Source organism: Vigna angularis, chromosome 2, assembly GCF_016808095.1.
Source record: "Vigna angularis cultivar LongXiaoDou No.4 chromosome 2, ASM1680809v1, whole genome shotgun sequence".
Classification (NCBI taxonomy): Eukaryota; Viridiplantae; Streptophyta; class Magnoliopsida; order Fabales; family Fabaceae; genus Vigna; species Vigna angularis.
The window spans coordinates 9,960,329-10,104,507 of record NC_068971.1 but is presented as its reverse complement, the minus strand read 5'-3'; the positions used below and the strand labels follow the sequence as shown (position 1 = coordinate 10,104,507).

Sequence of the window (144,179 nt, the reverse complement as noted above, 5' to 3'; positions counted from 1 at the left end):
AATGAAATTGTACTACTTGAAACGAAATCCAAATTGTTAACTTATTTCTTATGTTTTCTATAACGCTTCCCTGCATCACCCTAACTTTTGTGATGACCTAGGAAAAGTTATAAGGAAACATAAAATATATGATATCAGAATGATAAGTTACGACTAAATTTTATAAGTGGAGGACTAGATCAAGGATCCGCAAGTGTATTTATAGAAATGGACTTGATCTTTGACGTCGGCTTTTACAATATGCGACGTAACATTCATTTTTTCCTATTTTTAACTTTTAAAACGTTGACGTTTTTAAGAATTTAACGTAATAAAACTTCAAGGATTTAAAAAAAACCCATAATAACATTAAACAAAGGAAAAATATGAAAATATAACCACGAAAAGTACATATTAAAATTTCAAACAGAGTTCAAACATACAAAAATATACTAAAATATATTAAAATATTACATTAATTTCAGAAAAATAAACTAAAATGGACTCTTGTTCCTAATCTAAGTCAGATGTCTCCATAGACTCATCTTCTGTTGTGTCATCTTCATCATCAGATTCACTTGCTGAGGGAGTTATGAGAGCATTGTCTTCATCTGATTTCTTGTGAATCATGATCAGAGATTTTCAACTTTTGAAATTCTTGTTGAAAGCCTTCGAAATTGATCCACAAAAAATCTTTCAAACTCAGTCTGTGGAGTGAAGGTAGAAGGAGTTTCGTCAACATCCTTGAACACCCAGCCATCTTTTGTTTTCTTTAGACCATTATGTCTCAATGTCGCTTTTCCTATTTCATTTGATTCGGTGCACCAATTTTTTTTTTCACCAGTAAGATCAACTTGATGATGCTTCAATACACGGCTGATAAAAACACCTTATGGCAAAATATGTCCTTGACTACTTGCAATTTCAATCATGTGCTCACTCATGACAACAACCCAGTTGGTTGGTATCCAGGTTTTTATGCCATGAACCAAAAATAAATCTGCAGTAGCTAGACGATCACGTAAACATCTTCCAGATAGTATTACCCAAGTAACTACAAATGCACACATTTTTTCTTCCATTTTCAAACCATCAAGTAGATACGGCTTGTATACCTTTAGCCTTGTTGGACTTCTCAGATATTCCTTATAAATTTTCTTCTTGTTGGTCCATTGGTTGAGTTCAGAATTTCTTTCATGAGACATGAAGCCTTCTGCTTTGAGACCAGTAAAAGATAGTCATATTTCGTCATAAATTTTAATATCAACACCTTTCACACGATAGCATATAACACCATCGACAACCTTCAGATTGTGGTAGAAGACTTGTACCAGGTCAGGACAGCAATCCCCGGTCATTTCTACAAATTTTAGAAGACCAACATCTACAAGCCATTCTTGAAAGATAAACCCCTCCCTTCTGAATAATTCCACATCCAAAAACTTGTGAGGGACCACCTTGAAGAGTTTTCTATAACATCCAAATTTGTATCGTTCTTCTTCATCACTGATCCACCCATTTGGACTAGCATTTCTTACAAGGTGTGTGATGAGCGGGTCGCACCTCTCACAAAAGTTGAGCATAAAAGAATGCAATATATTTACTAGGAAGTGACTCCTAGGTCGTCTCACAAGGACCAAATGTGGTTCAATCTCGGGTCAACACGAAAGTGGGGGGGGGTTTTAATTGTTGTTTTTGCGAATGAACTAAATTAAAACTGAAAATTAACTTTAAAACAGTAAACGTGAAAACGGTGAAGTAAAATTCAAAACATTAAAAACCGAACGGTAAAAGATATCAAAATAAAATTAACGCGGGAACACTAAACATTAATAAAACGTAAAACGTTGACACAAAAATAAAAGCATCAGTAAAAACAAATCGTAAACATAAAACTAAAAACGGTAAAAATGAAATTAAAACAGTAAAACGAAATTAAACAGTAAAAACGAATTTGCTACAGTAAAAATGAAAATACAGCAACGTAATACAGTAAAAAATAAATCTGGAATAGAAAACAAATACAGAAAACGAAAATACAGAAACAGTACAAATAGAAAATAAATTACAGCAGTAAATTTTTACAACAAAAACAGTAAGTCTGAAACAGAAAAACTGCAGTACAGAAAACTGCAGTACAGAAAATAAAAATACGAAAAACAAAAATACAATAAATAGTAAATACAAAAAAAACAGTACAAATAGAAAACAGTAAATTTTAGAAAATAAAATTACAGCAGTAATTAATAATAGAAAAACAATAAGTACATAAATTCAGAATCCAAATACCAGTAATACAGAAACAGCAAAAACATAATACAGAAAAATATTAAATACGGAAAACAGTAAATTACAAAATATAAAAATAAAATCAGAATTACTGCACCAAGATATAGAAAACCAAATTACAGTAAATAATTCAAAGTGAAATAATTAACAGCAGAGGCAAAAGAAATTAATTTGTAGAAAATATAATTCAGAAATTTAATTACAACAGAAATTAAATTACAGCAGCATTTAAAATATAGCAGCAGAAATTAAATTACAGAATCAAAATAAAACAATAACAGACTTGAAGTTCAGAAAATTAAATCAAACTGAAATTGATTACAGCAAACAAAAAAAATCACTAGTGCAGCGAGGGGCTTTTACCGCGGTTATTTTTCACTATACGTCGCGGTTTACGAACCGCGGCATATTCAGCCGCGGTAGTAAGTCAGAGACTTTAGGCCGCGGTTATGACCGCGGTATATAGGTTGCGGAATATGCCGCGGTTGTCCAAAGAACCGCTGCCTAAATCCTTTTTTTAAAAAAAAAAATTTTGTCCACTATATGTCGCGGTTGGGGTTACAACCGCGGCATATTCCCCTGTAGTTTTTTAAAATTGCAGGTCTGTTTTTGTGATATCCACTACCACAAAAACAGACCTGCATATAGTAGTGTCTTGAATCTCTGCAAAAGACAATTCATATTAATTTGTGTATATGAATTCAACATTTGGGAAAAAATCAAAATTTGTTAAAGTTATCAAAATTTGTTAAAGTTACCACTAATGAAGAAATCATGTTAAGAATGCAAAAGGGCATAAATACCTGGAACAGGGGCGGCGAAAAAGCTTGGTGCAACAAAGGGGAATGGTAGCGGAGAGGAATGACCGAACAATTTTGAGTTTAAACGGTGAAGAAACGAGGGAACTGAGATGGGTGGTCGGCAGGAGAAGAAAACTCGAAGTTCAGCGAGCGTCTGCGCGAACAAGACGATACTGTTCCAAAGTTTTATTTTTTAACTCTGACTGGGGAATCTACCGCGGTTCACTACTTAACCGCGGTATAAGATGCCATTTTTGAAATTATTTTTAAACTATATGTCGCGGTTCGGCGGCAACCGCGGTAGAAGATGACATTTTTGAAATTATTTTTAAACTATATGTCGCGGTTCGAAGGGCAACCGCAGTATATTCCTCTAAATATTTCAAATTCATTTTAAATTTATTTCAGGTAGGAGAATAGGTTGCGGTTACTCTGAGAACCGCGGCATATACCCTTGTAACTTCTGAAATTCTCTGACTCAGTCAGCCCCTGCAATAAATTGGCAGGGGTATATGCCGCGGTTTTCCAGAGAACCGCGGCATATAGGCTGTTATTTAATTTTTTTTCAGACGTGGCGTCAAAGGGGATGGTTGACTGGCGTATATGCCGCGGTTCCCCTCTGAACCGCGGCATATTCTTTCGATTTATTTACAAAATTGCCACCGCGCACCATTATGCTGCGGTTTCTAGTGAACCGTGGCATAATGTGCGCTATAAAAACCCAATTTTTTACTAGTGAATAAAAATAAAATTGGAACCTATGGTGTACACTGCTCAACATCTTGACCGTAACACTCCATGTTGTAGTGTGATTCCAGCCGTCCAGCCCTCTGCTCTCCACTGTCCAGCCCCTCTCTGCTGGACTTATGTCCAGCTTATTCCCTTCTGGAACCTCACGGCCTCTGCACACCAAACTTGCCCTTTTATTTTGGCAGTCAAAACCTTTTGTCCATGTATGTGCACACCATTTAAAAATGAAAGTGCAAAAATGGGGTCCTCCATAATTTGTGTCCAACGTTTTTCTCCTCCCCTCTGGACCGTGTATTTGCAGCAGCCTCTCCATGTCACCTTACACCCAACTAAAAGAAATAAAACATGGTGCCCACCTTTTGTCCTTTTCCTCATTTGTTTTTGATTTTCTTCAACCACATGCTCTTCATTTACGTGTGAATTGCACCACTTTCAGAAGAAGACAAAAACATTTGCTCTCCATTTGGTCCTAAGTGAAAATAACTCATCTAAGTGAAGCCTTCCCAATCCGTAGCTGTAGTACGTGACTTCACCTACTCCAACTTAATCTACTTCTTCATTTACCAAACAAAAGAAATCTCAACAAGCTTAGCTCCAGTGAATCACCATGCTTCACTTCTTTTCCCTGTGTGTGTGGCAGCTGAAATGCAAATCAAGAAAGACCCTATTGGGTGGCTGTTTGCAACACGTTCCTGCTCTCCTTCCTCTCTCTCTTTGCTTGCTCCAAGCTAGACGTGAACTGCTGACTTCTCCGATGGTGCTGCTGTTTGGACGGTGCAGTTGGGCGTAGAATGACCGAGAATTACCACCTTGGTGGCGGCTGCGCCAGCTCCTTGCTCAAGCTCCTCTCCAACGTGCTGTCCGTGAAGACTTGCTTCCGTGTGTGCTCCAGCAATCACCGTGAAGATCATTCCAAGCTCCATAAAACATTCAAGGAAAATTGCCAAGTGAAGAGTGGTGGCTGCTGTGATGTTTCTCACTCTCGGTGGCTGCTGTTTTCTTGTGGGCCATATGATATGTTTGTTGTAAGCAAATAATGGTTCAGGAATTTGAATGAATGACATATTACCCACTTCCACGTAGTAAGCAAATAATTATGGTAGCAGTAATATTCCATATGTTTGAAGATGCTTACACGTACACACCTTACATTCAGCCGTGAGTAGTGATACAAAAAATGTGAGAGCTTTCTTTCTCATAAAATAAAAATTACAGATCCATTCCTCCCATCCATGTGTGACCGAGGGTAAGAATAAAAGCATGAAAATTTGTGTGTGAGGAACTTATTAAGGCCGTGACAACTCTCCAAATGTCCCAACATAGTATCCAATAATTTTCCTTCAATTAATAATGCAAATAATTAGTCTCAGATAATTCAAATTAATTAAAATAAGAATTTCCGATTAAATTACGCACAATTAGCAAAAACGGAAAAATACTGGACAATTAAGCACAATTCCTCGATTAAATCCGGTACAATAAGCTAAGTAAAATCAATAAAATATTGACTCATCAGTGTGCAGCCTTCTTTCCACGCCGTGAAGATGAAGAAGCCATTTGAGAATAGGATTTAGACATTACAGGAGGGTTTAAGAATTTTGTTTCTGACAATGATACATGATAGATTTAATCAAACTATATGACGACTTTTACATGAACAAGAAACTACATAAAAAAAACACAGAAATTAAATAAAACAAAGCCAGAAAAACAATGGACAATGTTTTTGAAATTCATAAGTGTTAACATTTTCCTCAGGATTTCCACCATGCCTTCACCGTTAACAACGAAATGTCTTCACTTAGTAGAGGAACTAATGGAAACCCTAAGGAAAAATTTAACATGAATTTGTTTACGGAACATGTCCACCGTACCTTTAGAAATCCGTCGTCCATCAAGTCAATCCTTATATTATCAGAGTTCAACTTCAACCGCATAATAAAACGTCGAACGCTATAGAAATTCGTCATTGCTGAAATTATTTTATTGGGATATATAAGATTGAAAATTTTAGTTAGGCCTGAAACTGATAAGATTTGATGCACAACTTTATAAATACTAGCTTTGAAAATGCACTCAATGTTTTCTAAAACGAAGAGTTACAAACCCTAGAAATGTGAAAGACGTTCCAGAATCTGATCAGAAATGACTTCTTCATCATCATCAAGAAGAAAATGAAAGGTTGCCCGGATTGCAAGGAATGTTAATCCTACAGGTTGGATTAGTCATGAAGACATTCGACAGAAGCTTTTTAGTCTAAGGAAGATTAAAATTGTGGTTTCTCACAAATATCTGAAACTGGTGAGGGTGTTCTACTCCAACTTAAAGATGAGTGATGAAACATTTTGTTCCACAATCAAGCGGGCTGATATAAAGGTTTGGATTGGTCATCAGCAAGTCTATCCCATTTCTGAATCATGGAGTGCAAACAAAACAGATTTGACAAAAACTGAAGAAGATGAGTGGGCTAAATGGTATGCGGTGAAAATAGATTGTATGTCAAAATCGCTAAAAAGATTCTTGGGGCTCAAGTAAATTGAAAGCTGACTGCAACAAAAGAATATGGATTTTCGTTCTTTGATTTTAATTTTGTAATCAATGTCTTCTTAAGCCATCTTTTGTTTTGCTGGTTGTAATCATCTTTTGTATGTTAGAATCGCAAAAAAGATTCTTGGGGCTCAAGTAATTTAAAAGCTGACTACAGCAGAAGAATATGGATTTTCGTTGTTTGATTTTAATTTTGTAATCAGTGGCTTCTTAAGCCATCTTTGTTTTGTTGGTTGTAATCATCTTTTGTATGTCAGAATCGCTAAAAAGATTGTTGGGGCTCAAGTAAATTGAAAGTTGACACAGTCATTGACAAAAGACTCTAAGGATTGAAAAATCATCGACAAAAAGGAAAGAAAGGTGATCTGAACAACCAGAAAGGGATCAACAATAATTCTACAACACAAGAATATGGATTTTCATTGTTAGATTTTAATTTTGTAATTAGTAGCTTCTTAAGCCATATTTTGTTTTGCTGGTTGTAATCATCTTTTGAATATTAATAAAATTCACTTTTGGCAATAACATTACTGCATGGTGATTGAATTGTTTAAATTGATTAAATCACTTGTATGATTGTAATTGAAATTTTTAATGTTACATCATTACATTGAATATACCATTGCACTCTTTTTGTTTTTTTTTTTTCTTTTAGAACACCAATAGTACGTCGATTAGTAAAGCTACTCGACGTAATATTATAAGAAAAGTTATGAAACGAAGAGGTTAACGTCATTCTTCAGACGTCGGGGCCCCTCCTCACAAACGTCTATGTGGTTGATAGGGTAGGTGAGAAGTTATTTTTTCTGCCATATAGACGTCTGTTAAGAGGGGCCCCGACGTCTATAATATTATAGACGTCGGGGCCCCTCCGAACAGACGTCCATAGGGCTGACATGGTAGGTGAAACGTTCCCCTAGACGTCGGGGCCCCTCTAAATCGACGCCTATAAACCCCGCGAATATGAATTTTTAAATCAAAAAGACGTCATATTAGTTAGGGCCCTGACGTCTATACTATTACAGACGTCGAAGCCCCCCAGCACCCGACATCTACAGCTAGTTATACTGCAAAACGCGAACCCGCAAGGAGTTACGCTCACTGTTCATCGTCTTCCTCGCATTTTCTCTTTGAGATATTGCATTTCCAGGTGTGTTTCATCTCTTTTGGACCGTTTAAATTTACTTTTACTCCGATTAAATTACTCTTTGATGAAATATCTTCCATTTGAACCGATTAAAATTTGTTTTCGTTACGTTTTAGTGCAGTTTTTGGCGTGTGCTTGGGCGGTGTTTTTTACTCTTTTTGGCCTACGTTTTTGGCCTTGCATTACTCCATCTCCCTCCATTGCTTTTTTAATCTGCTAAAAAGGTTATCTTCTTTCTTGATAACTTTTTTGAATGCATTTTATTGGCTTTTGCGTATATGCATGTGTTATTGGCTTTTAGGGATGCATGTGTTATTGGCTTTTGAATATGCCTGTGATAGTTGTGTTATTATAATTGGCATGTTAAATTATTAGTATGAAATCATTGAGTGATACTTAGTTCCCGTTTGAAATTTAACACAAACGATTAATCTTTTAATCGTTTGTATTAAATTTTGAATTGTCCGATTAGACAGTTTGGGAAAATTATTTTTCATAATTTTCTATAACATGTACATTGGAGTTTATGGATAAGATTGATAAAATTTCGGTTCAGTATTTGTGTTGTTCTCCGGATGCATATTTGATTATGGTCATCCTTGACTACTCTCATTTCGTGTATTTTGGAGACTAATACGAAATGCTGCCGAAATCTTATCAAATTTATGATGTAGACTTCTTTGCATGTGTCTTAGCTATTTATGAAAAATAATTTTTCTGAATGGGTAGGGCCTAACCTTGTGAGAGTTAAAAAAATGAAACTGATGAAGTATGTTACGAATATAGTTTGGATCAAAGCTGGATGAATGAACGTTGCATCGGTGAAGAATATGAGAAGGGTGTTTCAGAGTTCTTGCAATATGTTGAACAAAATGCTAAGTTTGTGAACGGAACATATTTTTGTCCTTGTGTTCGTTGTTTTAATCAAATACGGCAAGACTTAGGCAATGTGCGTGACCATCTATTCATGTGGCATAATGAGAACTTATACCGTTTGGACTTGGCATGGAGAATTACTGGACCAGCCTACCACGTCACGAGGAACGAATTATGTGGAAGAATGGATGAGTGATCATTTAGAGGACATTATACGTGATGTCGGTGAAGATAACTTTGGAAGAGCTAATTTGTATGATTCTCTTATAAATGATTCAGAGCAACCGTTGTTCCGAGAATGCTCGAACTTTGCACGTTTGTCTGCAACTTTGAAGTTGTTTAGTTTAAAAGCAAGGAATGGATGGACCGATAAAAGTTTCATAGAGTTGTTGGAGTTGTTGAAGGAGATGCTTCCAGAAAATAATACTCTATCTATTCGTAATTACGAGGCAAAAAAAAATTTATGTCCAATGGGTCTTGAATATCAAAAGATACATGTTTGTCCTAATGATTGTGTTTTGTACATAAAGGAGTTTGCTTCGCTAAAGTATTGTCCAACATGTGGTTTATCCCGTCTTCTGATCTATACCTCAAAGATCAAAATTATTCGAACAATTTTTTTACATATTTACACCCTCCTAAATTCAACACTTTTAAATTTGCAAATGTTAGAATCTATTTTATTTATGTCAGAATGATTGTTTTTTATTAGTTATATTTTTTTCTTATTTAACAAATTATTATTATTGTGCATAACAAGGATATCTCAGAATCATAGGGATCTGGTTGTCTAGGAGTTGTTATTATGCTACCTAAATGTTGTAATTACAGAAGATATCTTTAGAATCTTCCTAATTAGAGGAAATAGATATATAATCTTCTATTTTATTTTGTTTTCCTAGTTTCCTTATTTCCCTTTTTAGGAGAATTAGATTATTACAAATAGAGGATATGTGAATGTAATTTTCATGATTGAAAATAATAAAATAAGCCATATTTTCAACTTGGTGTCAGAGCTCCCAGTCTTAGGGCTCCATTCCGCTGCACAGCGCCGCCGTCGCTGTTTGACCACCATCGCTGCCGTCGTTGCCTGTTAGGGTCGTTGATAGGGCAGAAAGGTGCATCCAACACCGGCGACCACAACGCCAGAAGTCGCTATGTAAGAAAACCCGTCACGCGTCGCCACACGCCTCCACTGTCGCCAGCACGCATAGCCCACACGCCCACCTCCGGCGAGACCCACTCGCCACTGCCGCCACAGACAGATTTGTCGGAGCCTCCTGAGTCTGTTCTTGGGGTCGGTGACGACCCATTTGGCCTATATTTTAGTATATCTGAGTTTGAAGTTTTACTCCTTTTCTCGATGTGACCCATGATAGGTGTAAACTTTACTTGTTTTTGTTACTTAAAATGTTGTGTTTTTGAGCAAGTTTAAGTGTTTATTCTCATGAAAAGTATATAAATATTGATCTAAGTATAGTTTTGAGTGTTTAAATGTGTTTTGATGCTTTTGTATGTTTATATCGAAGTAGAATAAGGACTGGATAATATCAAAGATTTGGAGTGCGTCACTTGCCCAGTCAGAAGGATCAAATAGCCCAGCCTGCGAGGACGCTCGTCGCCCAGTGAGAGGATGCTCGTTGCCCAGCCAGAGGACGCTCGTCGCCTAGCGAGAGGACGCTCGTCGCCCAGCGAGAGGACGCTCGTCGCCCAGCGAGAGGACACTCGTCGCCCAGCGAGCAGTGGTCACTCGCTCAGCGAGACCACTCGCCCAGCGAGAGGAGGCTGCTCGCCCAGCGAAAAATCACTTACAGCCCTTCTCTTTAAAAACGCGAACCAGAGGCAGAGAAGGCAGTTTTTGAGGGGAGAAGGCCAGGGGGAACTCTGCAGCTCACGTCCAACTCGTGTTTGGGTGATTCCATGGTGGAAAACCACCACTTTCCCTCGTCCAATCCATCATTTATCGCTTCTGTGATGTATATGTATAGCTAGAACTCCATTTCACTGGGGTTGAGAGTAAAGTTCTGAAACTCTTTGTAATTTCTTATTAATGCATGATCTTGTATGAATTTTGTGTTCTATCTTTATTATTCATGCCTACGATGGGAATCTGAGCTAATTGAACGGTTAAATCATTGGGAAATGTATGAGACCGCGGACCTAGGATAGAACAACTAAAGGATTTCAAGTCCTAGACATAGGATGGAATTTTTAGTCATCTGTGACATTGTGTTTAAGGCAAATCTAATAACTGAATTAGCTAATGGATTAGTAATTTAGTTTGAATGATTCTGAAATGTCATCTGAGTGATCAGAGGCTGCATGCGCCTAGGATGTCGATGCTTAATTTTGAGAAAGTGTGTTAGTAGAAAATTACCTGAGTGATGAACTTGAATTTCAACCCTAGTGAACTTTAATTCGACTGTTTTTACCACTTTATTTACATCTGTATGCTAATCTTAATTGTGTTATAAAAATACGTTTAATAATCGCTAAATTAGTAAACTTTAACAATCAGTGAATCGAAACAAATCTCCTGGGAAAACGATACTTGGATTTACCATTTTATATTACTTGAACGATCCGGTACACTTGCCGAGGTTTCAACAACCCACACGCCGTCCTTGTCTTAGAAAAGGTCACCAGAGACTCCTGGTTGATTTCTACGGGATGTCTGAAGTAAACATTATTCCTCTGGGGGTACCTAATGACCTACCAAATATAGGAGGTAACTGTCGGTTGGATGGTCATAATTTCTTACAATGGAGCCAATTTATTTGAAGGGTTCTCAAGGGTCGTTCAAAACTTGATCACATAGATGGAGGAGGACCAGGACCAGACGACACTCATTTTTCAATTTGGGATAATGAAGTTTCATTAATTATGACTTGGATGTGGCAATCCACGATTCCTGAGATAAGTAGAAATTATATGTTTCATTCTTCTATGGGATGATTTACAGAGTACTTGTTGTAATGAGAGAAGATATCTTTAGAATCTTCCTAATTAGAGAAAATAGATACATAATTTTCTATTTTATTTTGTGTACCTAGTTTCCCTATTTCCCCTTTTAGAAGAATTAGATTGTTACAAATAGAGGATATGACAATGTATTTTTTATGATTTTAAATAATAAAACCAATCCTATTTTCAACTGTACTTTTTCATTAAAAAAGGATCTTGCTGCTTAGGATATTTAATACAAACCAGGGCTCTCTTTCCATATCAGAATATCACGGAATCCTTAATGGTCTTTCGCTGGAATTCGATCAGAACCAAACAATAAAGATTATTAAAATAGATGTTGTCGCACTTGCTGAATTCATTGAAAAGGGAAGAATTTTTAAATTTCTCTATGGCCTGAATCAGGAGTACGACCAAATCCGTGTAGAGATTTTTGGAAGAGAAAAATTACAACCCTTTCAGAAGTTTTTTTATAATATGAGAACAAGAAACTCAGAGAACTGTCATGCTGAATGGGGGGATCTCTAACATAGACTCTGTCATGACAACTTTAAAGGGAGTCCATAAGGGAGCAAATGCTGGGAAAGTCGTTTGAATAAGGTACTCATGAGGACTATTGTTCATACTGTAAAAGATCTGGACATACCAAGAAAACATTCTTCAAACTCCATGAAAGAAAGAATGTTCTCGAGCACATGGGAAACAACAAAGGGTCTACTCAAAGATGGGTAAATCATACTACCTCAAAGATGGGTAAATCATGCTAAGGTGATGTGGTATTTGCCTATAATGCCTAGGTTCAAACGTATGTTCTCTGTTAAAGAAGATGCAAAGAGCCTTAAATGGCACATTGTCGGAAGAAAGTACGATAATCTTCTTCGATACCCAACTGATTCACCACAATGGAAGAAGATCGATGAAACATCCAAGAAACTTAAGACTTGCACTTGCAACTGATGGTATGAATCCTTATGGGAACTTAAGTAGCAAACATAGTTCATGGCCAGTTATGTTGATGATATACAATCTTTCTCCTTCGTTGTGCATGAAGAGAAAATATGTGATGTTGTCCATGATGATATTGGGTCCTAGACAACCTAGAAATGACATTGATGTTTACTTAAAACCTTTAATTGATTATTTGAAATTGTTGTGGGAAGAAGGGGTGGAAGTGTTTAATTCACATGTTGAAGAACAGTTCCATTTGCGTGCAATGTTGTTTTGCACTATAAATGATTTCCCAACGTATGGAAACTTGAGCGGTTATAGTGTTAAAGGTCATTTTGCATGTCCCATTTGTGAAGAAAACATTAGTTACCTTCAATTGAAGCATGGTCAGAAGATAATATATACAAGACATCATAAATTCCTTCCTCGTAATCACCCTTATCGTAGATTGAAAAACAAATTTAATGGAAGTGCTGAGGATGAGGTTGTGTCCAGACCCCGGAATGGTGAAGAGGTGTACAAGAAAGTCAAAAACATTGACATTGTGTTTGGAAAACATCATAAAAGTACCTTTGCAAAAAACATTTGGAAGAAATGATCAATATTTTTTAATCTTCCACACTGGTGTAAACTTGATGTTAGACATTGTATTGATGTGATGCACGTTGAAAAAAATGTTTGTGACAGTATCATCGAAACTTTATTAAACGTGAAAGGGAAGAGCAAAGACGGAAAAAAAGCACGACAAGATTTGGCTGACATGGGAATCAGATCTGAGTTACATCCACAGATAATAGGAAGACGCACATATTTGCCCCCAGCCTGTCACACTCTTTCTAAAAACGAAAAACAAAGTTTTTGTAACTGTTTAAGAAGTGTGAGGGTTCCACAAGGTTATTCTTCAAATATTAGTAACCTTGTTTCTATGCAAGACTTCAAGTTAGTAGGCTTAAAGTCTCACGATTGTCATGTATTGATGCAACAATTGTTACCAGTTGTTATCTGAGGCATATTACCTCCTTCTGTTAGGGGTATTCTGACACGTCTGAATTTTTTCTTTAATGTCATTTGCAAGAAAGTTTTGACCCCGAGGTTTAGATCAATTGGAAAATGAAGGAATAAGACTACTATGTGAATTGGAGATGTATTTTCCACCTTTTTTTTTATATCATGGTTCATTTGATTGTTCATCTAGTCAGAGAAATTTGAACATGTGGGTCGGTCTTCTTAAGGTGGATGTACCCAATTGAAAGATACATGAAGATCTTAAAGGGATATGTCAAGAATCAGTATCGACCAGAAGCTTCAATCATAGAGCGATACGTTGCAGAAGAAGCCATTGAATTTTGTTCAAGTTATATGCCAAGTTGTGAACTAGTGGGTCTTCCCAAGAGCAGACATGAAGGAAAATATGAAGGTAAATGTGTTCGAGGTGTGAGAATTCAAAGTGTTAGTAGAAAAGAAGTTGACCAAGCTCATTTGTACATCTTAAACAACATTGTTGATGTGATTCCTTACATTTCTGAACACGTTAATGAAATAAAGGCATCACACCCAAGAATGAGTGAAAAATGGCATCTTAATGAACATGTCAAAACCTTCTTACAATGGTTTAAGAAAAAGATTTATGCAACTCCACATGTTTCTAAAAGTTTATTAAGGTTATCTCGTGGGCCGAACACAGATGTCAATACATATGGTGGGTACTATATAAACAATATTTCTTTTCAGACAAAAGTAGAAGATGAAAAAAGTAGAGTTCAAAATAGTGGCGTTACACTACAAGCTGAGGCTGTGCACTTTGCTAGTTCTAAAGACAAAAATCCAATCACAGCATCCATGAGTTATTTTGGAATAATACAAGAAATATGGGAAGTTGATTATGTCAGTTTCAGAGTCCCAATTTTCAAGTGTAAATGGGTTGATATAAATTTTGGTGTCATGACAGATGACTTTGGTTTCACATTGGTAGACTTGAACAAGATGAATTACACTGATGAACCATTTATCATGGCTGGTCAAGTAAGACAAATATTCTACGTAAATGATCCAGCGAATAAAAAATGGTCAGTGGTTTTAGAAGGAAAAAACATGCAAGGATATGATGATGAAGATTCTCCTAATATACTTGAGACAACATTTGTTGCATCAAGACCCATTGAAGACTCAGTTGATGACGTTGCCGATGACATCCAAGCAATTCGTAGTGATCACAATGAAGGGATCTGGGAGAAAACAATATCTTAATAGGTTGTGATATTTTTTGTAATGACTTTATATGTAGTTTCATCATATTTAAGTTATTAGTAACCTTGTATATATTTTTCAGGTATGTCGGCATCAGACTCAGGATCAGGACATACCAGACGTGTCGAGGCGTCACACGATTGCCCGATGTGACATCCAAACGCGTTGATGTCACAAAGAATTGTAAGTTCAAATTCTAAACATTGATTGATTGTGTATTTATCATAGCATGTCTTCTAAGTAACTTAGTTTTTTTTATGTGCAGGATGAGTTGGTTGAGCAGCAGACTCAGGGAACATTTGTTGTCCAAGGTAGGGACGACATTCTAACAACGGCCATTGGAAGGCCCAAGCACCCAGGACGTGTACGTGGAGTTCCTGGGGCGATTGGTCTTCGTGACTACTTTGGCCCTACACAAAAAACCACTCAATCAATGAGTCAGGAGACACTGAGGCAGATGGATCTTCAGTGGGAGGAAAGACTCAACCAAAGCATGAGATCAATGGAGCAACGATTCATGGAGCAGCTACAAGAACAAAAAGAAATACAAAGAGCGCTTGAAGAGAAGCTGCATTCCATGGCGTAGGACACCATGGGGCCCGCTGAAGCTCCTACAACACCTCGTGTCAGCACTAGAGGATCATGTTCTGCTGTAGAACCTACTTAGTATAGCGGTCAATATGAGTTGTTGGTTGATGGGGATCCCTGATGAGTCAATATTTTCTTCACTTTACTTAGTTTATTGTGCTAGAATTAATCGGGAAATTATGCTTAATTGTCCAGTATTTTACCATTTTTACTAATTGTGCTTAAATTGATGAGATTCTTGTTTTAATTAATTTGAATTATCTGAGCTAATTATTTACATAATTAATTGCAGGGAAAATTATTTGATAATATATTGGGACTTAAAAGAGAAATTTCTCACCAATTTTATTGAGAAACAAAACGAAATTCATTTTCTTGCTGTACACACGTCTAGATTTCATTTATTGGAAAAGAAGAGCGGGGCCATGGACAAATTAAAAACGGTGCAGCAGTTTTGAGTGGGTTGTAGCACTTGGAAACCGGGGCATCATCTTTAAATAAGAAACACCACACGGCCCACAAGAAAACAACAACACCCTGGCTGCAAGGAAGCTTCATTTATTAAATAGCAAAAGCAGCTCCACATTCACTGTCACGGCCCACAACGTAAAAATATGCTTCAATTGGAAGAGTGCTTGGTCCAGCAAAAGAAGAGAGGTGTCAACAGAAGGTAACGTCCAGCAAAGAGTGCACACGGTGATGTGGAAATGGAGAGTTCTATTCTTCATGAAGTGAAGCAAGCGTATGCATGGAAAGTGGGTGGAAGAAACTCTCGGTTGTTCCAGAAACAAGCTGGATGTGTCACGGCTGGAAGCATTTGGAGCCACCACCAAAGAGGAGAAGCTGGGAGAAGAGGACAAATGAAGAGAAGACAGCAAGCAGCTCACGGTATTCCAGCAGCTTGGACGAAGCTGGACACAGTCCAGCAGAAGAAACTTAACGTTCCAGCAGAGTGGAAAGCAACCTCCACGGTCCAGCAGGGAATAGGCCTTCATCTGGAGTCCAGCAAGTGAGGAAGAAGCAAATCCAGTAAAGAACCACGGTCCAGCAAGGCAAAGGGAAGCACACTGTCACGGCTGGAATGGTGGGAAACGTAGGCCACACTCATTTTGGCTTTGGCTCTTGAACGCTGTTTTAATGGGATGAAGGGAGCAACACGTCCAACATAAATGGAAGGCTGATTTCGTTTTAAAACTTCTCTTTGCTTTGAATAAGAAGTGACGGTGTCCAGCAAAGGTGGGAGACTCACGGTACAGCACCAACAATTCACACAGCAGCTTGGAAGAAAGACAACACATCCAGCAAGGAGATGTTAGGAGAAATAAAATGAAGAAGCTTGGATGGGCTGCACCTTTGTCTTATCTCCAGGAAGCTCACGGCCTTATCCAGAAAAGAAGAGAGGAGAAAATGCAGCAGCCACCATGAGAGAATGGACGGTCCAAAAGAAATTGGCAAGCCACATTCACTTGAATTTTTGCACCAGCCGCCCCATACATGATTATTTTTATGGAAAGCAATGTTTTTGTCTCTTTTGAAAGTGCACTCATTATGCTGAAGTGAAGAGAAAGTGGAGGGTCCCTTTGCTTGCTTTTATTCACGTCCAAGGAGCACAAGGTGGTGATCAAATTGTAGAAGAAATTCATTTAAAACACTACTACAAAATCGACTATAGATAGCGCTTAAAAGATAGCGCTTTTTTAAATAAGAGCTATCTATAAATATTCTGAACAATAGATAGCGCTTATTTAAAAAAGCGTTATCTAAACATATGACAATGCGCTTATTTAAAAAAGCGCTATCTAAACATATGACAATAGATAGCGCTTTTGTGGAAAAGTGTTATCTATATATAATTAATATTACTTTTTTTTATTTATAATTTAAAATAGATTCATAGATAGCGCTTTTTTTAAAAAGTGCTATCTATTGTCATAAGTTTAGATAACGTTTTTGTAAATAAGCGCTATCTATTCCACATTTTAAAAAATTTAATACATATATTTCTCCTTCTAGCTTCTTTTTACCCTTAACAAAAAAATTTCTCCCCTTTTCCAATTCATAACGTTTTTCAAAATAATACTATCTATATTTATTTATATTATTATTTTTAATTAAAAATTTAAAATAAATTAACAGAGAGCTATTATTTAAGCAAAAGCGATATCTATTTATTATAAAAACTAAAAAAAAAATTCGGCATATTTCCTTTATTCAGTTAACTTTGAAAACATATTTCTTTTGTTCGTGCACCTTTGCATCTGGCATTACTGTTCGTATGAGCTTAAATCACTGGTTTTGGTTTTAGAAGGTTAATTTAAAGGTTAGTTCAATTCTTCTTTTCTTCTCCCTTCTCTTTTTCTTTTTGCCCAAAACCGAAAAAAAAAAACTAGGGTTAGCCAAATGGAAGAAATAGCAACGTGAGGACGAGAGAGAGGAAGAGAAGCCTTCAATGCCAAATCCATAGGCCATGAGAAGTAGACAGGGTTAAAAAATTCTGAAGCTCATTCTTCTTTCTTTTTTCTCGTTTTCTCTCTTCTCCCTTATCTTTTTTCTTCTTTTCGAAAACCCTAAGAGAAAGAGGGATTCTTGGTGCGGCTAGGGGAAGAAGAGAATCTGAGGCTCAGACGAAGTAACGGAAGAAGGAATTTAAGAGGGGAGGCGAGATTTCAAGGTGAGTAATGGAGAAAGGGCAAAACCCTAAAACCTAGACAAATTGGAGGTTTTGTGGTGCGAGAGCAAGAGAGCGCAGCAGCGACACGTTTTGGGAAAGAAGGAGAAGAGGACACGAGACGGAGGAAATCCATGAGCAGTGGGCGCGGAATGTGAGAAGCTATGAGCAGTGGGCGCGGAATGTGAGAAGCTATGAACAGTGGGCGCGGTTTTAAAACTATGAGCAATCTTATTTGGCTATCTATAGTGGACATGATGATAAGCTGGAAATTTGTATATGTTATGTTGGGTTATAATATATTTAAATTGGAATTGATTTGTGGGTCTGGAAGGTGTGAGTTTACTGATAATAATTGGATGTTTTTATTCTTATAAGAATAAGTGGGATAGGATGTTATTCCTAGATGGCCTGGAAAATTATGGTGTGTTGTTATATTTTTCTGGTTGGACTAGATATACACATTATTGTAACAAATAACATTGGTGTAGTGTTTCAAGACATGATTGCATGAGTTTCTATGATTCTAAGGTATATTAGATGTAATTATTGAACTCTTTTAGTGTTATAAATTTGTGAGCACCCATAGGGATTAGTATATACTATTATTGTCTGGAGTTGTAATGTTAACAAGTCTGGATCATGGAAAATTAGTACAAGAATCTATTTGGTGAAAAGGTTGTATTGAATTTATATGTGGAAAAAAAAAAGTGGGAGTTCCAGTGCTTAAATTGGTGCTCATTAAAGTGGTTTAGGGTATTATACTATATGTTGCATTCTTCTATGCTTAAGTTCTTATATGTGATGTGAAATATAATGCATGAAATTATTTAGTGTCGGAACAATCGGTACCGTTATAGAGTTGCGCAGCGGAATAAAATACTCAGAAAGCGTGTTACGGTCACAAATCGAGTTATGATGGTCCGTTTTACAAAATCAATTTTCTTAGAGAAAATTTAACAAACACTTGATGTGCATAAAACAGTAACGAGTGTAAGGAATAGAAAAGTTGACACACTGGATTTTTATCCTGGTTCGATTCAAAAGAATCTACGTCCAGTTGTTAATCACTATAAAGAGTGATTAACGATTTCACTAAAATCAGTTTCAGCAAAATACAATTAAGAGTGAATAAACAAACCGAAATATAAAACCTTCCTTCGACCAACGAAATGGAAGCCAACAATCTACACTTTCCTTCAACTCTGGAACAGTGCAGAACAGTTCTTCCTTAGACCAACGAACCGGAAGAACAATAGCGTTGCCAACTCGAAGAGAATCGCTCCGACCTTTGACCCACAAAGCGAGAGCTTCTCCTTTTCACGAGACTAGGCAGTGCAATGAACTAGCTTTTGGAACTTCCTCAGATCACACTGTATTCTCAAAAGCTCAGTAGTCTTTCTAAGAGTTCTAGAACTCATCTATATAGCCCACTGTTCTAAAGTTTGCAAAGATGAATTACAACTGCCGTAGATAATGGATTATTGTTAGTGATAATCGATTATTCGAGTCCGTTACAGGGTTTTCAAAAAGTGATAATCGATTATCCTGAGGAATAATCAATTATTCCAGAGACTTTTGGCAGTTCTCATCAGAACTGTGATAATCGATTATTTGGAGTAATAATCGATTATTCCAGAGCAACGAGGTTTTTCAGAAGGGCTCAGGATAATCGATTATAGCTTCTAATAATCGATTAAATGCGTAGCAGTTCTAAAAAATACGAATTTTTCTAAGTATTACATGTTTAAGGCTTTTCCTAATACATTTATAATCTACAAATTGCTTTTAAAACAACTATAACAATGTATCATCTTTCAGCATCATCAAAATTATTTATCTTCAAATTTACCAATGCTCATTGGTAACATTTAGTTTAGAAACAAATGTCACAATGTTATTTTAATTAAGATGAGAGTTATGATGTATTTCACTGGTTTTGATAGTGCACAATTAGGTAAGTAAAACATGATTTCGTGTGGTATGTATTACACCTTTTAGAGGTGTTAATTATAAGTTAAAAACTGGTATGATAATTTGAATATATATGTTGAACTTATTTTATGGATTTCGTGAAATATCTCATTTTCAATCTTTATCTTATTTATTTTTATATGCATTGCCAAACAAGTTTAGCATAATTATATCCGTTTCAGCAAACATAACAGTAGAAACATACATTTATATAACTATAACAAACATTGTCAATAATGATAGTGAAATAATTGCATCTAACTTATTTTCATGGTCTGATTTGATATAGTATAATTCACAATTTAAAATCTATGTTTATGTAATTCAAGTTCAATTGAAATAAATCTTTCATGACAATTCAGTAATGTCCGAACTACCCTAGCATATTTTTTCAATCTGATTTTTCTTAACTTTATCCAAATACATAGTTAAAGGTTTCACCTGAAAATTCTATCAAATTCCTATGTTCTTTAACACATGCTCTAATCAACAAGTAAAGTTTAAGTGTGTGAGATTGGATAAATTGATACTATTTTCTATCTTATGAATTACCTATATCTATCTCAATTATATGGTGTTATAACATAACACTATTATTTTAACCATTTAGGTCACAGGTTCCTCTTTCGTTTTTTTTCCCTTTTGTTTCTATGTTATGATATAGCCAATGTACTAGTGTCACTTTGCACATGGTCTAATTAATATGTAAATAATTAATATGTAAAGTTTAAGTGTGTGAGATTGGATAAATTGATACTATTTTCCATCTTATGAATTATCTATATCTATCCCAATTAGATGGCGTTATAACATAACACTATTATTTTAACCATTTAGGTCACAGGTTCCTCTCTCGTTATTTTTCCCCTTTTGTGTCTATGTTATGATATAGCCAATGTACTAGTGTCACTTTGCACTTAAGTGTGTGAATTTTGTGATATTATTTTCTGGAAGTTCTGTATTTAATAATCAATACAACTATTCGATTAGGAGTTTCTTTTCAACATATATTTGTAATTTGTGATGTTCTAATTTATCATTGTATTATCTTAGATTGAAGATCAAGACAAGTGGAGAATGTCTTTCGTCATGCCATCAAAGTATGGTGCTAACTTGCCACTGCCTAAAGATTCATGTGAGACAATTAAAGAGGTACCTAGAAAAATAGTTGTTGTAGTTGCCTTTTCAGGTGAGTGCTTGCCTTGGACATATTTCAGTAATTTGATTTCATTTCCCCCTATTGTCTGTTCTTTGGGTTTTAATTGCAGAAACCCATTACTAGTGTAAATATTTAACTACCGGACAATGTACATATACAATTGAATCTCACGGTCTTGGATTTGATGTTGATATTTTTCAAAGTTGCTACCTTTGTTCTTTGTTGACAGCTTTTGTAATGTGATGCTTTCTTATGGGATGCCTTTACACATTGTTGCATTTTATTTCAAGATCAAAATCATCTGTGGATGTGGTGACCGATAGATTGCTCCTACTTTGACATCATTGTGAACGGTTGTAAATGAGTAATAAGTGTATATTATAACATTGAACTTAAAGTTCTTAAAAAGAATATTTACAAAGTTCAAGTGAATAAAACATAATTATTATTACTGGTTGGAGGAATATATGGTTATAATGAAAGCATGGTATATAGTTGTTTGTTACCATAGACTGAATATGTTTGGAGTTTATTAGAGTTTTGATTTGCAGTTATGTTCAAATTATAATGTTTTCTACTTTTGGTTTTCTAGTGTTCAAGACAACCCAATGACAATGATTGTGGATATTATATGTGTCGATATATGAAAGAAATTATCACATGTGAAGGAGGAACAATTTCAACTAAGGTAAGTTATCTTCATTGTCATAATTAATTTGCACGAAAAATTTAATTGACTAATTTTATATTATTATTTTTTGTTGCAGTATTTTTCTAATTGCAAATATCAACAATATTGTGACAATCAAATTATTGAAGTTAGGAAAGATTGACGTTTACATATAATTAGTACATGTTTATAGGTTGTTAGGGTGATGTACATATGTATTAATAGGATATGTGTTATGGTTGTATATACATTTTATAAAACAATGTCATGTCATAACATGTACTTGACGAATTAATGATTACATTTTGAAATATTATTGTACCAAAAAATGTTATTTATACATTGAAGTAACAAACATTCTTTTTGAGACTTGTTTTTATCATATTTGTCTTAATATTTTATATTTATTTTTTGTATATAACTGAATCAATATATAAGTTTATATATAATAGAACTAATATTTTATATTTTTTTTGAAAAAATATTTTATATTTTTTAAAATATTTTAATAAAAATTATTTTTTTAAAAAAAATTTAAAACAATAGATAGCGCTTATTTAAATGAGCGCTGTCTATTGTCATACACCAATAGATAGCGCTTATTTAAAAAAGCATTATCTATACACTTTTTTGTAGTAGTGAAAAAAAAGGTTGGTAACGGAAGGCAATTGAAGAACATGAAGAGAATGGAGGGGTCCCTTTCTATTTTGGTACGTAGGAGTGTGGTGATAAGGAAGCCAAAAGAGGACAAAACTTAATGGAATGAAGTTTGAAAGGAGAGGCCGTGAAGTTTGAAGGGAGAGGGATGATTAATTGGTTGAAGAAAGTTAGGAGGAAAAGGACAAAGAGGTGGGTACCATGTTTTATTTCTTTTTAGTTGGTGTATGGTGACATGGAGCACTAGGAGGCTAAATATGTAGTGCAAATGAAATGAAAAGGGGATGGTCCAGAGAAGAGAAGAGAAGCACACGGCACTAGTGCAGAATTGATCTTTAACGTCACCCCATAGACGTCCGTCCACGAAAACTCCAACGTAAATAATTGACCGGTGGCATAAATGTAAATAATTGAGTGTGGAGACGTCCGTCCTAGAGGGGGACGGACGTCTATAATATAGTAGACGACTGACCCCTCTAACGGACGTTCAAAAGACTGACTGGTTGAACTACCCGGTCAGCCTCTTGAACGTCCGTCCTGGAGGGGGACGGACGTCTATATGTAGTAGACGTCCGTCCCCCTCCAGGACGGACGTTCAAGAGGCTGAGGGGTTGTACTACCCTGTCAGTCTCTTGAACGTCCGTCCTGGAGGGGGACGGACGTCCATATATAGTAGACGTCTGTCCCCCTCCAGGACGGACGTTCAAGAGACTGACAGGGTAGTACAACCACTCAGTCTCTTGAACGTTCGTCCTGGAGGGGGACGGACGTCCATATATAGTAGACGTCCGTCCTGGAGGGGGACGGACGTCTACTACATATAGACGTCCGTCCCCCTCCAGGACGGACGTTCAAGAGACTGATGGTTCAACTACCCTGTCAGCCTCTTGAACGTCCGTCCTGGAGGGGGACGGACGTCCATATATAGTAGACGTCCGTCCCCCTCCAGGACGGACGTTCAAGAGACTGAGGGGTTGTACTACCCTGTCAGTCTCTTGAACGTCCGTCCTGGAGGGGGACGGACGTCTATTATATATGGACGTCCGTCCCCCTCCAAGACGGACGTTCAAGAGACTGAGGGGTTGTACTACCCGGTCAGTCTCTTGAACGTCCGCGGACATTACACAAATGGAGGGGCCCCTCACTCAATTTTGGCATGCTTCCAAACTGAAAAATCAATTGGATTTTGGCCTTTAAAAGGGAATCCAGCCGTGAGAAGAAGGGGGGGAATAAGCTGGACATTTTCCAGCAGAGGAGAGAATACAGTAGGGGCTGGAACGTGACAGTAGGGGTGGAACAGTAGAGGAGAACGCATAGTACAGAGATGGAAGGCTACGGTTGAGCAGTGTGCACATTAGGTTCCAATTTTAATTTCTTTGTTGTAATAATTTCATGCACAATTTAAATTCAATGCAAAGTTTGGTTTCAATTTCTGTTTTTAAATTTCTAGATTTATTTTACTGTTTTTATTTTACTGCTGTAATTTAATTTCTGATGTACTTTAATTTCTGTATCCAGTTTTCTACAATTTAATTTTTAATGTTGTTTATCTTTTGCATGTTGATTATTTCACTGTAATTTTGCTCTCTGTATTTTACTGCAGTAATTTTGATTCTGTTTTTACTGTTTTCTAAATTTACTATTTTCTGTATTTACTGTTTTATGTATTTTCGTTTTCTGTATTTTTCTTTTACTGTTTTACTGATTTTGAAATTTTGCACTTACTGTTTTTGCTGTTATTATTTACTGCTGTAATTTTATTTTCTGTCTTTACTGTTTTCTATATTTACTATTTACTGTATTTTTGTTCTCTGTATTTTCGTTTTCTGTATTTTAGTTTACTGTTCCAGATTTATTTTTACTATTTTATGTTACTGTATTTTCGTTTTTACTGTTTTCTAAAATTTACTATTTTCTGTTTTTACTGTTTTCTGTATTTACTATTTACTGTATTTTTGTTTTCTGTATTTTCGTTTTTTGTATTTTAGTTTTCTGTTCCAGATTTATTTTTACTGTTTTATGTTGTTTTAAATTTCGTTTTACTGTTTTAATTTCGTTTATACCGTTTTAGTTATATTTTTACGGTTTGTTTTTACTGATGCTTTCATTTTTGCGTTTAATGTTTTACGTTTTCTGTATGTTTACTGTTCACGTGTTTTATTTTTCAAGTCTTGATGAATTTTGCATTCTTTTATTTTTACGGTCTTTTACCCGTTCAGTTTTTACCGTTTTGAAATTTATTTCAATGTTTTTAATTCAGTCGTGTTTAATTTTCATCTGCAACCAAAAACAATCACAACCCCCCTCCCACTTCGTGTTGATCTGAGACTCGAACCACAATTTGGTTCCTGAGAGACGACCTAGGAGTCACTTCCTAGCACTATAGCATTATTTTATGCAATCAAATCTGACGGGCCGCGACAGCCGCATCAATCCCCCACGCATTGTGGCTGTCGGACGAGTGCTTGAGGGAGGGCAGACTATTCACGGTGTTCCCATATTACCCCACCACATGCGTTTGACAATTGACGAGGTTCGGGATCCCCAGGCTCAGGTGTCTGTACCCAATCCAGAAATTCATTTTGTGGGGGAGGCCATAGGATCATTTATAGTCTGGCCTAGAGCACTGATCATGTCACACATCGCTACTCCACATGTATAATGTCTTTGTTATTAGTATTTCTATGTTAAATTTAAAAATATTTATTGATAACTTTGAAATTCTTATGATGAATTTGTTTATGGAAGTTATGTAGTTTAGTGAAGGAGGAGTAACGTTTTGAAAGGATGCGAAATCCAAATCTATCAACCTTTTCCTTTGGTTTTCTATACTCCTTCAAGCTTTTTTTTGTCCTTGAAGGAGATAACAGAAAACAAAGAAAAAAAATTAACAGATGGAATTCATAGCAGAAATTTTATAAATGGATGTCTACAAGTTATCTAAGGCTCTAAAACTGTATTTATAGAAAAAAAGAATAATTTCCTTTGGCTTGATGTGGGCTGACCTTTGGTTTCAATAATAAAATGCAGTCCCAAGGCAAAAGTCGCTCCTTTTTATTATTTTTATCTTTTATTATTTTTCCTTTTTAACCTCCAATAACACGTCGATTTTGGAAATATTCGACGTCTTGTGTAGGGTCTGTTTTTGAAATTCCTTGATAGAGTTTATGAATTTTATGAATGGAAGTTGTAGCATTTTGAAAGGCCTTGGAGTTGTTACAAGTTAACACAAAGAAACCTTGGAGTTGTTACAAGAAAGGCCTCATATGGGCCTGATATGGGCTTCAATAATAAAAGACCGTCTACTTAAATGATATATGGGAAAATGCAGTTTGCTGCTAGAAACGAAGAGGTTGACGTCAATTTCTTCAGACTTCCAAAGTGTCTTTTTGGTTTAATTCTTTTTTATTTTAATCCAACAATAAACGTCGGATTCCTTGGGCATCTGACGTATTCATTGGTTTAAAAGAAAAAAAAATATTTGTGGCAAAAAAACGTCGAATTGGTGAAAGAGTTTGACATTCTTTTGTTGGTTTAAAAGAAAAAAGAAAAAAAGAGGGACTGAAGTTATTGTTAACGTTGTTTGTCCTGTTATGGGATGTTGAACTTTGACGTTATACACGAGTAAACGTCAAAGCCAAATCCCCACATAATTTGACTTGATAAGTGGCTTCCTCCGCTTAATAAAACGTCGAAGCCACGAGTACAAGGAAGTTTTTTCGTTTGGTTTAGAAGAAAAAATTAAAAACATAATTTCTAGAAAATACAACGTCCAACGCGAAGAAGAATTCAACGTTATGTGATTGGTTTAAAAGAAAAAGAAAAAAATAATAAAAAAGGAACTAAATAACAAAACGTCTAAGACAGTATAAAACTGATATTTTATGGGTTGATTTAAACGAAAAATAAACAAATAACTGCTAGCTGTAATATACAACGTCCTTCTTTTGTTACGATTGATGTCATATTACTTAAATCAATATTTAGTATTTATTTATTTTGTATTGGACATCGGTTGCTTCCTTAAGGATGTTATGTGATTACGACGCACGTCCAACCCCAACTTGCACGACATTCTGTATCGTTGTACACGTCGACCCCCTAAAGTGTGGGACATTCTGTTTGGTTTATAAGAGAAAAGAAATAAAGAATAAAAAAGGGATTTACTCTTTGGCTTCATGCTGGCAGATAAAACGTCAAATATTGGTCATGGTTGACTTCAAATGTGGGGGTATGAGTAATACTGCTGGAAGCAAACCACTATTTCGTTATTTTTTTAATTTAAACTGAACGTCAGATGTTTCTTAAGTTGACGTTATGTGATTCTAAGGTCATTGTTTTACGTCGATCTGGGCCTTATTTGACTTTAATACATTTTAGATTACGTCGATATGCTTCTTGTTTGACGTTAATACATTTTAGACGGCGCACTATTTTAGTAATTGACGTGGAGTGATTCAATTTATTTAAGAAAATGACACCTATCATTTTTAACGTTGGATATTGAGTGCTACAACGTTGAACGCGTGACGTTATACGCTATTTTTTCACTAGTGTTACCCACTCGTATCTTAAATGGCATTAGTCCTATAGAGTCTTTATTGTCTTTTCTTCCTTCTTGTTCCCTACTAACGAGTCTACCTAGTCGAGTCTTTGGATGTGTTGTTTTTGTTCACTCTCATCATCCTAATCGTGGTAAACTCTCGTAAATGTATCTTTATTGGGTATCCTTCTAATAAAAAAGGGTACAAATGTTATCATCCTCAGAGTCGTCGCGTCTTTATCACCATGGATGTCACCTTTCATGAAACACAATCCTTTTATGTCAGTCCACCACTTTAGGGGGAGAAATCACTTGAAGTGGATGAACTCTCCTTCTTGTCATTACCATGTTTGTCTTTGCAGGATGCCCAAGACTTGAGCAATGAAGCTATCATAGTCCACAGTGAGGAAGAAGAGGAAGAAGATAAATTTTTTGGCAAAAAATATGAAAGAAGAGAACAACCCACTTCGACTCTCGAGCAAGAAAAATTGTCTAATCCGAAGGTGAGGATCCCTGAAGATATCAATGAGGAGGAGGTAAGTATTACTGATGATTTACCCATTGCATTGAGAAAGGGAAGAAGATCATGTGCTAAATATCCTATTTCTGAGTATGTTTGCACTAACAATCTCTTTGATAAGCATAGAAGTTTTATTGCTGCCATTGATGCCACAAAAATTCCTACCTCAATCCAGGAGGCCATGAAACTTGAACATTGGAATCAAGCCATGAAAGAAGATATGAATGCATTAGAAAGAAATTCAACTTGGGAGATTATTGATAAGCCAAGAGACAAGAAGGCGGTAGGGTGTAGATGGATATTCACAGTGAAACACAAGGCAGATGGGACAATAGAAAGATATAAAGCTAGATTGGTGGCAAAAGGATATACCCAAACATATGGGATTGATTATGAGGAGACATTTGTCCCGATGGCAAATATGAATGCAGTTCGAGTTATTCTCGCTTTGGCTGCCCATTTTGGATTGGACTTACACCAGCTGGATGTGAAGAATGCCTTTCTTCATGGAAATCTAGATGAGGAAGTGTACATGGAGATTCCCCCAGGTTTTGAAGTGAAAAATGAAAGAAACAAGGTATGCCTCTTGAAGAAAGCATTGTATGGTATTAAGCAATCCCCTAGAGCATGGTTTGGAAGATTTACAAAAGCAATGGTTTCCTTGGGATACAGACAAAGCCAAGGAGATCATACTCTATTCATAAAGCACTCTTCTACAGGTAAACTCACTCTATTGCTTGTCTATGTGGATGATATGATTATTGCAGGAGATGATGAAACAGAAAAATTGGCATTAAAAGAAAAATTGGCAACTCTATTTGAAATGAAAGACCTAGGAAAACTCAAAAAATTTCTTGGAATAGAGGTTGCCTACTCCAAGAACGGAATTTTCATCTCGCAAAGGAAATATGTACTTGATCTCCTCAAAGAAAAAGGAAAGCTAGGATGTAGAACCTCAACAATTCCTATAGAACAGAATCATATAATTGGAAATGAAGAAAGTGCTCTTGTAGAGAAGGCCCAATATGAGAGATTGGTGGGGAAATTGATTTATCTATCACACACAAGACCAAACATTGCTTATGCAGTTAGTGTAGTGAGTCAATTTATGCATCATCCAAGAGAGAGACACATGCAAGCAGTTGACAAAATTCTCCAATACTTGAAGTCAAGTCCAGGAAAGGGGCTATTATTCAAAAGAGAAGACACATTTACTATGAAGATATATATTGATGTTGACTATGCAGGTTCTATTACTGACAGAAAATTTACTTCTGGGTATTGTGTATTTCTTGGAGATAGTCTGGTAACATGGAGAAGCAAAAAGCAAGATAGAGTATCTCGTTCTAGTGCAAAAGTTGAATTTCGAGCCCTTGCTCAAGGAATGTGTGAAGGACTCTGGATGAAAATCATTTTGGATGATCTTAAAGTCAAAGTGGAGAACCTGGTGCAACTACACTATGACAATAAGTCTGCTATGAGCATAGCCCATAATCCAGTACAGCATGACAGAACCAAACACATTGAAATTGATAGACATTTCATCAAAGATAATCTTGATAGAGGCTTTGTGATTACAACTCATGTTCCTACAGAACTTCAAATAGCATATATTTTTACAAAAGGGCTTCCTCCGGGTAGATTTCAAGATCTTGTAGGCAAGTTGGGAATGATTGATATTCATTTACCAACTTGAGGGGGAGTGTTGTAATTTGAGATAATATCTTTAGAATCTTCCTAATTAGATGAAATAGATACATAATCTTTTATTTTATTTCATTCTTCCTAGTTTCCCTGTTTCCCCTTTTATGAGAACTAGATTATTACAAATAGAAGGTACGAGAATGTATTTTTTATGATTTGAGAATAATAAAATAAGTCTTATTTTCAACTATCCATGCAAAAAAAAATAGAAAAATCACTTATATGGAAACAAAAACGACTTTGGGGAGTCAAGTTCTCCCAACTGGGGAATAACGTGTAACTTTTCGTACAAATCAACAATCAACCCCTCTGGTAATCGATTACCAGGGGCTGATTGTTGATTTGTACGAAAAGTTACACATTACTCCCCAATTGAGAGAACTTGACTCCCCGAAGTCATTTTTGTGTTCTTATGGGTGATTTTTTCCAATTTTTTCATGGATACCCCATGTTTCTTATCATTGATGGTGTCAAGTATATCAAAACACAGTTTGCCCTACTCAATTGGGGACGAAACAATCTGATGGAAGGCCATCTAAGACATACATTGGACCTCTTACTAGAGCCATGGCTAAGAGATTTCAAGAGGAAGAAGGATCACTTAATATTTTGCTTCTATGGAAGGTAAATTATCTTAAACCTTCTTCTCTTAATTAAGCATGTTTACTTTGTTTTGTAGGATTAAATAAATTGGAGGGAGCAGCTGCCAACATGGCATTTGGCACGTGAAAAGAAGAATGGTTGGAGAAGCTTGCTGCCAAAGTCATATGCACCCAGCCAAAACCCCAAAATAGCCCAACGTTGGATGAGGAGATGCTTCAAACACGTGAGGAGCTGACCTGGAGCAAGGCATGGGATTTGCTGGAAGTTTTTAGTGTTGCTGTTAGGCTTTCCATTTGAAATTAGGCGGGAGTTCATTTCAGAAAAGAGACCCATCTTCACTTATAAATAGGATGGTTTCTTCCTTGTATGGTACTTTAGAGCTATGCCCAAATGCTGAGAAATATATTCCAGTCTTGCATTCTGCTCTTGAGTCAAAATTGCTTGCAATTTCTTCATTTTCTCTCAAGCTTCCTTCCATTATATGAAGGCTTTCTGAGCTGAGAGGCTTCACTCATTCTACCTTGCTTCATTCAAACCCCTCCATCAACATTTACTACATCAAATCCGCTGCACACCAACACACTTACCACACCTCTGATCTGGGAGCTTCAGGCCACTGGATTCCTCTGGAATTTGGCTCCATCAAGTGGTATCCAGAGCTTAGGTTCTCCACGCACCAAGGAGCTAAGCATTTCTTCTCATTCTGCAATTTAATTCTGCTGAATTCCATCTCTGTTTTCTGTTTCTGTTTTCTGTTTCTGTTTTCTGTTTCTGTTTTCTAATTCTGTTTCAGTTTTAATTCTGCTTCTGTAATTCTGTTCCAGCCTTTAATTCTGTGTTCTTACAGTGTCTTATGTCCATCTTTCATTTTAAACGGTGAATTTTATTTGTTTGAGTCATTTCTACCTTTATTTTTTCATTTTCCAGTAATGTCATGGTCATGTCCTGTTGTGCATCTGTCATCAAGTATTTGATTCTGTTCTAGCTTTCATTTTCGTTTTAAGTGTGTCCTGAGCAATTGCTAGCTCTATGTTGATCATATAAAGCAATGGCAACATGTCCAGCTTTGATCATTTGAGCCAATTAGCATTGCAAATATTGATTCCAGTATAAAAATCTGCATAAAACATCATTTCTGGATTAATTTGATATCAGCTGATGCAGTCCAGATTTCTTTATTTTCAAGCTTTGTACAAGTTTGTTTACTATTTTTACATGTGTTTGAAGTGATAGCAACTCCTAATAATCACAGAATTGAAAAATGAGTGGTTGAGTTGCTTGAAATCTGGTTTCAAATCACTGTTGCAGTTTTAATCCAAGCTTTTCACCGTGCTAAGTTTCTTTGAATTGTATAATCTGAGTTTGGTCATGCTAAGCATCTTTAATTCCAGCTTAGATCTGTGTATTCACATTTCCTAGAGTATTTTCCTTGCTGATTCAAACTTTGATTCCATAAAACTGAATTTGGTTGGTTATTTTGGTGCCATTTACTGCATAAGTGGTACAGCAGTAGGGATTTTTGAAAATCTGCTGTTTCCTTACTGTTTTATAGCTTGAGCAAGTCTCAATTGATGGTTCAAAGTTGCTAGTACTGTTCATTTGGTCAAAACATGACTTATATGCAAATTTGCATTTGAAACCATCAATTTTTGAGTGAAAATGGAAGTGAAACAATGATTTCGAATTATAGGCAGTTTCTAACTTGTTTTAAGGTCTGAACATGTTCAAATTCATCATTAAAAATTGTTGAAACTGTCCAAACAAAGATTGAAACATTTCCATATAGTTTTGGATCTCAAACCACCAAAATTCAGTTAATTTTTCTGGTGCAGTTCTGTTTTTTTTTCCAGCTGCTGTTTGGTAATTTTGATGCAACTGGATTGTGAAAAAAGCTGGTTCCATGATTAAAAAATGAAATAGATGACTCAAAGAAGTAATATCAAGTGATAAAAAGCTGTTGGAACTGTGCAATCCAGATTACAGGCCCTGAAAAATCAAAATTCAAAAATCTGAAAGTCATTGGGGCATTTTATCAAACAGTTTTGAAAACTATCAAACAGTTTGCATTTGGAATCATTTCTGAACTGTGTTTGTGTTTTTTTTTTTTTTTGCTTTCTTAATCTGTTCTAGCACCTTTGGTAGGTTCCTTTTGTGTACTTGCTGTTTTTCCATACTTAGTCATTTGTTTACCATATTTTTGGCTTCCAAAATTGTCAATTATTGCTGGAAATTGGTGTGGAAAACTGGTGCAGAATGGTAAATCTAGCTTGGTTTGTTTGAGTGAATTTAAGGTACTGTGACAGCTGTTGTGAAGCATCCAGTTGCAGAAACCTTTACTTATAATGGTAGCATACTAGGAAGTGAGGGGAAAGCTGAAATGAAAAGCAATTAGGAGCTCTTGAGTAGATGCAACTCTGCTGTCCAGCAGCTGCAGAATACATTCCAGCAGCATAATTTGCCACCAGAATTGGAACAACTTGCATACTGTTTTTGAGATACACTTGGCAGCAGCTGAAGATTGAAGTCCACACTATTTTTACACATTTAATTGAGCTTGTTTGAGTACTCATATCACGGAATCTTGTAGTTTTTTTTTTATATTTCTGTTGTTGTGCCAAGTGACTTGGGAAAATGCTTTTGAAGCAATTCCAAGCTCACAATTGAACATTGTAATAGTCCAATTTCGTTTTCTTTAGTGTGAAAGTGTGTCAAGGGGCTCCAAGTGTCACTTGCACTTTCACTTAGGGCCGTCTAGCATTTACATTCTTGCATCTTTATTGCTTTCCTTAAATGTCTTGAGTAATCCTTTTGTTTTTAGGTCTCCGTGGTATTTAGGATAGCATAGCATATAGTAAACCTTTCTTTGGTTTGTAGGTTCATAACATTTAAAAAGAATTTGAAGAATTTCTACTTAGAAACTAAAGTAAAGGAACATTCTAAGGAAACTCTGGCTAAGGAAGAACTTGGTTTCTAAGCTTGTCCATTTGTGACTCACCTCTTCTTCCTGGGAGCTACTTAGAAACATCTTTTACTTCTAGAATCTCTTTAGAAATTTTTCACCAAAAACAAAGAAAGCTTGTGAAAATCTTTTCACTCATTACTTGTCAAATATTTTGAAAACTTTGTGAAAACCTTTTCCTTTGACAAGAATGAGTCAATCAAGTGTGCAAGGAAGTTTGAAACCCAATAGTGAAATGTCTTTAAGGGAAGAATTTGAGCAAAGATTTGAACAAAGGGATAAAGAGATTAGTGAGCTCAAAGATATGATTAGTCAACTTTTGATTAATCAAGATAAAAAGAAAGAGAGGTCTTCCCATAGGAGAAGAGAAGAATCATCATCTTCTCCAAGTGAAATTGAGCAAAATAGTAGTCATCACAATGATGACCACTACCAAATGCCTCCTAGAAGACAACATAGAGTTAGAGAGCATTACCCAAGAGAGCCTAAGATTGATCTTCCTTCCTTCCATGGAAAAGATGATGTAGAAGAATACCTAGAGTGGGAAATGAAAGTTGAGCAATTGTTTGAGTGCCACCAAATAGATGATGAAAGGAGAGTCACCATGGCTTCTCTAAGCTTTCAAGGTTATGCCTTAATTTGGTGGACAGCCTTAGTCAAGGACCATAGGCTAAGACACTTACCTCCCATTAGGTATTGGAATGAAATGAGAGCTGCCTTGAGGAGGAGGCATGTACCAGCCTACTATGATAGGGAGATAATGGATAAACTCCATAAACTCCAACAAAGGAACATGAGTGTTGAGGAATATAGACAAAAAATGGAGTTACTCATGTTGAGAGCTGGGATAAGAGAAGAACCTAGGATAACAATTGCTAGGTTTCAAAGTGGACTCAACTATGACATAAGAGATAGGGTTCAACTTATACCCTACAATGATCTCAATGAGTTAGTCCAACTTTGTGTGAGGGTAGAGCAACAACTAAAGAGGAAAAGCTCCACCAAGAAAGATTACCTTCATAGTTCTCACCATAAGAAAGAGTATAAGAGGGAGGGTAGTCAAACCAAGCCAAGATATGAAGAAAGAGAGAGAGAGAGAGAGGAAAAGAAAAAGTCAAAGAACCTTCAAGAGATCATAAGAGTAAGGAGACTAAGTGCTTTAGATGTGGGGAAAAAGGGCACTATGCATCTGAGTGCCGCAATAGAAGGTCAAATTACATCCTTGAGCATGAGAGTGAAAGTGAGGGTTCTTCATATAGTGAGTCTGAGACATCCACTTCTGAAGAAGAAGAAGCTTTACCTTGTGATGGTGACTTACTTATGGTAAGGAGACTCCTGGAAAGTAAACATGTAGAATTAGAACAGTCACAAAGAGAGAACCTATTCCACACAAGATGCAAAGTTTTAGAAAAGACATGTTCAATGATAGTGGATAGTGGCTCTTGTTGCAACTGTTGTAGTTCTAGAATGGTAGAGAAGCTTGGCTTAACCACTACTCCTCATCCTAAACCTTACAAACTTCAATGGATCAAAGAGGATGATGGAATAGTAGTTAAAGAACAAGTAAGTGTACCTATTTCCATTGGCAAATATGAAGATCAAATTGTTTGTGATATAGTACCAATGGAAGCAGGGCACATATTACTTGGAAGACCTTGGCAATATGATAAACAAGCTTTACATGATGGAGTCACCAACAAAATCACCATTCAACACAAGGGAAAGAAAATTATTTTGTGTCCTCTTACACCTTCACAAGTAAGAGAGGACCAAATAATTCTTAAGAAGAAGTTGGATGGAGAAAAGAAAAAAGAAAATAGGAAAGAAAGAAAGAATTTGGTAACCCATGCCTCAGCCCATGAAGTTGTCCAACCTCAAACCTTGAATATTTCCAAAAATCTTTTTCTTGGACAACCTCATTTTCTTCTTTATTGCAAAGAGGCATTTGTTTCAATCACTCATGAACTTGGTTCTCTACCAAAGGGGTTGCAAAAACTTTTAAAGGAATTTGATGATATATTTCCCAAAGAGGTACCAAGTGGATTACCACCTTTGAGGGGAATAGAACATCAAATAGATTTGGTGCCTGGGGCAAGCCTACCCAATAGGCCAGCCTATAGAACCAACCCTATGGAAACAAAAGAAATAGAGAAACAAGTTAATGACTTGTTGAACAAAGGGTGGATCCAAAAGAGTTTAAGTCCCTGTGCTGTACCTGTGTTGTTGGTCCCTAAAAAGGATGGGTCTTGGAGAATGTGTACAGATTGTAGGGCCATCAACAACATAACTGTCAAGTATAGGCATCCCATTCCTAGGTTAGATGACATGTTGGATGAATTACATGGAGCAAACCTCTTCACCAAAATTGATCTTAAAAGTGGATACCATCAAATAAGAATTCATGAAGGAGATGAATGGAAAACTGCTTTCAAGACCAAGTTTGGTTTGTATGAATGGTTAGTCATGCCCTTTGGCTTGACCAATGCTCCAAGTACATTCATGAGATTAATGAATCATGTGCTTAGGGAATGCATAGGCAGATTTGTAGTGGTCTACTTTGATGATATCTTAATCTATAGTCAAGGCCTTCAAGAACATCTTAACCATGTCAGAAAAGTCTTGCTTCTTCTTAGAGAACATCATCTCTTTGCCAACTTTGACAAATGTACTTTTTGTCAAGAAAGTGTGATTTTCCTTGGATTCAAAGTGGGAAAAGAAGGTGTACATGTTGATCCAGAGAAGATCAAGGCTATACAAGAATGGCCAACCCCTAAAAATGTAGGAGAGGTGAGAAGTTTTCATGGGTTAGCAAGTTTTTATAGAAGATTTGTGAAAGACTTCTCCACCATAGCTGCTCCTTTAAATGAGCTAGTCAAGAAATATATGCCTTTTATTTGGGGTGATAAGCAAGAGTTGTCTTTTGAGACTTTGAAACACAAGTTAACACATGCACCTATTCTAGTTTTGCCTGATTTTTCCAAAGCCTTTGAACTAGAATGTGATGCATCTGGGGTAGGAATAGGAGCTGTTTTAATACAAGGAGGACATCCCGTAGCTTACTTTAGTGAAAAACTTAGGGGCCCTACCTTAAACTATCCTACCTATGACAAAGAGTTGTATGCCCTCATTAGAGCTTTGAAAACTTGGGAGCATTACTTGGTAACTAGAGAATTCATCATACACACTGACCATGAATCTCTCAAGTACATTAAAGGGCAAGCAAAGCTAAACAAAAGACATGCAAAGTGGGTGGAATATCTTGAGCAATTTCCCTATGTCATCAAACACAAAAAGGGGAGTACTAATGTTGTTGCGGATGCTTTATCTAGAAGACATGCATTATTAGTAACCCTAGGATCTCAAATATTAGGATTTGATGACATAAAAGAGTTATATGAAAATGATGAAACATTTGCATCCACTTATTCATCATGTCTTAAGAAGCCTTTTGATGGATTCTATCTTTCTGAGGGGTATCTTTTTAATAAAGGAAAACTTTGTATACCCCAAGGATCCATTAGAAAACTTCTTATCAAAGAGAGTCATGGAGGAGGACTCATGGGCCATCATGGAGTTGATAAAACTCTGAACATTTTGAAAAGTAAATTTTATTGGCCACACATGAGAATAGATGTTCAAAGGCATTGTTCTAAATGTATATCTTGTTTGCAAGCTAAGTCCAAAATGATGCCTCATGGACTCTATACACCTCTTCCTATAGCTAATACCCCTTGGGAGGACATAAGCATGGACTTTGTCTTAGGATTACCAAGAACTCAAAAGGGGTATGATTCTATATTTGTGGTAGTAGATCGTTTTAGTAAAATGGCTCATTTTATACCCTGCCACAAAGTAGATGATGCTAGCTATATCTCTAGACTCTTCTTTAAAGAAATAGTGAGATTGCATGGCTTACCCAAAACTATAGTGTCTGATAGAGATGTGAAGTTTCTAAGCCATTTTTGGAAAACTTTATGGGAAAAGCTTGGAACTAAACTTTTATTTTCTACTACATGTCACCCACAAACTGATGGGCAAACTGAAGTAGTAAATAGATCTTTATCTACATTATTAAGGGTAATATTAAGAGGAAATAACAAATCTTGGGATGAACATCTACCTCATATTGAATTTGCTTATAATAGAGTAGTCCACAAGACTACTAATCTTTCTCCTTTTGAGGTTGTTTATGGTTTTAACCCTATCACACCTCTTGATTTACTACCTCTTCCAGAATCATCTTCTTTTCTTCATAAAGAAGGTGCTTCTAAAGCGGAGTTTATCAAGAAGTTACATGAGAAAGTTAAAATCCAAATTGAAAAACAAACTCAAAAATATGCAGAATACAACAACAAAGGGAGAAAGAAAATAGTTTTTGAAAAAGGAGACCTAGTTTGGCTTCATTTGAGAAAGGAAAGATTTCCCTCTCAAAGGAAGTCCAAACTTAGTCCAAGAGGAGATGGTCCATTCAAGGTGGTCAAAAGAATAAATGATAATGCATACATCTTAGATCTTCCTGAAAGTTATGGTGTCAGTCATACTTTTAACATCTGTGACTTAATTCCTTTCACAGGAGATGATCAACAGGATGCACCAGATCTGAGGACAGATCCTTCTCAAGAGGGAGGGTCTGATGGAAGGCCATCTAAGACATACATTGGACCTCTTACTAGAGCCATGGCTAAGAGAGTTCAAGAGGAAGAAGGATCACTTAATATTTTGCTTCTATGGAAGGTAAATTATCTTAAACCTTCTTCTCTTAATTAAGCATGTTTACTTTGTTTTGTAGGATTAAATAAATTGGAGGGAGCAGCTGCCAACATGGCATTTGGCACGTGAAAAGAAGAATGGTTGGAGAAGCTTGCTGCCAAAGTCATATGCACCCAGCCAAAACCCCAAAATAGCCCAACGTTGGATGAGGAGATGCTTCAAACACGTGAGGAGCTGACCTGGAGCAAGGCATGGGATTTGCTGGAAGTTTTTAGTGTTGCTGTTAGGCTTTCCATTTGAAATTAGGCGGGAGTTCATTTCAGAAAAGAGACCCATCTTCACTTATAAATAGGATGGTTTCTTCCTTGTATGGTACTTTAGAGCTATGCCCAAATGCTGAGAAATATATTCCAGTCTTGCATTCTGCTCTTGAGTCAAAATTGCTTGCAATTTCTTCATTTTCTCTCAAGCTTCCTTCCATTATATGAAGGCTTTCTGAGCTGAGAGGCTTCACTCATTCTACCTTGCTTCATTCAAACCCCTCCATCAACATTTACTACATCAAATCCGCTGCACACCAACACACTTACCACACCTCTGATCTGGGAGCTTCAGGCCACTGGATTCCTCTGGAATTTGGCTCCATCACAATCCATATAGGTGTTTGAACCAAGGTAGGTGAATTCTATGACCATTTAGGAAGCTTAAAAAAATGTTGTTTTTGGGAAATTAACTGCACCTAGTACAGTAGTCTAAAAATTATGAGGTAGTATTCATTTGAAAGCTCTTTAAGTCTAGATTCCAACAAAAAAAGAATCAACTCATTTGAGTTCGGTGGAGAAAGTTAAGAGTAAAACAACCAACAAAGGTCAGAGTTGACAGGAATATGTAAAACGTTAACTTTAAGGAATTAACTGTACCTACTCAGATGTCCAAAAATTACAAATTAGTAGTCATTGGAAAGATTTTTTAGTCTAGTTTCTAATAAAAGAATCACATCATTTGGAGGTCTGTGGGAAAAGTTATGATTAAAATAGTCGGCATAGTTCAAAGTTGACAACACATTATCTTATACATATATCTTTCCTCTTGTTTATAGATCTACTACTTATTGAAATTTCCTTTTAAAATTTGTGCATTGTAACAACATTAGATGACATGTTTCTTAATTAAAAAAATAAAAAAATTTCCTGTGACACTCCGAGAATGGGTGTTACAACAATGGTCATGCACCTAACCTTAGTTGGAGAAAACCACCAAAATGAACATTTTTTTTGAAGAAATAAATGGCCTAACATCATCATTGATGCAAGAACATACCCAATAGCATTGAACTCACTCACCCATCTCAAAAAATGGAAAAATTTAACAAAAAGAGAACAAAAACTATTATGGGGAGTGTTGTTGTTCCAACTAGGGAGTCACGTTGAACTTTGTGTACAATTGTCCCCAAGTCTCTAGTAATCGATTACAATACCCTTGAGAGGAAGAACGAGACGGAGAGAGAGAACTTCAGTGGAGAGACCCATAGCAATGATGGAGGGAGAGTAAGAGCAACGATGGTATTCACAAGAGGAAACAAGATGCAAAACTGTTGGGCGATTTCGGCAAGCGCACCGAATCGTTCAAGTAATAAACCGGTAAGACCAGGTATCGTTTTCCCAAGAGACTCGATACTAGAGAATTGTGCGATTAACAACTCATCTAGACTCAAGAACAACTCAACATTTAAGAAAATATGCAGAAAGATAAATTCACAAGTAATTACAAGGTTGGACTTTGGTATTGAAGGCACTTGGAAATGGAAAAGACTAGAAATGGTATGAAATGACATTGTTAAGGTTAGTTTTCACCAATGCACTCTTGTGTATAACCAATTTCATCTCCTCTCTATCAATTTCCTAAAGTCAATCCACTAAAACACTCTAGCCCTAATCCCTTAGGTGAAAGAGCCTAGGTTTTCCTTATCAAACTCCAATCCCTTGGACAATCTAACAAGCAAACCTGCATTAAAGATCTAGGATCTAAGACAACATGTGAATCATCTTCCATCCCTAGACTCAATGAACCACAAGGACTCTTGTTTCAGTTCTGGGTTCCATCTTACGTCCCCATAATCCATGAAACCCCAAAATCAAGTCATGAACGTCCCCATTACATGCAAGCTTTAAGATCGGAAACAAGAATACTAGCAATTGATAGAAAAGGCATATATATAATCAAATCATTCAACAATTACACAAGAATTCAAGGGCTACATCTATCCCCAACAAGATGGGTTTGGCTCTTCATTTCCATGGAGAGCCTTTAAGCTTACAAAATGGCCATGGAAGAAGATGAAGAACCCAAGAGGAAGAAGGGAGTGTTCCCACGAACCCTAGCAGCCCTCCAAGCTCTCCTCTGAGTGAAATTGCGCCTCCAAAGAACCAAAGACCCTTTCCCCTTCGCGTTTTAGGGTTAAATAAGCTCAGTCTGACACATCAGCAAAAGTCGCGCCCGGCGCCCTCTCAGTCGCTCCCGGGCGTGAAACTCTCTGGAAAAACAGCTGAAAGTAGACGAGCGTCCACTGAAAGTGGACGAGCGTCCACTTCTCGATGTCGAGCGTTCCTAAGCGCCTCTTTGGACGAGCGTCCTCTTAGCTCGCTGGACGAGCGTCCACTGCGCGTCCTCGCTGGACGAGCGTCCACTGCGAGTCCTCGCTGGACGAGCGTCCACTGCGTGTATTTCGATGGACGAGCGTCCACTGCGTTTCTTTGCTGGACGAGCGTCCTCTTCTCTCTCTTTGCTGGACGAGCGTCCACTTCTCGTTGTGCGAGTTTTCGCTGGACGAGCGTCCTGAATCTTGGACGAGCGTCTACTTCTTGCTGGACGAGCATCCTCTCGTGCGTCCAAAGGGCGAGCGTCCTCTCAGTCGTCCACAGCGACGAGCGTTCGTTCGCTGGTCGACGAGCGTTTCTGCGTGCTAACTTCTTGGTTCAGCTCTATACATTGTTGGAGACTCTTCCAAGCTCATTATTAGCTACAAAATAAGGGATTATCGATGAAAGTACATCAAAGTAGCCAAAAACACAATTATTCAGAAAACAAGACAAAAGAAGAGGATTAAACAAGTTATAAGTTAGAAAGGAGTTGATTTTGCTACTAAAATGATGCTTAAATAATGGTAAAATTTAGCATTATCAAAAACACATAGGGTTTTCTCAAATGAAATCAAGAAACTCTTTTTCCCTTCCTAAAATGTCCTTAACGACACATTATATCTTTTTTAAAAAAAATCAAAATGACCAATCAATACGTGCCATACGGTGTTGTCAAAAAGTTGGCAAAAGTGGGTTGTTAAAGAAACTTTTTCCATCGAGAAATTCATTTACAACATAAAATCAGTCACGTTATTACTAATCCATACGACAATTGGCATATATTCACACAACATACCATCGACATTCACTGGACATGAACTGATATCAGAACTACATTCACTCAATTAGGTTTTCCTCTTTTTGAGAGGACATCCGCAAATGCCTTTTGTTCTTCTCTATGCCTCTTCTTTTAACTCATCTTTCGAACTCTCTTGAATCTGTCGATCCCTCCATCTGTAGCTTCTCATACTTCTCATCACTAATAACATCATCTCCCAATAATGCCTTATCAAGAGGATATCCACAGTTCCATTAAGCTTTATTCATGCGTTCTTTAATCTTTTCTTAGCTTCCATCATTTCTAAAAGAAATAGAAGGTGAAAACAAGGAAACATCAACTACGAACGTAAATTAAGGCTAGCTTCAGTATAAAGACAGAAATACAAAAAGAACATCACATTGCCAACCGCAAGAATAAAATTTCACATTCTTGCTTTCAAGAAAATGAAACAATTTGATTAATTATAATTAATCAAATTACATTCAACCAAAACTAACAGTCTAACGAGCATATTACAAGATACCGCGGCAATCCTGTCCTCGATCCTCGCCCGGCACATGCGTCGATTACTAATCTGTAAAGATTCAACTTCCTTCTTCTCCTCGGCATTCTTTGGAATCGTGGCACGATCCGAATTCGGATCTTGAAAAGAAGATTGAGGAGAAGATTTTGTTCCTATCGGCTCTGCCATTTCCACCTACACTCTTCTCAGAAAAAAAGACTCACTCTCTTTTGCTAACCGTTCTCTCTCCATCCTTTGCTTGTATTTGTAGTTTTAAAACTTTTTTTAGTCTTGTAAAAAACAAACAAACTATATAATTTAATATTTGAATAATTTAATATTAAAAAATATACATTTAATTAATATAATAATAAAATAAAATAAAATAAGGTATCATTGTATTATTATTATTATTATTATTATTATTATTATTATCATTATTATTATTATTATTAATTAGGAAAATGATATTTGAACAACCTTTTTTGACAACATTTAGACACTGGACGCATGTCTAAATGTTGACTGGTGCACGTAGAATTTTTTTTTTTTAAATGAAAGAATGACGTGGCAATGAGAGAATTGGGGGTAGATTCAAAATGTAGGGTTATTTCGAAAATTTGAGATTAAAAAGTTTTCAGAGAGAGAAGTTGGAGAACATTTCATGGAGCACCTTCGAACCTTCGAACCAGCCACCACAACTCTCATCGGATACCCGCCGCTCCTAGACGTTGTCATTTTCCCTCCATCCAGTGCCGCCGCAGTGTCGCCGGTGTCCGTCGTCTTCCACCCAGCCAGGCAGTTCGGATTGCGGGTCACCGCAGCTCCGGCGTTGGCAAAAGAACCGAAGACGGCATCGTCTTCCCTCCGGCCCAGCCAACCAAGGGCGCGTTTTGAGTATCGATTCCTCTCACCCGCTTCTTTCCCTGTGCCGGACCCTTGCGGTGGTCGCCGGAGCATCGCCGGAGTGTCGCTGGAGTGTCCCCAAACCCTTTCAAGGTATGGTTTAGTGTGGGTTGAAGTTGTGTAGAAGATTTAGTGGTTGATGGCGTTTTTGGGTGGAAAGTATGAAGTTTTTTACTAATTTTTTTTACTATTTACTGGTTTAGATCTTTTGACACAATTATTATGCCATTTATATACAATTCCATGTCCAAGGAACCATTTTTTGTAAAACTCATGGTGCAGAAACTGCAGTGGTAGCAAAGACAAAATAAGTGAGGACTTCAGGCAAATGTTTTGCACAACCAGGTCAACTACGTTGCAGGTACAACACTTGCACACTCCAAGCCAACCAAACTTGTAAGTTTTTAATGCTTATTTCTGCAAATAAAAAATTTTATTATTTCATTTCTATGTTAAATAACATTATTTATATTTTGGACTTTGTTTGATGTAAGTATGATTGTGTAGTTATTGTTTTGAGATTTATGGAGTTGTGGGATGTCGCTGAGGAATACGAAAGCAACACAATGCCCACCTACAGAAATGTAAGGTATAAAAATTTTCATTTTTGGGAGCTTTGATAGAAGATGTTGCATTTTATTGATATATTGTGCATTTATCTTTTTGCAGGAGGAACTGCAACAGGTTAGGGAGAAATATGTTTGTGATTGGATCTTGGATGTGGACAATGTGCGGAGGGATGAAGTGTTGCAAGATTTAGGCCTTATGTAGATGTTGTTGAATAGGGATTTTTGCAATGTGATTGATGTTTTGTTTACAACCTTTTGAATATGTATTGATGAGGTCTGAATGTACATATTTTTTGCTAGAAATGTTCAAAGAAATGTATTGGTTACATTTATTGATTATTAAATTTGAAGATGAGAATGATCATTGTGTACGATGTATGTACTGCAGTCCCCACGAAATTTGGATGTCATTATTTAGGAAATCTTGTATGTTTGAGGTTCTATGTAGAATAAAAGATGAAAGGTGCAAAATATTTGGCTTAAGTCTCATTGAATGCGTCAACATGAATTGTATGTCCACTAAGTATGAACAAAAGAGTTGTGCACTTTAAAATAAATGTCATTTTCATAGTTAACCTGGATGTGCAAAACCTTTGTCTGAAATCCCCACTTATTTTGCCTTTGCTACCAAAGCAGTTTCTGCACCATGAGTTTTACAAATATTGTTTCCTTGGACATGAAATTGTATATAAATGTTATAACAATTGTCTGGACATCACTTTTATGTTCAAATATTGTTAAGGAAAAAATTGAAACTTCAAAATGAATGTCATTTTAATAGTTGATCTGTCTGTGCAAAACTTTTGTCTGAAGTCCCCACTTATTTTGTCTTTGTTATCAAAGTTGTTTCTGCATCATAAGTTTTACAAATATTGTTTCCTTGGATATGAAATTGTATATAAATGTCATAAAAATTGTCTGGACATCACTTGTATGTTCAAATATTGTTAATGAAGAAATTGAAACTTCAAAATGAATGTCATTTTCATAGTTGACTTGACCATGCAAAACCTTTGCCTGAAGTCTCTACTTATTTTTTCTTTGCTACCATTGTTGTTTCTACACCATGAGTTTTACAACTATTTTTTTCTTAGACATGAAATTGTATATAAATGTTAGAATAAAGGTCTCAACATCACTTTTATGTTCAAATATTGTTAAGAAAGAAATTGAAACTTGAAAATGAATATCATTTTCATAATTAACCTTGCTGTGTAAAACCTTTGCCTGAAATCCCCAGTTATTTTGCCTTTGCTACCAAAGTTGTTTCTGCACATGAGTTTTACAAATATTGTTTCCTTGGACATGGAATTGTATATAAATGTCATAATAATGGTCTCAACAACACTTTTATGTTCAAATATTGTTAAGGAAGAAATTGAAACTTCAAAAAGAATGTCATTTTCATAGTTGACCTGGTTGTGCAAAATCTTTGTTTGAAGTCCCCACTTATTTTGCCTTTGCTACCAAAGTTGTTTTTGCACCATGAGTTTTACAAATATTGTTTCCTTGGACATGGAATTGTATACAAATGTCATAATAAAGGTCTCAACATCACTTTTATGTTCAAATATTGTTAAGGAAGAAATTGAAACTTGAAAATGAATATCAGATTCATAGTTGACCTCGTTGTGCAAAACCTTTGCCTGAAGTCTCCAGTTATTTTGCCTTTGTTACCAAAACTGTTTCTGCACATGAGTTTTACAAATATTATTTTCTTGGACTTGGAATTGTATATAAATGTCATAATAATGGTCTTAACAACACTTTTATGTTTAAATATTGCAAAGGAAGAAATTGAAACTTCAAAATGAATGTCATTGTCATAGTTGATCTCACTGTGCAAAACCTTTACCTGAAGTGCCCACTTATTTTGACTTTGTTACCAAAGCTGTTTATGCACCATGAGTTTTACAAATATTGTTTCCTTTGCACAATTCTTTTGTTCATACTTAATGCACAGTTCATCATTTATTCTACTTCTACATAGAACCCTATACATACAAGATTTCCTAAATAATGACATCCAAATTTCGTGGGGACTGCAGTACATACATCGTACACAATGATCATTCTCATCTTCAAATTTGATTATCAATAAATGTAACCAATACATATCTTTGAACATTTCTAGCAAAAAAATATGTACATTCAGACCTCATCAAAACATATTCAAAAGGTTGTAAACAAAACATCAATCATATTGCAAAAATCCTTATTCAACCACATCTACATAAGGTCTAAATCTTGCAAACTTCATCCCTCCGCACATTGTCCACATCCAAGATCCAATCACAAACATATTTCTCCCTAACCTGTTGCAGTTCCTCCTGTAAAGAGATAAATGCACAATATATCAATAAAATGCAACATCTTCTATCAAAGCTCCCAAAAATGAAAATTTTTATACCTTACATTTCTGTAGGTGGACATTGTGTTGCTTTCGTATTCCTCAGCGACATCCCACAACTCCATAAATCTCAAAACAATAACTCCACAATCATACTTACATCAAACAAAGTCCAAAATACAAATAATGTTATTTAACATATAAATGAAACAATAAAATTTTTTATTTGCATAAATAAGCATTAAAAACTTACAAGTTTGGTTGGCTTGGAGTGTGCAAGTGTTGTACCTGCAACGTAGTTGACCTGGTTGTGCAAAACATTTGCCTGAAGTCCTCACTTATTTTGTCTTTGCTACCACTGCAGTTTCTGCACCATGAGTTTTACAAAAAGTGGTTCCTTGGACATGGAATTGTATATAAATGGCATAATAATTGTGTCAAAAGATCTAAACCAGTAAATGGTCAGAAAAAGGTTTAATAGGTTCGGAGGTCCCTATATTTGTGTGTTCGTTTCAATTGGGTCCTCCAATTTTGGAAGTGATCAATTGGGTCCCTAATTTGGTAAAACTGAACCAATAATGCCCCTACCATTAATTTTAGTGGACGGCGTTAAATTTAATGTATCGTGGCATGCTGACGAATCAATTAATTATGATGTGGCGCATAGGGGTAGAATTTATTTTATTTTAAGTTTAAAATAAAATCCTTTCTAGGGTAAGAACCTGGCTCTCACACTCTTCCTTTTCCAGATCCCCTTTTGACTTCAAACCTTCCTCACCTTCTTCTTCTTTTCCATTCCAAACATCCAACAAAACAACACCAACTCCTCCATTAATTGGTAACCTCCTGCAGATCGATTCTCTTTAGTTTTTTATTTTTTGTTTTATTTATTTATTTATATATATATATATATATATATATATATATATATATATATATATATATATATATATATAAGCAAACCACACCATCTGAACAGAGATTAAGATTGCGACAATGGACGAAAGCGTGAGCGGAAAGCAACGAAGTGTCTCTGTGCAAAATGAGATGGGAGAGGAAACAGCGAAGGAAAATGATATTTTCTTAAACCTCGTTTTGATGTTGCAGCCAAAAACCATAGTCATAGACAGTTTTCTTAAACATTGCAGCCAAAATCACGATCCCACAATTTTTCGTAACCTTGCTTACCCACACAGGAAGATCACAGACCCAATTGTCAAAAAAAAATTGAATCGAAATTATGACACTTTCTCTCCAAGTTTTCAGCTTTAGTGAGAGACAATGGAATTGAACTCCCCAGGAACGAGAAATTCCACTGCAAAAAGGGAAAGTGCAGAACTTTGAATTGGGAGAACCCAGAAACGAAATTTGAACAGGAATAGGACCTAATTGGGAACGAGAGAGTGGATTGAGAATTAATGGAAATTTGGGAGAGCAATGAGACAAATGATCGAAGGAAGAAGAAAGGAAATTGGATGAGGGTTCTGAACTGGAGATGAAAGGGTTATATATTAAGGGTATGGTGATTGATGAGTGAAATTTGATGAAGATGATGGGGACTGGATTTCATTACATGACAGAGAGAGGTAACAAAGATTGAAAAAAGGCTCAAACGGTGTCACCTGGATGTCTCAATTTGCCACCTATTAAAAAAGGTTAACGTCGTTAACTGTATTTAACGAAAAGGCTATTATTGAATCAAATTGACCAAATTAGGGACCCAATTGATCAATTCCAAAATTGGAGGACCCAATTGAAACGAACACACAAATATAGGGACCTCCGAACCTATTAAACCGTCAAAAGAATTAGAAAAAAACTTCATACTTTCCACCCAAAAACACCATCAACCACTAAATCTTCTACACAACTTCAACCCACACTAAACCATACCTTGAAAGGGTCCGGGGACACTCCAACGACACTCCGGCGATGCTCCAGCGGCCACCGCAAGGGTCCGGCAAAGGGAAGGAAGCGGGTGGGAGGAATCGATACTCAAAACGTGCCCTTGGTTGGCTGGGCCGGAGGGAAGACGATGTCGTCTTCGGTTCGTCTGCCAACGTCGGAGCTGCGGCGACCCTCAATCTGAACTGCCTGGCTGGGTGGAAGACGATGGACACCGACGGCACTGCGGCGGCACTGGATGGAGGAAAAACGGCAACGTCTAGGGGCGGCGGGTATCCGACGAGAATTGTGGTGACTAGTTCGAAGGTGCTCCATGAAATGTTCTCCAGCTTCTCTCTCTGAAAACATTTCAATCTCAAATTTTCGAAATAACCCTACATGTTGAATCTGCCCGTAATTCTCTCATTGCCATGTCATTCTTTCATTTAAAAAGAATTTCTACGTGCACCAATCACATTTAGACACGCGTCCAGTGTCTAAATGTTGTCAAAACAGGTTGTTCAAATATCATTTTCCTATTAATTATTAATGATATTTAATAGTTTTTTTACTTAATATTCATTCATCATATAAAACCCAGTTTTTTTTCTTAAACACGTATAATTTTTTCCTTTCATTCACATCATATAATAAATTTTCAATCCATAATTAATTTGAAACTATACTCAGAATATATATATATATATATATATATATATATATATATATATATATATTTATATATATATATTATGGTGGTAATGGAATAAAATATTAAGATAGAGGAAAAATACCTATCACCATGCTGAGAAAAAATTGTATTGGATTTGATTTCGTTAAATGTTAAAAAAATTCAACCTACTTTATTTTCGTTGGACTCACGATAAACAACAAGCCAGGCAAGAAATAGTAATGAACGAATTTAAAATATGTTGGTATAAAGTTAAATGTTAGGATTTTATTGATAATTTTGTTTAAATATTATTTTATTAATTTTTCGATCTAGTAATATTTAGTTTGATTTTGATAGAGATAAATAGGGATAAGTAGTTATAATTTTCGGTTTATCTAGGTATAATATTATTTTATGATCTGACAGATTTTATTTTTAATATAGTTGATATTTTATTTTCATATTTTATTTTATTTCCGTAACATTGTAAGTATCACAACTATTTAAAGTCCTCCCATTATCAATGAACAGAAAACTAATTTTAGAAAAATATTCGAGTGTGTATCACGAGATTTTCCTAACAAAATAGTGATCGGCAAGAAATAGTGATGTCTAAAATAAATTGGCTTTAACAAATTTTTCTTTTAGATTTTTTTTTAATAAAATAAAATCTGAAAATAAAATATCAACTATTACAAAAATAAAATCTGCTTAATCGATCATAAAATAACATTGTACCTAGATAAATCGGAAATCATAACTAAGTTGTTACTAATTCAGAACTACATTCACCCGCAAATGCCTTTTGTTCTTCTCTGTGCCTCTTCTTTTAACTCATTTTCGAACTCTCTTGAATTTGTCGATCCCTCCATCTGTAGCTTCTCATACTTCTCATCACTAATAACATCATCCTCCCAATAATGCATATCCACAGTTCCAAGCTTTATCCATGCATTCTTTAATCTTTTCTTAGCTTCCATCATTTCTAAAAAAAAATAAAAAAATAGAAGGTGGTGAAAACAATGAAACAACTACGAAGTAAATTAAGGCTAGCTTCAGTATAAAAACAGAAATACAAAAAGAACATCACATTACCAACCGCAAGAATAAAATTTCACATTCTTGCTTTCAAGAAAATGAAACAATTTTATTAATTATAATTAATCAAATTACATTCAACCAAAACTAACAGTGTAACGAATATTACCAGATACCGCGGCAATCCTATCCTTGATCCTCGAGCGGCACATGCGTCGATTACTAATATGTGTTTGGACAGATTCCGGCAACCTATACAACATTTCCGAAAATATCGCCTGCATATACTATTGAATAGTTAATGTAAAATAAACATGAAAAAGATCAAGATAAAAAAAAATTCTTAATCACCTCCCAACACCAAAGACACGACTCCGTGGTGTCCTCCCATACATCAGCACCGGCCTTAGGCAGTCCAAAACTCGTTCTCATTCCCTCATTCACGACCATAGCCCTCACACTCGCGTAGGTCACCCGCTTCGTCACCACGATTGTGCCGTTATGGACCTCCCGGTTTAATCGGTCGTAGATCTCGTCGACCAGCTTCGAGAGCGGAAGGTTACTCTCGTTTAGCATAAACGCGACGAGGTCTTCCACGTAGTCTCTTGAACCACTCCACTGGCTGCTCAGGTCGACCTCCACTTTTTCAGCCATGAATTCCTTATAATAGCCGAACAAGTCGGCGAGCTCCTTCTCTAAAGATTCAACTTCCTTCTTCTCCTCGGCATTCTTTGGAATCGTGGCACGATCCGAATTCGGATCTTGAAAAGAAGATTGAGGAGAAGATTTTGTTCCTATCGGCTCTGCCATTTCCACCTACACTCTTCTCAGAAAAAAAGACTCACTCTCTTTTGCTAACCGTTCTCTCTCCATCCTTTTCTTGTATTTGTAGTTTTAAAACTTTTTTTAGTCTTGTAAAAAACAAACAAACTATATTATTTAATATTTGAATAATTTATTATTAAAAATATACATTTAATTAATCTAATAATAAAATAAAATAATATAAGGTATCATTGTATTATTATTATTATTATTATTAATTATTAATGATATTTAATAGTTTTTTTTACTTAATATTCATTCATCGTATAAAACCCAATTTTTTTTTCTTAAACACGTATATTTTTTCCTTTCATTCACATCATATAATAAATTTTCAATCCATAATTAATTTGAAACTATACTCAGAATATATATATATATATATATATATATATATATATATATATATTATGGTGGTAATGGAATAAAATATTAAGATAGAGGAAAAAATACCTATCACCATATTCAGAAAAAATTGTATTGGATTTGATTTCGTTAAATGTTAAAAAAATCCAACCTACTTTATTTTCGTTGGACTCACGATGAACAACATGCCAGGCAAGAAATAGTAATGAACAAGTTTAAAATATCTTGGGATAGGATTTTATTAATAATTTTATTTAAATATTATTTTATTAGTTTTTGGATCTAGTAATATTTAGTTTGATTTTGATAGAGATAAAATACGAGTAAGTAGTTATGATTTTCGGTTTATCTAGATACAATATTATTTTATAATCGATTAAGCAGATTTTATTTTTAATATAGTTGATATTTTATTTTCATATTTTATTTTATTTCCATAATATTGTAAGTATCACAACTATTTAAAGCCCTTCAATTATCAATTAACATAAAAACTAATTTTAGAAAAATATTTGAGTGTGTATCACGTTATTTTTCTAACAAAATAGTGATCGGCAAGAAATAGTGATGAAAATAAATTGGCTTTAACAAATTTTTTTCTTTTAGATTTTGTTAATACAAAAGAAAATTATTTAATTAATAATTGAATGTTTATATTTAGTTTTTTATTTGTTTTTAATTTTTATATTTATTCTTTTAATTGAGTTTTTTATAATAAATTTTAATTTAATTATTTTATTAAATTGACATTAACATATGAAAATATCATATATTAGAATATAAATTTATCATGTGTCAAAGTTTAAATAATTTTTAGATTGAAATTCTCTAATTTTGATATATAATACTTTTAAAATAAAAAATAACAGATTTTGGTAAATAACATATCGCATAATATTTTTTTAATAGTCTTAAAATTATAATGATTTAGAAAAAAAACATAAGATCTCAAATAAATCTTTTATAAAAATTAGAAACTCAATTAATTTTAAAAAAAATATTAAAACAAATCAATATAATATTTGAGGTCACAAGTCCGAAGTAGTTTTGAGAAAAGTGGAAAATGGCAGCGCAGACAGGAACACAATCTTCTTCTCAAGATCCGAATTCGGATCGTGACAAAGATTCCAAAGCCACACAAATATTGGCTTGGATATTCAAAGGATTATTGGAAGTATGGGAAGGGTTTAGGGTTTAGAATTATAGGAAGGATTATGACTACGTACTTAGAGAGGAACCACGACAAGGACACTACACCATAAACGCACTGCATCACGTATTGCACCGAGAACAAGAGGAAGATTGCTTGATAATTCTTTTCACGATCACCAAGCTTTGCAGAAAAATATTTTACTCATACAAGGAACTACGTAGGTTATCAGTGAAATATGTTATAAATGAATAAAATTAAAAAACAATAGGTTTAATTGCTTCCTTTGTCCCCAGTTTGGTTGAATTGTGTCAAATTCATCCTCATTTTTAAAAAAGTTTCATTGTCGTCCTCACGTGGTGTAAAAGTTTCATTGTCGTCCTCACGTGGTGTAAAAGTGTCAATTGAATCCAAACATAGAAAAAATTTGTGTCAAAGTAGTCATTTTTCCTATATCTCTGTGTCTTCCTTTCTCTGGAGCTATGAAAAGCCTTAAATTGGATAAGGTAAAATGAATATCCGTACTTGATTGTATGAAAGGAAGACACAGAGATATAGGAAAAATGACTACTTTGACACAAATTTTTTCTATGTTTGGATTCAATTGACACTTTTATACCACGTGAGGACGACAATGAAAATTTTTAAAAAATGAGGATGAATTTGACACAATTCAACCAAACTGGGGACAAAGGAAGCAATTAAACCAAAACAATAATTTTAAAAATAAAATTTTACTGAGGGGCAAAATAGTAAAAGAAAGGTGGAGGAAGGGGCAAAAAAGTAAAGGGGAGGTGGAGGAAGAGATGTGTGGAGGTGGAGGGAGCATATATATATATATATATATATATATATATATATATATATATATATATATATATATATATATATATATATATATATCATCATCGAGATATATCATCATCGAGATATATCATGTGATTCCTTTCATAAGTTCTAATTTAGACGACAGTGTAATACACCACATCTTTTACTACTAAATATCTAAACACAATTTGGAAAATCAATAAATTCAAATTAAAAATCTTCTATTACAAAAAAGAAAACACGGTATATTGTAATAAGAAAGCTACCTTCCGTTGGTAATAAGAATGGTTCTCTTGATGATGAATCCAGAGTGTTTATAAAATATATTTTAAAAATAAATAATAATAATAATAATAATATATTATTATTAAAATTGATAGATTTTATAGTCTTTATAAATATTTATATGGTGTTTTGTAACGTTCTATACATCAAATGGTACATATTGTTGGTGTTTTGTATTATCTTTATATCTGACATAAATATTTTATGGTGTAAGTGTTTATGTTTTTATCATTTTATCAATAGAAAGTGGGATGTTGGTTCAAATTGTCTGTCTTCTATGTCTATATTTATATTAGTTTTTTAATACACAGTCTAAATAAACTAACAGAAAATTCTTGTTATAATAATGATGAACTTCATAAATAAGTTAACTAAATAGAAAAATATATAATTAAGTATAAACATCAATAAAAAATACTGAATAAATGTAAAGTTAATTCAATCTAACAAATTTTACGAATAATAAAATAATATCCGAAATGTTGCGTATTATTTAAAATTCAACGTAAAAAATAATGTATAAAGATCTTTAATTCATTAAAATATCTTTTTCAACTACAATGGAATTGAATTTAAATTTTAAAACAAATAATATGTCAAATGCAATGGGACGAACTATATCCAATAGACTAGTACATGAAACAATTAAAATTACAAAAAAAAACGATAATTACAAACGCCATCCTTTCTTCCTCATTTATATTTACTCATATTTTTATATTAAATTTAGGTAGTAAATAGTTATTATTTTGAAATCAAGTAATTAATTACATTATATAAATAAAAATATCCTTTATATGTATTATTACAAACACTAGTACAAAAATCGCGTACAATCTTGAATATTTTGAGCCTTTAACGGTTAATTCATGAACAACGTTATATTAGGAGACGACGTCAAATTTTGTTAATATACGATGTAAATCAATTTTTTTTGTTTTCTTTTAATTAATTGTAATCCTTTTTTACAGAGACTTGAAAAACAAAAAAATAACAAATTTCAGTTTTTTGTGTTTTATAAAGGAAGAACTATAAACCTAGTATAACAACATACAATAATAACCAACAACAAACAAGTTCAATCAAACAACAACCAAAAAGTTCAATCAAACAACAACAAACAAGTTCAACAAATAAGAGAACTAACTGTGTTGGTTGGAATAAAGTGTCGTCATCGATGACAGAGAAAGCAAAATGGACCTATAAACGAAAATAATCAGTCAAAACAAACGAAAATCATAAATAAAATGCATTTATATTAAATGAAAGAAAGACATGTTTATAAAATCTACTTTGTATCAAATAAGCATGTACACAGTATCCAAACATATAATACAACAAGTCCTAAATTTACTCAATTTCCAAACAACTTTTCTTTTGATTTCTTTTGATGCTTATAACAACTATTTTGGCAGGAACCATTTCTTTTGATGTCTTTTCTATGTTTTTATAAGATAATGATCATTTGACATTACATTTTTTTAAACAATCTATTGAACATTCCTTTTAATCATAAAAATGTTATATTCAAATAATAAAAATATGTAAAAATATTTTTTTTTGAAATAAAATATAAAATAATATACATATGATTGTTAGATAATTGTATAAAATATGCAAGTAATTAACATATTATGGTCAGTTTTCAAAACCAATCGAACTTGTCATTCAATTTGTTAAGATAGTGATTTACGGTTTAATGATTTAACTGTGCTCAAATTGGAGTTGAATAAATATTAATAAATTATTTTAACAAAAAAAAAATATAGTAATATAAAAAACACAATATTATAATATATGGTGATAAAAACTAAAACGATACATAAATTTATAAGTTATCAACATTTAATTAATACATATGAAAGTTTAAATAGAGTATATTACCGTATTTAAATTGAAATTTCAATAATTTGCATCAATATTGATTAATCACAGCAAGTTTATATGTAGAATAAAAAATTAATAATTGTTTTTAGGTAAAGTTTTATCTTTTAAAGAGAAAAAGTAAAATTGTGTACTATTAAGGTTTTTTGTTTTTTTCACCCATTTTATAGTTTTTATTTGTTTTTTTAGCATATTTTTTTATGAAATCGGTTGTGTAGTCTGTTTAAACTATGACCAATATAAAATAATAATGCCAAGTTAAAAAAATTAAACAATTATAAGTTAATAGGTTATGAATACAAGGGAGATTGGGATTCAAATTTTGATTCTTTGAATGCTAATTTTACATGAAGGTTGAAACACAAAAAGTAGACTTACCATCAACTGACGTTTTTCAGAAGCATAAGTATATCACTTGCTACTTGTGCTTATATTTGCCACTTTTGAAAAATTTACAAGAATCACTAAATTAAAATGCTTTCTCTTTCTCACTTCAGATATTACTTTTTCTTCCAAAACAGGCATCTCTCATTTTCTTGAACGTGTATGAGTATCGGCAGTTGCTCCCTCCACCACCACCAAATGTTTTCTACATCATTCCATACCAATTTTGCCCTTCTCTAAAACAAATGTCAATATCCGTTCCGTTCGTTCATATATTTTATATTTTAATTTATTTATTTTATTTAAAAAGAAAAAAAAATCTTCAACAGATATGCCGGATTGCGTTTTAATAATGTTTTTAAAACTATTTGATTATTATTTAAATATTAATATATAAAATAAATTAATTATTATTATTTTATTAAATAAAATAAAATTAATTCATAAATAATTAAATAATAATTTTAAATTAATTAAATAATATTTATATATTAATTTAAAATATAATAAATTAAAAACTAAAAATTTAAAAAGAAAAAACTTCATGTTACAACGTCCGTTTTAATAAATTTTTAAAAACTATTTTATTATTTAAATAATAATACATAAATTAAATTAATAATAATTATTTTATTAAATAAAATAAAATTAATTTATAATTAATTAAATAATAATTTTAACAAAATTAAATAATATTTATATATTAATTTAAAATATAATAAAATAAAAAACTAAAAACTTTAAAAAGAAAAAAACTTCACGGATTTAATAAATTTTTAAAAAGTATTTTAATTATTATTTAAAATAATAATATGTAAATTAAATTAATAATAATTATTTTATTAAATAAAATAAAATTAATTTATAAATAATTAAGTAATAATTTTAATAAAATAAAATAAAATAAAATTAATTTATAAATAATTAAGTAATAATTTAAAAAAAAATTAAATAAAATTTATATATTAATTTAAAAACTTAAAAAAACTAAAAACTTAAAAAAAAAAAAAACTAAACGGATGTGGCACATTCGTTGAAGAATTTTTTCTTCAATGGATGTCAACATCCATTCAAGAAAAAAGGAGGAGGTGTAGGATATTTTAAAGTATAAAGGATAGTTTTGAAATTTAAAAAAAGTGGAGTGGTGTAAAGAGCAATGTGTGTGGTGGTGTAGGGAGTAACCCATGAGTATCCGATAGAATTTGCTTCTGACAACCAAGCCAGACAGATCCCGTCAATTATTGCTTTCTGCACCCCCTTATGTATTTCATACATTCTGAAAAATCCTTTAAAAAGATTTTATATACGTTTCTTCCTAAAAATCTTATTCTAAAACTTATTCCAAAACTTATTCCGACTTTCATGAACAAATCCTCAAAACTACATAAATACAAATATTGATTTAGTTGAGAGACTTGCATTTTATAAGTTAATTGAAAAAGAATGAAACAAATGTTACATTTAAGGATAACCATATATAAAATTAAAATATAGCCAAAGATATAAGAGATAGAGAGACACTTGAGAAGTTGAAAGAGATTCCTCTTCATAAATGATGTCCAATAAACTCTCAAAATTAGGTTTATAATGAATCCATCACATGAGTTCAACTAAAAGCATCATAATCCCTACATTTTATTGATAAAAACTTAAAAATAAAAAATAGAAATCACTATATGATTATCAACTTCAAAATTCATATGCTGACATGTTTATAAAGTTTTAAAGATGTACAAAGAATAAAAGTTAAAATGTAATCTTAAAGATGTACAGAGAGTAAAAGTTAAAATGATTAATGACAGGCATTTGAAGGTTTCTACGTTGGAAACCATGGTGTGGAGGCTAGCAGCTAAATTGGATTTTAGGATAGCCAGCCATTTACAAAATAAGCAGCACCTATTTTTATAGCCACTAACCTTGATGTCTTTGTCTTGTCTAATTTTAGTTATGTACACACTAATAATACAATGGTTTATTTTCTTCGAATTTCATGCACATGGAGTTTAATAACATGACTTCAATTAGAGCCAAATTCCTTATTCCAGCGCTCAAGCTCTTCCCACTTACTTTTGATTAAGCTCGGTCTAATTACAGCCATTGCCTTCTTAAAATCCTTGTACCTTAGTCCTCTTACCTGGTAAAACTTAAATTAGTTAACTTCTAACAATGAGAGAAAGGTTCTCATTTACAAGATTATACTAATCCGCATCTAAGATCTAGTAATTCAAATCAAATAGCATGCCTGATTAGCCTTAACAGTAAGAATGTCAGCACCCAACTCTCTAATTGGCATCATTGCAGCTTCTTCACACAAGGCTTGCAGATCACTACCAGAATATCCTACAAACCAAGAATAACAAACATTATGATCACGTTTAAAAAGGGAAAAAGAAAAGAAAATCTCATTGTTCTAATTTCTTTTCCATCACGAGTCAAATTAGGAAGAAGCAAAACAAGTATTTTAGCTACAAATAGTTACCTTCTGTCTCTTTTACAAGCTTCTCTAGATCTCTACCTGCAACATAAAAGTCCAAAGCTTTTAGTTGAAAGCAGAAAAGTGCAAATAATAATAATAATAATAATAATAATAATAATAATATCAATAATGATGATAATCTGGAGCTTCCTTTTAGAAGATTTCAATGACAAGTTTAAAGCAAACAGAAAATAACAACTCTAACAACTAATAAAACTTTTGCATTTTCAAGTATTTCTTTGGCAAACGATAAGCAGTAGATTAATTCGACCAGATTTGGCATTAAGTTTCAGATGAAACCAGAATATATGAAGGTACAAGCTAGCCACAGTAAACTCAGAATTACCCTATAGAAGAATAAATAACCAGGAAATACACTCTGTAGTATCACCGAGTACTCATATATCAAAAGAAGTATCACAACATAAAATATGAGCACATTGCTTACTAGGTAAGGAGAATGCTTGACCCTTGAGCTTGTGTTTTAACAGAAGCTTTCGAACATTTTCATCTGGTAAAGGTACGTATATTCTCTTTACCTAGTAAAGATTTAACAGTGAACACAAAAAGTGTAAGTAGAGAAGCAGCATGTATGGTTCAAAGATATTAGTTTAAAATCAGCGTCCATCCATGGCATACAATCATGCACAGATTTCAATGGGAATAAATGACATATCTCTTGAAAAATATAATTCAATATGTTCTAACGATTCTTTTTTTGAAGACTAGTTTTCCACAAAACATTTCAGAAATGTTGTTGGAGGAATCTTAACAGGGAGCATAAGTTTGGGTTAAAGAAACAAATGAATGCCACATTGACATGCAAATAGAAACTCCCTACAAATATAAAACCAATTTCTACAGTCTAACCTATGCCTCAAGGTACGTACAAGATAATACTGATTATTAGAACAGAAGTTTATCGTATACTAAATACAGACATGTTACAATTAACAAAGGTATACAAGCAAAATAAAATTATCTATAAATGGGTTTCGATTTCATACAGAATTATATGATCACCTCATTTCTTAACCTATTACAAGGTATATAGTAATCATTGAGCAAAAGATAAACAGAAAGTTATATCCCTGTACAATATTTCACACCATCAGCTCAAGAAAAAAAATAACATTTTCTAACAGTGATGAATCATTTAAAGTCACATGAGCAACATGACATTCTGGAACTATATTTTCTACATATCCAGTATAGGAGGATACTAAAGAAATTCTTACCAGTCTCCTAAGAACTGCATCATCCAATTCTTGTGGCTTATTTGTCGCACCTATATTAAGGAGAAGGGAACTAATGAATTCAGCAAGACTAATAGATTTATAGACACATGACCAGGTATTCACTTGTATCTATATTCAGACTCGTTGTGGAATATAAAAAAAAATTATGAAGATAAAACAAGCAATTCCACATACACAATGGCTTAATTCAGTTTGGCATCCCATTATACACAGATCCCACGTTTTTAGGACAGATTACAATGCAGGCCAGCAAGGAAAGGAATTAATATGTTCTTAACATACTACAAGTGTGAGATTCAGCTGAATTTAAAGGAGCAAACAGAAGTAAAGCCCAAAGCCCATCTATGGGGCTAATATGACGACAACAATCTTTGGAGGACAAATGTGATGACACTTGAAATCATTGAGGAACTAATATGGTGACTAAAACTTTTATAGGACTTATGTGATGACAAATAACTTCCGATGACTAAATTGAGGCGTTACAACAAGAATGTCACAAATTCCAATGTTCCCAGATGAGGGTTTACCAAAAAGGGGAACTAAGACCAGAAACTGCACCTATTACCAAAAAGAAAACTAAACCAGTGTACTGGATCTAAAATCTAAATCTTGCTTGATTTTAGAAAGTGAATAACTAAGTATCTTCAGATGTAATGCTTACCAATTACAATCACAATATCATCAGGATTGGAGGTCACCCCATCAAACTGGATAAGAAATTCAGATTTTAATCGTCTGCTGGCATCATTCTCATTGGCCAACCTTGTTGACATTATACTATCAATCTGTTATTAGTTAAGAGAAAAACGACTACTGTTAGTGGAGAAAAATGGAGATGCAAATATAAACTTTACTTTCTGCTTTGTAAATTCTCCTTTTTATGAAGGACAGACTAATGTGATAAAGAAATAATCTGTTTCACAAAAAAGGTAGACACCGGAAGTGCTTTCACAAAATGTAGATACTGGAATTGCTTATGTGCATCATCAATCTTAATAAATATTTAGCCTATTTCAGTTAGAAGATAAAAGATACCGGATATAACTTTTATCAGAAGGGACCCTTAGCCATTTCCTTTTAAAACAAGCTCTCTATGCTGTTAAGAATGATAAATTCAATGAAAGTTGTTAGAAATAATGTAAGTGGGGTGCATGGATAAATTGTTGTTGTCCTTATAATTATTATTATCATCTTATAGTTTTGGATAACTGTAACTTATCTATTTATGACACAACACACGGTATATGAAATCATCACATTCTCTTTTTTTTTTCTCTCAACAAAAATCAATTATTATTGTGCTGTGAACCAAGTTTCAAACAAAATAATTGAAAAGCATGGGGCAGTTGGACATGTTCAAAACTTCAAAATAGTTATCAAACAAAACTCTTGAACTGATTCTGAAGTACTTTGTTGCTTTTAAAAGCAAGCTAAAATTTTTTCCCTATTCTCCAAACATATTCTTCTATGATGTCTTTCTAGTAATATTTATTATGGGGAGAACAGTAACTCTATATCTCTACATGAGGGAAATACCTCATCAATGAAAATTACTGATGGCTGTCTTGATATAGCTACCATGAATAGTGTCCGGACAAGCTTTTCACCTTCACCCACCTATTGAGCACAAGTCAATCATGGAATAAACTTAACCATTAAACATATGAACAGAAGAAATAAACGAGATTAAAAAAAGGAAACTGCTAGAATGTACGAAAATTATCCAATAATAACTTCACTTTATTTTAAACTAATTTAGAACATCTAGGATTACCTGTTTGAGATTAACTTCCATATTTTCTAATGTTTCATGATTTGTTTCATTATATAGTTTGGATTCTAGTATTAGTCTATTCTAAATAAGGATTTTGTAAGAAATATATAACATTTGTCAAATATTCATGTATTAAGTATCTTTTATTTCCTTTTCCTCCCGCTACGCCTAAAACCCTGTAATTCCAACTTATACGCAGAGATAGAGCGAACCCATTTTGATGTCAAGGAAGCTGCCGTGACATTAAAAAATGTTGCTTGTGATTCTGACGCCACTGCTTTGGCAAGCATGGTTTTTCCATTACCAGGTGGACCAAAGAGAAGCAAACCTAGAACAAAAAGGGTTCAACAATTTCAATATTTGGCATTTTCATACTTCGATTTTTACCATGATTCAATATTGAGGCCCTAAGGCATTACCTCTGGCTGGCCTTCGAAGACCAGTAAACAAGTCTCTTCTCTTAGTTGGCAAAATAACCATCTCCATTAAAGATTGCTTTGCCTTTTCGAGCCCGGCTGCATTTCCATACTAATAATCAAAGAAATGATAATATATAAAACAAAGAAGCATACATGCATAGATTCTTACCAACATCTTCCCATCTAACAGATGGACTTCTATCTACTATGGCAGTGTTAATCATTTCAACTAGTTTGGTATCATAATTTACACCAGATGCTTGACTCGATTTTGGGCTTCCAACTTTATTCACCTGACCTATTCTTTGAGGAGGCTTTTGTAACACATTTTTTCTAGTACCCAATGGCTTGATCGGTATTGCAGCGGTGCTCTGTAAACATTTTTGAGGAAAAGAAAAGAAATATTAAAGGCTCATTATAAATTATAATCATGAAATTAGTATCCTACGCCCTATTTAAAGTAAGAACACTCGATCATTCTAATTTAACAGGCTCAGGACCTTCAAACACCTTCAACGTTCAAAATCCAAAACATCATCAACATGGGTACCTGATTGGCTGATGAGCTACCAGCTCGTCTAGAGAGAGTTTGCAATCTCTCAGAAACTTGACTCTGCCATTTGGATATCTTCTCACGATATGACTGCACCTTCTGCTGCTCACTGCCACAGTTTCCATGAACAAAACATTCATATTATTAGAATCCACAAACCCTACTTTCGCGTCGAATGATCGGCGTGAAATAGCGAGAACCTGGAGGTGATGTAGGAAGGAACTGGAGTTGAATTAGCTTCGACAAGGATCGATTGCGCGTTCCTGTAGTGAAGAAGCGCGTCGTCTGCCAAACCCCATTCCTCAGCCCTAACGGCCTTCGCGATCTCCTGCGTCGCCAAATCGAAGTAGCCTTTCAGCTTGTAAGCCACGCGCTCGTTCGAAACGGAAGGAGGAGGAGCTTCCATTGGATCCTTTGAAGAAGAAGAAGAAGAAGAAGAAGAATTTGCGGTGTTGTGATTGTTATCTGGGACGAAGATGGAGTTTAAGGAATCAATAATTCCCTGAAAGAAACTCATTCCTCAGTCACAAACGCGATTTTCCGTTTTCGGTTTTCATCACTCGCAAAAGCCCATTTTGATTTGCGTGCGTTTAACTTATTATTACTGTATTTTGATTTGATAGGTTTTTTAGTGAATACGTTGGAATTGATTTTTAGTAAAAGTATAAGCTTGTCTTAGCTCAAACAGTCACCACCATTACGTGCTTCGGTGACAGGAACAGTGAGCGTGTCTTTTGGAGTAAAATTGATGATGCTTATGCTTACCAATTATTTCAAGATTGTAACTAAATAGTTAATCTACTATATTTTTTAATTTGAGATTTGGAACTACTAAAATTGCCAATTTCTTTTTAAGATTTTAAGTCCGTATAAATAAATTTTAAAGATTCAATTTCAAAAATAATTAAAGATTAAAAAACTTGACTATAATTTTGTTTTGTTTAAAAGCCTAATTAAAAATTTCTCAAGAAGTTCAGGTACTTACTGAAGTATTAATTTTGCAGTGATCGTGATTGATATTGGAATTAATTTGTTACTAAATGAGGGTAGTTGTAAAATTCGTTACCATAGAAAAATCTACTAGAAGTTATTTATACACGAAATCAATTTTGATCCTGAATCAATTTCTTAATATGAAACTAAAAATATCATTCACTAGAAGTGTAAATGTGTTTTTACATCATCTTCTAGTATAATTATTGGCCCTGTTTTATATAATTATTTGCCTTAAAAACTTGATAGGTTAACAACATGAAATTTATTTTTTTATACCAACAGTATATTGAAGTAGATTTCTAATTAAAATATATTTTAATTGATGAAATTACAAAGTATTTGTGGGTAAAATATTTGACAAAATGTGTGTAAAACCTGTTAATTTGTATACTTAATTAGTTATTGTAATGACAAATGTTACATATTTTGAAAGAATATCTTATAAACTGAGTGACCCTGTGTTTACAACAGTCACAGACCAACTTGTTTCTTAAAGAAGCGAAATTAATCATTATTTTTCCCTTTAACAATAGTTGTGTGATTCTTGGAGTGTATAGAAATAAACAACTTTAGTAAAATAGCTTACATAGGCATACTTTCATGACATTTACCGAAAAAGTTTTTGAAAAATTAAAAAACTTGTGAAGAAATAAGAACCTTTAATAACTTAATCAGATTCTTGCTGTCTGGTGTGTGATAGACTAAGCTGTACGAGCTCTGTAAAACCTCTTCTGGGAAACCTTACAAAGTCTTTGAGTTAGCAAATGGATTAGGAAATGGAAATGGAGAGAAAGATGCAAATCTACATGCAGGAACTCTTAGCTCTCCAAGCAGGAAATATGTACAGCAAATCCACATGAGGGGGCAATGGAATCAATGCTACAAAACATTAATGGTTCAACTTAGTAACACGAGATACCCTTTCGAAGAAGATGGGGCACATGCTGGGGCTGAACATGATGTCCTCCCTCATCCATTCTGGTGCCACTCTTTCAAATGTGCCAAGAGATATGGCATGGTACAGCAGCTCTGCGTCCTCATTACTAGGTGATTTGCTAATCCATGATATGCTGAAGGAGTAACCTATCAGGGTTAAATAAAAGAAACATGTTAACCAGGCAGTTACATATATCTGCAAAATGTTGAATGGATAGAACTTTATTTAAAACTTGTGACCAAGATCAGTTTTGTCAAAAAAATGGACCACAAAACAAAGGTCGTGCTGAACTGAATAGAATAGCTTTGAATTCAGAGTTAAAAATTAAAGAGTGTCGAAAAAGCGATACTGGTTATCTTATCCCCCTAAAAAAAAAACCTGGTTATTTAAAGAGAAATCATGAGAAGGCAGGAAAATGAGGTCTTTTCATGACAGAATGTCTTCACCTTTCTTTTCATGCAGTGCTTTTATGATTATCACACAACTAGATCAGTGTGTCTTGTGTCGATGCTCTATCTTATATTATTTGGTGTGTTTACACACTCGACAGGATAAGAGCTAATCATGCCCATTTTGTTTACTTCATTTTTGTTTCCCTCTCATCCTATCTACCTTACTTTATCTTGAGTCTTGCCCACCAAACAATCCATCAGAATTCCAGAAATATGTCCACATTTAAACACTATAACTAAGCATCTTAATTATCAACATTCCAATAGGCTATTAACTAAGAAACAATGTATAATAAGACTAGGAAATAATGAAGCAAAAAATTCGTTACAATCCAAAATTATGAATTACCACTTGATTGATGCAGCGCAGAAAGGCACATTTGTCCAGATTGATCGATAATGGATAGTTTCATGCCCAGTGCATACTCAAAAAGGACATGAATGAGCCAGTTATCATGTCCACTTTCTTGTAAATCAATGCCTGTAAAACACAATGAAGGACATATTAAACATACCAAATATCCAACCAAATGGTTCCCACATAAAGCACAAATTGCAAGTGCTAATACCAACCTGATTGATCATTAGCCTTGGTACAACGCTCCAGCAGCTTTTTTACAGCATATTAAAGTGATTACATTTTCAACCCAAATGAATTAATTCGAACGCACACATATATATAAGCACATACTTATATCTATTTTTAGGTTTTTAAATTCTCACCTTACCAGAAGCAGTTTCTTTGCAAGTCTCCACAGAATTACCGTCATTTTCAAAAGATATAAACCTTGCTTCTTTCTCCAAATCATTCTGCCTTTTCCGTTTTCTTGTCATTCTTATAGATGAGCTGTTGTTGGAGTTAGCCTTCATATTATTTAAATCAGATGTTCTCTCCTGGTGAGACTTTAGCAACTTTTCCACTTCTCTAGAAAGAGCTTCATCTGCCACAGTTTACATCCAAATCATCAACATAGAAGAAGAAATGAAATTGAAGTGCGCTCAAAGAAAGGTACATAAAAATACTGTAGTGAACTTGCATTCACAAAAGAGGCAATGAAACATAACCAAACTCCAACATTGAATATAGATTCCCATCAAAGTTCAAACCAAAAAGATTAACTAGGTAAGCTATCATAATGGTAAACCACACACCGTGATTCCCTTTTCAGTAAAGAATTGATCAGTAAAATACGAAAAGTAACTAAAACAGTTTCAGACTCAAAGCAATTAACTAAAAACTAAAGTTAGCTAATTTCTGTTGCAAATCTAAACAAGTCCGAAGGATTAATAACTACTATATTCTTTGTTTCTTGAGAGGAATAAGTAAATCACAAAGTAACTTTAAAGAATCATGAAGTCTCATTGAAAGGAAAATCAGATTCACTTTCCCAAAGCCAACAATACTGCCGGATATAAAACAAATTAGGTCTGACAACCTTAACTAATATTTATGACTTTGCTAGAAACAGAATCCACATCCAAAGTACCAGTATGAAGTGGAAATTTGCCTATTTTTCTTTCAAGTAAATAAATGCCAATTAGAAAATATGGCGTCATTTGATCCACGAAACTGACACTAATTGTGACAAAAGGCTTTTGGTCATTGTGGAAGGGACAAGGTAATGCAAACTGTCAAAATATGAAAGCCCACAATAAAACATCCATGCTAATTTTTTTAACAAGCATTTAACTTAAATTTAAGAACCACAAAAGAAATCGAAAGTCTCACTTTTCTCTCTTTCCTCCATCAAAAGCATCTGACAATCTGTAATCTCTTTATCCTTGGCTGCCCTGAAATTTAAAGTAAAAAATTTGAGTATACCAACAATATAAAACATTCCTTAAAAATCAACAACAGAAAAGAAATTAAAAAAAAAAGGTTAATCGCATGATTCAGTCTTATTAGTTGTAGATTCTCAATTTGGGCTCTATATATAGAAAACTTCTTCAGCCAATCCCTATAATAGTAAGCGTTAAAGGTTTGGTCCCTGCCACCATCAATCCCCTTATACATTCTTAACACATTTGTAATTTGGTCCCTATATGTGCAGATCAAATTAAGAATTAGAGATAAGTAAGAGGTTAACAGTCAGAGTATGATAACACTGACTAAATCAGCAAGGTAACTGTAAGAATCAATTTAATAAATGTTTACATGTAAAGACCAATTTGAGAATTTACGACCAGCATATGAACTAAATTATATGCTTAAAAATAGATGCATTTTGAAAACGTGCCTAAGTGAAGCCAATTCAGTTCTCAACTCATTGACTTGTCCAAGAAGCTCTTCCTTTTCGCTCTTCAAGTGCTCAATCAACTCTTCCGCAGCTGAAACACCCAAAGTCTTCGAAATTCATAACACGTTCGTTGTTCTTCCGGTAAGTCACGCAGAAAGGGACGAAGAAGAAACGTACCGGACAAGTAATTCACGAATTTAACTTCTTGCTCTTTGTTTAGGTGATCCAAATCAGAGAGTTTCTTAGACTTCAACGATAAATAAAACGAAGAATCAGTAATGAAGCATAATAATCTTTGTCGGTTATTGATGAAAGAACAAACCTTGAGTTTGGTGTACTTGTCGTAGAGCTTCGAATACAGAACCTCCATTGCAGATACACACGATTTTCACTGCACTGGTTTGAGACTGGCGCACAAATTCAAATTAGGGCTCGACAAAGGCGATTCAGTTTGAACAATTGATACGCACCGTTTCCTCCCATCTAACTCTTGGGTCGGGTCCCAACACTTCAATTGGGGTAACTTGACCCGTCTGTAATTGGATATCTTTTTGGTGAGGCTTTCTTCCTGCACTCCACGTTTTTCTTGTACCACTCCCAACCATCATTGTGATTCCCATTATAACCCTATAAAATATATATTTAAATTATTAAATTAATTAGGTAAGTAGTAATTATTTCCTACCCACCATATTTAGTGTTGTCATGCTATATTTAGTTCTCCAAATATCCTAAGTCATTTTCACTAATCATATTCAATAGTGTTTTTTATTTGTTATTCTTCTTCCTTTCAAAGGGGTTCTTCTTCTTTTACTTTGTTTTCTTCTTCAATAGTTCTTCAATGCATTTATATTTCATTGTTGTTTACGTTGAAGCTTAGCGATATTTACTTCCTTCTTCATTTTCAATGTTTTTCTTTTTTAGTTTTTCATAATTGTTTATTATTTTTTAAAACCATATTTGCATGATGTAAAATCTTGTTTGATGTAAATATTGGATTTTGAAACTGAGCGTATGAGTGTCCTAGATTTTAAAATATGGTTAAGAAGTGTATTACATTTTGAAATCTAGTTCTCTCTTCTCTCGAATTTTGAAATTCAATTTTGTTATTTCTTGAATTTTAAACTTTGGTTAAAGAGTTTCTCAAATTTCAAAATTCACTTATTTTTTTTAATTTGGCTTGTTTTTGTTTTATGAGTTTATTTTTATCTTCGTTTTAGTTATTATTATTGAACAAAGTGAGCTATTGTATGCTCATGTGATGTTGTATGTAGTTAAAATCTTGGTATGAAGACTATTCTTTAAGTTTTATAGATTTTATGAGAGTTTCATTCATATTTATCTTCTTTTATAAATGAGATGCAATGAAGATTATATTGATAACTTCATAGTTGATGAAATATTTCATATAGTGATGAGTTTTTCTGGGTTCAACAATTGTTTCAATCTTAGTTTTGTTGTTATGATTGTAAGTTCTGATAAAGTTAATGATCAACTTGAGAGAAAGACATATATGTTTTTGTTAAGACGTGAAAACAGTGAAAATATAAGAAATATAAATGTGATACTCAACTTACACAAGAAAATATGATTGTCCTTTTAAATTGAGACAAACTGTTGAGTAATAGAGAGGGGTGGGTATTGAAGATAATATGTAAATATCATAAATATGATTTGTCATAGACTTTAATTGGTCATCCTTATGCTTTTAGATTAAAACTCAATGAACCTTCATTGTTTATTGATATAATTAAGACTCAAATAAACATGCAAACATTCTCCTCCGAAAGAAAATAATAAATCTAATATAACAACAATAAGACAATTATATAATACAAGATTTAGTAAAAAATAGAAAAAAATGGTTGAGAAAGAGAAAATGCAAAAAGTTTAAGGAATAAGAGTTTGAAGAAGGGACTAAACTAAAACATAATTTAACTTAGGATCGAGGGATTATGCATTTAAACCCGTTTGCTTTTAAATCTAAATATTCAATATAAAAATAAAAATTTAACTATTTTATTTTAATTTAATAATTTAATATAATATTGTCTTTCCTTTTTTAAAACCATACATTTTAACAATTTTATTTCTTCTTAATTAAGTTTTAAGTTTCTCATATTTTAAATTATTTTTTTTATATGTTGAATACTTAAAATTTTATCTTTTACTTGAGTTACTATCATTTAATTTTTGTTATTTTGTCTTATCATCTTGTTAACTTGTTTATAAGAATAAGAATGGTGAGATTTTGTAATTAATATAAAATAATATTGTATTTAATGAAAAATAGTAAATGACTTTTAGTATTTTAATTAAAAATATCTTGAATAATAAGAAAATTCTCATGATGATTACAATCGTAGATAATGGTTGCAAGAATCACAACAATCTTATTATAAAACACATTTTTAATTAAAATAATAAAAATTACTTGTATACAATGAGTGCAATACATGAAAAGATAAGATAACAAGCCATTAGGTTAAAAAGGAAAATTAATCAAATGACATTCAATTGAAAATACTCCCAATTTAATTAAGCCTACTTTTTTTTTCTAAATACAAGTCATTCAAATTTTTAACCTTTTTTTTCTAATTATACTTACATATAATTAAGAATGATTTAAGGTTTTGTTATTTGCCGGTTTGGTTTAATAAACTGAAAAAAGAAATCTCATTGAACTAAAACTAAGTTTACCAATACGTCAATGAAACAAGTACCGAACGACGTCTTTCATGATTATTTTAATACGGTGACAACTCTAAACATTAAGCCTAACAAATCACAAATTATTCAAATCATCCACAATTGTGATGGCTAATTAGAGTTTATTTACTCGACTTAACGTGAATAATTTTTTTTTTCACCACACACGTTGGTAAGATTGACTTTATCATTTACACATTCGTATATATGAAATCAAACAATAACTATTTACCAACATTTTAAATGAGATATCCCCAATTAAAGTAAGGTAAAAAACATTAAAATATCAATAATTCTTTTTAACTACCTAACATTTTTGTGCACTTTATTTTATGAGATGTTTAAATAATAAAATTTAGTTGTAATACTGAGCAGCGAGGATGTGAAAGGACCATTACCATATAAATATACCTTTAAAATTACAGGCGTTGCCAGGAAAAAATAATTCCAAGTTCCTTATCATTCAAGCTTTAAGAGATGTCCCAATATATATGCAACGATTAAAATGTCTTGATAATAAACGATCAATTTGATACCGTAGCAGCCTTTCCTCGTCAGCAACATGGACTTTGATTCATGGAGCAGTTTATACGACAAGATATTTGAAAAAGTAACAACATAAATTTGATTATATTAACAAATATTGACCATTCAAACCTCAAAATCTAATCAATCGAAACATCTGCAAAGCAGCAGCATTACAAGGAAGAGTAGAAACAGCATTACAAGAAAGAATAGCTATTATATTTTAATTCTCTGTAATAAAAAAATTGGTGGGACAAAAATGGCTCAAACCTCAGTCGGAACTCAAGCTTGTCCAATATCAACACTATAGCACAACCGGAGGAGCAAAGAACCCTCTACCAAATCTAAAAAATCTAACACTAGTGGTAATAGTAGGATGCTACATATGTCACAAGACTAAACCATAAGGGTCCAACCAATATGCTTACAAACCTGTCATAACCTCAAGCTAACTTTCCTAACTGATTGTGTGTAGAAGATCTGTAACCCATTAATGTATACCCTACAAGCTACGATTTTATGAGAGGCTGAAGTCCATCACCTTCCCAGCCAAGCTTGAGCATTTGATCGACAACTTTCAAGCTTAACTGCAAACAGTAAGTGGCAGTATTAATAACCATCGAATGAGACAGTTTAGACATTAAAACAATTACAGGCGCAACAGAGAGATTTATTTAGACAAATAGTTGGCCTTCATTTCATGCACATAAAAGGTTCAAATTTCATCGGTGGCTGTCATCAACTAAAGGTTTGATGTTGTAAGAAGAATAGTGGAAATTTCACAACCATTTAAAGTCATTAGTATAACGCAAAAATATTTTGATTCTGTGCACTTGGTTGGTTCCAGAGAATACACAAAAAGATTAAACTACACAGATGTGATGTAGTGACTACTAATATTATGCAATTTAAGAAACTGCATGGGCAATATATGAAGTTTGTTCTGTTTATCAGTTTACAATTCAGGAGAATTAAAAAAAAGGACTCCAGTTCAAGGGCCATTTGGTATTTCATATGAAAGAATTAACTTACAGCCGGATCAGTAAAGATTATCAATTGCTTATCCAAAGTTGAAACCAAAAGATTTGTGTTATCCTTGTTTAGAGCCAGAGCTGTGATATCCTGCCCTTCTTTCAGCTTCAATACATGAAATACCTACACAAAAATGTAGAGAAGACTTGGGATCTTTGAGAAAACTGACTACTATTGGGAACCCACAAAAAATGCTAGTCCAAAAATATTTACTTTGTATCATTAGAAATCAATTATTTTTTATTTGAAAATACATATCTGCAGACGGTTTTTATAATAATTCCACTACAAGACAAGAAATAAAAAAGCTTGCTTTCAATGTTGCTCTTTCAGATAAAATGCCTGGTTTCGGTGCACAAAAATGAGGAATTGAATGCCGCACTTTAATGTGTCAAAAATCGTAAATGCAAATTTAAATCTGAAATTTTAATGCTGTACCTCGAGCGTGTGCATATCCAGGAAGCAAATAGATGGCGATGGAACATCTATTCCAGTGTTTTCAAAAGTTTCTTCTGATTCCGAAAAAAAATTGTCACCTGACTTATGCGAGTTTGGACTATTATTATAGGGTCTACCATTTTCAAGGGAATTTATTCCAATCAAAGCACTCATCCCATCAACTGAAATTTCTATGCAACTGATACTGCAAAAGAGAGACAATTGTGTTCTTGCAATTGGAGTACCATTAAGTGTAAAAGTACTGAGAGTATGCTGAGATTCATTCCAAGTCATTACAACCCCCTCAGAGGAAAGACAGACAATATGGGCCTCCACACCATCCAGCCTTCTAATTAAACGCCCCCTTCTTATAGAGTGCAAGAGGACATCTGATGAATGGGAGCAAGAAACAACTATCCCAATATCCGAGTTAACACAACAACTAAGTATTTCAGTGCGGTGGCCCCGAAGAACCTGTATGGGACCTTCAATTCGTCGTCTCCTGTCTTTTTCTAGCATGTGCGATGAACCATTACTAGTTGAAGATGATGTGCCTGTTCCAGCGGAATGTTCTGACATGACACTTGTGTGGGATGCAAGTGCCCTATGTATTCTCCAGAGTAATACTGTGGTGTCTCGGGATCCTGTCACTAGGTAGTTACTATCAGGTGAAAGACCGAGGCATGTTACAGGAGCACAATGCCCATAAGCTGTTTCTAATGTTTTAGCTCCATCTGAGGATATTAGCCTAATACTACTATCAGCATGCCCACCTAATCAATCAGAAGCAAAACTACAAAATTAGATGTCAAATATTACGTATACAAAACCAACTACAACAAAATGTAGTCCATGTTTCTAAAACTCTGTAAGAGCCAAGACGATGAAAAAATATATATTTTATTGGTCACAGATATGCAGAATTGTAGATATTACAATGCTTTTGGATGCTAAATTTGATCACCATACAAGCAATGTTTTAAAACTTGGATTTGTATTGTAGATATAGCCACTGCTTCTCGGTTCATGGTTCATTGGTTCAACGTTGTTGAATTGTGGTTGAACCACTACCAGTTAAACTTTTTTTATATTATATAATGTATAAAGTAATAAAAAATGTAATGTTATAAGAAATTAAGATATAAAAAAAATAAAAATTACCATAATTATATTTTTGGTAAGATAAGAAATACTAGTAATGGGAAAAAATTATTTATAACTAAATGTAATCCTTAAATGTGTTTTTTATTTATCTTAAAATTTTTTAGTTTAAATTTAAAATAGAAATGGAAAAATTTGACAAATACTAGTTCAAACTGGCTTTCTGCACAGTTTTGGACCTTTTCTGAAATGAACTAGCTTTTTTGGAGTTACCAGACTAGACACTAGACTGATTTCCAGTCATTCCATCCCAGTTTTTAGAACTAAGAATAAAAGGAAACTTTATAACATGAAAATAATCCCACACAATTATGGTTCAAACCCTACCAAATATTCCATGTAGTGGATAAATAACACTATTCAATTAATTCGAAGTATTGCAAGCATTAGTATAAAACCACCAAAAGAGCTCGCTTTATAGATAAGAGACAGGATATCAAAACAATCTTAAGCTTTTCTAGATTTACCAGTAATAACTTCTTTGTTGCATGTTATAGAAACAACAGCTTGGCTTCTAATTCCAGATGCAGCAAATGCTACTGCTTGGGGGAATTGCCACTCGACAGAAGATGTGGCTGGTGCTTTGAACATGCGCATAATAGTACCACCAGCAGAGGCTAATGTAGCTTTTCTGTGTTGAAAGAGGAAAGGAGTACCCTGCCCATCAGGTGTATTAGGCTGCCACTTGTGTTGTACAACATGAGCTGCTGGTGCATTCATATCAACAACCACAACTGTATCTGAAGATGCATGGATGGCAGCTGCAGGAAGATTGCAGCGTTCTGGGAATGGAACATCATATGGTTTGACTTCTTTTGGATTACGGAATATTGTCTGATATTGAAATATAAACATTGTCACGTACTTAACATTGAAAATGACAGTGTATTTACATACTCTGTACCAAGCACAGTAACTCTTTCATAAACAATAATAGTCAGATTTACAAAAATCTAATTCCAAAAAATTTCATTTACGTCGTTTTAGATTAAAAAAATTGTTTTAGATATCAGGTGTCCCCACACATTTATAAATCAGCATATATTTCCTAAAAAGAACACTAGTGATCAGGCTGAGACAAATATTAAAAGCTAAATATTCTAAGTTACAACAAAAAGTGAATTCACTGACAAAAAGGAAAATGGAATTCCACATGTGTTAGAAGAGGGTGAGTTTATGAGAAAAAGAATAAAACATTAAATGCCTAACGGCCTTAACTGCCTTAGCAGTTAGGAGGAACGAGGTTATTGGTTGTATAAATAGCAAATAAACAATTGTAGTTATGTGAATTGTTTTGTTTGTAGTTCTAACAATCATCCTGAGGGGGGAGGTTAGGCTCTCTAAAGGGAGGTTAGGCTCTCTAAAGGGAGGTTGTGCTCCCAAAACCAGTCTTTGTAAAGAGATTCTTTTACGGTGAATAATAGCAAAACACATTCTTCCATTACTATTTCTATCTTTTGAGTGTGTTCTTGTTAGGTTCCAAACCCAGGAACCTAACAACATGCCTATGTTGGATAATCTAATGAAGTGCCAAGAATGTATCAACAAGAAGAATCCAAAAGAATATTTAATCAAAATTGCAAGCAACATGAATTCAAATGAGTTCACAACTTGCTGTGAATACTAATAGTCAATACAGATGCAGCTTCTGAGGAAAGTATAATATTGGAATAATGTCAATGTTGCTTATTTTTAGAACCCCATAAGCACAGCTTTCTCGCACACACATGCAAGCATAGTCTGGTTTTTAACTCATTCGTTTGTTTGGGTAACAATAGAGCAAAAGAAAATTGGGATAGAAAAAGGATATAATACTGCTACATTTCACCGTTTCTTTGAACAGAGAATCAGGAAAGAAGGAAGTTACTTTGGTAGGACCCACAAGAAATGTTTTCCCTCCAAATTGGAATAAAATGCGAAGGAAATCACTCTCCTTTTCCATCTGGCTTAATTTTTAATTAAAAATAATATAATTTAAATAACTTTATGTTTTGCAAAGATTTCAGATTAAAATTATTTTGTCGTTATAAAAGTGTTTCTATCTAATTTATTTCTTTACACTCATTCAAACAAGAAAAGAATTTCCTCAACTCTTATTTATATCCGTTTAAACATGTTTTTCCATTTTATTTCTCCTCTATGTCTACAATTATTTATTTCCTTTGCATTATCCCTAAATCCCAATCCAAACAAACATGACAATGCTAAGGGAAAATTGCAGATACCTCCGTCGAGGTCATGTTAAATAACACTAACATCCCTATAGTTTTAAAATAGACATTTACCTTATTTTGTTAATACATATTCACATTTTTCATCTTTCTTATGTTTTTATAAATGACATTCACCTCCCATGTACTTTTAATAAAGTAACACTTGCTCCCTTAATTTTAAATATCATATTGACAAAAACTAAAAAAATATGAAAATTTAAATTAAAGGTTAAAAATTTTAAAATCAGGAATCTTTTATAAACTGTTGTTAGTTGTTAGTAGGATATTAAATGTACTACTACTAGGAGTTGTTAGAAAATTCTTAATATCTCTTTTTAATCGTTACTTTCTTTATAACCAGAGGTCAATGTATACTTTTAAATCAATCAATTGAATAAAAAAATCTTTTTTTTTCTTCTTAGATTAATCCTTTCATGTTAGTATCAAAATTCTCGATCTCGTGAACCCTGCTTCTGTATTTCTTCTTTCCCATCTTAAATACAGTTCATTTTAAGGTTGCTTAAAGTGCACCTATTTCCCTTGATTATTGGGACTACCTAAAGTGCACCACAAGTTGTGGTTCAGTAAATGTTGTTTATGTTGTTGCCACTGGAGTTGCCACCACTGTCATTGTCGAAGCTTTCACCATCGCAGGAGCTATTAATATTATCGTTGTCAGAGCTTTCCGTCTTACTAATCTTTTTATTTAGGATGGTGGTCCTATTATTAATTTTAACATGACAATTCTATTAAGCAATGTTGGTCTTCCATACTTGTTTGATGACAACCACCTTAATGATCGAAATTATCTCTATTGGGCTCAATTTATCAAACACATGTTTAAGGGTATGGGGTACACTCAACCATATTAAAGGAGAGGTCATATCTTGGGATAACCTAATTTCCAAATTTTAGACAGTAATGACTCACGAATCATGACTACAAAAATAGGTAGAAATTATATGTTCTTGTCTAGTGCCTTGAAATTTGAAAAGACCTTGCAAAATACTTATTCCATGTGATAGGACATCTCTACATCTTATGACTTAGAAATCAAGATCTTTGATGCCAAGCAGGCCACCCTTTCCGTTGAAGAATATTATGTGACTTTACCGAGTTCACTTGAAAACGAGTTTTCTTCCGAGTTGACTTGGAAGCCATGACTAAGGACATAAACTTGTTCGAGTTAACAAGTTAGTGAGTTTGATAACTATGATTACAGCGACGAACATCAAAAACAGGATGCAAGAAGTAGGAGCAGGACTTGTGAAAAAAGAAGCTCATGATACCATGTTAATCTTCATCAAAGAGAGAAAGAGAAGAGACATATTTACCGAAACTGATTTTATTGAAACTGAACTTACTTACAAAGTTCTGTACATGTATATATTTATACCACAAGATGTAGAGTACAGTTGTATAATATGTCAAGGTAACCAACCATACCTTGTTCTGAAACATTTCTCTAAAGGTAAATTTACTTTACTCTTTTCTATGTTGATGACATGATTCGTGTAGGAGATGAACATGAGAAATAAATCTTGAAAGAAAAGATAGTTGCTCAATTTGAAATGAAGGATCTAGAAAAACTAAAGTACTTCCTTGGATAGAAGTAGCTTATTAAAAGAATGACATCTTTATCTCCCAAAGATTGTATGTTCTTGATCTTACAGATGTAAAACAATTTGGAAGGCCATTTGAGTTCCTATAGAGCAAAACCATAGAATTGGAAATGATGAAGGCAGTTCTATTGTGAATAAAGGCCAATGTCATGTACTTGTGGGGAAGCTCATTTGCTTAGCTATCACTAGACCTGGCATAGCCTATGCTGAGTGTAGTTAGTCAGTTCATGCATGATCCAAGAGATAGTGAAGTACAAGCTGTGAACAAAATCCTTCAATATTTGAAGACAAGTCTAGGAAGGGGACTATTGTTTAAGAGGAATGGAAATTAAAAATAAGAGTTTATACTGATGCAGATTATGCAAGGACTGTCACTGGTAGGAAATCCACCTCAAGATATGATATGTTCTTGGGTGAAAATTTGGTGACCTGGAGAAGTAACAAACAAAATGTTGTTGCAAGGTCTAGAGAAGTAGGAATTCCTTAAATATAAAACAGAAAACAACAATGTCAAATAGAAAATCAATAGAATAAAGCTATCCAATCCCTTAGCATATCTACTAGTTCTCAATTAAATAAATTAGAAGGATAAGATGTAATTTCCTTTTGATGGTCAGTACAGATGTTACTTGTCAATAAAAACTATCCATAAGAAAGAATTATCTGAATGTTGTGTCTAATGACATACCACACAGTATGTAATTAGATCAATTTACAAAATCAAATACATTAGATTCATGCCTAACAATCAATTATCAATGATCCTAATTTGCTTGAATCTGTAGCAGCTAATGGTTAACAAATCTGTAACAGTTAATGACTATTTTCATTCTAACACTATCCAATGATCAGCTGTTACCTGCAAATGTAGAACTTCTGCTAATGGCTTTCTCTTCAAGTGAGGAACAATCAGAAGTTGGGATGGTGTTTGTCCAAAATAAGCAATCTGATCTTGTATGGCACGCTGTTGTACCTTTATTTGTCATGAATAAAAGAAAATATTAATCTACATAAACATGAATAAATTATGTTCCTACAACCATCTTACAACAGAGTAATTTAAGTTTACATTACATGGTCTTCCCCTATGATTAAATTTAGTATGAATAAATTTATATACTAAAACCTCCTTTCACACGTCCCTCGATTTGTTATCTTTTAGGCAATGTGTTTGGTTTGTGCATAAAAATGAAGGAAGTATATGTAGTTCTTTAAAAGAAAAGAAGTGTCAATGCATAAGAATTATACATACGAGAAGGGACTTAGGTATAGTTTTTTTATCAGTGAGGCCTAGGAGTACAGCTAACCTCAGGGAAGGTTAGCACAATTATCCCAATTTATAATGCATAACTTTTTCCATATAACTTTTCTTATCCACTCAATTACAATTGTTAGTATGAGAAATAGAGAAGATTGGGAGAAAATATCCCTTGTGTGTTTAGCATACACATAGGGTAGTTTATTTATATTGTAAGATATGGACCAATGCCCTTAATACAGAATAGACTAAGCCCAAATAACAGAAACATACGTCTTAACATCTAACACTCCCTCTCAAGCTGGAGCATATAAATCATATGTTCCAAGCTTGTTACAAAGATAATCAATTCTAGGTCCTCGTAAGGACTTAGTGAATATGTCTGCCAACTGGTTGCTTGAGTTAACAAACTCAGTCTTGATATCTCCGAATATGATTTTTTCTCGAATGAAATGACAATCAACTTCAATGTGTTTGGTTCTCTCATGGAAGACAGGGTTAGAGCTAATATGGAGAGCAGCTTGATTATCACATATAAGTATCATGTGAGTGACATCTCCAAATTTCAATTTACTAAGCAATTGTTTAAGCCACACAAGCTCGCAAGTAGTTGATGCCATAGCTCTATATTCTGCTTCTGCACTGGACCTTGCCACAACACTTTGCTTCTTACTTTTCCAAGATATCAGGTTGCTACCAATAGAGACACAATATCCAGAAGTAGACCTCCTATCAGAAGGGGAACCAGCCCAATCAACATCTGAATAACAAACGATTTTTGTATCGTTGTTAGGGCCATATAACAAACCTTTTCCAGGTGATCTTTTAATATACTTCAATATGCGAACAACTGCATCCCAATGGTCGTCACATGGAGAGTTTAGAAATTGACTCACCACACTAATTGCGAAGGAAATGTCAGGACGCGTAACAGTAAGATAGTTTAATTTACCAACTAGTCTTCTGTACCGTTCAGGATCTGAGAAAGGCTCCCCCTGATTTGGTAGGAGTTTGATGTTAGGGTCCATAGGTGTCTCAACAGATTTACAGTTCATTAACCCTGTTTCCTCCAAGATGTCTAACGCATACTTCCTCTGAGATATGACAATACCATCATTGGATTGTGCTACTTCAATACTCAAAAAGTACCGGAGTTTGCCAAGATCTTTGGTTTGAAAATGATGACAAAGGTGTTGTTTCATCTGAGAGATGCCAAGATAGTCGCTTCCTGTGAGAACAATATCATCGACATACACTATTAAGTAGATACATCCAGCAAATTGTTGAACAACACAACTGAATTTACCAAACCAAGCCCGAGGAGACTGTTTTAGGCCATATAAGGATTTGCGAAGACGACATACCAATCCATATGACTCCCCCTGAGCAACAAAGCCAGGCGGTTGCTCCATATAAATTTCTTCATGCAAATCACCATTGAGGAAAGCATTTTTAACATCAAGTTGGTAAAGAGGCCATTGTCGAAGAGCGGTCATGGCAATGAATAGGCGAACAGAGGTCACTTTTGCCACTAGAGAAAAAGTATCACCATAATCCAAACCAAAAATCTGTGTGTAGCCTTTGGCAACCAGTCGAGCTTTCAGACGATCAATTGTGCCATCAGGACCAACCTTGATAGCATACACCCACCTGCAACCAACAACAGACTTTCCAGATGGTAATTGGACAAGCTCCCAAGTTCCACTTTCCTGTAAAGCACTTAATTCATCCATCATAGCTTGACGCCAACCAGGATGAGTTAAGGCATCACCCACAAATTTGGGAATTGACACAGAAGAAATGGATGAGAGACAAGTATAAAAAGATGGAGATAATCTGTGGTAATTAAGAACAGTATAATGGGGGGAAGGGTTACGGGTAGAGCGTATACCTTTACGGAGGGCAATAGGTAAGTCAGACTCAGTTGCTGGAGCCGGAGGAGACACATGAGGCGGCACCGGAAGTGAGTCATGAGGGAGACAATTACGGCGACTATAAACCTGAAGGGGTGGAGGTGAAGGATGATCCTGTGGTGAATGAGAGTCTAAAGAAGGAGAAGACAAAATGGGTGGAGCATCACCAGGAGGATCACAGATAAAAGGAATATCAACAGTAACAAGGAGAGGTATAGAACTAGAAGATAAATGTGAAAAGTAAAAAGAAGATTCATCAAAAGTGACATTAGCAGAGATAAAATGACGATTGAGGGAAGGGGAAAAACACTTATAGCCCTTTTGTGACCGTGGAAATCCTAAGAAGACACATTTGTGAGACCTAGGAGATAACTTATCAAGACCAGGACTAAAATCATGAACAAAACATGTAGACCCAAAAACTCGAAGAGGTAATGGATGCAGAGGGTCTTGAGGAAATAAGATAGAATGAGGGATTTTGTTATCTAGGACGGAAGATGGCATGCGGTTGATAAGATAACATGCTGTGAGAATTGCATCACCCCAAAAATGTGAGGGTACTTGACCATGAATCAGAAGTGTACGAATTGTTTCAATAAGGTGTCTAATCTTGCGCTCAGCCACCCCATTTTGTTGAGGGGTATAAGTACATGAGGTTTGGTGAAGAATGCCATGAGAAGCCATAAATTGTTTAAACGGTTGAGAAAGGTATTCACGGCCATTATCACTACGTAAATTTTGAATAGAAACCCCAAACTGTGTTTTTATTTCATTGAAAAAAGATTGGAAAATAGAAAACAACACAGAACGATTGGAAAATAGATGCAGATGTAGTAGAACTAGAGCGCTGATGATCCTCATACCATATGAGAAATTCGTTAAAGATTGCAGGTTTGTCTATGGTATTAGATGAAGTAGGATGGTCTACAGACAGTGATCGGGGAGGTGGATCAGAATTTGCCATTGCTACAGGTCGAGGAGGACGTCCATGGAGAGCATAATATCTATCAATCTTGTGGCCTAACTTGCCACAATGGTCACATTTTGGACGTCCTTTACTTGGCTTGCGAGACCGACTTCGATCATCACGTTGAGCAGCCATAACAGAGGAATCATCAGTATGAGGGGATGTCTCAGTGATCGGTTTGCTCGGTATACGCAAAAGAGCAGAACAAGTAGAAGTAAAGTTGGGTATGACAGGAGAACCCAAAATCTGATCACGGACATGAGAAACATCATCAGAGAGTCCGTATAATGCCAACAACATGAAGAACTTTGATCGTTGTTCCAATTCTTCAGCAGGAGTGGAAGCAGGAGGTAATATATCATTAAAGTCATGAAGAAGGGCATGAATTTTAGCCAAATATTCTGCCATGGGACCAGGATTGCGCAGACCAATAACAGTTAATAGGTCCTGACAAACACCATAAAGACGCTGAGTGTCATTTGTGTATAACAACTTCGCTTGTGCCCATACTTCTGAACATGTTTATAGGATCGAAACATTTGTTTCAGTGAGGAGTGAATGATGGACTTTATAACAATGCATAACTGAGCATCAATTTTCATCCAGCGGGAAGTGTCATCTATGGGAGCAGTAGTCACATTTTGAGTAAGATGATCTAAGTACCCCTGTCTCTTCAACCAAAGTTTGATGTCGGACGCCCATGTTGCATAATTTGTGCCAGCTAACTTGTCAATGGACAAGTGTACATTCACATAATTGGTATATATTGAGGGATCAGAAGATGAGCCACCAATAGAGGTGTTTGTAGACGAGGAAGACGCCATAGAAAGGGAGAAACCCTAAAAATTCAAAGTGCTCCGATTGACGCAACGACCACAGATCCAGAAAAAGGGCGAGGAGGCGATCACGGCGGTGCTGATCGGTGGCGGAAAGCTCCAACGACGCGCGGCGGCAGCGGCGACTCTTGCGGCGGTGCGTGGAGGCGCGTGAGTGGTCCGTTCGCCGCGATCTTCGTACCACGGTGGTCACCCGATCGAGACGATTCCGATGCTGTGGTCGCCGGTCGATTCTGGAACTCCGACGACGGCGGCGTTGGCAGCGGCGACTGCGACGACAGTGGCAGTGATGGGTGCCGGAGACCGTGGAGTTGACTGGAACTATTCCTGTGCTCTAGATACCATATGAAAAATAGAGAAGATTGGCAGAAAATATCCCTTGTGTGTTTAGCATACACATAGGGTAGTTTATTTATATTGTAAGATATGGGCCAATGCCCTTAATACAGAATAGACTAAGCCCAAATAACAGAAACACACATCTTAACATCTAACATTTAGCAACATATTTTTTGGATGTAATACAAAACTACTAATTAAGCAAGAATCTTCAAGGCATGGTATCCATGCCTTTATGGTCAAATTGTCTAGAGTTTGATCTATTTCAAAACAATCCATTCATTCCCCTTAGTGGATGTATAATGATCCATCAACTATTTATCAAAATCTAATGGATCTTCTGATCTATACCCCAAAGATCAAAATTATTCGAACAATTTTTTTACATATTTAAACCTCTCCTAAATTCAACACTTTTAAATTTGCAAATGTTGGAATCTGTTTTATTTATGTCAGAATGATTGTTTTTTATTAGTTATATTTTTTCCTTATTTAACAAATTATAATTATTGTGAATAACAAGGATATCTCTGAATCATAGGGATTTGCTTGTCTATGAGTTATTATTATGCTACCTAAATATTGTAATTAGAGAAGATATCTTTAGAATCTTCCTAATCAGAGAAAATAGATATATAATCTTCTATTTTATTTTGTTTTCCTAGTTTCCTTATTTCCCTTTTTAGGAGAATCAGATTATTAAAAATAAATGATATGTGAATGTAATTTTCATGATTGAGAATAATAAAATCAGTCATATTTTCAACTTGGTATCAGAGCTGGTGTCAGAGCTCCCGATCTTGGGGCTCCATTCTGCTGTACAGTCGCGCCGCCGCTGCTGTCTGACAACTGCCGCTGCCGCCGTCGCCTGTTAGGGTCGTTGATAGGGCAGAAAGATGCGCCCAACACCGGCGACCACAACGCCAAAAGTCGCTCTGTGAGAAAACCTGTCACGCGCTGCCACGCGCCTCCACTGTCGCCGACACGTGTAGCCCACGCGCCCATCTCCGGCGAGACCCACTCGCCGCTGCCGCCACAGACAGGGTTGCCGGAGCCTCTTGAGTCTGTTCCTGGGGTCGGTGACGACCCGTTTGGCCTATATTTGAGTTTGAAGTTTTACTCCTTTTCTCGGTGTGACCCACACGCCGTCGTCATCTCGGAAAAGGTCACCGGAGACTCTTGGTTGCGTTTTACGGGATGTCTGAAGTAAACATTATTCCTCTGGGGGTACCTAATGACCTACCAAATATAGGAGGTAACTATCGGTTGGATGGTCATAATTTCTTACAATGGAGCCAATTTATTCGAAGGGTTCTCAAGGGTCGTTCAAAACTTGATCACATAGATGGAGGAGGACCAGGACCAGATGACACTCATTTTTCAATTTGGGACAATGAAGATTAATTAATTATGACTTGGATGTGGCAATCCATGATTCCTGAGATAAGTAGAAATTATATGTTTCATTCTTCTGCAAAAGAAATATGGGATGATTTACAGAGTACTTGTTGTAATAAGAGAAGATATCTTTAGAATCTTCCTAATTAGAGAAAATAGATATATAATTTTCTATTTTATTTTGTTTACCTAGTTTCCCTATTTCCCTTTTTAGGAGAATTAGATTGTTACAAATAGAGGATATGACAATGTATTTTTTATGATTCTAAATAATAAAATCAATCCTATTTTCAACTGTACTTTTTCATTAAAAAAGGATCTTGTTGCTTACTATGACATTAAAAACAAGATATTTAATACAAACCAGGGCTCTCTTTCCATATCAGAATATCACGGAATCTTGAATGGTCTTTGGATGGAATTCGATCAGAACCAAACAATAAAAATTCTTAAAACAGATGATGCCGCACTTGCTGAATTCATTTAAAAGGGAAGAATTTTTAAATTTCTCTATGGCCTGAATCAGGAGTACGACCAAATCTGTGTAGAGATTTTTGGAAGAGAAAAATTACAATCCCTTTCAGAAGTTTTTTTATAGTAAGAGGAGAAGAAACTCGGAGAACTATCATGCTGAATGCGGGGATCTCTAACACAGACTCTGCCATGACAACTTTAAAGGGAGTCCATAAGGGAGCAAATGCTAGGGGAAAGTCGTTTGAATAAGGTACTCATGAGGACTATTGTTCATACTGTAAAAGATCTGGACATACCAAGAAAACATGCTTCAAACTCCATGAAAGAAAGAATGTTCTCGAGCACATGGGAAACGTGCTCCACTCATTTGTAAATCTACTGGCAACTACTTCTCCACTCTATTTGTCCCGATGGCCAACTTCAGCTGGGACACGTGGAAGACCGGGTGGATCCTTGCATTCTCAGGTAGTAGCAATCTGAATGCTACCTCTCCTATTTTCTGAATCACCCTAAACGGCCCGTAATACCTGGCTGATAATTTTGGATGTAGTCTCACAGGCATAGAAGTTTGTCTGTGCGACCGGATCTTCAAATATACCCAATCATCCACCTTTATAGTCACCGGCCTCCTCTTTCGATTAGCCTGCTTGACCATCATATCTTGAGCTCTCGTCAAGTGGAACCTAAGTTGTTGCAGCGCCTTGTCACACGTCTGAAGTTCCTGGGCTACAGCTTCCACCAGTGTTTCCCCTGGCACAAACCTGGCTAAAGCTGGTGGCGTCCTCCCATAAACCACTTCAAACGGGGTGCTTTTGGCCGCTCCCTGGTAGCTGGTGTTGTACCAGTACTCTGCTCACGGAAGGATTGGGTTCCAACTTTTAGGCTGTTCAGAACAAAAGCACCTCAAATATCCTTCTAAAACACGGTTCAGCACTTCTGTCTGTCCATCGGTTTCTGGATGGTAAGACGTGCTCATCTGAAGATGGGTCCCCTGCAACTTGAACAGTTCCCTCCAAAATGAACTGAGAAACAATGGATCTCGATCAGTTACTATGGACTTAGGCACTCCGTGTAATTTCACTACTTCCCTCATAAAAGCTTCGGCTACGGTTCTCGCGGTATAAGGATGTTTGAGAGGGATGAAGTGTGCATACTTGTTTAAACGATCCACGACTACTAAGATGGCGTCACACCCTTTGGATTTCGGCAACCTCACTATGAAATCCATGCTGATGTCTTCCCAAATAACCTGGGGAATTAGTAGCAGTTGTAAAAGCCCTTGTGGTGAAGTGGCTAAGTACTTCTGTTGCTGGCACACTAAGCACTGGGCTACAAACTCTGTTACCACCTTCTTGATCTCGATCCAGTACAGGGACTGCACTATCCTCCGGTAAGTGCGGTATACTCCTGAATGGCCCCCTGTTGGAGTCGTATGATACTTCGCCAGCAATTTCGGGACCCAGTCTGACTTGGCCGAGATGACCAATCTCCCTTTGTAATGTAGTCGCCCATTCTCCATCGTGAATGAGGAATGCTTATCTGGATCCCGGGTGATGTCTGTCACAATCTTTTTTAAATCTTCATCTTCTTCTACTTCCTTTTCCACTTCCTGGAAATCCTTCCAGTAAGGCCTCACCATTCCGTTCAGTTCCTTCTCCATCGCTTGATTGTGTTGCTCGGTTCCTTCCTCCACTTCTTCGCTTTCCTTTCGTGACAAAGCGTCTGCTACTTTATTAGTGGCTCCCGTTCGGTACACAATCTCGAAATCGTAGCCAAGGAGTTTGGCAATCCAATGTTGTTGAGCTTGAGTGGTTATCCTCTGTTCCAACAAAAATCTCAAGCTCTTTTGGTCAGTGTGCACGACAAACCTCTGACACAGCAAATATAGCCGCCAGTGCTGGATCGCCATCACCACCGCCATGAGCTCCTTCTCGTAAATCGACTTCCCCAAAGTCCCCTCCGATAACGCTTTGCCAAAGTATGCTATGGGTCTCCGTTTCTGCGTCAGCACCACTTCGATTCCCACCCCTGATGCGTCGCACTCTGTGTGGAAAGGCTGCATAAAGTCAGGTAGCACTAGCACCGATGCTGACGTCATCGCTTCCTTTAATCTTCCCATCGCCTCCCTGGCCGCCTCTGTCCAAACGAAATTTCCCTTCTTCAGCATCTCAGTTAGTGGTCTCGCTATCTTGCCGTAATCTCTTTCAAACCTCCGACAGTACCTCGTTAGGCCCAAAAAACCCCTCAGAGCTTTCAACGTCCTTGGTTCTTCCCAGGCAACGACCACCTCCACCTTTTCTTCATCCATCTCGACCCCTCTTGTTATAACATGCCCCAAATACCTGATCGAGGGTTTCCCGAATTCGCTCTTCTTCCTGTTGGCCACCTACTGCTGTTTTTGTAAGCGGTTAAGCACCATCTTCATTTGCTGTAGATGCTCCGCCCACTTAGCGCTGTACACGAGAATGTCATCGAAGAAGACGAGAACGAACTTCCTCAAATACGATCGGAATAGCTCGTTCATGGCGCTCTGGAAAGTGGCGAGGGGGTTGGTGAGGCCGAACGACATTACCAGGAACTCATAATGCCTCAAGTGTGTCCTGAACGCCGTCTTCTGGATATCCGCTTCTCCCATTCTGACCTGGTGGTACCCGGCTTTAAGGTCCACCTTCGAGAAATACCTCGCTCCTCTAAGCTCGTCCAGTAGCTCTTTGATCACCGGTATGGGGAACTTGTTGGGGACGGTGGCTCTGTTGAGCGCTCGGTAGTCTATGCAAAATCGCCAGCTTTTGTCTTTCTTCTTTACGAGAATCACCAGGCTCGAATAGGGACTTATACTTGGTCGAATAATCCCTGCATGCAACATTTCTGCCACCTGGCGTTCGATCTCCTCTTTCATGACATGTGGATAGCGGTATGGGCGCACGTTGACAGGGTCAGCCCCATCTTTTAAAGTGATTTGATGTCTCTCTTCCCTGTCAGGAGGCAGTCCGCGGAGTTCCTTAAATACCCCCTCATACTGCTTCAAAACTCTCCCCATTTCCTCCTTCTGCTCCTCCGTCAGCCCCTCTTCCCCTCTATCCTCTCGTCCCGATCTTCTGCTTTCCAAGCCCCAAACCAGAGCCCATGTTTCTGCTTCACTCATTTTCAACAGATTTTCTGGTTCAACCACCCTTCTCTCCAACGTCGGATCCCCTTTTATGATAATCTTCTTCCCTGCTTGTCTGAACGACATGGTGGACTTCCCCAATCTAGTGTGACCTCTCCTAATTTGACCAACCACTCAACTCCGAGGATCATATCTACGCCTCCCAACTCGAACAAATAGAACTTCTCCTCAATCTCGACTCCCCCCATGTCGACCACCACCCTCGGACAACACCCTCGGGTCTTCTTCTTGTGGCCGTCCCCCAAGCTTACTTGATATGGAAAGGTGTATTCATATCTCGCGCCACTGTCCACCAATATCAGCACAACTTTTTCTCCCACCTTCCCCTGTAACTTCAACGTCTTGGGTTGCGTCAGCTCGCCAGCAGAAAACACCGATAACTCCATGCGGGGTGCCTCCAACTCTACCTCTTCCCCTTCAACATCCCCTTCTTCATCTTCCGCCAGTAACACCACCCGTAAACTTTTCTCAGGGAACTGGTGCCCTGGGCTAAATGGCCCCCCACATCGAAAACACCTTCCTTCTTCTCTGCGTTTCAGAAACTCAGGGTAGGGCAGGTTTCTTGAACTCCGTCCTCGGTTATCACTTCCTCCGTGAGTTCTGCCTCTCACCGGGCCGCCTCTCGTCGCGCTGTCACGTCTTACTGACCCGACGCTCTCGGTCGGGGTCGTTCTTGCCGTATTGCTCCTCGGCGATCGGTTCTTACCACCACCGCTCCTCCTCCTATCGTTCGTCCCCATGATGGGAAATTCTTGGATGCCATCCAACCCATCAAACCTAGCCCGCGTAGAGCCTCTTTGACATCTCGCGCCAGTTTCATTGCTGTCATCAAATTTCGTGGGTCGTGCGGTCTAACCTGGCATCGCAATTCCTCTCGCAGGCCCGCCAGAAAGTATCCCAACAACTGGTCGTCCGAAAACGCCTTCGTCTGTCTGGCCAGTGCTTCAAATTCTCTCACTTATTCCACGGTGGCTGTTTGCTTGATCGCCGCCATCCTCTCAAAAATGCCGCCACGGTAGTGACTCTCGAACCTGATCAACAACGCTTCCTTGAGTCCCTCCCACGATCGGTCGCTCGCCTCTTCCTTCCAAAACTTAAACCAATAACCGGCGCTTCCCTCCATGCTAATATGGGGCAGTTCGATCTTCTCAGCCTCCGCCACCTTCTGTATCTCGAAGAATTTTTCGGCCCTGTTAATCCAGTTCAAAGGATCGGGTCTTTCAAAAGTGGGTAACTCCACCCTTCGCCTCCAATTGGGTTGGTTCTCTGAAAGCTCCCCGTCTCTTTCTCCCTCGGCGTCGTCGCGCCGGACACCCCCATTATCATTGACTGAACCATGGCTCCCGTCAGAGCTCTCCCCGTTTTGCTTGGTTCGCACACCCATCAACCGTAACAGTTCTTGGATGTCTTTACGCATCGCGATTGAGTCTTCCCGTTTGCCGCTGACTCCGCCTTCAATCCGTCTACAGCCATCTCCAGATGTTCCATTCGTCCTTCAACTACGTTCATTCTTCCCTCCATCGTTCTCGCTCTCCCCAAAAGAGATCCGGCAGGTCGGACCACTTTGTTAGGAATATGGGTAAGAATCCTAACTATCTCCCTCACTCGCACACTTCAGTAATTCTCACAAGAAATGGTAATGAGTTGAATTGTATTCACATCAAAGAATCAAGAATACAACTGGAAATCCAGGAGCTTAACCTCCTTCACCAGGTCTGAACAGGTCTACAAACTCAAAGGTAAAAACTGTCTAACTGAAAACAATAAAAGAGGTCCTTTTATAAAGACCCTTTTCCCGCCTCACTTAACTGTTTAGCAGTTAAGTACTCTTCCTCACCTTTCTCCTCTCATAAACCTTCCATGTCCTAACAGGGTCCATCATTTTTAATGGCTGAGGATTACTTGTCATCCTCATGAAGCACTATAAACAATGTTACAGAAGAGAGAAACAAGAGACAATGAAATCCACTTGTCTCAACTACAAAACTGCATGTAAAAAGCATTAAGGACAAGAAATATTTAGATGCCCTAATTACCATATTTACAAATTATATTATGTATGATTACCATATTTGAATACTATGATACTCTAGGATTTTACTCAACAAATAAATAAGTTGAAAACATGATGATGAGAAAGAAACATACTGGGTCAGAGATTTTATCAAGATCCACTGTCCCTTCATAGGTAGTATAAAAGAAAACGTTATTTGCTGTAACAGCTTCCTTGCCCCTTTGCTTAAACCTGAGCAGATCAACTTAATTTTGTAAACTAGAATATGTATGGAAAAAATGGATTAACTAGCTTATGATAATGGAAAGAAAAGAAAACAAGCAGCAGAGCAAAGCATCAAACATTTGGGTGAAATTAAAACGTAGTTAAAAACCTACCCAAATATGAGGTCAATCCACTCGTGCAAATGAGCAGATACATACTCACTCTCTAGGGCCTTCCGGTGCTTATGAATAAAATCAACGGGACTTTCAGCCCAAGCAGGAAGCTTTACAGTATCTGGTAAAAAAAATCAGTTATTAACCATGATATCACAAATGACATTTTGACACAAGGAAAAAACTGAAGCAGAAAACATAATTTGAAACATACCAAGTTTTCCTCCGGTTTGTGTTGTGCCAAAATCAATTGAATTTTCATTTGTCAGCACCTCAGATTGGTAAAATAGCTCAGGAACCTAAAAAGTGGAAATAAAAAATTGTCAGTGATAATAATTCCAATAAAACTATAATAAACATTCAAAATTAATAAAAACATCCTCCTACTGAAAACACATAGCAAAGGTCCGTCCCTAAGTAATACAACTACATTCATAAAATGTAAATTTAGGTTTAACTCAATCTAACAAAACAAGCATGTAAGGTGATGATTTCCTCCACTCACAAACTGTATTTTGGTATTATCCCTAGTCAATATAGTACTTAAGTTTTTCCCAAAATATATAGAACAACCATGTTTTAGAAGTATATACATACCAATTCCTTTACATCACTCATGTCCTCAAGAACTCCATTCCAAGTAGCACAAATATCAGAAAACATTCGATCTGCATGGTCAAATTTTCCACCTTGCAGTTGGATTGCAAGGGTAGTGAACGGTTCAACTCTCACAAGATAATACAAAACCTGTAAAAGATAATAAATATTAGATACTCCACAATCAGCAACTAAAAAAAATCATGCAAGACAACCGAGTTTACATATTGTGTAATTACTTCTAATGCTTCTGTATTAAGAAAAAAAAGGGTAAAATCAGGCATCAGAGGACATAGTGATTATAAAACACACAAAACCGGAGGCTTAAATTCATGAGGCAAAAGAAACAATGAAGCAGAAAACAAAATAAGAAGAAAACACAAGCTTGAAGATAGTATTCTTTCAAATATTCACTTTGTTCTTTGTTTTGGGGCCAATAAGTCTACCCCTTAGACTTTACTAAATTGTTACTCAACTTCAGTAAAAGTACTTGGATTTTAATTTTGTACATGTTCTGCAGTCCTAGTTGAAATATTATTGGCAAGTCTAACTCTACATAGAATTAGGGCTTTAAAGAGGATGTGATGCTCATTTCTTCAGAGATAATGAATTGAAAAAATATATGGGATACGACTATATTGTTGAAACAATGATGATTAAAATAAAGTTTTAATAAGGAGCATTTTATATTTTTTTTCCAGCAAAATGCTTCCAATTTGGTTGCAAATTGCTATCAAAAGCAAAATATAGTAGTGCCTAGGAAATCTTAGATAAGGGGATTCTTCTCATTTTAGTTTACTATATCATTCAAGCTTTCCATGCCATGCAACTTTTGGGAAGTCAACATTAAAAACTCATTGTGAAGACTTGGGTATCATTGAGTGTGATAGGATATAATATGATAGGTTATAATGGGTAATAGGTGGGCAGGAGAGAGAAAACAGTTTAGGAATTAATTGTTATTGGGTAGTTAGAAGTGGGTTGCCTTTACAAGGCAAGGGGGGATCTGACAGAGAGGACGGTTTTTGAGTATGCTTTTGTAAAGTCTGGACATTGGCAAGAAGAGGAGGATTAGGCCTCCTTTAGGGCTAAGAGGGGGATTAGGCCTCCATTAGCGCTATCTGTGTACATTTTTTCAGTATCAATACATATAACATTCTTTTTTACAGTGTTAATTCTCGATTGTGAGTGTGTGAGTGATTGTTTTAATTAGGTTTCAAACCTAGGAACCTAACAGAGTGCCTAAGTCTCACATTAACTAAAACGAAATGTTCAATGAACTATTTATAAGGTTGGTTCTCCCGGTAATTGATTCACTGAAATCATCCCATTTACTAAAAGACATAGTCTACTGTTCAAAGAACCTAAACAGCTTCCAATTCCAATTCCTCAACCTAATGAAACACTCGTACCCATCTACCACTTATTTCTCAAACAACAGATCGCCAACCAATATTGATAAAATCATAAGTAACCCACTGCCATACTTTACATATACAGAATGTAAAACGCTAAAGCAATTGATTACAAATTATCTGAATGCGAATTCATTAAAAGGCCAGTAATATAATAGTTTATAAAGTTGTCTTTTAAAATCATAGGTGCTAAGAGCAGCCTGTTAAAATTAAAGGTAGATTCATAACATCTGAATAATTTCTCTGTTCAATATGTTAGTATGCTGCAGAAACTATGCTAGCAGCATACCTGGACATACAAAACTCAAACACAACAAAATACAATACAATCAATCTTAATTTTAGATCTGTGTTCAGTTAACAAAATATATTTTTATCACACTATCCACATTGAACTAAATGAGCATACCAGCAATGCTAACAACTTATTTTGATCAATAAGGATACTAGAAATATATAAAAAAAAAGGGACAAACTGTTCCGGCACTTGAGTAATGTGATCCGTAATGGAATTTGGGAATGACTGGATCATCAAAGCTAGTATATCTCTCCTGAAATCTGTTCAGTCGATCAGGATTTAGTGCACCAACAGGCTGTATGACATAAAAAATAAACTATGAAAACACATTATAAATGCTCTTACAATAGCTTCTAAAAATATATTTCATTATAGAACACCTTTGAAAGGTCTCGATAAGAGGAGGAATTAGACAAATCCAAGCTCTCTGAATTGTAATCGGAAAGAATCCAGGGGAAAACCGGATACTGCCAAAAATTGGTAATGATGATAAATGAAAATCATGAAAATAGGATTAAATAGATTAATTAAATGAAGTAAATTAAAGGGGATGGGGAGGTAACCTGGGTAATATCATTATAACTTCGCCCAGCCAGAGTATTGAGTTGCATTAGATATTCAAAGTTACTGATCTGCACAAAGGAAATACAAAAGTCATGTAGTCATTTACCGAATGGATGAGTACCCAATTATAATGCAAATTATTCTTTTAATTAATGAATCAAGGCTCTTACCTCCCACCTAGTCCAGCGTTCCATGAGTTGAATTCTCTTCAAAAGTTGTTCAGGCCTCTAGAACAAGAAGGGAATTTCTTTAGATTCTTGGACTGCATATAACAAACGCTATGCTAAATATATATATATATATATATATATATATATATATATATATATATATATATATATATATATATATATATATATATATATATATATATATATATATATATATATATATAATCACAAATATAAATTGCAGTAAATATCAGCATGAGTTGTATTTATTTCGTCAACTTCATACACTCAGATGCAGAAAAATTTAGACAAAATCAACAGAAAGGATATTACCTGAGTAGCCAAATATATATTGTTTAAATGTGGAGGTCTTGCTTGAACAATTGCGCGATATGCGTTTCTTCGCCCTTCACCATTCTGAATAGGGAAGTAGAAAGGAAAATGTTAGGCATACTAAACCATTGCTTAGCCTCCACCGCAGTTTAGAATTTTAGAAGAGTTGATCTTTAATATATTATGAAAGCCTTCAAGACCAAGTGGTCAAGTGTCCAATCCTTTTCACATCCATTCTCCAAAATTAAATAAAATTTTGGTGTTAAGGTCCAACAGTGTGCATTGTTCACAATTCAAGATCAAAAGGCTCTTGCAAGAATGTAAAAAGCCTAAGCTTTTAAGAGAGTCTTAGACAAGGATTACAGTGTACTGCATTCAACAGTCATAAGTAAAATATTATGAATCATATCAGTGTTAAGATAACCTCAAAAACAAAATGATATTTTTATAGAATATAGCTCCTCTAAACGTAGGTTGTACTTTAGATGATAAAGTATAATTATAACAATTGAATAGAAATTAATGGTTGAGACTTGAGGTTTTGAACAGCTTCTTAGTTTGTCATAGTTGTGTGTGAATTTAATAACAGAACCTTTGATTTATGGTTATAACTATAGTTTATTCCTGTAAGTACACAACCTAAAATTAAAGGAACAACTCCTTTTTCTTAAAATTTAAAGGAAAAAAACAGGTATATTTGAGAAGAAATACCCCAAAATCGAAGAAGAAGTTTGACCGGTCCACCATAAATAACTCCAGGGCACTTCTTCTAAGGAGGTATCTGTAACAGGAATTAACACATATAGAACACTAAAATCATGTTTTAAAAAAGGATGTATACTGCAAATGTATAATAAAAACTATGAGAAAACTTCATGTAGATAAACAAGAAAGAGAACACAATGCTTCACCTCTCAAGAGAGTAAAGTATTCAATTCTTGGAAAAAGAAAACTAAGTTACAAACAACTATGGAGCAAACTTAAACTAATAAAGGATATTCCCTTGTAGCTTCATAGACAAATATTAAGCATCAATGGCTAAGTGCAAATTCAACATCTCTAAGGAACATAGAAATGGGAATAAAAAGAAAAACAAATTACTTAATTTAATTCAAAAATAAAAAGGAAATAAGGAACCAATGCCTGATGTCACCCCGGCACATGGTCAACTACATATGTAAATATGGTAATCTTGTTGCACAAATGGTTAAGAGTAAATGAACTTAACTGTATACAATTATCAATGTGTATATTATCATGAGGATATTGAGATGTCTAATGTTAGCTATTAGTGTTATCTGTTCATCTATAATGTTACATTTTTCTGTAGTTGGTTTTAACTATTTTACAGGGGTGTTTGTATATTTTATTTTCTAGATTTATTGCAATTATAGGCAGTTACATTGGTCTGTAACTGTCTATAACCTATCTCAACTGCTATGTAACTTCTTCTGGTCATTTATATGTTCTGATAATACAGCCTATATCTTTTCCAGTCACACAACTGTCAGTTACTATATTTTAATTATTCTTTTCATCATCTTCGTCAAATTCTATTATGTTATCAGATTTAGTTCATGATCCACAATGGCCGATCCCAATCCCAATTCCCTCCCTTCTCCCTCCCAGAACAAATTCTATTATTAGCTGAGTTTGTTTCATAAGTGGCTAATAGTTTCATACTATTATCACCATCATGTAATTAATACATGTACATATCACTGCTTAGTCTCAAAAGTGGTTAAGAGAAAATGAACATGAATTTATACTACATTCATATGTGGTTTATAATAACATGAATCACTGTTTTTTGCTGTATGTAGAGAGGTCATAGGCTGTGTGTACCCTTTTCACTTTCCTTTCATGGAGAAAAACACAATTCTCGAATGACAAAAATAAATGAATCTCCCAACATCACATTCTTATTACTAAGAAAAACTCAAATCTCAAATAAGTGAGGACAATATCACCTTACAAGCAGATTTAGTAAGGTTGTGTTAGGCCTAAACAATTTGTAAGATGATATCAAAGTTTATCCTAAATCTATTAGAAGGGCCACTAACACTATATCATCTACATTTCAAGCCCAATAGTGTTATAAGTGAGAGGGTGTATTGGGAAAAGTTAAGTCCCACATCAAGTAGAGATTGTGTCACAATACAACATATAAGTGAGTACAATCCTCACTTGAGAAGCTAATTTTCTAAGATTGAATTAAGCCTAAATTGCTTTGTAAGACCTCTATTTATTTCTTTGCTACCCAACCTCTAATTAATCAACAAGTATGCTAATTGTCTTAATTACTGAACTCAAGACACACTGTACTTGAAATGACAAAATACTAAACGGCAACAGAATGAATAGAAAATAGTATGGTCTACAAAATAAGCCCACCTCCGACTATAAATTTGATGAAGAGATGACATTAGCCAGCTGCGATCTTTTTCTTGTTTCCCTGCCTCAACATTGGAATTAGAACCATCCAATGTGGTGCTAGTCTCACTGTTATCAACTATAAAATTTATCCTCTTATTGGTTACCTACAATAAGAGAATAATGCGTTACATGAGTGTTATTACCTACATTAGACAAGGAAGTCACTGAAATTATGCTAATGAATTTGTTCTAAAATATTCTAAAGAATTTTTTCTAAAATAATGTTTCAAAAACTAATTTAAAATCTTATTTGATATACCATTTTTCTTTATTTTAAACTTATTTACTTGTGAAGAATTCAATTACATTTTTGCGAGATAGTATCATCTATAATAGTGATCTTTGTAAATCTATTTGATTTAAAGTATAATTTTCCGCACTCGAGGAGAGAACGACCATGCTCCATAAAATAAACAAGGGAGGACGGAGAATAAGAAAGACATAAATAAGACTAGGACGACTGTGTGAGGCATGATCCAAAGCTTTTGAGAAGTTGGGAATTGGGATAGAGAATAAGGAATGTGAGATATATAAGCTTTTCAAAAATATGGAAAGGAAATCAAGTTATCTGAACCATATTGAAGAATAATTGGAGAACTATTATTTGTGTAAATGATTCAGTTTAACTGAGAAATAAAAGGAACCTGTTAACTTTAAACTTTAGAGCTTCTAGGACAAAAACTGATACCAAATGATTTTGGTATGTTGCAAATGATTGATGAGCATGGGGGTACCAACATAGGTTCTAGTTGGGATCGTAAGCTATATAGTGATGCTCTTGCATGCCTACCTTTCTGTCATAAAAAAGGGGCAGAAAATGGGAACAAAGGTATTTTTGGCTGAGCAGAAGTGAAACAAGCATAAAGCATTGCAATTTCAGCACGAAACAAGAAGAAAATGACTCTGGGGATAAAACTGGAGAGCCATGCCACAAGATTCTAAATTTAAGTATCTAGTGTCAATATTACAAAATGAGGGTAGATTAATAAAGATGTCACACACATGATAGGATTCAAGTTAGGTGACGAAAATGGGGAAAGGCAGAGGTTATTTGTGAGCACAAAATTCCTACCAAGCACAATGGGGAGCTTAATTATATTGATATATGACCAATTAAAATGTATTATGGCCCAAAGGATTCTACATTGCAGAAAATCCAAATCTTCAAATCCACCCTGTAATTTGTGCCAGAAACATAGCTGGGAGTAGAATGACAGCATTGCCAAGGAAACAAGAAAATGAGGCAAAAGGAAGGGTCATGACTATTTTTGTAAGTGTTCCATATTAGAGGAGTTCTATTTATGCACCACTTGTTCTATTTTTTGGTAATTTTGGGGATATAAATATGGTACAAAAAATCTACGATCCTGCAAAAGCAATTTCATCAGGATAATTTCAGTATCAAAGGATATCCACATTTTTAACTAAATAGATATTTAATAAGATTATATTAAATAAGGCCCATAAAACTTACTTGAAAGGTTCCCCGAATGACCTTTAGTGGTCGGACCATTGATGAAGGTAGCTCAAGAACAATTCTTTCATCAAGTTCACTAGGTACATACCCAGGTGCAATGGCTGAAGAACTCTGCACAAGTTCTTCATCACTTGCATGTTGAGTAGCACCAGACTCTAGAGATGCCTGAACAGCTTGATCAGTCATTTCAGACAGTCTAGTCTGATTGTCTCCTTTATCATCATCACTGACCCTAGTATTCAGGTTGTCAGTTTCCACCTGTTCTTCATCTTCATTGACTGTCTCCAATGAGATTGCTTCTGCTGACAAAATAGGAGTGTGCTGGTCATTTTTCTCCCCAAAATAATCCTCATAATTTGCAGCAGAACCTAAATGATCAGAGCCATGGTAATTCCTCCTCAAACATCTTCTCATCCTTGAAGAACCTTCCATTAGATCTAGCTTCCAGAAAACCTAGAGAATTTATAATAATTAGTATAATGAAATAAACACAAAAATTTTGCTATTTCACATAGCTTTACTAGAAAATAGTGCAAGTAGGCCCGATAGTATAACCTCCAATTAAGGCCTAACAAGAAAATAGAAAGAAAAAAAAGGATAACATTAAAGAAATAGTCAAATTCTTTGAAACCCAAAGTCTGCCATTTATATGTCAGCATCACATTACAAAAAAAAAAGATATAATTTGTTCCCAAGGTTTTCTGATTGTCACAGGAACAAACAACAAGAAACACGAAGCATGTTTCATAGTCACTTTGTCCTCCCAAAAAGAGAATTCATGGTAGAAAGAGATGAGATGCTATAAAAAATGAGTTTGGTAATGACAATGTGAAGAATAGTATCATAACATACACAAGGTGGACTGTATAAATGATCTGCAAAAGGCCCAAAAAGACTTTTCATTTCTATTAACTGGTGAATAAGTTTGCGCCATGCACGGACTCCTGTACTGATTCGATGTCGACCAATTACATCTACGTAGGTACGCCTGTCAATCTGGAAACCAAGAAAGAGTTAACATGTGGTTTCTCCATAATCTGAACTTCAAATAAACAATTAGCAAACAAACCTCAGACCGTTGCATGTTCCTTGCTAGGGCAAAACTGGCAACAAGCACGGCAATGTATTTATATGAAAAGGCATTGAAGTCTTTCCCATATACTGACTTTGTATCAACAGGGTGCAAACATTCCATCCAGGCAACTCCCATTGCTTCAGAAATATTCCATCTCTTTACCCGCTCCATATCACTAGCATTTCTTCGCTGTGCAGCTGTGGCCATTGCAACAGCACTAAGACCTCTTCCAGAACCAATTCTAGAAAATCTCTCAAGATCACGAGCAGCTGCCAAAGCAGCAGCTTTTGCAGAGGCTTTGTCCTTTGGTAGGGGTGATGTTTTATTCGTGGCTTCCAAAGGTTTTTGAAAGCTTGAAAATGTATGGAGTTTAGTCTGTTTTCGTTCCATCAATGAAGTATCACGCTTAAGATGGGAAGTTGCTGTAGGAGGATGGCTTTCACCACCCGAAGTACCTGCCGCAACCATAGCCATTGCCATTGAAGCAGGTGGAGATGCAAAAGCAGCTGCCCAAGCAGGAGATATCATAGCAAGAGCAGCCTGAAACAAATACTAGTCACTGAATGCATATCTCAATGAATACAAAATTAGCATCATAATGAATGTTTTAGCTATCATTATTGTAGTGACAAATAAGCAACCAGACAACAAACAAAGCCAAGAAACAAAAACTAAAGAACATACAAATGTAATGGTTTTGCATTTATCTCAAGTAACAAAAACCCCTTTTTATCTAAGGTTGGTGGCACCATTAAAAAACCATAAAGTAGAAAAATAGGCTAAATCGTAATTTTGGTCCCCTAATTCCTTTTCCCCTTCAATTTTAGTCTCATACATCGTAATTTTAGAAAATCTTTAATTTTGGTCAAATCCTCACTTTTGTATACATTGATTTCTTTTGCTTTTAACATTTTAATGAATTAAAATACCTTTTCATGGTACCTTCAATGAAAACATTAGGTCTAGGATTCAATTTGACCCCAAAAAAAAAGCACCATGTAACTGAGGATTTGACCACAATTATATTTTCTAAAATTTTGAGCCTAAAATCAGTGAGACAAAATCAAACATAAGAACTTAATGGGAAACCAAATGTGTGTGAATCTACGCATTATTTATATTGTTGAAAATATAGGGTTTTAGGTCTTGAGGGAGGACATTGGAGACTACAGACTTTGTATAATAACTCCTTGAGTATTATTTTATGCATTACTAAAGAAATAAAACACAATAAAGAAACAAGATAATCTGAGATTGTCTAAGATACTCCAAATATGATACAATTCAGAGATAGAATGGTTTATGCAAAACGAAATAAAGTTACATTAACCATTGAATAAAATTCAGTTCAAACTGATTGAAATCATTTATTCATTGATGATGGGCCAGATGATAAGCTGGTACCTGACCACTAAAGTTACTGTTAGGATATTTATCCTATTTTATCATGATTATATTGTATCTAGTATTACCCTATTTATCATGATTATATTGTGTCTAGGGTTACCCTATTTATCATGTACTTTTGTATCAATTTATTCTTATAAATAAAAGATTATGAGAGGGATCAATCAAGCCCTCTAGAATTATTTTACAGTTTAATTCTCAAGTTGGTATCAGAGTGGGTCGATCCCGCTTTGGTTTCTGTCTCGTAATATCTGTCTGCCACCACAGTCCGTCGTCGCCCGCCATCATCCGCCACCCGCCACCGTCCGCCGCCGCCACCGTCGTCTGTCACCGGCCACCTTCGCCGGCCATCGTCGTCCATGGCTGTCACAGTTCCGTTCGTCTAAACCCTTAGGGTTTTCTTGTTCCTCGCTGGTACTATTCGTCTTCTTCAGAACCGGCGTCTGGCAATACTCTTTCCTTCTCCGAAAGTCCATCAATTACCTCCAAGAAGCTAAATGGAAAAAATTATCTATCATGGTCTACTACTGTTGAAATGTGGTTCCTTGGCCAAGGGCATTATGACCACCTTAAGCGAGATGGAAGCCACCTTAAGCTGACCAGTGGAAAAAAGCATATTTCTAGTTGTGTGCCCTTTTATGGCAATTAGTGAACCCAAACTTCTTGTATCTTTGAGGGCTTTCAAAACTTGTCACTCCTTTTGGAAGAAAGCCCAAAGCATTTATGCCAACGATATTCAACGTCTCTATGACACTACGAACAAGCTTGCATCTTCTAAAATGGCAGACCATGATATGGTATCCTTCCTGAAGCCCAATCTGCTGTCGAAGAACTCAGGATGTTTTTGGAAGCGGACCCATTAGAGGATATCAAAAAGAAACTAGACAAATTTTACACGGTGTTGATCCTTCGTGCCCTACATCTCGATTTTGATCATCTTAGAGATCAACTTCCAACTAGTCATGAGGTCCCCTCCATGGAAACATTGACCACTAGCCTTCTGCGTGAAATGTGGTTCCTTGGCCAAGGGCATTATGACCACCTTGAGCGAGATGGAAGCCATGTGCCTACTAAAAAAGCTGATCAGTGGAAAAAAGCAGATTTCTAGTTGTGTGCCCTGTTATGGCAATCAGTGAACCCAAACTTCTTGTATCTTTGAGGGCTTTCAAAACTTGTCACTCCTTTTGGAAGAAAGCCCAAAGCATTTATGCAAACGATATTCAACGTCTATATGACACAACGAACAAGCTTGCATATTTTAAAATGGCAGACCATGATATGGTATCCTTCCTGAAGCCCAATCTGTTGTCGAATAACTCAGGATGTTTTTGGAAGCGGGCCCATTAGAGGATATAAAAAAGAAACTAGACAAATTTTACACGGTGTTGATCCTTCGTGTACTACATCTCGATTTTGATCATCTTAGAGATCAACTTCTAACTAGTCATGAGGTCCCCTCCATGGAAACATTGACCACTCGCCTTCTGCGTGTCCGGTACCTCAAACTCAAGAAGCGCATGAACTAGTGGAACCATCTGTCATGGTTGCCACACGAGGAACAGGAGAACGTGGCACTAGAGGAGGAGGACAAGGAGGTCAGGGACGTCGTCAATGCACATACTGTAAAAGGATGGGTCATACTCAAGAGAATTGCTACTCGTTACATGGTTTCCCTTCCAAAACTGCCAATATTTAGAAGACTGAAACTTCCACTTCTATGTTTTATGAGGATCAATATCAAGAGTATTTAAGGTTAAAGTCTAACGGACTGGCACAACCATCTCAATCTCCCAGTACATCAACAACCTGCATTTCTCAATCTATCGAAGGTCAAAATTCATGGGTAATTGACTCAGGTGCTTCTAACCACATTTCTGGTAATACCTCTTTGGTCATACTCACTAATAAATCACCCTATTATCCTGCTACTTTTATTCAAGAAAAGAATGGTGTTGAAAACACCAAGGAGCACTCTCCTTCTACACATGGAAAATACCCCAGTCAACAATTAACATAATTCCCTCCTTTACGTTCCAGTCAAAAGATTATTTATATGCCTTTCTCTCTAACTGCCGACTCACTAACTTCTAATAACCTTCTAAGGAAAGCCTAATTAAAGTTTTATGGGCTTTTCTTCCTATAGTAGACTCACAGGGCCTAACAGATAATATAATGCAAGCACATAAAAAGTAGTAAATAGTCTATCATGCATTGGAAAGGGTACCAAACAAGTTACAAGCACATTATGAGTTTATGCATATCCATATGCTTCTTTTTTAAATGAAAAATAAGGAAGCAAAAGCATCACTATGTTGATTTCAGTTCCAACTAAGCTGGCACCTAATCAAGATCAATCATATGCAGCATACCTCAATATATATTCAAAAACAGATGTGTAGCAAAGTACCTCAATTGGTAAGGAATCAGCCGCTAATGCACGGTCATCTGCAATAAGAGGATTCAAGCCATCACCAGTAGCAAGCTCATGAATGGCAGCTAAAACAGGACGCCACCTCCTTAATACAGCAACAAATGGTGGTAAAATAGCTTCAAGGTACTGTTTACGAAGAGGCTTTTGATCTCTGCTAACAGCATGGTATACCTGGCAGATGTTGTACTATAGTAACTACAATAGTTGTGCACAAAAGAAAGACAAATGACACATGTTGTGCACAAAAGAAAGACAAATGACACATGTTGTGCACAGCAAAAGTAAGAATGAAAATGGTGAGGATGATAATACGAACCTCAGAATAAAGCACACAACAAGCTACCAAAACTCTTTGCCTCTTAGAATCAGAAATTGGCATGTTGAGAACAGGTGAGAGAACACTGTTCAAATTACAAATAAATAAATAAGCAATATAAACCCTTCAATACTATCAGCTCAGTTATTTTAGGATGATGTTAATCATAGGCTAGATCATAAGAAATAAAGAAAAATTGGGAAATTCAATTAGGAAGACTGTTTTACAAACTATAGTATAATGTTTCAAATAGATGTAAAGAAAAAAACGTATAAAGTTCTATTTAGGGGTCGCAATAGGGGTGTGTAGAATTAACTAAACTGAATTGGACTGTCAAATAACTATACCAAACTGAATTGGACTGTCAAATAACTATACCATATTATACTAAAAATACTGAACTATTTACAATAAAAACTGAATTAAACCATTTTATAATTCAGTTTTAAAAAACTGAACCTCTGAAGATGCAATTTAGTTAATTTCTCATTTACTTAAAACCACTTTGTTGATGAAACACTCAGTTAAATATGCTCATTAACTAAATCTCTATAACATTTTTCAGCACAATTTTATTTCACTTGAAAACTTTTTGCCTACTTTTGTATTTATTATCACTCTCGTAGATATAGATTATTTTCTCTAACCAAAATTAGAATAATAGGTTCATTATAAAAAAATTATATTTACATATTTATGTACACGTGATACTTCTTACTATACACAAAAATAAATAATATCAAATTAGATAGTTTTAAGTTTCATTTTTTATAAACTAATTGGAAAGTTTCAAGTTTCATTTTTTTTATATATTCATTGCTCTATATAAAAGCAAACCGAAATCGGGTTCATGAGAAGGTGAAAAGATTGAGAGTATCAGGGCTTGCAAATAAATAAAAAATATAATCAAATTAATACTTTAGTACCAATGAACAACATCATTGAGGAGCAAGGTGGCCTATTTAAGATTATTCGGATTTCTGTACGAAGTATAGACATTTGATAGCATGTATGTCTTAGATTCATTCCATTAGTGATGTCTTTTAAAAATAAGCTAATTGATTATTAAAAATAAGCTATTTCTTTGCTAAATGTTATCTAAATTAAAATATCTATAAATCAAGTATTTAACATTAAAATATATTATTCATCTAGAAAATGTAATCTGGGGATGTGAAATAGGAATAGAATAATATAAAAATAGTCATATAATAATATTAAAAAAATGCAAAGCACATTTATTATAGTAAAAAAAACATGGAGTTCAGTACAATTTAGAGCAGTGTAGTTTAGAAGAACATATTGAATGAACATAGAAATCATAGAAACATATTATTGAATGAGAGGGCTTGCCTCTCCTCTTACATTAGCATTACATTTATGGAAAGAAAGTAACTACCCATTTCCTTTCCAACTCACTTTGGTTGGAACACAACTCACACACACAGCTCATACTTGACAGCACACACACAACTCACACTAATCATTCTAACAATAATTCTAACAGAACAAAAGATAGTTCAGAGTTCAGGCAAACTATTTTTTGGTTTATTACAGTTTTTAACATTCTAAATCAGTAAAGTTCATTTTATCCACCCCTAGATATCGATGACTGGAAAAACTGCTATGCTGTACCATTATGGTACTGCCATAACCACCATTTGATAACACTGCCTAGAGTTAAAAACTTTTGCAGTGGAAATAAACATGTGGATGATATTTTAATGAAGCCTAATTTGAACTAAGGGGAGTGTTGTAGATAATTCAGTTAGTGTTGTATGTTAGGCAGGTAGTTCGTGGGCTTTTAACTAACTGCTTCTTACAATACTATAAATAGGAATTCTATATTGTTTTATGTGTGAAAAATAACATTTCAAAGTCAGAACCCATATCTTGGTCTCTCTGTCTTTCTACCCCTTTTATTCTGTTTTTGTGTGTATGTTCAGTATGTGCTCTAACAGTTCAATTGCCACTGATCATTTATGGATAAAAAATATGAACTACATATATACGTGAAAATTGAATAGGTTTGTTTTACCTCCACAACAGTGCCGACCGTGGCTTTCTTCCTTCAGATACTAAATCATCAAAACTTGTATTTCTCATGAGCATGCGATCTTCACCATCATCGTCTTCTCTCATCGACAGAAGAACCATTCGAAGCATGCACAAAAAAGGCTGGTCACTGTCTAGTAGCTGGTACAATGCAGCCATCCCTCCCATTCCTGTACCTGATCCCCCACCTATACCAAGCCCACCACCAAGCCCAGACTCATCCAGCAATAAGGCTTGGAGCATTGCCACAGACTTTTTCACCAAGGGAAGCTCAATCCACTTTCCGTTTGCATCTTTCTCCAGAGCAGACTTCCAAAAATCCCATCCACTCCCACCGCCACCAAATACAGCTGGATTTGCAGAAAGGTTGACACCATACCACAACCGGCTCCTGTATTTCCATCCATCTGCTAAATCCTTAGCACAAGACCCATATGACACAAAAGCACAAGAAACAGATCCATAAGGCTCAGCTGCTGCAGCTGCAGCAAGCCTCTCCATCACTGAGGATGGGATCTGGCCACTTTCGTCAGCCATGGATGAAAGGACCTAAAATTATCATGAAAGCATTAGTTTCACCAATACAAAAATAAATGAAAACGTGGAGAACTACACTTTCAAAGTAACATGAGTGCTAATAAAAGGAATAGCAAGGAAAATAAAAGGAATAGTAAGGAAATAAAAGAAATAATCTATCCATATTTTCTTAATGCTGAAGAATGCACAATGAAGTTAGAAATAAGAAGAAAGCAAAGAAGGTATGGAAAAATAATACTTTGGTTTATATCATAAAAGTATTTGGAGAAAATGACACAGTCAGATCACCAAGGAAAGGATTTTGTAGGAATGACAGAAACAGTATTGTGGATCTATATAATAAAAACTACTCATCAGTATTTATTTCTAACATGCATGCAAGTGTAGTTTTAAATTACTTATGCATACATCTAGGGCAACTCCCTCAGAGTCACTAGTTTCTAATGACTCTTCAATAGTCGACAATGAAATTCGGCTACTACTGTTTTGATACTCGGTAGAAATTGGAGAAGGTGAAGCATCTGCAGCATGTGTAGAAGAGGATTGTTTGCTTTGTAGTCGTAAATGATCTTCAACAAGCATAAGAATCACAATGGCATTCTCCACTAAAGCCACAGACAACTGAGCAGCATTATCAGCTTCAGTCTTAGCTTCTCTTGGCGACAAACCCCCAGCCGCAACACCAGCTGCAGCCGCAGCAATAATTTGAGTCTGCATTAAGTAAAAGATGTGTGTAGTCATTATTTATGTTTTTTCTTCACCGCCATAGCAAAAACAAGTTTCAAGTGGTTAGGAGCTAGTTACCATCTCAGCAAAGTTAGTTAAGAATAAGAAAGGTTTTTATAAATACATTTTGGGTGGGTCTAGAGGAAGGGCAAGAAAAATGTATGTTGGGAGGAGACTGTGTTCTTTCAGTAACAGCTTATATTGAAGGAAATATACATTCTTTGTCTTTCTGATCTCAGTAAACTTCATCTTTCTTAAGTTTCTGATCCAGTTTCTATATCAGAAACTGATGTGAAACTTTTTATTACTTTTATTCTATATAAATCTGAATACATAGGAGCCTTTATAGAAGCTACCCTTGAAAGCAAAAAGACCCAATAACCCAAAACTGATTCAACAAAAGGGACAGTAGGAAATAAAAAACCAGAGAGAGAAAATATAACAGAAAGATACAGAGAGATAAAAGAATACCTCTTATTTTCTTTTATTCTAATATATTCTGATAAACACGGTTTTAATATCAATTTGTGCTTATGCATAAGAGGGATTTGTTTATTAAGTGTGCATACACATTTAAAACCTTAAATAACTGGAGGCAAAAGAATATAAGAATGAATAACATATCAAGCCAAGGCGTTTAATGTACAAAACCCTTCATAGGAAAATCAAAAAGAATAGAAAATAAATATATACCTGAACCTGCAATTCCCTTGCAGCAAAATCCAGCAAGCCTCCTAGGAGTTTCCTCTTAAAAATAGGTAATGCTTCTTCACGTCTTAAAGACAGAAATTAACCCAGACATGAATATTAGATAAATGACATGAAACAAGTAACTGTAAACTGCCACTTTAAACATTCAATCAATACTAGGGAATAATATGATAGTATAGAAGGAGATTGTAAAACTCCTCAAAACCCTCAATAATCTTTTCTACAAACCTAGATTAGAATGATCACTCTATAGATCAATTTCTTAGTTTCTAACGCAATTCGATTCCTAGTCAACCAATGTGCAATCTATATCCCCATTGTTTCATCATAATTCATCAAGTCTTAGCAACTTTTATACAAATTTAAAATTTATCAAATCCTGGTACCAAACACCACTGGAAAATATGAGCCAGTAGCATTTAAAATTGAAACATGGTGACATGATAATTTCCAAACATAATACTTCACAGAACTTGTAGAAAAGAGGTATCTTCCAAATTTGTTACGATGTCATAAGTGTGATGTCAAGGACCAACTTTACTAAAACCATTAACTGTGAGGAAAAAACTTGTGATTGGTTGCATAACTAATGGGGAAAATTCAAAATCACATTGATTGAGATGTTGGAGTGACTGAAGGGGAGGCACCTCTCACCCCTTGAACCACATTGAAGGGTTGAGTTAAATCTAAACGCAAAAATTTAAGAATATCCAACATACCACCCACTCACTCTAGAGCCATTTGGGCTTGTGCATAGAGAAAGCAGGTTCACCCTACATTGTGCCGAAATTTATGCTGAATTAGAATGGGAAGAGGATTGAACTTCTAAAAATTTGGTTAAAAGGCTTTAATGCCACGTTAGTTACCAACTCCCTTAAAGGATTGCACTGTTACATACACATACAGCCTAATGAATGGTTTTATATTGAATATATATTTTCAAACTAAAAAACAGTTAAATGTTTAGCTTGAAAATAATGACAAACAACATCGAAATAAAATGAAATAGAATAAAACTCAAGTTCAGTAACAGTCAAATCACATTATCGAAGAACTTGAGAAGTAATCACTTGAGCTCATAATGGACACGCAAACTTACCTTACTCGTTGTTCTCCTGTGCTAGATCCACCAACCATAGAAAGCCATTCTGAACAATGAATTGTTGCTTCAATATCCTGGACAAAATGAACAGCACTGGGCAGTCTGAATTACTCTGACAAAACCAGAAATCATGCAAGCAAACAAATACATATAATAAAAGGGAAATTCCGGATGACTGATATTTTGTGATGACTAAGGCTGTGCATGGTGATCTATTTGGAGCCTTGTAAATGGGAGAGCCCACTTTCCAAAGTTAAAAACATAGAAGGAAGGGAGGAGATCGATTGCCATTTAGTTGAACCAGATAGTGTTCCAAACACACTAATAAGTCCCACTATATTGAAATTCCAGGTCAAGGACAAAAGTTTACTCCCTAGGGATGACTACAATTATGCGATAACAAAATAAAATATTAGCAGTCTTACAATGAAATTTCAATACTTCAATAGATAATTCATTGCTCAAAAAGAACTGGTTTAGAAAACATCCAAAACATTCTCACTAGACCACAAGGACAAGATATGAGCTATCAAATAGAAGCTCTGTCACATTTTTCAACCTCTGACCTCCAATATTCATTTGATTTCTTTATTTAGAAGAAATTATCCCCCGCTTGTATTTTTCTCTTCACTTGAATGAAATTTCTTCCTTTACCATGAAGATAAAAAGTTAAAGAAGTAGTGTGTATATCTAAAATCCCAAATAAGCCTCTTGGAATCGAAAGGATTTGCACATTTATTGCAACCACAAGAAATGTCTAATATTTGATGTTGAAAATTTATAACACCATCCAATGAAATAAAAGATTAATAAAGATATTGGAAACACGTAAACATTAAGTCCGACCAGGATGCTGTCAACAGAAGCATACTCAAAGAGAAAACTGGGCAACAGTTGGCAGTAACATCAATAAGGTGAAGACATGAAAGAAGTGAACAATTCTAACAAATATCAACCTTCCATCCATCCTTTTGGCGCATTGAGTGCTCTAGCATGATACTAAGGAAATTATGTATAAGGTCTTCTATGTCTCCATCTCCAATGGTCGTTGAATGAGATAATTTACCAGAATCAACCTGTCAAACAGAAGTGCACAAGTTGAACAGTTAAAGAGTCTTCCCAACAACCTTACAAATGTGTATTGCACAAGAAAATGGCATGAATTTATTGTGTTGGTAAGACAAATATAAGAGATAAATGAAGAAAAACCATAAATAGAGAAAAAGATAGGATTAGAACTTTGGTTTTTATTAATATTATTACCTCGTAATTCGAGATCAGAATTTCAAGAATCCACTCAGGCCATTCTTCCATGCTTATCAGACTGCTTCTATTTTCAGGATGACTGCAAGCCAAAAATAGAAGATCCTGAAATCATACACACAAAACAACTTAAAGCCAGTTGGTATTAAAAAGATGTCAGGTAGGGGATATGTCCATAAGTGCAAGCCTTACTTCCTCTGAAAAGCTCCATAGATAATTTTCATTATAGTTGTGGCATATACAAGAACCTTATTTAAGTTGGACAAAAAATACTTAAGCCATTAAAGAAGAATTATAAATTGGCGTCGAATACTACCTGGAGTGGTTGTCCTATATATACACTAAACCAAAAACTCAAGAAAGTCAAAATCCGAATTGGAATGTAGAATAAAGGTACATGAAAAGGAGGAACTGGCTCTCCTAAAGGTACAAACTATAAAATTGGAAATTAATAAGATAAAAGAATATGAGGAAAGCACTAATTGATAAGGACAACATATTTGAATAATGCCTTAATGTATCAGGAGGTGTTTTGGAAAGAAAAGATGTAGACTTAAATTGTAGAAAGGAGAGAGGAATACCAAGTTTTTTCATAACAAATCTTCTATTTGAAATTCTGTTAATAGAATTTCTTTCTCAAGCATGATTCAACATTGATCTCTGATAAATTAGAAATGGAAGAGAATGTGATGGAGCATTTTAAGAATATTTTGTGACAATGACTGTTCCAGTCCTTCAAGTCCTATTATCAGTGAGGTGATTCCTAAGACGGTGTATGCAGTTGATAACATGGTGCTAGTTCAAATGCCTTCTATGTCAGATGTTAAGGAAGCTATGTTTAATCTTTGCCCAACAAGTTCAAAGGGCCTGACGGATTTATGGTGTCTTTAATCATATTGGGATGTAATCCAACCTGATGATAATGTCATGCAGATCATTGAATAAGGGTGGATGTTGCAAAATTGTAACTCAAACCATTGATTGCTAAGGAACCTAGTGCCAATGAGATTGGTAAATTCATACCTATTGCACTAGCAAAGTTTAAATATAAAACCATTTCAGAGATTATAACATATGGTTGGTCAAGATCACTGATAAACTGATTTCTTCTCAACAAAGAGGATTCATGCAGGGAAGAAGTATCCTGGATTGTACAGAAACAGTGTCTGTACCAATTAATTTACTAGATAGAAAGTGTTTTGCATGAGATATTGCCAACAAAATTGATATAAAAAGACCTTTGTTAGAGAGATTAATCCCAAACCTATTTTTCATTATGTTCAATATGGTATTAAAGTAATTGTTAGAGCCTATCTTAGTGAAATTTCTTGTTTGTTGGACATATTGTTCCACCTGCTATCAAACCATCCATTAATGTCAAGTCTCACGCTCAAGATGTATATATCTCGGCATGAGGAGAGTGTGTTGGAAGTCTAACATCGATTAGAGATAATGATGAATTGGGTCCAAACAATGGATCCATCACTAGGAACATGGATCAAAGGGTTCAAGAAGGTTGAGAAGACTCCATGACAAGAGAAGGGCCGATCACGTTACTTTGGAAATGGGAACGTCAACAACTCTCAACGAACTTTGATCCATGCTTAGGGTGATCCCGCTCAACTGCATCAAACGTCGCTTAGTGCAGACTTCTAGAGAGCACCCTAGCCTGCTTCTCGAATGACCGTCGCCCAACGTTCCTGCCTCGTGCCCAACGACGGCCTCTCGCGCCAGTGCCAGCGTTTGGAGTTCCCAGCAACACGTTTTGATTGTCTTCCTAACTTAAGAATTATACTATAAAATAATTCTAGAGGGCTTGATTGATCCCTCTCATAATTTTCTATTTAATAAAATAAATTGATACAAGAGTACATGATAAATAGGTTAACTCTAAACACGATATAATCATGATAAATAGGATAACCCTTAACACAATATAATGAGAATAAATAGGATAAAGATCCTAACACTCCCCCTCAAGCTGGAACATACAAATTGTATGTACCAAGCTTGGAATAAATAAACTGTGAGTTGATCGTTTGACCCAATAAACTTAGTACATATTTCTTTAGTCAACAACTTTTCACGAACAAAATAACAATCAATTTCTATAGGTTTAGTCCTCTCGTGAAACACTGGATTTGATGCAATGTGGAGAGCAGTTTGATTGTCGCAATACATCTTCATAGTATGGATGTCACAGAATTTAAGCTTTTGAAAGAATTGTTTCACCCATATAAGTTCACATGTTAGTGGCGCCATTGCCCTATACTCGGCTTCAATTGTTGATCGAGCTACTAGATTTTGTTTCTTACTTTTCCATGAAATAATGTTTTCTCCCAGACTAACACAATATCCTATAGTAGACCGTCTATCAATAAGCAAACCTGCCCAATCTGCATCACAATACTGAAAGACCTGAATGCTTCCTTTATCTTCATATAACAATCCTTGCTCAGGAGCCTTCTTTACATACCTTAGAATGCGAATGAGAGCATTTCAATAGTCAACACATGGAGCCTGCATGAACTGACTAACCACTCTAACTGCAAAGGATAGATCTGGCCTTGTAATAGTGAGATAAATCAGTTTTCCAACCAACCTCCTATACCTCTCTGGATTGTAGAATAATTCACCTTCTTCTGTTCTTAATTTCTGGTTTGGGTCCATGGGACTGTCTACCGGTCTGCAATCAATCATGCCTGTTTCTTGTAATATATCAAGAGCATACTTCCTTTGGGAGATTATAACTCCATCTTTTGATTGCGCTACTTCAATGCCTAAGAAGTATTTGAGACTTCCAAGATCCTTGGTTTGAAAATGTCTACACAAGTACTCTTTTAGTTGAGATATTCAAATAACATCATTTCCTGTAATAACAATATCATCAACATATACTATTAAGTAAACACATTTCCCGAGACAAGAATGACAGTAAAAAACTGAATGGTCTCCTTCATTGCATTTTATCCAAATTTTTGAAAAATGGCCAAATTTTTCAACAATGGAGCTAAACTTTCCAAACCAAGCACGTGGGGATTGCTTGAGGCCATATAGAGATCGATGCAATTTGCATACCATACCAGACTCCCCCTGAGCAACAAACCAGGAGGTTGCTCCATATAAACTTCTTCCTCAAGATCACCATGTAGGAAGGCATTCTTGATATCCAATTGATGAAATGGCCAGCGACGAATGGCTGCCATGGCAAAGAAGAGGCAAATAGTAGTCATCTTGGCTACAGGAGAGAAAGTGTCACAATAATCAAGAGCATAAACCTGAATGTAACCTTTTGCCATAAGCCGAGCTTTGAGCCGATCAATTTAAGTGCATACACCCATTAACAACCAACCGCCTTTTTGCCCGGGAGAAGGGGCACCAACTCCCAAGTATTACTGTGGTCAAGAGTCTGCATTTTTGCAATCATAGCTTGTCGCTATCCAGGATGATCAAGTGCTTCTTTCACATTCATGGGTATAACAACAGAGGACATTGAGAATAAAAAAGAAAAATAGGAGGGTGACAATCGATGATAGCTAAGAAAATTATAAATGGGATGAGGATTTCGAATGGAACGAGTACCTTTTCTGAGGGCAATAGGCCATGCTGAATCATTTTAACCAGGACGCGTGGGAAGAGGTGACGAGGGAGAAGAATCTGAAGTAGGAGATTCACCATTGTCTTGGGGAGGTGGACTATCCATTGGGGCCCTGTGTGGGATGATCTCAGTATGTGGAGAAGCGGGTATAGGAGGATTGTGATCAAGACTTGGAATGACAGAGACAGTGGAGCTACTTGACTCAGCCATTGGAATAGGAAGGACCTGCTGGAGGATAGAAACATCCTGAATAGATGGAGAGAAGTAAGGAGTCTGTTCAAAGAATGTGACATTGACAAACATGTAATACTTCTTAGTTTCAGAACAGTAACATCGATATCCTTTTTTAAGTCGAGAATAGCCTAAGAAGACACATTTGAGAGCGCAAGCGGAGAGTTTGTCTAGACCTGGAGACATGTCATGAACAAAACATACACTGCCAAACACTCGGGGAGATGTATGAAATAGTGGATCATTAGGAAACAAAATGGAGAAAGGGACTTTATTATCAAGAGAGGAGGAGGACATCCTATTAATAAGATAACATGCAGTTAAGATGGCATCCCCTAGTGGTGGACAGGAATATGGGCACCAAGCAAAAGGGTACGGGCAGTTTCAACCAAGTGTTTATTTTTTTGTTCTGCTATACCATTTTTTTACGGTGAGGACAAGTAGACTGATATAAGATACCATGGGAACTCAAAATGGCAGAAAAGGAGATGAGAAATATACTCTTTTGCATTATCACTTCTTAATATTTTGATTACTTGACCAAATTGATTCTTGATTTCATTCAAAAAGGATGTAAAGATAGCTAATAATTTAGAACGATTTTTCATAAGATAAACCCAAGTACATATTGAATATTCATCAACAAAGGTAACAAAATATCTAAACCGAAGTACGACTAGATCCCCATATATCAGAATGGATGATGGAAAAACTAGAATTACATATTGATTGAGACCTTTTAGGAAAGGAAGATCTAACATGTTTTCCTAATTGACATGACTCACTTTCTAAGGTTTGAAGACCACTAAGTTCAGGATACATCTTTTTTAATCTAGACAAATGAGGATGGCCAAGTCAATCATGTAGCACTTTAGGATTAGGAGCAGCAACACAGGACGCCCTTGGACGAGATCTAGAATGGAATATTCCGCCAGCTTCATATCCTTCTCTAATTTGTCTCCCCGAACCACGCTTCTGTCTAACAAAAGATTTATGATCAAAGGTTATTGAATAATTTAACATTTTGGTCAACTGGCTTAGGGAAATTAAATTAAAAGGACAATTAGGAACAAAAAGGACGGAGTTGAGATTGAGGGAGGGAGACAAAGAAACATGACCGACTCTTTTGAAGGAATTTTTAGATCCATTTGCAAGGGGTATGAAATGAGGTTTTTCTCAAAAGGAAATAGATGATAACAAAGAGGTATTACCAAAAATGTGATCAGAAGCACCTGAGACAATTACCCATGAATTTTGACCTTCCATAGATTGAGAAACGCATACTGGGAGATTGAGATGGTTGTGCCAAGCTGTTAGACTTTAACCTTAAATACTCTTGATATTCATCCTCGGAAAACTTAGAAGTGGAAGTTTACGTCTTCGAAGTGGAAGTTTCAGTCTTCAAAATATTGGCGGTTTTGGAAGGGAAACCATATAAGGAGTAGCAATTCTCTTGAGTGCGACCCATCCTTTTACAGTATGTGCATTGAGGACGTCCCCAACCTCCTCGTCCTCCTCCTCTAGTGCCACGTCCTCCTCTTCCTCGTATGGCAACCATGACAGATGGTTCCACTAGTTCATGCGCTTCTTGAGTTTGAGGTATCGGCACACGCAGAAGGCAAGTGGTCAATGTTTCCATGGATGAGACCTCATGACTGGTTAGAAGTTGATCTCTAAGATGATCAAAATCGAGATGTAGGGCACGAAGGATCAACACCATGGAAAATTTATCCAGTTTCTTTTTTATATCCTCTAACTGGTCCGCTTCCAAAAACATCATGAATTCTTCGACAGCAGATTGGGCTTTAGCCATGAATGACACCATATCATGGTCTGCCATTTAGCTTCTCGGAGGTAATTGATGGACTTCCCAAGAAGGAAAGAGTACTGTCAGACGCCATCTCTGAAGAAGACGAATAGTACCAATGAGGAACAAGAAAACCTTAAGGGTTTAGATAGATGGGGCTGTGACGGCGGTAGACGACGGCCGGCAAGGGATGGCGGCAGCGGCAAACGATGGCCAGCAGTCGGCCGGCGGGCAACGGCAAATAGTGGCAATCGGCGATGGACGGTGGCCAGCGGCGGGCAGCGATGGACGATGACGCTGGACAGATGCTACAAGACAGAAACCAGAGCGGGATTGACCCCTCTCATAATTCTAGAGGGCTTGATTGATCCCTCTCATAATCTTCTATTTATAAAAATAAATTGATACAAGAGTACATGATAATTAGGATAACCCTAGACACAATATAGTCATGATAAATAAGGTAACCCTTGACACAATATAATGATGATAAATAGGATAAATATCCTAACATCCTACATGTTTAACGAGTTTTTCGTGCAAAGCCACGTGTCATGTGAACCCTGAATCACAACTTAGGGGAATAGTTTAGGGTCAAATTGGAGGTTGAATATGCTATAAATTTAGTGCTCAACCCTTGTAAACATTACTTTTGGAATATATTGAAATGCTTCCGAGATTACTCCAACCTTTCTTCTTTCAAGAGTCCCTTGCTTGAGAGCTTCTTAAGCCTCCTCTAGCCCCCTTCCCCTAGATAGGATCTACCTTTTCAGGACTTACAACACCATTGATCTCATTTCACTCATTATACACAAAACCACCTTTGTTTTTATCATTCGCTGCATCATTCTTCATGTGTTATGTAGAATGAGTTTGGCAACTAGTTTTCCATGGCTCATCAGATAAGGTTTTCGAGTATATATGTGGATGCAAACCTCACCTTACAAGCCGGTTTTGTTGGATTAAGTTAAGCTTGTCCACTTCTTAACAGGGTGTAAGGCAAGGAGATCCTATCTCCTTTTCTGTTTTGTATGGCAAAGGAAGTTACAAATAGAAACATCATTTTCCATGATTTAGATGGAAAAATAAGGGCTGCTGGACCAAGACAGATTGATTTTCCCATACACGCTTCATATGCTGATGACACTGATTTTTTGAAGGTGTGGAATGAAAATATGAGCAACATTATGGATGATTTACACAAATATGGAAAAGTCTTGGATCAGACAATGAATAATAGCAAATCTAAATTCTATGTTTGGAATAACCTGCTGTGGTTTGGGAAGTTTCATCTATTCTAGGTTTCTCACAAGAACTACTGTCTTTTGTATACCTTGGTGTACCTACTTTGAAGGGCAAGCCAAAGTTACATCGTTTGATGCCAATTACTGACATAATTAAGGAAAAACTAGCCAAATGGAAAACTTGTTTACTCCCCTAAAGGGCAAGGTTATGCAGGTCAAGTCTATGATACAAAGCATGCTTTTCTTCCGTTTTCAAATATATAGATGGCTTAAGACAATATGGAAAACAATTGAGAGCTGGTTTATAAATTTTATTTGGACTAGTAATATTACCCTGGTTACAGAAACTTCTGTACCATGGATATTGTTTATAAGCCTTGTAAGGAAGGAGGACTAGGATTAAGTTCTATAGAAGATATTAATGAAGATTCTATGTTAAAACTGAGCTGGGAGTCAATGAAATGGAAATCTAAAATGGGAAAAGTTTTAGCAGCTTGTGTTCAGGCCATCTGGCTCGGTAGTTTCTTTTTTATGCACTTCTATTTAGGTAGGTTTGAAAAACAACTTTCATTTGGTAAAGAAAAATACAACGTGGCAAATTGAAAATGGAAAATCAGTTAACTCACACCAGATACAATGAAATACTACCCACATTAGTAGTCACTGATGAGGTTAGATGGAAACATTCCTTGGGTGATGGAGAAGTCAGTTCTGCAGATGCTTGTTCATTTGTTTAGCAATCAAAGCTGGAAGTTCTATAGGGAAAAAAAGATTAGGAATGAAGTCGTTCACTGTCAAAATCTTACACTAAGTGGAGGCTAATTAACTGTTGATGACTTATTCAAAAAGTGGGCAGTGGCACTATTATTGTCTCAAAATCAACTAGTAAGTTGAAATTTGCACCTACTTCTATATTATAGTTTAGTCATATTTTTCAGTATAGATGAGATCTCCAAGCTACCTTACGTTGAAAACAAGACATCTCAAGCATGGGAATAAAGTGCAGTCTAATAACAAATAGCATGATATGCCCAATAAACCTTGTTAAGGCTTTGATACCATAATAGAATGTGGACTTTAAATTTAACATAACCTAACAAAATTGGCTTATAAGATGAGTTTACACTCACTTGTATATCTAGTAGATATGGAATCTCCAACGGATGGAAATGGTGTTTTCCAAACACAATTTGATTCCTTACAACCTCCTCCTGGTTATTTACCTTCCAAATCACTTATCATAACAAGTGAACTTTAAACCTAACCTAATATCACAAAACCAACTTATAAAGTGATATTTGCATCCAGTCATATATTACAATTTGGTTATATCTATGGTGTGAGAACTTCAACAAACTCTAGCCATTCTATTAACAAACTATAATAACTATCCAAACTAGATCCCAACCTCCCAAGAGTTGAACATTAATTAGGGCAGGAGTCCAAGAAAAAGAGAGCAATAATGAGAAAGCTAGAAAAAATGTCACAGACATAGTTTTCTCTTAATTGAGACCAATTACAATATATGAAGCTACAGCTATCTTTCCGGATGATAACAAATCAAACAGTCAAATCCATTAAAACTAAATCTAAATGTAACAGATAAAAGAAGTACTATAAATTAAGGGGGGAGACTGCTAAAAATCATGGTTGACAAGCAAATTTAGATTTTCACAACCAATCTTGTCTTTTATTTTAGTTTTGCACCAGCCTAGGTCAATAAATGTCTGTGTTCCAGCATTATCTTTCGAAAATCTTAATGTAGCAGCAAACTTAAGCCCATATAAAATCTTTAAAATGCCAGAAACTGAAATGCATGAACTAAGCAGTACATTAATGTACAAGTGAGCTGTACTGAGAATTTCATCATAAAACAATACACATGAAACAGCAAACACCTCATAAATCATATAAAACATAACTTATAAACAATAGATGCATGACTGTTAAGCTAATACCTGTAGCGCTCTGCTCTGTAGAGGCCTAGGTGCAAATGGAAGCGAATGCAAAAGCACCAACAAAAGTTGTGAATGCTCAAAGCGATGGCCAGAATCATAGAAATTTAGCCCATCCTCTGAAGAAGAGGCATTGATCTGAAAAGGAGAGAAAACAAAGAAAAATGAAAACATCAAAAAATGAGGACAGTAACCTGATCACCTAATGACATTTTTAAACATACATCTCGAATAAGCATTCAATGAGACTTGAAGTCTTCTATATATTTTCATTCATTTGCATTGGGTCATGGTTAATAAGAGGACATTTTACATTAATATTAGCAAATATCCTTCTCCCTTCAACTAGTAATTTTCCTTTTCTTAAGAAAAATAGCGTGTATTTAAAAAGTCTCCCCTAAAAAAAGATCAAGTATTGAGAAATTAATTCAACAAACTGGAATGGCCAATGTCATGGTATGACTTTTTACCTTCAAATATTAAGTTTGATTTCTTTATAAATCATTTAAGCCTCTCTAAGTTTAGCTTTTGTTGGTGCTTGGAGGTTTTTTCTCTTGCATGAGTTTTGATCTGATCCCCTCATACTTTTTTTATCTTTTTGATTTTCCTTTTTATGGAGTTTTCATGTGGTGGCATGTGATTGATGGAGTTTTAAGATGCTAACCTAATTGAGTTGTTAAATTCTCATTGTGATGCCTAACATGATTTTATAAAATAAAAGAAGAATAGGCTTATAGTGAATAAATTATGGTAAAGACATTGACACAACTTTTATCAAAAAATTGTAAAATGAAAGGACAATTGCCATATCATGAAGGAAGGTAGCCATACCGAGGCAGCCAACAAAGATGTGTAAACATTGTTGGTCATTAGCCTGTTGGGTGCTGCTTCAAATGCCTTTTGTAAAGCAAAAAGTAGAAGAGAGACCTTGTCTTCAAACATAGTACCACCTTTGTCATGGAGTCCAACACCCAAAAGGTTGCTTGTTGTATCAGGACCAGCAGAGGAACCAATTCTCAGATGTCCTGAAGCTACTAATGCACCTAAGAGACCTATGATTCCAACAACAATCCCATCACTTTTATCAACATTGTAAACATTTTTTCTAGCACTGTCTGCACTAATGGATAGGCTTATGCCTCCCAAATTCTTGACAGAAGGAATTTCAGAGGCAAATACAGGAGAAATAGGATCTGGGCTACTGCCACTATCAACAGATAGAGAACCGTGGTCATTGTCTTGTAAGATGGCTTCATTTTTCTCCTTCGATCCTTCATCCTCTTGACTTCCTTTTGTCATTTCATTACCACCATCAATCTCAGTTTTGTGAAGTTTAGGATTCGTTGACCATGAATCCAGGACACCATTATCTCCAGCTTTAGCTTCCCTCTGGAGCAGAACAAGAAGAGTTTCTACACCACCACATGCCAGGAATTCTTCTGCAAATGTGTGAGCTCTAGATGCATTTGGCTGGACAACCAATCTGTAGAAAAGATGCAGCACCCTAGCAACCTGAAATTGAAGAAATAATTAATTAGTACAGTTTTATTAAAATAAAAATAAAAGAATCAAACCAAAGAATTTATATTATGTGTAACTGTTAGGTTCCTAGGTAGAGGAACCCAAGAAAACTACTGTAAAACACCAAAGTCACTGAAAATATCTGGTATTATTGATTCTAGGCACCCAAAAATAGCCAGAATGCCTCCAAGGGACAAAGTTCCCTTCACACAGAATGGTAATGATCCTGTTAACAATTCTCTAAACATCCAAAAAACCTCCCCCAGCCTACAAAGACTCCCCATTATATAAAGAAAGTCTCACTCATCCTAACAACCCAACTAACAACTAATTTTTTAATTTGGTTCTTCCTGTCATACACATTATATCCTATCAGTAACACTCAAGATTTTACAAACTTCAAAATAACCACTTAACATGAGATCCAGAACATGAAGATTACATGCATTAAATATATTGCAATCTAACACAACATACCATAAAATATAACCTATTAGAGTTAAGCTAGTTAGGTTTGCTACTTGTATGGTGATGCCATAGCATTTTCTCCTTTCATTAGAAAAGGGAACTACTACAGATATTCAGCTAGTTTGTTATTTCACAACTGTTGTGCCTTACTGTGCCATGAAAAATGCAGCCCAACTCATGCCTTTCACAAGTGTGGTCAGAACTGAAACAGATGAGCACAACCTTATCATCATGAATGCAGAGACTGATATCATATCAAGATCCTATAACCACCATCACCAAGTCAGTGTCATCAACTAGAAGCCAGGGTTTCCATAGCAGTACCACCCGATGATGGGATTGCAGTAGTTGAACAAAATTTCATTAGACTTCAATGGCATTGTAAATTTATCGTTGCAGATTATGAAAGCCAGCTCTCCATGTGGCCATGGCAGAAAAAGCAGAGTAGGCACTATTTTTTTCAAGACATATAAGTGCTTTGGTTACGGGATTCAAAACACCTTCACAACTTGCTCTGTGGACAAATGACCAATGCACTGCAAGACAAAATGAACTATGCAACCACATCCACCAGCTCCCGGGATTGTGCAACCTGTCCAGCCCATCTCTGGCCAATGGCCACATCTCCAGCAAACAGCCCATCAATATCTCTCCATGCAGATTGTTGAGACAAAAAAAATTGATACTAGGTGCTTTTCTCCTCTCTTTATAGTACTTTGTACCCCTTGTTCTGAAGTTCATTTCTGATGTAACCTCTCTAGCCAACTGTGCATTATCTCTATTTGTTATCTTCAGTACCAGTTTATGTTCCTTTCTATTTTCTAGAGCCATTATTTCCTCAGTTTCATCTATGATCCCTCTGCACATTTTTCCCTTTACATTGTTAATAGATACTTTTTGTTGAATTTTATTTCCTAGAACACGTTTCTAGTATATTGTTTTAGATATATGTTATTAGTTTTTCTTATTTATTACATTCAACAATTTTTGTTCTATACCTTATATATATGTCTCTGTTAGTGTTATGCCAACATCGCTTGTCATATTATTGCCATGTACCCTAAAGGTTGCCAAGTCACAAGGGAACAATGTCACCATACCAAAAGAGTGCTGCATAGAAAAGAGTCTCTGGCTGAAAGGAACTAAATGATAACACCCATTTGAATTGTAAAACAAAAAGAAAGCTTCTTTTTATATAATAATATTGGAAGAGATAGATACAAGACATACTCAAACATGAAATACACTACCAAAACCCTGAAATAAGTACCTAACACAAAAAAAAAAAATAAAAAAACAATGTCTTCTAAATGATAAAATTTTAATAATAAAAAGGTTCAGTTGATAACACCAAACAAGCAATCATCCATCCAGAAGCTATATAAGAAAGAACCAAAGAAAGGTATACAGTGAAATTCTATTCTAGCAAATGCATTTATAGCATTGACAGGAGCCATATGTCTGTGTCATTGTAGTATCCTGTCTGACAATTCTTATTGCCCGCACAAAAAAAAAAAACCACTTAAGTGTTACTGCTTTACCTGGTTAGGTTGTGGACAGTCAACCATGAATCCAAGTAAACATCGGACATCATTTGAGGCCAATGAAGGAGATGCAGCCACTATTAGAAGTTCAACAACCACCAAGAGCTCATCAACCAAAGCATTGATTTCACCTACTGGACGTGTAGACCCAGTTAGGGAAACAGTATTTAACGAATCAATTTCAGGAACAGTCCAATAACATCTTCTGCAGCCATCAAGAAGCATCTGAATGGCATTAGCATTTCGCATTACCATTGACTCAGTGAAAACCATATCTGCAAGAGATGATAAAAGCTTCTTTTGTATGCCGTAACTACACAAACTCCAATTTTTTAAATCTAACAACAGTGTAGTGAAGAGCTGCACTTTAAGTGCATGGTTGATCTTCTGAGATTGACAAAGGGATACAACAGCAGCAACAAGTTCCTCATCTTTTACACCATCATGCTTTCTAACATCAAGTGAAGATAGAGTTCGTAGAAGATAATTTAAAATTTTTGATAGAACCTCTGGTCCTCTACCACGAGCCAATTCTTCATTGTTCCTTGGATGTTGAATAGCTGTGGATATAATTCTAAATACTGAGGCAGCCAGAGAAGTGGTGGCTGAAGACAAAGGTGACCTCCCTTGCTGAGGTTCCAGAGTATTTTCATGTAGATTGCTTATAGTCAAAGGAAGCAAAGACAAGGGACCACCATAGGACAATGCCCATAAAGCATCCACAGGACGCATTCGTGTAGCAACGTGGACTTGCCCAAGAACCTCAGCTGGACGACGAAGGGTTCCTGAATCATTATAATAAAGGAACTATAAGAAGACTGGACAACAATACAGAAAATTTTATACACCTTCATTATAAAAGAAATTTTATATTGCAATGACAGTAGATATATCTTAAAAAACCTAGGATGAAAGCTTTAAATACAGAAATGCTAATTACAGATAATTTTCCCAAGACCAATGCTTTTGTGATCCAACAAAAGACTACACAAAGACAACTATACAAGATAACCTCACGAGACAGCTTAATCACAGATAGAACACTAATAGTATGTCTATTTCTCAATGAATTTCATACCATTTACCCACCCTTTAATTTGGTTAATATTCATTGAAAGACTTTTTATAAACAATAATAATACAACTTTATATGCATGGATATGAGCTTAATGCAAGCCCCTAACTGATCTGTTCTTGATTCCCAAAAATAAAACAGTTTTTCAATTATATAGTTTTAAAACAAAAGAAAATGAAGTTTCAGAAATCAAGAATCAAAGACTTGGAATTAGAGTAGAAGCATCCTGAGGAAAAAGAAAATTTTTCACTACTACAGATTAGAGAAGAACCACCATTGTGATGATTACAAACACTAACCGAAAATACAGTAAATCACTTTTTATTTCCATCATATAAATCCACAAACTAACCTTCGAACAATTATTTACCGGGTACCAGGGCCTTTCTGCATGACAAATCAATATGCATTTATGCAGTGTTTAAAATTCATTACTCATGTATTATCATAAAAGAATCAATAGAAATTATCAAACCTGAAGCACCAGAGGGTGAAGCATCAGGACAGAAACGCCCACTGAGCAAACTGGGATGATAGAGCAGATGAAGGCAACCTCCTATATCTGCATCCAAAAGCACACTTTCCTCTGCCTTGTTCTGCACATACGCATTTGTTGCTAGCCATGGTAGCCCGGCAGCATTACCAAAAGAAGGAACTATATCCCCACCTCTAGAAGCCATGCATGACATTCTTTCTGGGCCAATTGGTTCCTTGAATATGTAAACAGGACCCATCTCAGCAAACAGAGGACATTGGCGACGGCGGCGTTGCAAACCAGCCATAGTAGGAGGAGGGTTAGTTCCTATGCAGCAAAAGGCAAGAGGTTTGGAAATTCGAGGGAACTCAAAAGGGCGACTTTCATACAAAGATCCATCTATATACAATCTGACTTCACTTTCTGCTTTCCCAAGAATTCCATGCTTGCCTATATGTTCAAGACCAATGAAGTACCAGCATTGTGGTTTGAAAGCATAGGTAAAATGCAAAGAAGATTTCTTTCCCTTTACACTAGCAGTTTCAACAACCAAAAATTGAGCATGGAAATAAGCCTCTATACCCTGATTATCACCGGATAAAAAACTGAACAGCCTTGGCATGTGTGCTGTACCTTCACCAGCAAGTGCACTAGCTGCAGCAGCAGCTGACATAGCTGATGATTTACCAGACCTAGCTGCTGCAGCAGCAGCAATTGCAGCAGCAACTGTAGCTGTATTTAATGTGTCTGCAAATGATTCAATGTAGATCCATGTTGCAAAAGCATATCCATTGATAAATGGCCAACGGCTTTCGCCTGGACCAAGCAAACCAGAACTTTCACCATCAAACTCAAAGGTGCAAGCTGGTCCCATTGACTCCTTTCCACTTATTGCCTTCTCCAATGCTAGTGTTAGTCGAGGAGCCCAAACTGTTGTAAGTGTTTTTGTAATTACTTGAAACCATCTATAAAGATCACTCACATTGAGAGAATGACCAGCTAAATATTGTATGCAGTGGCACAAAGGAGTTCCATCCCACCTCATTTGACCATTCAAGCCAACATCCACAGTGAAAATTTTTTCTGCTGTTCTCAACAACACTTCTAACAATCCAGCCATTGAGCACATTGCTCTATTTCTAGTACAAGCCCTTAATATCACAAGTAGTCCCCTTACCATCTGTGTCCTTGGTGACATCACATCATCTGTATCACCAGCATAAGGAAGCCAAGGAATAAGTTCACCTGCCACAATGGCAGCCCGGGAATTCAGCATCACACTGGGAGGATTATTATCTTCATCTTCTTCAAAACTTTCCACACCACCCATTGTTGCAAGAAGGGAATCTACAATTAAGAAAGGCACACTGTCCATTTCTTCCCCACCATCAAAAATTTCTACACCACTTGCGATATTCTTCAACTTGTCCATACCTTCAGGTTTCCCCATAATAGCAGAATCAACTAAGTGGAGCAGTTCTGGAGAAACATTTGGCTTTGCATGTTTCTGTCTTGGCTTTGGTGGAGAATTAAAAGTAGAATATCCGCTAGAATCAAAATTAATTGATGCGGAAAAATGCTTAGATGTATGACCATAATGTCCTTCTGACCCAGGACTATAAGAAAGATTATCTTGATTCATGTCTGCAACTGGGGAAGAATCATTCTCTATTGAGTTTGATCCAAATGATTGTTGAAAATCCTCTGCATTTCCACCATATGGATGTTGTTTACTATCAGAACCAGACGAGCGGTTTGAATCCTCATACTCATTACTTTTATCTTGGTCTTTCAAAGATACTTGCTCAAACTGGTCATCGTCCATTACTGTAGTTACAGAATCAATAACTTGTTCTTGCAAGTTAGCCCTTTCATCTATAAATTCAACCCCAACACTGCTGCTAGAATTTACATTTTGCTGATGAGGACTCCCAATAAATTGTTTTACACCACTATCTACTATTTCATCAGTATCTAATTCATTACCAGATATCTTTATCTCTTTTGTTTCTTCGTTTTCTTCCATCAAAATACTTATGAGTGAGCTAAACAATATTCATTCCAATTATGAAAGCCCAATCCACCTGTAAGTAGCAATTTTACAATAACCCCAAAACAGCTTAATGGACAGCAAGTTCTATACGAACATTTTGGAAGAAAAGACATTATGTCATGCATCAAACAAGAAAACCAAAAACCCTATGGAAAGAAACCAATTAAACGAAAATAGAAAATGCTTCTACGATGGCCAATACTCAGATCCACATTCTCTGCACTCACTTTTTGAACGCATTCAGCAATTTAGAACGATCAAGTTAAGATCAGCCCGCTTGGATTATATCTTGGTAATTCAACTTAAAACACATCTAAATCTCAGCAGCTGATCTTTTATCCAACAGTTATAAATGCACAAAATGCATGATTATACACAAAAACGACTGCACCGAATCTGGATCCTCTATGACTCTAATATTATATTTCATATGCATAAAATTGAACCTAAACGAAGTAAAAAAAGGTGATTCATGAGTTGCACACTATTTATTGATCTGGTTAACTAAAAGCATGTAAATGGTTGACAATGACAGTTCGTCCACTATTTCAGTACAAAAGGTCCTGCGAGGCAACTAAAAGTAAGCTTGATAATCTTTAGTTTGACCAAGCACACAAGAAATCATTATAAAACTTCAGATTACAATAGTCTAGAGTACACACTAAGAGGAAATTCATTAGCTTCCTCGGTCAACTCAAACAACTAGTTCATTTGCTTAGATTTGAGTTGATAAAAAAATTTCCAATTACTAAATGAAGTAAAGTGTGCACAAGTAGAAGCTCAAAAACACTGACACTGAAAAACGCTCCAGCGTTTAGTTAAGTTAACCATTTGAAATCGATTCAATCCAACAAGAACGCAACAACAGTAAGTAAAAACAACCACACGTTCATCCAAAGCTAAAAGTCGTCGCTTAGCCAAAAACGCAAAAAACAAGTCTCGGATCTTGCTCGAACACAAACTCAAGCAATCGAATCGACTCTGATCGCCTCGCATTGCGAAGGTGGATCGAGAATCAGCAGATCTCTCCGCTACGTCTCGCGCATTCGCGCAGGATTCGATCGAAGCTTGAAAAGTCAATGAAAGAAAATGCACGGATCGCAACGAAATCCACATTGCTGCTTCAGATACACATAAAACCAAGAAGAAGAAAATATAGGTCATAGTTTGGCTTACCTTCTATAGTATTCCGGCGCGGAGTGTCGTTCGGTCTGATCGCCGGTTCCGATCGAGGATTCGACGGAAATGAAAGTGTGGAGAGAAAAAGTGGAAAGGGAGTGAATTGGAGATGGAGGAGAATAAGGCGAATTGGGCGCGAAAGAGAAAAAGAAGAGAAGAGAAAGAAGGAGGTTGGTGCTGCTTGTGTTGGTTGTTGCAGCTCGTTCTATTCTGGAATTTTCAACCTGCAACCTCCTAAATGAAACGACAAAGTTTTTCTTAAGCGATTTTTTAACATGAAAAAATCAGTGATAAATTTTAATATTTAAAATTAGTAAATTTAAAAATTATTAATTTAATCCAAAAAAATTATAAACTAATTGTATTGACGTTTGTTTCTCTAAAAAGTTAAAAAGATTTCCCTTACTAAGCTAATATTTATTAAAAAGAAAAAAAAATATGGATCTCAATTTTTAATTTTTAATGAGCTATATAAATTTTTTAAATTATCAAAAACACATTTTTCTTTTGTACAGAATTCATTATTTTAATTTTTAACCAGCACAATTATACAAATTTTAAAATTAATTGTAATAATAATAATAATAATCTATTCCTATATTAAAAATTTATTTTCTTTTTCTGTGTATAATTTAATATTTTAATTTTAGTTTTTATAATATAATTAGTATTAACTAATTTTTTTAATAGTAACCATTATTTTGAAATTCTTTTAAATAAAATGGTCATAGATTTTATTATTTTTTGCTCTTCATCATATTTATAGTTTTACACTGAGAGGTACTTTTTACAGTTATTTCTAATTTCTCTTTTTTTAACTTAAAAAAATGTGAGAGGACGTGTGCTTTTGCGATTAATAAGCTAAAATCCTTTTTTAGGTTTCTAATTCTTATAAAAAAAATTAATTAGATCTTTAATTTATTTGTTTTAATTTAATTTTTAAAATTTTTAAGATAATTTAATTATGTCATTTGTGATAGATTAATATTAAACTTCATTAAATCATTTTATTTTAAAATTTTAAATATTTAAATTAATTTAATTTTAAATAAAATGATTTAATATATAAATTTTAACAAAAATCTAAGATCAATTTAACAAAAAAAAACTTAATTAGATATTTTTAAAAACTAAAATATTAAATTAAAAAAAAATAAAAATTAAAGATTTAATTTAATTTTTTATAAAAATTAAAGAAAGAAATGGATTTTAGCCTAATAATAAATACATCGTTAAGGACAAAAGAGTGTGTGTGTGTGTGTGCTTAATCTGGGTTTATGCGCCTTGTCCAACCAATATAAATGTTGGACTCTCATCTCAGGACATAAGCATAGGTGCCTCACAGAAATTTAAAAAATCTCTGTTGTTCGTCTTCTGATTCGCAGCAGACAAAAAAAAAAAAAAAAGAGAAAGTTTGTGAAGTCACAAATAAAAGTGTCATTTGAACCCCTCTTTCATGAGTTGACCCTAACTCCTTCTAAAATCAAACCCCAATTTTCTAACTCCCTTAATAGGGGGCTTTTTAAAAGCCTCAACCCCTAAAGCCCCACATAAAGTGGGCTCGGGTAGGGTTAGGATGGGGCTAGCCCCCAAACTAAATTAATTCACTTTTAATGTTTTTTTAGTTATTTCTTTTATTTACTTTACAAGTTCAATAATTTTCAAAATTTGCATGATATTTTATATTTTTTTAAGGTTTAATAGGTTCGGAGGTCCCTATATTTGTGGGTTCGTTTCAGTTGGGTCCTCCAATTTTTAAAGTGATCAATTGGGTCCCTGATTTGGTAAATGTGATTCAATAATAGAATCTCCGTTAAATGTAGTTAACGTACGTTAACTTTGTTATGAAGTGGAAGCTGAGTCATCCAGGTGGCAATCTTTTCGTGTTTATTGTGGCTGCAAGACATCTTCACAGAGAGAGAAGGGAAGGAAGAGTGGGTGTTGGTGGTTGTCTTCCTCATGGCAACCCTTTCCTCCATCATCTCCCTTTCTTCTCTTCCTCCTCTCCGTCGCCACCCTTCTCTTTCACCCTTTCCTCACTCTCTTTCTCTATCATTCTCTCGCACAAAACCTCATTCTCCCTTTCTCCTTATTGCTTTTTCTGCCCATTCTTCAGATGATTTCACCTCCAAATCCAAGGTACCCTTTTTCCATTCCTTTATTCCCTATAAATATTTCTCTTCTTGCTATTCTTCGCATAGCTTCTCTTGATGTGGCTATTAATTTTCCTCCCCTCTATTGGAGTGTGTATTTGATTACAGAGTTCAATTTTTAAATAATTTCTTTTTAACTTCCTGGCGTGAACTCTTTCACACAAGCCCTTTAGGTGCTGTGAAAAATAATTATAGTGGAAAAAGAACCTTTTTTTTCGATAATCGAGTGTAACCTTTTTACCTCCTGCCATGAAAAGGATTATATCTGGAATGCTGGGCCTGCTTCCATCTGATCAATTTCACGTTGTCATTGAGGCTTTGTGGGAACCCCTCTCCAAGTTGCTGATTTCTTCAATGACGACTGGGTATGTTCAATTATATATGTTCTGAATAATATAAAAATATTATAAATCCACCTATACAGCTTAAAAGATTGCCACCTGAATGCCTCAGCTTTCACTTCATAACAAAGTTAACGTACGTTAACTACATTTAACGGAGATCCTATTATTGAATCACATTTACCAAATTAGGGACCCAATTGATCACTTTAAAAATTGGAGGACACAACTGAAACGAACCCGCAAATATAGGGACCTCCGAACCTATTAAACTTTTTTTAATTAAATATAAATGTATAAATATTGATTTTATAAAAACTTGTTTAAAATAATTTTTTAATTATAAGTATATTTTAAATATATAATTTTATTATTTTAGAAAGTTAAAAAAAGAAAATTTTTATTATTATTTTTATTTAAAAGAAAATGAAAAAAATTTCAAAAAAGAAATTATAAAAGTAACACAGTTGAAAATTCGATTTTTCAATAATCGAATTCTGATATCTATATAAATATTTGAAATATTAATTATGGATAGATTTTAAATTCAAATATACTAATTGGATGACTTTTTAATATCGGTGTAAAATTTTTATTTTTTATAGTTTGTCATATAAAATTCTTTTGTTGAATGTTTTGTATAGATATATACATTAAAAAATTAAACCACAAACTTTTTAAAGTTTAAAATTAATTTCACGTAATAAAAGAACTAACTTTTTAGTGAAAATCCTTGTTAGGCAAAATTCTTATAAATATCATATATGTTAGTATACAAGATCTATATGTAATCCTAGTGGTTATAAAATCATATTTTTTTTCTAACCTTTTAGATTAAATTAATATTTTAAAATCATACTTATCTTTATCTAACAAAGATCGTTTTTATTGAATTATTTATCATAATTGAGCCGATTGTAATAAAAAATAATTAAATAATAGATACAATATTTTTAAATAAATATAATGTTATAATTTATAATACTAAAATTAAAATTATTATTGTATTTAATTATTAACATATAAAATAAATAAAAATTATAATAATTATAATAATAAATAAATTACATCAATGTCTCTTAATAAGAAACTAATAAAAAAGATAAATGAATATAATATAAAATATATGAAAAAGACATAAAAATATATAAATTGATGTAAATGACTAAATTATACGTTTCATACATTTTTTTAAAAGAATTATATAACTTTGTAAATAATAAATATTAATTTTATTAAATTTGGAAAATTAAAAAAGTTAAAAAGTTATTAAGTCAAAATTTTAACATGTTCACACAAATTAAAAATAATGTAATTTTGATCACAAATCTTAATCGAATGATATTGATTTAAACTAGTGACAAAATAGATTACCATCTATAAATAAATTCGTTAGTCTATCAAAAATTTTCAAACTAAATTAAATTTTTTTAACTTTTAAACCTATTTTATGTGGATATCTCTGAACCGTCAAATTTACAAACCAATATTAAGAAACCAAAATTAAGATGAAAAAATTATCAAAACAAAATTTGGAAATTAAGGAATAATTGTATAAAAACATTATTATTAAACTAATTAATATAGAAACATTTATGAAGTAGAAAATTAACTTTATTGGTAAAAAAATATAATTATACATGAATCAATTATGGTTATAAGTTATTACTAACAAAGATAAAATGAAAGCTGGATAAAAAATACACATGATTTATGACTATTTGTATGATAATATTATGTTTCTGGACGTTAAATTTTGTAAAAAAAAAAAAATTTAACCCTTTTTAAATAAAGAGTTTTTTTTGGCCCTATAAGCTTTTTTGACTCCAACCCATGAATTAGGGCCAAATCTTATTAAAGGGTTCATTTTAAAGCTCTCTAGTCACATAGTCACATAGGCATAGTTCACAAGGTCTGACATCTTCTTCACTCTCTTTCTTTTTGTTTTCTCATTCATTTTTGCTTTTCTTTTTCATCCCACTCGTTTTGCGTCATTTGGTGGCGAATTCCGGTGCACCCCATATTCGAAGCTTCAAAGTCGAGTCTTTAATCGGAATGTGCACTCTTTATGCGATTATCAGTCATGGGCACTTCTTTTGTGAGTGGTGTGCATGAAAGAATGAACTCTTCTGCTTAAAGATTCACTTCTATTGTGTGTGATCATGAATTGTTTCTGAAAATGCGGTAAAAGGTGTTAAATGGGAACATTTCCTTCATTTTTACGTCCAAGCAAGTCTTCTTTGGTTTGTCTTGGACTCAACTCTATTATTTCTGTTTTCTCAAGTTATCCACTTTTTTATGGACACAATGCTTTTTTGCCAACAAAAGTCTCCCTCTTGATGATTGTGTGTGGTATATGTGATTTCGTTTTTATTTCTTTTTTTCTTGTAAGGGATAACGAAAACTAGAAACGAATTAACTCAATTTCTGGCAAATTTGTATTCTTTTACTTTATAGAAACAAGAGTGTGACCGAAATTCTTAGATCCTCAAGCTGCACTAAAAAATTATGAAATCTCACAGAACCCTGTTTCTCTATCTCACTCATTCCGGTGAAAGTATTGTATCCTGATGCTTAAAAGTTTGTGACTTTGTTGATGGATTTAATGTGGACGCTGATAAATGCTGTATATGCTTTTTACATATTTGAGAGGCTGTGATTATGATTGTGTAGCAAAAATTATTTTTGTCCCCCCTTCATCTATAGGTGGCTTAGTATTCAATGTGCTGCCAATAGTTTGATAAATTTGTTTCCTAAGCCTAAACTCTGATCCTTAAGGAATGAACCATTTAACTTTAAATATGATGATCACTGTTTCATCCCTGCAAGTGTGAATATGAGTTTGTGATGGTTGGTTTTCTAATACTTTGCATTACTGTGGAGATAGATATTGTTGAAATCTGTTGGTGATGGATTGCTCTGATCATGCAAGTAAAATGGCAAAATCCGCTACAGGGAGTAGTGCTATCCGGAGGAGGCCTCGGGTACTACTTGCTGCTTGTGGAAGTGTTGCTGCTGTAAAGTTTGGACATGTTTGCCGTTGTTTTGCAGAATGGGCAGAAGTGAGGGCAGTTGTCACAAAATCATCCTTGCGTTTTATTTCTGTACAAACATTTCCTAAGGAGATTCATGTATTTTGGGATGATAATGAATGGAACACTTGGAAAAGGATAGGTGATCGTGTGGTTCATATTGAGCTTATTAGATGGGCTGAAATCATGGTCATTGCTCCATTGTCAGCTAATACTCTTGGTAAGGTAATCAAACTGACAAACTTGGCTGGTCTTATCTCCTTCTATCTGCATTATCATGTGACAAAGGCATCACTATGCATTGAACAAACTGTGTAGTCTAAGACTGGTCTATTTGTGCAACCATGGTGAATAATCTATTATTAGAATGTAGGTAAGTTCCCGATCATCAATGTTCAATTTCATGCTTGGATTTAGATCTTCTCCATTGTTGATTAATAGAATGTATTCATTGTTAGAGAAGATATAGTTTTCATTAAATAAAAAAACTCACTATGATTAGCAATGACATTGTGTGATCCTTGTAATCGGAAAGACTTTGGTGTTGCTGTATGATTGGTTATAGGAAGTAGACATGTCACACTTTTCTGCATTTAGTCAATATTGAAACTGTTAAAATCAAGATCAAATGATTTATATTTATTTCTTATATCCAACTTATAATACACATTTCATCTATCAGTAGTGATTCATGATTCCAAAAATGCATGAATGTAGGGAATCCAATTTGCAGCACACAAGATTCATAAAATTTCTGGCCACTTAATAAAGATTCAAATCTGATGTTCACATCTTGTATAAGTCTGAGTGCATGTTTATATTTTGAGCATATCATTTGCAGTTTCCAATTGGCTCTTGTTATATTTCTCACTTAAAAATGTGTTGTTGTAGATAGCGGGAGGGTTATGTGACAATCTTCTGACATGTATTGTGAGAGCATGGGACTACAGGAAGCCACTTTTTGTGGCACCATCCATGAACTCTATCATGTGGAAAAACCCTTTCACAGAACGGCATTGCATTACCATTGATGAGCTTGGGATCTCTCTCATCCCACCTGTCGCACATAGGGGAGCTAATGGGGATATTGAGCATGGAGCAATGGCTGAACCTTCTACCATTTACTCAACTGTGAGGCTTTATTATGAATTAAAGATGCAGTAAAAGGTGTAGGTAACCAGGACCAACAGTTTTGACCATTATGGTGTAAGTATGGATTTTTGGTTTTGTCAGAAATCTTGACTCTTTTTGATCTTTTATCATTTGAGTTAAGTATTTGAATATACTGTGATCATATTTGATTTGGTCATATAGTTTCATTGAGCAGTGCAGTGCCTCTTACTCTGTAGTAAGTAATAAGACCCCTATTATTGAAGTAAAATTTGATATGAATTTCTTAAAAGTTAAGTGAGATTGTAGAGACTACAAAAAGTATTGTGGATAAGATTATAACTATGTTTAAGAATATGGATAATATGAAATACAATTTGCGCAGTATATATTTGAAATTTTTTAGGCACACAAAGAACATTTATGACTTTTTGCTTAAGTGATTGACTAAGTAGTGCCCACACGTTTATAATAAAATCTCTAATAGTTATTCACAGAACAGCATTAGATTACCATTGAGTTTCATGTAAATCTCTTTCTCAATACCATTGTTGAGAAGTATTGTTTTCACATATATTTGATATAACTTAAAGTAAACAATGAGCCATTAGACTTATAACTATTCAAAAGATCTTTTCTTGGATATAGTAGAAAAAAAAAATTGTATTAATGATTCGTTTTCTAGTAAACCATTTTCTAACAAGTCTTGTTTTACATGTCTCAATGTTTCCCTGTGAGTTTTTCTTTACTTTAAAGATTCATTTATGTGCAATGGTTTTCAAACCATTAGACAACTCAACAGACTCCAAACTTGGTTAACGACCATAAAATTAATTTCATTTCATGGCATTGTACCACAAATGTAATTCCTTATAATTCATTGTTTATGTGAACATTTAGGATTATTTTTGGAACTAATGTTGTAGTTTGATTCTTATAAATACACTAATCACATAGAATGGTTGACTTTCCAACCCTATTAGATATTCTTAGTGTTGCTTCAAGTAATTTAACATTATCATGTTGTTTCTCATGAGGGGTGGACAAATAGAACTGAACTGCACACTAAAAACTAATTCGTATAAACTGAACTGAGCTGTGAAACAGTTCAGACAAACTGAACTGTTTTTTGTTTTATCAAACTGAACTGAACTATACTAAATTGTACTAAACTACAATATAAATTAAACTGAACTACTAACTATACTAATTTTAAACTGAATTATACTAATTTTAAACTGAATTGTACTAGTTTTTAAACTGAATAGTATAACAATATATTTTTTTTTAATTGAAATTTATTTTAATATTTATTTCATTTTATTCATAAATGTCTTACAAATTAATTTTTTAATTATTTGATATTATTATTTTCTATTTTATTTATATTTCTTTTATTATTATATGTGTATAGAAATTATTTTATTATTTTATTATTTATTTATTTATTTTATTTTATTTTATTTTATTTTGTGATGAATATTATTTTACTTTTATATTTATTTTTTTAATTTTTAATTTTTATTTTTTTATATGTGTATATAATTTATTTTATCTTTTTATCTACTTATTTTATTTTAAAATAATTTTTTATTTTTATTTATTTTGTTCCTTCGTAAAATTGTTTTATTAATCAATTATTTATTATTTATATTTTATTATGTAAAAATTAAACTAATATTTATTAATTATTATAATATAATAAAAGATGATACTAGAAAAATTACTCTTAATAAACGTTTGTTAATTTTTTTGTCATTTGATATTTCTATAATATTAATTATTTTTGCTACCTTACTATTTCTTTATGATATTTCATTATATATTCATTTAATAAAATTTAACGTTAAAAAATATATTTTAGTTTTAGTATGTAAAATACTATCATTTAAAAATAATAATATTGATATTTATTTTAAAGTAAGTTGATTTTTAAAATAAACAGTTATTTTAGTGTGTGCGCTTACACACATTTTCATATCATTAAAAGTTTTTTTAACATATTTTTACATATTTAATAATATGTTAAAGAATATAATATATTTACAGTATTATTTTTTTATATAGTTTTTTTTTATGATTTATATTACTTAATCATTTAATAAAATTAAATTTAAAAAAATATATTTTACTTTTATTACTTAAAATAATATTATTTAAATAGTAATATATGTTTATTGATGAAAAAATATACAAATTTGTGATAAAAAAATTTTTCTTAAAAAATTTATTATTAATTTTTTATTTGAACGGTTCTTTTATTAATATTTTATTATTAAATAACGTTTTCTTAGCAAGACGGAACAATTGAACGAGAACTAGAGAAGAGAAAAGAGTAGATACAGTTCTCACAGTTAACTGAACCGAAACTGTTATAAGTTCCGTTTTTAAAAACTAAACCATAAAATAGTATACTGAACTTTTAGTAAAAGTGGATCAGTTTTTTTAAGTATAATATAGTATAGTTAACTATAGTCTAGTACATATCAGTTATTTATACCCAACCCTACATGAACAATAATTTCTATTATCATTTTCAACAACTTATGAAACTTCACTTATTAATTGTGGAACTTAAGAGACATGAACTATTATCAATTTGCTACTTAACATTGATAGTTGAGTGTCTCAGTACTATTTTACAAATATAAGGTCTTAAGATTTATTACTCCTACTAATCATATTCAAGAAATTTTGCACTTTATGATTTTCACAATAGTGCTTCCAAAAGAAAACATCCTTGAATTTTTTCCAATAAAAGATCCTTCAATAGAAAAACATTGCAACGAAACTCAATCTTATCATCATTATCATCTCACCTCTAACAATAGCTTCTTTCACCATTTGCTCAGCCGTGAGACACTATTATCAGAAAAAGATGGAGTAGAAAAAGGAAAATGATCAGGTTTAGCTATTTTAAACATTAGTTTCATTTGGATCTTTCATTGGTTTTGAATATTTGAGTTGATTATGTTTTAGGGCGTTTGACAAAAACTTTAGATGTTTATTTTTTTTTCGGTAAAATTTAGTGAAGTAATGTATTTTTTTTTCTAATTTTATCTTAAAATATTAGTAATATCTTGTTTTTTCTTAAGACAATTTTATTACAAAGAAACGATAAAAACAAACTTTTCTCATTGAAGTTGTGTTCTTGAAAAAGTTTTTTTGTCATAACTAATTTTATAAGAATATAAGTTTAGAGAGATTAAATTAAACAAAGTATTTTAATTATTATAAAATAAAAATATTTTAATATTAAACATGTTTAATAATTAAAAGAATGCTAGTTTATGAATATTTTTCAGTGTTAACTAATATTATTTTGAGCTAAAGTTACAAGATTTTTAGTTAATGTTAACAAAAAAAAATATTTTTATTAAAGTTGATAATTTTTTTTTTCTGTTAATGTTAGTGACAGTTATTTAACATTAACATAATTAGTCAAAGTATTTTTACTATTTGTTTTTTTATCGATGTAGGACAAACATTTTTAAGAGTAATATTAGTAAAGATAATTATATTTAAGGTTGGAAAAAGTTTTTTCCTTTTATTTTAATAAGCTTATTAAACAATATGCTATAAATACCGTTATTTTTCACATCACATTTTATACTATATGAACTTCCATTAAATTTTAATATCTATATATACTCAGTTACATACTCACACATTTTTATCTCAAAATCTAAAATATTGATTTTCATACATAAATTTTTCTCCTCAGAACATAAACTTAATTACCAAGACAGGTCTCAAAGTTTTTAAATATTAAGGAGACTCTGCAAGTCATCCATGAAAATACACCTTTTCACCAATTATAAAACCATAAAATTAAAAAATTAAAAAATTATACAGTTATAAAATTATACATTATTCATTATATAATTATACAATTATAAAATTATAAAAATAATACAGATAAAATATCAATTACATCACCTAATTACATGGAAAGTAAACAACTTAATTAAAAAAATATAAATATTTTTAGTAATCAATAAATAAAAAAACATACTTAAAACTTACAACTTTCTTTTTCTTACTTTTCTTTGTTGTTTTTTTCCTTGTACCCGTCTCCTTTCTTCTCTTTCTCTCACCCTTCTTTATTTCTCTTATCATTTGTACTATTAATTTGGTTTAAATAATTCATTTGGTTTAAATAAAACTTCTATTTATACCATTCATCCTGTTTAAATAATTAAATTTTAAAGCACACATTAATATTGCATTTATTATAATATTTTCTGTTGCGTCTACATTTTTAAATTGAAATCGTAAAAGCTTTTGTCCTCACAAACAATATAAATTTAATTTTTATTGTCATTTAAAAGTATTAATATATTATTATTTCAATGGCAATTTTAAATCTTAAAAAATGATCACACTTTCTTATCTAAAAAAAATAGAGTTGTTTTATATAAAAGAAGATTGCTTATATATTTGATTATGAGTTTAATTTCGGCTTATTTCGATCCCAAAAAATATGTGACCGTCACAACTAGTACTGCATGTCATAGTTTCCACACAGAAAATTCAAAAAACTTGAGCTTCTCATATATCTCTAACTGTTTTTGAAAACTTTTACGAGAAAGAGAAGGACACTTTCTTTAAGGTGATGAACTTTTCTGTATACTTTCATTCTTTTTGTTTCTGCATTCTTTGGTTCGTTATCCCTTTCGGTCTTGTTTCATTTGGTGAGCACCCCTTCAACATTAGAAGCTTCAATCGATTCTTTGACAAAGGTTCATGCAGCATTTCTTGTTCAGTGTAGTATGTCATGCATGATACAATAAATTCATCTGTTTCAAGATTCACCTCTCCCTCTTCTTGTCGTGATCTTGCATGGTTTCCGAATATGTAGGCATTACTGAGTGTCAAATGGTGCAAGCAAATCTTCTTTGCTGAAGCTATCAACTTTCTTTCTTGATGTTACAAGCATTTCTATAATTCATGATCAAAGTTTTATGCTTTCACATATTTGTAACAAGAATCATTGTTCTTTCCCATCTTCTACCGAAAACATGGTATTCTTATATGTGTTTGTTCTCCTTCAACTATGTAGTTCAATATGTTAGTTGCAGTTCTTAGATACATGCATGTGTATGAACCAGTGATGGTTTTTTTTTCTGAATTTTCGCATTAGTGTAGTAACTGATAAATGAAAACTGAAGTATGGTTTTACATTGACAAATTCATCAGAAGAAAGTAGAATTGTTGAAATCTGTAGATGATGGGTGACCCAAATCCTGCGAGTAATAATATTCCACAGTCTTCTCGAAGTAATATTCCACAGTCTTCTCGAAGTAATATTCCGCAGTCTTCTCGAAGGCGTAGTGTTCAGCCGAGAACGCCTCGGATTCTGCTTGGTGCTTGCGGGTGCACTGATGCTGCAAAATTTTCGCTTCTTTGTCAATTTTTTTGTAGATGGGCAGATATAGATGTTGTTTTCACACGGGCCGCGATACCTTTTCTTCAAGTTTCACCAATTCCCCGTCCAGCATTTAATCCTAGGAAAACTGCTGCACAGCATCTGGAATGGGCTGATGTCATGGTCATTGCTCCATTGTCTGCAAATACCCTTGCCAAGGTAATCAAACCAATAAACTTAGCTGTGTGTCAACCCAATTGAATCATTTACTGCAACAACAAAATAATGCAGAGGTTGTCTAGATCACACAACACCATTCAGTTCGATCAGATTAGGGAAAAACTTACGTACAATGTTTAAGTACTTGTTGTTATGTTGTTCATGAATTGAAGATTTTTATGACACTTTAACATTCTGGTTTTTACTCTCGGTTTTTCTTTTACTATTTAAGCTCAGTTCTTTAACATTGGAATTTGTTGTTTCATCTATTGTGTTGCAGATTGCGCAAGGGATATCTGACAATACTTTGACAGAAATTGTGCGAGGTTGGGATCCTAACAAGCCACTATACGTTGCACCTGCCATGGACCCTGTTGCGTGGAATAATCCTTTGACAAAACAACATCGCAAAAGATGCGATGAACTTGGCATTACTATCATCGATCCCTCTTCACTGGGTCAAATGGCTGAACCTACTGAAATTTCTTACATTGTCAGGATCTCTAATGAAGAGATTTGGGACTAATTTTTCTTTAGCTAGACGAATCACTCGACAACTTATTTGGAGTATTTCGGTCTTTTTTTTTTTTGTATCTGTAAAGAAAGAAAAATATTCAAAGTTAAAATAGTGATGTAAAGCATCTGATGTTTAGGATGGAAGTAATAATGTCTTAGCATATGTACACACAATTGTGGCTAAATCTTTTTATCATTGTTTTGATTGATTTTTTATTTATTTGATGCTTAACAACTTTATTCGATGACTTCGCATTCATTATTATTTTTTCTTTTTCTTTATTACAATTATAAATTTTTGTTTATTTTAATTATTGCATTATTTGTAAGTTGTTAAGTATATTTTAAAATATTACTTTTATGGAGAAGTAACTTATTTCTAATTATTATTCAAATATGTATGATAATTCTAATTTGTTTTCAGTTCTAAGTGTGTATTTGGATGATACTTAACTAGTTAAGTTAAATTTAATGAAAATTAAAAAAAAAAATCTCTAATTTTTAATACAAAAATATCAAATATTGATATAATTTTCAACAAGGAAAATGGAAATTGATAGTTACGTTTTGGGTTTCGCCTTTCAAATTGGGGGTTTTTGTTTTGGTATATGTTTTTTATGAATTGGGATGTAGGTTTTTCATTGCAAATTGATTTTTGGGGTTTATGTCCTTGCAATCTTGATTTTGCAATTTAGGGGTTTCGAATTGGAATCTGAAATTGAGTTCTGTTTTTGGGAATTTCTCGTGTTCTTGATATTTTATTTTGGGGTTTTTCTTTTCTGTGTTTTGATTCATCATTCAAGGATTCTTTCTCGCGGTTTTGGGTTCTTGGGGTAGTTGGTGGTTGGGTGAGTGGTGTCAATGGAGGTGCTGGTGGGTGCGGCCATGGGTGTTGCGGTGATTGACCGTGGAGTCCTTTGGGGGCTTGGTTTGGGCTGGGGTTTGGTTTGAATTGGGCTGGACTTGTTGGGTCGTAAGACCTATTTGTTAGCATAAAGATGAATCTGAGAAGTTTTGATGATGTCTCAAAGTCAAGTCTCAAGTGCTCTTGTTGCAAGAAGATCTTCATGAAGACCTATTTATGTTAAAGCTTTTTGTAATTTTGTAGTCTTATGTATAGGAAGTTGATTCCATGTATTGTATGCTTTTAATTTGCTTTAAGATTCGTTTTGGAATCATAAAACCTCATTTTGACTTAGAATAATTGATTAACAACTAATGATAATTGATTATCAGTAATTGATTATGACAATTATGAGAATTTTCAAGCAAGTTTTTGACCGTTGTGCATTCATTAAATGCATAATCGATTACCTCATTTAGATAACCGATTATCACGCATTAAATAGCTGACAATAGACTTTTGGGTATCCATAAGTGAGATCTCAAGAAATTGGATTGAGACTCTCATTCTAACATACAAAATAATTGAATTTCAAAAAGTTTATCTGTTTTGCTCTGTGTTATAATAAATGTGTTCTAGGGTTTGTGTAACCCTTGTGCTTGTGGCTTTGAGAAGTTGGTGTTGGCATAAAGTGAGAACTTTCACAGGAGTTGTGATTGAGTGTTGTTATTGTTTGTTAGTTAAAGCATGTAATCCTATGTTGGTGATCATCCTGTGTGAAGATTCAAAGGAGGTGTTCATCCCTTGTGGCTTTCAAGATAAGTGAGTTTCATCTCTTGGGTAACAAGAGAAATGTTTTAACCTTAAACTTGTTTATTTTCTTTGTGATTGTAACATTTTGTTGGGTTGTGATAGTGGATCATTAACTCTCATTTGAGATTAACAACTAGACGTAGGATCTTTATCATCTGAACCAGTAAAAAAATCACCTGTGCAATTTTCTCTCTTCCTTACTTTCTTATTTGTTTTAATTTATTTGTTAAGAAACTTAAATTAAAAAAGAAAATATTTAAAGGCAAAATTTGCGATAAGAAACCAATTCACCCCCTTTTCGTTTGTTGTTCATGCTAACAATTTTGCTGCACCGATTTGACACCATTGATGCACAAATTTGAAATTGCAACAACAAAGACCCAATAATAATAATAATAATAAGTCAAGGAAAATTCAAAATAAAAACTTATGTCTCTACAATTAAAATAATGGAAACAAAATTAATTAAAAATGAAATTGGAAATAAATAAAATTAATTGGGATTAAAAAAAAGGTAATTAATGATGTTTTAATTAATTATTTTTTTATTGGTATTGAATGATACTTGCTGATAGGGGAAGCTATGTTTAGCTAAATTCATCTCACATATATGTTTTTGATGATGAACAAAAGAAATGTTTTTTAGTTCTTGCACAACAAATGGCAAAACAATTACTTGATTACTAATGTGTTTGTGCTATGAAACATATTGCACGTTGTATATATAATAGAAATAATCGATTACACTCTTTACATAATCTTTTAAATTTTGTTAGATTTCAGTACATGCTTATCATAGACAAAACAACTATGATTTAATCAATAACATTAATTGTATAATCGATTAAAACACATTGTTATGACAGTATATGTTTATTGAGTGCATTGAAGTGTTTAGAATGAAAAATGTTCAAAACAACTATGATTTAATTTATTACATTAATTGTATAATCGATTAAAACATGTTGCTATGACAATATATGTTTACTGAGTGCATTGAAGTGTTTAGAATGAAAAATGTTTTCAAATTTGCTTAAGTATGAAACTTAACCGATTACATTCTTTTCCTAATCGGTTAAAATGCGAATCTTATGAAAATCATTTTCTTGAAAAGTCATAACTTCCTATAACGGTCATATTTGTTTGTTATTGGCTTGTATGATTTCTTTAATCGATTGAATGATCCATTTAATCTGTTGAATATGATACAAATGTAAAACTGTTAAAGTAGAAGGAAAAGCTAAACAGATACATTATATGCTTAATCGATTAAACTGCGTCAGAGTTTGAAAATTCTATAAATAGACGCATTGCTCGTTGAACCAACATGATTTTATGATCTTACACTTTCATAAATGATTTGTTTGTTGAGAATTAATTGTAGGAGCGTTCTAATCTTCTTGGAGAATCGATTACTCAATTGGAAGGAAATTCACCAAGATTCTCACAAAGAAGTTGTTCTTACACATTGCTGATCATATTCTGCACTTGAGGTGTATTCTTGGAGATCAGTGTCTACCTACAATCAAGAGGATTGTGTTTCCCTATTGCTGTGAGCTAGGAAGAGAACATGTGTGTTCTACTTATTAGAGTTAGAATTGCTCTAAGGTTACAGAAAGTTGAGATTTCTTTCTAGGTTGAGATTGTGAAGTGATTCACATCTTGTGCTATAGGAGATATTAACTTAGGGAAGGAGAGTGCATTGAGAGGAAAGTTCTCTGTATTCTTGCTTGTATAACTCTATCAATATAGTGGTTCCCTTCAACTAAGGTTGTTGAAGGAAGATTGAATGTAGGCTTGACCAAACTAGTATAAATCTCTATGTTGATCTTTCTATCCCTTCTCTTTTATTATTGTTCATACTTGTTTGATTGCATTCCAAGAAAACCTTAAAGATTTTGAAAAGCTTTTGAAAGAACAATTTTTAAAGGGCTAACCAATTCACCCCCTCTTGGTTGAGATTATTCGCATCACTTTCTCTATAATACTTATTCAGTTATTTTGTAGCCTATTATTTGAGTGGAACCCATGAGTGGTCCATATTGAGGACATTGAATTTTTGAACGAGACTTTAGATAATAATGAATGGATAATTTTAGGCAGGGAATAAGAATAGTTGTTATATATAGGGTCAAGATAGACGTTTGATTGATATTGGAACACAAGTGAGGATTGGGGTGCACATGAGTGTGTGGTTGATGAGCATAAGAGTGAGGGATGTGTCTACTTGTTGTACCTAGTAAATCTTGAGACGGTTAGTAGTCTGATATGGGAAAACGACTCCCTCTGGCCTTGTGTGTGAAAAGGAGGTGCTCGGGTGTATAGCCTTCTTTATATGGGGGTGATGTTGTTTGCCTTGTCCTTGTGTGGCAGGAAACATGTTCCTTAGGTGGATGGCGGGACTACTCGAGCATAGTTGTATGAGAGGTTACAGGAGGCCTATAGGGAAGGCTACATGGGGCCTTTAGGGAAGGCTACAGGTTGTGATGTAGAGCACAAGAGTGTGGCTAATTCTTTTCACTATGAAGTTTAAGATATTGTGAAGGCTCATGGTGTTATCCATGATGAAGGATTCATGATGAGGTTAGTTCTGATGGAGGTACATGTGATGATGATTCGTAGTGACGATGTGTTTGGAAACGATGTTGATAAGAATAATGTGGATGGTATAGTAATGATATAATTAACGAGGATGTTGGTGATGATCATGGTATATAAATGATTATGTGAGTAAGGGTAGCACTATAGATGTCATTGTATTAAGTTGTTCTTACTTGTCATGTACATGTTATATAGTTATTGGTTGAGCTATGGTAGCTTACCCATATTTGTTTGTATTTGTGATTGTGTGTGTCTTGTGATGATCATATAATCATTGGTTATACGGGAGTAGGGGATGTTGCAGATGCTCTAGAGACATGATAGAGACGCGAGAATGGGGAGTAACTTTGGTTTATTTAAAGTTTTTGAGTTATGCATTTTAGAAATAATGTATATTGATTAATTTTATTTTTGGTTATTTTAGTAATTTCAAAAGTTTGTAATTGGATTATGTTGTTGGTAGAGTCAGGATTTTGTTTTCATTCCGCAAGTTTATAGTGTCAAAATGTCTAATTAGTACCATTTTTTGCATTAAGAAAATTTTAAAACATTTTACTTTAAATACGATTTGTGATACCCTAAAACTGGGGTGTTACAACATATGCTCCAGATGCATGATAAAGACACGAGAGTGAGGAATCACCTTGATTTATTTACAATTTCGAGATTATAAATTTCAGAAATAATGTAAATGGATTAATTTTTTTTCTTGATTTATTTTATTAATTTTAGAATTTTGTAATTGGATTATATTTTTGGTAAAGTTAGATCTTTGTTTTAAGGTTTAAACCCTCATTTGGTCCTCATATTTGTGTGTCAATCTCAAGTGCGTCATCATGTTTTTTCGGTCTCAATCGGGTCCTTAAACTTGTTAAAATGAGCTAATTAAGTCCTCTCCGTTAATTTTTCAGTAACGTTGTTTGCTTTTGCTGAGGTGTAATTTGTTTTAGTTGACGAGGCATTGTTTATTAACTTTCATTGGTGTTGTGTTGTGTGAATAAATTGCCATGTGTGATGTGTTAGCCGTAAAAGTTAATATTTAGAGAGAACCCTGATTTTGAAAGTGTTTAACATCTCCGTTTTTGTTACGAAGAGTTGTGGAAGCAGTGTTGAAGTACACATAGACCAAAACAAAAGTTATACTACATTGTCTTCATCACTAAATATGTCTTGAGCAATACACATTACACCAAAAAAAACTAATAATACATTGGTCCTTCATCAGTACAGATTAAATAACGTTTGGAGAAGGACATTCAGCTGACTCCTGAGAAATAGGCACATCTCTTGGTGGAGGGATTGTGAGTTGTGTTTGTTGAGTAGGTTGGTTAGTAGACACATCTGGTGGAGGCACAGATTGTGTTGTAGGTCGTTGTGGACATGTTTTTTTGTTATGTCCAAGTTGTTTGCAGACAACACAGGTTTTTTTGCTCCCACCCTTTCTTAATTCAGTGTCATTCTTCTTCAACTCCCCAGGCTTTAGCCTTCGTTTTTTCTTGGGTCTTCCTAGCATTGTCCTCTTCTTTGGGGGTAACACATCTGGATATGAAGTTATGTCCCAGACAAGTTGACCATTAATAGGATAAATGATGGTGTTGTAGGTCTCTTCATAAGTAGACTTCCTAAACCAATGGCCAATGTAGTCTTCTGCATTTAAATTCAAGAATTTCATTGCAGTTATTGCGTGAGTGCAAGGAATTCCAGTTATTAACCACTTTCTACAACTATAGTCCTTGTTTTCAATATTGACAACAAATTGCTCCCAAAATTGTGAAATGTGTAAGACTTCAAATAATTGATTTGATGACCATCTGTCATGAGCTCAAAAATGACAACACAGTTAGCAACATGTTGTTAATGATGATCAGAAATTAAATGTGGGTGTGAACTTACCTTGGTAACCAATATCTGGTTAACCATGACTGCTTTTCGAATCTGTTGAGAACCTTAGACACATAGAACCTTGATACAAACCCATTTTTGTCCTTGTCGCAACCGGAATCGCGACGGGACGACGATCCAAAAAAGGAAAGTGTTTCGAAAAGAGATTTGGAGTCGCCACCATAGTTTATTATGGAAAACTACGAAAAAACCATAAAACGATAAAGCGTGGTCTACAAGAACCAGATTCTAGGTTCGGGAGTCGGTTACGTGTAGGGAAGGTATTAACACCCTACAACGCCTGCCTTAAGGCAGTACCTTTAACTAAATGCACGAATATGATGTGGTTTTCAAAATGTTTAACTATCCTCTAAAATAAAATTTATAAATAAACAAAATATATTTTTTTAGTTTTTTTGGGCCCGACAAGGATTGACCTTGCTCCTACGTATTCTCATTCAAAATGAGAAATCAGGGTTACGTAGTTCTTTTGGAAACTATTTGAGAAATTTGTTTGGAAATTGTTTTGAAATGATTTTGGATTTTGGGAAGTGAACCTGACAAGGACTGGCCTTGCTCCTACGTATCTCCATTTTTGATGGAGAATCAAGGATAACGTAGTTCTGGCTAGCAAGACAATTTGTTGTTTAAAATTGTTGATGTTTTCGGGTTTTTTGAAGATTTTATACCTTTTTTGTATTTTGTTTAAGAAAGAGAAAAGGTTGTTAGCACAAGGACGATGCGTACGATCACACATGTGCATAAACCTTTAAAACATATTTTTTGGTTAATTTTACTTAAGGAAAAGAAAAAGTTTTTAGCACAAGGACGATGCGTGCGATCACACATGTGCCTAAACCTTTAAAACATATTTTTTGTAATTTTAATTAAGAAAGCTAAAAGGTTTTTAGCACAAGGACGATGCGTGCGATCACACATGTGCCTAAACCTTTAAAACATTTTTTGTAATTTCGATTAAGAAAGAGAAAAGGTTTTCAGCACAAGGACGATGCGTGCGATCACACATGTGCCTAAACCCTTAAAACGTATTTTTTGTAATTTTAATTAAGAAAGAGAAAAGGTTTTCAGCACAAGGACGATGCGTGCGATCACACATGTGCCTAAACCTTTAAAACATTTTTTGTAATTTCGATTAAGAAAAAGAAAAGGTTTTCAGCACAAGGACGATGCGTGCGATCACACATGTGCCTAAACCCTTGAAACGTATTTTTTTGTAATTTTAATTAAGAAAGAGAAAAGGTTTTCAGCACAAGGACGATGCGTGCGATCACACATGTGCCTAAACCTTTAAAACGTATTT

At 34.7% G+C, this 144,179-nt stretch overlaps 7 protein-coding genes across 9 annotated transcripts; 3 read left to right on the top strand and 4 right to left on the bottom strand.

Moving 5' to 3' along the window:
• Window positions 1-33,842: 33,842 nt before the first annotated feature.
• LOC128195604 (uncharacterized) lies at window positions 33,843-37,101 on the top strand (the record flags this gene model as incomplete). Its single annotated transcript, XM_052873740.1, has 5 exons — window positions 33,843-34,266; window positions 34,597-34,849; window positions 35,300-35,937; window positions 36,064-36,824; window positions 36,981-37,101. Coding segments are annotated over exons 1-5 (2,127 nt in total), but the record flags the coding sequence as incomplete, so codon positions are not given.
• An 11,147-nt stretch (window positions 37,102-48,248) lies between these two features.
• LOC108327250 (chromatin assembly factor 1 subunit FAS1) lies at window positions 48,249-49,477 on the bottom strand. The gene is made up of 3 exons (XM_017560973.2): window positions 48,996-49,477; window positions 48,814-48,922; window positions 48,249-48,591 (listed from the first exon to the last, which is right to left on the bottom strand). Exons 1-3 carry the CDS (start codon window positions 49,452-49,454, stop codon window positions 48,395-48,397), a joined length of 765 nt encoding a protein of 254 aa, XP_017416462.2. The 5' UTR covers window positions 49,455-49,477; the 3' UTR covers window positions 48,249-48,394.
• Window positions 49,478-55,982: 6,505 nt separating this feature from the next.
• LOC108326816 (uncharacterized) lies at window positions 55,983-61,482 on the bottom strand. Its single transcript, XM_052873610.1, has 12 exons — window positions 61,051-61,482; window positions 60,848-60,959; window positions 60,467-60,668; window positions 60,298-60,393; window positions 60,091-60,206; window positions 59,641-59,721; window positions 58,766-58,889; window positions 58,081-58,130; window positions 57,291-57,381; window positions 56,846-56,881; window positions 56,609-56,706; window positions 55,983-56,500 (listed from the first exon to the last, which is right to left on the bottom strand). Exons 1-12 carry the CDS (start codon window positions 61,365-61,367, stop codon window positions 56,384-56,386), a joined length of 1,440 nt encoding a protein of 479 aa, XP_052729570.1. The 5' UTR covers window positions 61,368-61,482; the 3' UTR covers window positions 55,983-56,383.
• Window positions 61,483-62,540: 1,058 nt separating this feature from the next.
• On the bottom strand, window positions 62,541-65,931 carry LOC108328285 (uncharacterized). Its single transcript, XM_017562123.2, has 8 exons — window positions 65,795-65,931; window positions 65,650-65,719; window positions 65,473-65,563; window positions 64,965-65,026; window positions 63,959-64,176; window positions 63,809-63,845; window positions 63,585-63,716; window positions 62,541-62,929 (listed from the first exon to the last, which is right to left on the bottom strand). The coding sequence occupies exons 1-8, from the start codon at window positions 65,840-65,842 to the stop codon at window positions 62,736-62,738; spliced, it is 852 nt and encodes a 283-aa protein (XP_017417612.1). The 5' UTR covers window positions 65,843-65,931; the 3' UTR covers window positions 62,541-62,735.
• Window positions 65,932-68,903: 2,972 nt separating this feature from the next.
• Window positions 68,904-124,229, bottom strand: LOC108328806 (BEACH domain-containing protein C2). Its single transcript, XM_017562695.2, has 32 exons — window positions 123,978-124,229; window positions 120,749-122,832; window positions 119,196-119,983; window positions 116,497-117,177; window positions 115,669-115,803; window positions 106,831-106,935; window positions 106,524-106,643; window positions 105,565-105,641; window positions 104,448-104,529; window positions 103,437-103,739; window positions 102,475-103,040; window positions 100,437-100,521; window positions 100,097-100,291; window positions 96,277-96,822; window positions 96,060-96,203; window positions 95,205-95,660; window positions 93,689-93,834; window positions 92,006-92,075; window positions 91,295-91,378; window positions 90,962-91,018; window positions 90,791-90,859; window positions 90,608-90,694; window positions 90,406-90,522; window positions 88,515-88,664; window positions 88,132-88,216; window positions 87,918-88,038; window positions 87,675-87,771; window positions 76,032-76,145; window positions 71,805-72,171; window positions 70,177-70,949; window positions 69,739-69,861; window positions 68,904-69,293 (listed from the first exon to the last, which is right to left on the bottom strand). Exons 2-32 carry the CDS (start codon window positions 122,772-122,774, stop codon window positions 69,216-69,218), a joined length of 8,847 nt encoding a protein of 2,948 aa, XP_017418184.1. The 5' UTR covers window positions 122,775-122,832; window positions 123,978-124,229; the 3' UTR covers window positions 68,904-69,215.
• Window positions 124,230-128,317: 4,088 nt separating this feature from the next.
• Window positions 128,318-130,908, top strand: LOC108328478 (phosphopantothenoylcysteine decarboxylase). 3 transcript variants are annotated; one of them, XM_017562349.2, is made up of 3 exons: window positions 128,318-128,386; window positions 129,362-129,731; window positions 130,398-130,908. In XM_017562349.2, the coding sequence occupies exons 2-3, from the start codon at window positions 129,384-129,386 to the stop codon at window positions 130,668-130,670; spliced, it is 621 nt and encodes a 206-aa protein (XP_017417838.1). In that variant the 5' UTR covers window positions 128,318-128,386; window positions 129,362-129,383; the 3' UTR covers window positions 130,671-130,908. The 3 variants fall into 3 exon arrangements, with proteins under 3 accessions (XP_017417838.1, XP_017417839.1, XP_017417840.1); XM_017562350.2 differs by lacking the exon at window positions 128,318-128,386 and adding an exon at window positions 128,393-128,572; XM_017562351.2 differs by lacking the exon at window positions 128,318-128,386 and having other exon boundaries at window positions 128,586-129,731.
• Window positions 130,909-135,846: 4,938 nt separating this feature from the next.
• Window positions 135,847-136,729, top strand: LOC108327249 (phosphopantothenoylcysteine decarboxylase). Its single transcript, XM_017560972.1, has 2 exons — window positions 135,847-136,203; window positions 136,484-136,729. Exons 1-2 carry the CDS (start codon window positions 135,847-135,849, stop codon window positions 136,727-136,729), a joined length of 603 nt encoding a protein of 200 aa, XP_017416461.1.
• Window positions 136,730-144,179: the final 7,450 nt, after the last annotated feature.

What these genes read in the sequence shown, in the direction of transcription:
- LOC108328478 (XM_017562349.2), top strand. Translation starts at nt 129,384, where the DNA reads ATGGATTGCTCTGATCATGCAAGTAAAATGGCAAAATCCGCTACAGGG. An exon ending in CAGCTAATACTCTTGGTAAG is followed by an intron (nt 129,732 to 130,397) that starts GTAATCAAACTG and finishes GTGTTGTTGTAG; the next exon opens with ATAGCGGGAGGGTTATGTGA.
- LOC108328806 (XM_017562695.2), bottom strand. Translation starts at nt 122,774, where the DNA reads ATGGAAGAAAACGAAGAAACAAAAGAGATAAAGATATCTGGTAATGAA. An exon ending in ATTTATACAGTCCACCTTGT is followed by an intron (nt 95,661 to 96,059) that starts GTATGTTATGAT and finishes TAAATTCTCTAG; the next exon opens with GTTTTCTGGAAGCTAGATCT. An exon ending in TAATCTTTACTGATCCGGCT is followed by an intron (nt 69,294 to 69,738) that starts GTAAGTTAATTC and finishes TACTGTTTGCAG; the next exon opens with TTAAGCTTGAAAGTTGTCGA.
- LOC108327249 (XM_017560972.1), top strand. Translation starts at nt 135,847, where the DNA reads ATGGGTGACCCAAATCCTGCGAGTAATAATATTCCACAGTCTTCTCGA. An exon ending in CTGCAAATACCCTTGCCAAG is followed by an intron (nt 136,204 to 136,483) that starts GTAATCAAACCA and finishes ATTGTGTTGCAG; the next exon opens with ATTGCGCAAGGGATATCTGA.
- LOC108326816 (XM_052873610.1), bottom strand. Translation starts at nt 61,367, where the DNA reads ATGAGTTTCTTTCAGGGAATTATTGATTCCTTAAACTCCATCTTCGTC. An exon ending in CAGTAATTTTCATTGATGAG is followed by an intron (nt 58,890 to 59,640) that starts GTATTTCCCTCA and finishes AACTAATAACAG; the next exon opens with ATTGATAGTATAATGTCAAC. An exon ending in TGATATTGTGATTGTAATTG is followed by an intron (nt 58,131 to 58,765) that starts GTAAGCATTACA and finishes TCCTTAATATAG; the next exon opens with GTGCGACAAATAAGCCACAA.
- LOC108327250 (XM_017560973.2), bottom strand. Translation starts at nt 49,454, where the DNA reads ATGGCAGAGCCGATAGGAACAAAATCTTCTCCTCAATCTTCTTTTCAA. An exon ending in CGTGTCTTTGGTGTTGGGAG is followed by an intron (nt 48,923 to 48,995) that starts GTGATTAAGAAT and finishes TAGTATATGCAG; the next exon opens with GCGATATTTTCGGAAATGTT. An exon ending in TAGGATTGCCGCGGTATCTG is followed by an intron (nt 48,592 to 48,813) that starts GTAATATTCGTT and finishes ATTTTTTTTTAG; the next exon opens with AAATGATGGAAGCTAAGAAA.
- LOC108328285 (XM_017562123.2), bottom strand. Translation starts at nt 65,842, where the DNA reads ATGGAGGTTCTGTATTCGAAGCTCTACGACAAGTACACCAAACTCAAG. An exon ending in ATTCGTGAATTACTTGTCCG is followed by an intron (nt 65,564 to 65,649) that starts GTACGTTTCTTC and finishes TGGGTGTTTCAG; the next exon opens with CTGCGGAAGAGTTGATTGAG. An exon ending in TGCGCTGCATCAATCAAGTG is followed by an intron (nt 62,930 to 63,584) that starts GTAATTCATAAT and finishes TAACCCTGATAG; the next exon opens with GTTACTCCTTCAGCATATCA.